Source organism: Lygodium microphyllum, chromosome 20 (assembly GCF_053477565.2).
Source record: "Lygodium microphyllum isolate KBCC chromosome 20, Lygodium_microphyllum_v1.1.10, whole genome shotgun sequence".
In the NCBI taxonomy this organism is placed as follows: domain Eukaryota; kingdom Viridiplantae; phylum Streptophyta; class Polypodiopsida; order Schizaeales; family Lygodiaceae; genus Lygodium; species Lygodium microphyllum.
The window spans coordinates 81,687,917-81,832,095 of NC_141154.1; the positions used below are offsets into that span (position 1 = coordinate 81,687,917).

Consider the following 144,179-nt stretch of genomic DNA (forward strand, 5'->3'; position numbering starts at 1 on the left):
TGCCTAAATACCCATACGAGAAGGCTTCAAAAGACATTGTATCTGGTGTGATAGTCTACAACATGATAAGAGGGAGTGTAGTGCATTCCGTGAATCTGAGGCGCAAAAATTAGTATTTTGAAAGGATGGAAAATTTCATGCGACCGAAACTGGGTTTCCTCTTGAGCCAAACTTTGGTAATGGTGGCATGAAGAAAAGACTGGAGGATTTGGCAACAAGAACAGCCTATGTAGCTGTTGATGCAGCTACCTATGGGCTGCAAATTGAGCCAACTAGTGAAATTGTTAAAGCATGTAAAGCTGATGTAAAATCTACAGTGTGGATACATGCCTTAGATCATATGGAGCAAGGCAAGGCATCCAAAGATGATTTAACTACTGCCAGTCAATGCATCCAAGGAAGAACCGGATGGACCGAGCCGGTTGATTCATTTTCAGCTTTCTCTCGGTTGGCTGAAATCAATAATTAAGAAGCTATGGTAGAAGAAAAGAGAAGAAGAGAAGAAGATGTTGCCGGTCCCCCCTCTTCAGGGCCAACCAAACGTGTAACAAGAAGTAAACTGGATCAGCAGAAGGCTGCTAAAAATCCACCACCACCACCAGAGCATGATATGGAAAATGCCCCACAAGCAAAGAAGACGAAAGGAAAGAGAAAAGGTAAACATCCCGGCTAGAAGCTACAGTCTAACATAGAGACTGTGACGGATCTCAAGCAGATCCTAGAAGAAAGGATTCTTGGAAGCAAAATTGAATTTACATTGGGTAAAATTCTCGGAATTGCAAAACGAGGATTTCATGATGTAATAATTGATGTAATTAAATGGAAAAGACAATATGTTGGTGAGGAAACTGAAGAATCTGTGCATGCTTTTTTACAAGCTCTTCATGTGTATTTGCAGGATGAAGAGAAGCTAAATACTCAAGGGATTCAATTGGAGGCAATCAAAGAATTGATTGCAGCTAGAGAAGCCAAAGATGAAGACATCTATGAAGCAAAAATTGAAGAAGCTATTGCAGAGAATGTTATGGTGGGGTCTTCTCAATCCAAGGAGCAGCCCATGCATAAGAAAGAAGCTTGTCTTCACAACATTCAATAAGAGATTGATGCTCATTTTATTCCTAGTAGTCACTACTCCCGTACCCATTGGGCAAGGGTGACCACTGAAATCGTTGTCAAGATTGGAGAAAGAGAGACTCCATGCATTGCCCTTATAGACCATGGCTCGGAGATCAACGTCATGTCAAGAAGTCTCTATGAGAATGGCAGATGGCCCATAGATGTGGACCCAGGATGGCACATGAAAGCAACCAATAATTCTTCTGGCGATCTCTATGCGGCATGTCCTTATATACGGGTTACTATTGGTAATGTAAAAGATGATTTTCATTTCTTTGTTCAAGATTCATGTAGGTATCCTATCATTCTTGGTCAACATTTTATTTCTGAGTCTCGTTTGGAGACAAAGGCCCTTGATGATGGTTCATCATATGCTCGAATAAGAAGTAAAGAGAATGACAAAGCTGTCCAATTTCTGATTGTATGTGTAAATCATCACCGGAATAGAGATCGATTGAGAGAGTATCCTGTGCCTCCTAATGCTTGAGAATTTAAGGGTTTTTGGGTTGCACTGCTGTAAGTGGAGGCTATGGCAGTGCTTCATGTCATTAAAATTTGCCTCCACATGTAAAGGGGGCTATGCCAAAAGCTGACTTGCAGGTATTTACGGCCAACAGTGTGGGCTGTTATAAATAGTTTTCAGCCATGAATAGGGCTGAAAGAAAGCATTTATGTCATGTGGAATGGGAGCTGAAGCAAGTTGATGTTTTGGCTGAAAATGAAGAAATTTTAGGATTATTTTATGGGTTGATTTATAATGATACATTGGCTGAAATACATGCAACTGTTCATGCAGAAAATCAGATTGGAAATCAATCCATATAGGTATGCATATTGGATATTTATGACATAATTCAAGAATTTGCTGATCATGAAGCTTTTGGACAGCCAAACAGGGTTGAGGCAAAAGTAGAGATGAAGTATAAGATAGTTGACAAGAAGGTCAAACCGGTGGCAACTCCACTACCTCCCGAAAGTGAAGGACTGGTAGAAAGGGCATCCAAACAGCCAAGCCTTCATGACCCCAAAGATATTGGTCACCAATTTACAGCTGAAAGCTTACAGGAGCTAAAAATTGGTGAAGACTCTTTTCTCTTGCTAGCTGAAAAGCAAGCCTTTATGCAGATATTAAAGAAACATGGAAAAGCTTTTTCATTTTAGCCTCATGAAATTGGCTGTGTCTATCCAACTATTGTGGTACCAATGGTGATCTTCACAGTCCCACACGTTCCTTGGAATCTTAAACCAATTCCGGTACCAAGGGCTCATTTGCCTAAGTTACTGAAGCTTTTAAATGAAAAGATAAAGATGCGAATATTGGAGCCATCTTCAGCTCCATATTCTAACCGATGGTTTACTGTGCCTAAGAAGAATGGATCTTTGCGATTCATTCAAGATTTACACCCTGTTAATAAAGTCACTATTAGAAATGTTAGTTCATGGCCAATTGTTGATGAATTCGCTAAGGCTTTTGCAGGAAGGGCAATTTATTCCATGGGTGATTTATATTCGGGCTATGACCAATTTCAGCTTGCTTTGGAGAGCTGAGACATTACCACAATGAAGACGCCTCTTGGTTTATAGTCCGCATGTGTACTCTACCTCAAGGAGCTACAAATTCAGTAGCTCACATGATAAATGCCATGCATAAAGTATTGAGAGATTATATTCTCCAACTAACTCTTCCTTTCCTTGATGATATACCGATCAAAGGATGTGAGATTCATGAGAATAATGAAGAGCTCAATGAGCTTGGATGCCGCAAGTTTGTTTCCAATCATATTACTGATTGTGCTCAAATCTTGTCTAAATTGGAAGAAGTTCATCTTACGCTTTCAGGTGCTAAATCTATTTTTGGAGTCGAAGAAGTTCTTGTGGTTGGGTGGGCATATGTGTGGTCCATATGGCCGAAAGCCTTCTCCAATCAAGATTGATGCTATCAGCAAAATGCGAGAAATATGCACAAATGTTTCGGAGGTGAGAAGATTTCTTGGAGCCTGTGTTTTCTATCTTATTTGGATCCCACACTTCGCTCATGTTGCTGAAAATCTTTATCAAGTGTTAAGAAAAGGCCAAAGGTTTATGTGGGAAAAAGAGCATACACAAGCTATTCGAAAATTGAAGAAATTGCTGATTTCAGCCCCCACATTGAAGAGGGCTAATTACTCTAATGGATAGCTTATCATACTCACGGTAGACGCAAGTGCTATTGGGATACGATGGGCAGTCGGTCAAGATGATCTTGAGGGCAACAGATATGCAATCCGCTTTGGAGCCAAGATTCTTAATGAACGTCAAAGAAGGTATGCTCAAATTAAAAGAGAACTTTGGGGAGTTGTAACTGCATTGAAGTGTGATTGGGAGTACTTCATGGGTGCACATGTAGTAGTTGAAACAGATTGTCTTCCACTCTTGGGCATGATTGCCAACTGCTCCACTCCCGACATAGCTATGCTAAGATGGATAGCCTATATTAAATCCTTAAATCTTGATTTAAAACATATTGCAGGAAGAACTGACATGCTTTCACGTCCCAGATATAAGGATGAAGAAGAGATGATTGATGAGGAAGAAACAGAGTCTATATTTGCTGAAAATTATGTTGTAATTGCAGGTTCAAATCTAAAAATAGCAAGTACATTTATTCTTAATGACGGTACAGTTGTCATAAATGCAGGTACATCATTAATTACGAAAAGTACAACAGGTTCAACTACTATAATAGAATTTACAACAGCAAAGATAGAAGAAACAACCGTGGAAGGATGGTGGGCAGCTGAAAGACAGCATGCTCAATGTTTTGTTTTGGTTTATTCTCATTTTAAAGAAGAGTATTATGCAGATGATTGGCTAAAAATTGGCCAATTCCTGAGCACTATGACAAAGAAGGAAGATTGGACTAATGAAGAGTTCAAGAGAATCAGGAGAAAGGTTTATGGCTTCTTTCTCAAAGATGGCTACCTTTGGAGGCATGCGAAGAAGAAAGGAAGAGCGCCTGTTCGTGTCCTGGGAGATAAGAAGACTCAAAGACAGGTCATGCAAGAATTTCATGAAAGCCTATTGGCTGGCCATAGAGGCATATGGGGCACTTTTGCCAAAATAAAAGAGAAATTTTGGTGGCAAAACATGTATAACGACATTAAGCATTTTGTTGAGACTTGTCATGTTGTCAAATGTACTCTATGGTTAAGCATAGAGATGGGCTTCAGCCTACCTTCCCTTTATCTATTCATTACAAATGGGTTGTTGATTTAGTAACCATGCCTACAGGAATTTGGAACATGAGATATCTAGTGCTTGCTAGAGAAGATCTCACAAATCAAGTGGAAGGAAAAGCCTTGACAACAAAGTTCACTCAAGCTGTTTATAGATTTTTACAATTTTATGAAATGGCACATGCCGGAGGATATGCAGGTTAGGGGGTGAATATCAAAGAGTTTTCTGTTCATGATGTAAATCATGGAGTTCTTATGTTTGCAGAAGAACTTCATTAGGATTCACATGAGAAATTTTAATACATAATTCAATCATTATTTCCCAACATTTGACTTAGATATCATTTAATCTCATAATTTCCTTTGTAACTTGACATGCAATGTTCAGTTGTACCATGTAAATTGACAAAAATTAAGTCTATGGAAACCCACAACTTGATCAACAGGAGGTAATTGACAGTCTGCAGGTTAAGTCACATTGGTTCAAGAGGAATATTTTCCTGGAAATCAAGAAAGGTGCAAAAAGTCAACTAGGTTTGTATGGGACCTAGAATAATGGACTTATGTGACTTGTAAGTGACCTAAATGGTCAAAATTTTGTGTGGGAGCTAAAGGAAGAGCAGCCTGCATTTTTTAGCATAATTTTTGGGCCTGTATACCTGTGGTAGATGGAGGGAGAGTTGAAGGCTATGGTGCATGCTCCATAGCATGCAAACTCAGAGCAAACTGAAGAAAGAGAGGAGATACGAACAAAGAAGGTGAGAGTCTTTCTGGCCCATCCATTTGGTATCACGAAAATGAATGGTATGACAGTCCATAAAAGGGGAAAACTGAGATAAAGTATTCAGCCTGCTCTTATGTACGTCTTCTTCCATTCTCTTACCATATCCATGGTCCAATGAAGCCCGTCTTGTGCCCAAGTACTTGAATGACTTTGGGGCAAGAAAAGGGGAGTTATTTGGAGGTGTATGGGCTATTTTGGAGTGCTAAAACTAGTCATAAATAGGGCAGCCCACTGTTCTTGTCCATTTGAAGGGAAATCAAGTGATCTATGAGGTTGTAAGTGAAGGAATTGACCTCTTAACATCAGGACTTCATTTGAGAATGATTAGAGAGGCTTATTCTTGAGATTATGTGCATTTTTGGAGCTTGTTTATGGACTGGAAATTATTGTTTTAAAACATGGCTGAAGTAAATTATATGCTTTGACAATGCATTTCATGAGGTTTTGATCTATGTCTTGGATGTAGTAGAGTCTACCGCCAAAATACTTGTATCTTGGAGTTGTTGTCCATTAGTATTCATGAAATAGAAACCGTTTAAGCTTGCATTTGAAGTATGCATTTGGATTAAATCTGAGATAAAATCTCTAAATGTATTGGTTTATTATCCGCATACGCATTTGATGTAATCAAGTCAAAGTCTTTAATTCCATTCATGTATGCTAAGTATAAGAAAAAGCTTGAGGTCTTCTTCTTCAACTGAATCATCTCTCAAACCCAAGACCTATCAAACTCCATTTCTTTCTCCCTCTCCTAACCTTGAATCCTTCACTCCTCTTTTGCTCTAAACCCCAGTGGTAGACCTTCGACCCCCCAACACGACGACAACGGCGGCATATTACAGTTATTGTCTTTGAAAAGGATGAATGGAAGCTCTATTCAAGCTAATTGAAGTGAATAAGTAGCTGATGAAGATTCATAGAAGGTTACAGAAGAACAATGACAGAAGCTAGATCTCACTGGACATGATGATGTCTATGGTGCCTCTTCGCATCTGACATGCCTTTTGGGAGGTGTATCCACGACCTAAGAAGGATTATTATGAGTGATTATTGAGTATTTTAGTGAGGTTTTGATGTACTATTGAGAGTGTACTATTGTAAGAGAGATCATATCTAAGAGATAGCTAATTCTATGAAAACAATGTATCTATCTATGAGAGACTGTGAGAGACAACTATGAAGACAATGAAGATGAATCATATGTGATATTTTTCCATGCAAAATGGTGTTTCCTTTGTGTTCTCTTGGTCTATCAATGAAAAATATGAAGAATATGAAGAGAATAATCAATTTTGTTGAAGATAAAGCCATGGGAAAATTGTTTCTATGATGCTACATGAAGATTTTTTGCTATGGTGTTGTTGTCTTTGTTGTGATTGTAATATTTCTACAACAAAATATCAAAGACCCTAGATACCGCACAAAAGCGATTCAAAGTAATCTCCCACAACAAAAAAAATTTGGGCTAAGTGCTCCATCCTCATGCATTATTGATACCAGCCCCCGCGTTGTGCATAGGAAACCGTGGCTCAAAACCGTAACCCACCGTGGGAACTCCCCCTTCAAGGAAAAAAGGATAATGAATTAATTTTTAAAAATTTATAAACTCCCTCCCCTTCACCCGTTGCATGGCGGGGAGAGGGAGTATGTGTAGGAGCTTGTGGAGGGGCATGGGGAGGAGGGCATGCAATCTGCCACCTATGTGGCCACCCCCCCACCTTCACCCTATCAAAACCCCCCTCCCAAGCTTGGAGGGGGACATCGTGAGGATCTGCCCGCCGTCAACATGCTGCCACCGCCATACTGTCTGCGTCGCCAGGCTGCTGCCACCACCAACTTCATCATCATCATCATCATCATCATCCTCCTCCTCATCGTCATCTTCACCATCGTCATCCTCACCGTCATCACTCCTTCACACGTCACCTCTGTCATCCAGAAGCTTCTATTAAAGCTTATCTAGACCAAGCTCACCCGCGGCTCCTGATTTTTTTAGGACGTGACTTGCAAGGCGCGTTTCCTGCGCATGGAAGGAGATCTCGGGCAGTAGTAGCTTCCAAACTCGTAAGAGAGCCAAGGGAAAGTTGGATGAGTCGAAATTTACTTCGTCAATGGCTCCTAAGCAAAAGTCGAGAGGAGCGCACGCGGGAGCTTCCACCCAAAGTACAAGAGTAGACAACACCCCAATATTGAATGCTGAGGTTTTGAAAAATAGTCCCTCATGGAAAGGATGCATAAAGTATATTTTAATTTACGTAGGGAAACTTAAAACGCATTGGAAAATTTATATACTTGTTTGATTTATAAAGTTCAGTTGCATGACGAGTACTTGCATTTGCTTGCACTTCCATGGTCAAGGGTAGATGCATTTTGAAATGTATGATACATAAGTTATAAGTTGAAATTGTGCGAAGGCGTCCTTGTTGCATCACGCAAAGGATAGGGCATATAACACATAATGCACTTATGTAATAATTTCCTGGTTGTAACTCGTGTATAAGATAATCGTAGACAGTTATTAAATGATGTCTAAATCATTGCAATGAAAGGAAAAGATTTATAAACTTTGACAAAACAAAACATATAGTATGCAATTCACATGCAATGATAGCTACATTTTAGGTTGAGAAAAGTGATAAAGGATGGATTAAATCTATTATGTATTCATTGGCATCTGGTCATGAAAGAATGTTGTGTCCATGCACAGAGTTCTATTATCAAAATTCGCAATTGGGAAAGGATGCATCTTCATTAAAACACTAAAGCTTTGAATTCGATGCATCAATGTAGGGTTAATAAGAATTAGCTCTGAATGTCAATCATTATAGTGTAGGGCAAGGAAAAGAAAGATCACTATAGATCCTATAGTTGCATAAAGGCAAAAAGGTCTATGGTCTTGAAATTGCATGGAATGATACATCTCACACATCTTGCAGTTACTCACATCTTTTAGGGAAAGTACTTGCAAGTTTAGACATCAATGTAGGGTTTATAAGAATTAGCTCTGAATGTCAATCATTATAGTATAGGGCAAGGAAAAGAAAGATCACTATAGATCCTATAGTTGCATAAAGGCAAAAAGGTCTATGGTCTTGAAATTACATGGAATGATACATCTCACACATCTTGCAGTTACTTACATCTTTTAGGGAAAGTACTTGCAAGTTTAGAAGAAAGTATTTGTATCTTTAAAGGGAAGATCATTTTTAATCGTGGGTTGGTTAGATCAACTAAGTAATTTGCATATAATTGAGTAACTTACATGAAATTCATAAAGATACGATTAGTTAGCATATGACGGTCACCTCAATGTGCTAGGTAGGGTTAAGCTATGATAAAATTCTGCTTAGTATCGCACGTGGGATGCCGATTTAATATTTTTTATCTTAAAAGTTCTACCCACATTCACGAAATGTTAGGGTTATTAAATCCCCTGTGTAAGAATGATCTAGGGTTCTCACCCTAAGGGTCAGATGACCAAATACTAGACTTCCGCAAGGAACTTAGGGACCCTAGGGCCAAAACGTTTATCAAGCCTAGTAGGGTTAGGGTTTTGGATTGGGTCAATAGGACTCCCAAACCCTATATCTTGATTAAAGTTATTCTTGATCAAGAAATACCGTACCATGAAAGATATAATCCCACAAGTCAGATACTGACACCTATCTCATGCTACAAGCTGCAATGTCATATGCTCTTGTGTCTAAATCACAAAATAGGACTGCTACACCTTAGACCAAGTTTGAAGAGTTCTAATTACAAGTCTAATTTTCTAGAAATTGAGTAGTCATCCTACTACAAGACTCTTCCTTGGGATTGATTTGTCAAGCTAGGATAGCTATGAATTGCCAAGAAAGCAATTGATCAACCAAGTTAGGCGACGGGGTTGTCCAGGATTTATTGACCATAATATAAGAAAACCTAAAATAGTGACAATTTCGGTCAACATGGTATAAACCCTAACCCAAGGAAAAAGGGTAAACAAGCAACTCAACTTACGAAACCCTTGGAATCTTGCTAAGTTGCGATTGATCCAGGATCTAATGTTGGAAGTATTCGAGGAGAAGGAATCACACCTTAGCAATTGGCCGTACGAACGACCACTGGAATGCTCGTGATTGTACACTTAGGTGCACTGTTTGTACTTCTTTGCTCAAGGAACTAATTCAGGAAAAAATAATTAATGCTTCAAGTTAAAAGCCTGGAGGGAGAGGCAGTATCAGTTACCTCCGACTGTCTACCTGACCCTATCCAAGGGGGTTGTTAGCCGCGCCGGGTACGTGGACCGAACCCGCCGCGAGAGGTCTCTCCGTGGGTACTACTTGGAGCAGAAGGACGCTTGGGTGCCAGGGGAGGCTCTGGCCATAAATTCCTTGCCTTTGGATCCTGCACAAGAGGCCAACGTGACTCGAGATGGGATCTCAAGGCCTGTATACTAGTCAACGGGCGGAACTTGAAATAGCAATCCCTGAGGATTGCTGGGATAGCCTACGAGCAGGTTATTTGATGTATTCCAAAGACTATGATAAATAAAGATTAAATGTTGAAAAAGGAACTTGCTTGACATTGTTTTTCTGTGTCAGTGCCTAAGTTAGGTGAAGGAACCAGTGATTAATTGGTTAATTAAGGAAGCTGTTTTTGCTTGTCAAACTAAATGTGGTAGGTAATTAGATAACTAAGCAACCCGAGGAAAGTGCGGTGGACGTAACTCTAGATCTGGCCTACGGAAGGGTGGTCCCGGTTGGCCAGGAACGTTTCTCAAAGGAATTGACTATGAGGTAACAATGACCTAGAATCAATAGAGCTAGTGACCGATTTATGCTGTTTTAGGGGAACGGAATGGGACTATGCCTTACGGGTAGAGAGGTCGAGCTTCGCATCCCTCTCATTTCCCATCCTCCTTGAACCAAGTGTAGTATAAATCCACTTCGACCCTGATGTTCTATGCAAAGTGGTTCATATGGGGCTCGATACTAGCTACCTCATAGGAACTTGACTATTAGGAAAACCTTGATTCAGGTCGGTCCTAAGTGGGAACGGCCAGATGCTTCCGCTTCGTGGCAGACTCGGGAAGACCTTGATTGCAAACCCCATGACATTCCTTGTGAGTGCCGGGCGGCGCTTTCTAGACTCTCTTCCCAATGGGCTACTAAGACGTGTCCTACAAGTGGACAGGGGGACACGTTACAGTTGGTATCAGAGCGAACCAAGGGGATCTAATATTTACAAGGAAACTTAATGAGGGAAAGTAGAGAAATGTTACCGATAAGAACATTTCCTTACTTACTTATGGATGCTGGGTTGCAGAGTCGCGAAGCAAGGAACAAATTCTTGGTGTTCCAAGTTAAGTTTATGACTGCAATGCGTGCTTCGGATTATCGACGGAGGCTAGGCATGATGAATATTCTAGACCGCATCTACAATCCTTCACCCCTCTACGTGGAATGAAGATACACGGGTGAATCAGGGATATATTACATAGCAGCCCACCGACTTACGTACCTTCAAACCAACTTGAAGAGAATCAAGTGGATGGAGGATTTAAAGATCGTGAAGCTGTTCATCTTTGTTGAGGCTCATGCAAATGCAAACTTACATGTCGGCGGTCGAAAAGTCAAGCAGAACAAGTATGTGTACAAGGAAGTGACTCGAATAATCCCTGCCGACACAATCAAGGTGCTAGGACGTTATGAGAAGAATGGGTATCAAAGGAAGGGATGCCCCAAGCTTCCTATGACCTATCGATTCCTGAAAATCTATGACCCCTCTTCATATTATTACTCAGTCCCCGTGGTTGAATGTAACACAATTCTATTTTCCCCAAATTGATATGCCAATCAGCTTGTTCTACCTTCCCAAAATAAATGTACTAAAAAGAGCTATGCCCACATGAATAAATAAGATTTTTTATCACTAATTGTCTTGGCTGTAGGTGTTGGTAAAGGAGTTAAGTGATTAGGTCACTTGGCAGCACTCAAGACAAATATGTATGTCGAATACAGAGTGTGCTCAATAACTGCAAAAAAGATTATAATTTGCCTAGCCAAGTGACTGCTATAAATAGCAAAAATCTTACAAAACTAGCTGACATGCTACCATAATGGCTAATTGATTCAGTAGTAATAAAATAATACAAAAATGTTGATGGAGCCACTCTCAAAAAAATCACAGCATCCTAGAGCAAAATTGTTGACTCGCAGAGTAGTGTTGACTAGTATCTAGCTACCAACAAACACAAGGAATGCAAATGAACTGTGCACAAGGGAAGGAAATGCACACAAAACTAGAAGAAAACATAGTCAGAGCTCCAATATCTCTGTTAGATTCTGATAGAGCTTACAATCAGGAGATGATAGACTGGCCTACATAAAATAGGCAAGATAACATGATATCTCAGATCTTGGGAGTGTTTGAAGATCCAACAATCTCATGTCATGAAGCATAGAAACCTTGGGCGAAGGCTTTGTGGATATATCTATTGCATTGTCTATCGTGGAATAGTAGGCCACTGCTAACTTAAAATTCATGATCTGCTCCCATACATAATGATATTGAACCTTGATGTGCTTTGTGTGAGCATGAAACACAAGGTTCTTTGCTAGAGCTACGACACTCTCATTATGTACACGTAGGTGAATGGGTCCTATCTGTGAATTGCCAATCTCCGCCAACATCTAATGGAGCCAAACTACCTCCATAGCTATAGAACAAAGGGCACAATACTTTGCCTTTGTAGAAGAAAGTGCCATAGTAGGCTACTTCCTACTGCTCCACAAGATAGTTCTCAATCCAAGGGAGAAAGCATAACCTATAGTGGACCGTCTCAAATCCAAATCACCTACCCAATCTAAGTCACTCCAACTAGTAAGAGTATCATCCTCTCTCCATACATGATCCCATAAGTTTGAGTCCCCTATAAATAGCATGGAATACGAAAAGTGACTCTCTAGTGAGCCCAAGTAGAAGTCTTTGTGAAAGAAGACATCGATGCCACCAAGGAATAGCTCTTGCAGAGAGGGATGGTGCAATACTCGGTCCCACCAAAGGAAATATCTGGTCATGTGTGGATAAGCCACATCAATGAACCAACAAGACACATGTAGTGGGTAGCATCTAGGTCCATGGGGCAAGAAATAGGCTAACACTCATCCATGCCAACTCAGAAAGTAACTTGAAAATGTACCTATGTTGGGATATGAACATGCCCCATGCCATCTAATAGATTCCAAGCCAAAGAAGTGTAGGATCCCAAGATCCATCATATTGACCTTCTATTGCAATATCTCCGGAGTCACTTCCTATGATAATAAGGTCATCAACGTACAAAATGACCAAGACACACCTATCACCCTCAACCTTGCAATAATGGTTGGAGTCATGTTCTAATTGATGGAAGCATTTGTAAGAAAAATCAATCAATCCTCAAGTACCAAGACCTAAGAGCTTTATGGCATAGAGGACCTTCCATAACCTGTAAGCATAGTCCTCCTTCCCCTACATGAGAAAACCAGGAGGCTAGGAGACATAAATCTCCTCCAAGACACCATCCAAAAAGGCAAAATTCATACCCATATTGAAAACTGGCCAATATTGATAAGTTGCAAGAGTCAAGATTGCTCAAATATGGACATCTGAGCTCTATAGGTGGTGTGAAAGTCTCTTAATAATCCAATCCTACCCTCTAACCAAATCCATTGGCAACAAGCCTAGCTTTATGCTTGTCCAAGGTACCATAAGCCAAATTGTTAACCCTCAAATGAACAAGGTGGAAAAGCTGAAAAATCTAAAGCAAAAGACAAGGCCAAGGCAAAAGTGAAACAAAAGACGAAGGCACACCAAGAAGAATTTGGAAACTTAAGAACTGCAAAAAATTCATAAATCAAGGAGAAATGCGCACGAGAAAAAGCGCAATTCAATGTTTTTGTGAAAAAGTGCAGGGTGCACCATGATTTATTTTAAGAGTGCCTCACCCGTGCAATTTGTAAAGGTAGATGGGCGGTAGGAAGGAAGCTAGGAAAATAGGAGGACAGTGGGAAAAAGGGCTTAGGCCACGGCCGGCCATGTAAGAAAGGGGATAAGGGGATGACCGCCCAAAAGGGATTTAGGGTTTTGTATATAAAGTTGAAAAGTGAATGAGAAACTCATTCTTGTGTGTGGCCAAAAGTGGCTCTCCTCTTCTTCTTCTTCTTGCTTGCTTGAGCTTGTACTTGAGAGAGTGAGTGTGAGAGTGTGAGGGAGTAAGTGTGTGAGGGTGAGGGACCGGGGAGGAGAAGCTCTCCATCTTCTCCTCTCTTCTTCTCTTCTCTTCTCTTGCTCACGGCAATGGAGCTTGGAGCGTGAAGCTTGAGGATGGAGCTCGTACGAAGCTTGCACTTGGATCATGGAGCTACCGGAGTGCTCAAGAGAGGAGGTAACTCGATCGGGCATGGAGGTAAGCTCACTATACCCATAGAGATGGATGGCGCGTCGGCTATATGAGAGGTAGCCATTAGTTCTCAGCTTGGAATGCTTGAAGCAATAAGCGGTCCACGGGTCTTGGCGGTTGAGCGAGAGCTCCCACATTTTGGTTCCGTTGTTACCGGGACCAATGAATTCAAGCCTTGAATGCTTGCACGCTTTGAATCGAGCATTGAAGTAGGGTTTTCCCCGAACCGGTGCTTGAGGTAGATAGGTAGGAAGCGAGGGAGTTTGAAGAGATATTCGATCTCGTTAGCAAGTGGGTTTTTTGTGTTTTGGATTTAGAAAAGCATGTTGGAGTAGTGTAGGTATTCACTTTGTGATTTGGATGCATTAGGGTAGGAAAAAACAAAGAAAAAGAAGAAAAACAAGCATTGGGGTTTCTGCTGTCATAATAGGGCAAGAGGGCTTGATTTGCTTGCCGATTTGCATTTTGGAGTTAATTTGCTATTCCAAGTATATATAACTCTTCATGTCCACCCATAACTTTGATCTGGAGGTGCGTATAATAGGCCGTGACCTAAATCGTGTGATTTGAGTGATTTATTATTACGCCGGCTAAAATCGTGCCGCATTTGGCCCGTCCAAGTAATGAAAATTCTGGACCAAGTCCCAAAATCGACCCTCGCCCTGTCTTGTATTCGGCCCTCGGCCTACTCGACTTGGACACCCACCGCTCAGCCCTCGACCACTCGGACGAACTTAATATTCGGCCCTTGGCCCACCTAACTAACTTCGCCCACCTAACTCAGCCCACCTGACTCGGCCAACTCACTCGACCCACCTGACTCGGATTCGGCCTGGCAGAATTCACCATTCGAACCAACTTTGCATTTGGCCCACTATCGTTTGGCCTCTCGGCCCTTGGGCAACCACATTTGGACTAGCCAAATTTGACATTCGGATTGGTTACATTCGGCCTTTTCCACTCAGCCCTTGGACTACTCAGCCCACTTGGCCCTTGACCCTCGGACAGGCCGAATCGGGCATTCGGCCCCTGCAATTCGGACATGCTGGGCCGAATTTGGATTTTTTCACATTTTAACCTGTAGACCTTGAAACTGACCGAGAGATTATATAGAGCCGAAACCACATCATAGGTCTATCACCGAGCTCAAATCTAGAGTAAGTAGTTCAAAACTTGGCTATAAATGGTCCTTCAAATTGCACATGGTATTTACCATAATGGCCCTACTGGCCGAGGGGGACCACCCCCCCCCCCCCTGGAACCCCCGCAAAGGAGGCTCTGCCTCCTCCACACCTCCCCCAAGTAGGTTGGAAAGAAAACATGAGCCGTGACATGTTTTTCAAATTAGATCCTAGTGTAGTAATGGCTCTATACAAGCATGGATTCTCACTTGTAAAGGAGCAACCAAAAGCCCATACCCGAACAAAGACAAACAAAGATCCTATAACCTCAATGGGTTGATCTATCCAATAAGGGCAAAAGGGCCACACCACAAAAACATGTATGTGTTGCATTTGGACTACATCTAGTCAAAGCAGAAAGCAACAACATCAAGCTACAACTACGAGAGTGACTAGATATGGCAGTCCTAACAATAGATGCACCTTGAATAGTACTGCACAGACGATCCAAGACATCAGCAGAGAATCCACATTTGGTCGTGCAGTTGGGGACTCAAGGGCATTTGTCAGAAGGCTTAAATTTATAAGCCAAGACCCGGAAGATGAAGACATAGTACCACCTACTTATCTTAGGGTCAAACTCACCACAAAAAGGGAGCACTGTGTCGACGCTCTCATCGATGAAGGAACTGATTTTAATATCTTGACCTATGAAGCATGGACCCTACTAGGCCAAGCAGAGCTCACACCAACTAACGCAATGCTTAGTCCTTACAGGGGACACTCCCAAGCACTTATGGAAAAGTGCAAAATCCTTGTAAACATTGAAACAGAAAGCTTTCCTATCATATTCCATGTTCCTCCAAATAGTGCTAATTGTGGAAAGGAAACCCTCCTAGGACGAGCCTTCAAAAGGGCCACGAAGTGTGAGGCCGACTATGTAACACAGAGGATACACTTGACACTACTGGGTGTGAGGATAATCACAACCTTTAGTAAGGGTGACCTCATCAAACCTCGAGGGAAAGATAAGGAGCATTCTGACATACCAGGCAAGCCTAGTAATGAGAGTAAGGACTTGTTGAAAGAGTTGATACAAGCGCATGTTGAACAGAGAGAAAAGGCCATGCTTGAAACAAGAAGGTCAGGAGACAATGCCAAGGATAGGCCTTGGACTTAAAAATATCGTAGAAGACCACAAAAGAAGCCCAAGCCTTATAGACGAAGGTATCGATGGAGAGATAGCACAATGCCACAATGGATATCCAAAGTGTTGCTATGTGCTCAAGGGTATTACATAGGTAACCAATGGAGTTGGGTGCCAAAACCCCCGGCTAAACCACCTTTGTCAGTTGAAGGCCAGATCATATCAAAAGCGAGGAAGTGCATGAGGAAATCTAGATGAAAATCCAAGTCTTCACTCAACAAGGTTGGAGTGACTAAGCCCCTCACGAAAATCAAAAAACCAAACGGGACTATTCGAAGGGTAGATCCTTAGCCTAACGTGCTTAACAAGCGGATATCAGATGTAACCTTTGAGAGTGCAAAAAAGCCACTAGTGCCCAAGGAGCCTTTGATTTCCCAAGATGATGACAAGCATCATGAGCGCAACATTGCTCATGGTAAGGTTGATTGCTCAACAAAGCTAATGGTAGGATCATCTAACAACCACGAGCAAATCTTCTAGTCAGTGCCAAGTCCACCCAGGAGTCCCAAATATCCTACACCCTCTTTCCCTAAAGAGACAAAGGAAGCACAATAGTAGTCTTCAAGTTTAGTTACTCAATCTCAATCTCTATCTCCATCTAAGACTCCAAATGTCTAAGAGGTGGGAAATGACACCACCCTTAGCTCTCTGCCTAAGGATAGGCCTATGCAATCCATCGTGACTAGCTCAACTAATGCTCTTGATCTGCACAAGTGAATGCACAAAGGTCAACAAAAGACACAGCCACTTCTGATCTACTTAAGGACTTGACACCGCAATCTACCAATAGTGGCCAGCCCACTGAACTAGTCGTTACTACTTCCAATCACGAATCATAGCAATCAGAGCCTTTGGCCTGTGACGATACCCCTTTCGGAACGTGTCCTTAGCAATTCACATGTGGAAGAGGTGTCGCAACCAACATCCTCAACACCTCAAGCACTATCAAAGCACCTAAAGCCTAGGCTTGAGGAGAAATCTCTCGAAGATTTGGCCAAGGAGATGGCGCATCTGACCAATGAATCAGATATGAAGTGCTTAATGAAGCTTGATCACAAGCTGACAGCCATTACATGTACATACGTCCATGTGGACATTGGAAGGCCAACATCAGAACACACAAAGCTCGTAGCCAAACCCCTGACTTGGGATGAGCAACAACATGTTTGCTCCCGCTATGTACCTGTTGTTGAAGAAGTCATAAAGGATATCCCAAAGACCACAGCTAGAGAAATGCGCTTGATACCCTCACTCTATACTACTCAATGTGAGACAAACAAGGAAAAGTTGGAAGCAATCAAACGAAAAGGGAACAGACAAGGCAACTTTGTGCAAAAATGGTACTCAAATCAGAGCCTGGCAGCCAAAATTGGCCACCGACTAATGACACTCGTTGAGCAAATGAAAGCCCTTTGGACATCAATACATGATCCCATGTACATTGCCCCAACCTCATTAAGAGTGTTGGCAATGGTCCAAGAGGTCCAGCTTTCTGCCTCTATCTAAAAACATCCCTTCTACGATAAACTGCTTCTAGAAGAAGATCTACACGTGGCTAGCAGGCTAGGAGTGGGAAGCATGGTTCTTGATGTTAGCGCATATATCTTTCACCTCACTCAATTCCTTGCAATCCTAGATCTCTATGCTTCCTATCAATACAACCCTAACTTTGTAAAAATTACACGGCGCAGCGAACAGAATCTGAGAAAGAGATAGAGAGTACACAACAGATAAGAGGAGAATCAATAAATTCTTTAGCTCCAAACAACTGATACAAAGATGGCTCTATCCACCCGTGCGCTTCCACTGTGTGAAGCTTAGATGGCGATCTAGAAAGAAGATAGGTGAAGAGCTTGAGGCTAGCTAGAACAACAACTCTGATTGGGTGAAAGATGAGTAATCGATGGCTGTGAAGGGGTTTAGCTTTTATAGCCTGCAAAGGCCATTAGGTTGGCCTGACTGACCTACCATATAAGCCTCCACTAGTCGGCCAGGGAATATTCCAAGGAAAATTCCCTTTATCGAACCCCAAAATAGGGGCCCCTTTTAACTCCCTTACCCCGCAACTCAATGCAATGCGCCTCAAGTTGCTACCAACTTAACCACTCCGTCTAACCCAAAGATTAGACCCACAACAGTCACCTTTTTGCCATCCGGTCACATAGACCTCATCTGATATACAAGTCAGGACTCAACCAATGTCCGGGCTCACATTTGGCTTCTCCTTATAATGGGGGCCTTACAACTTTGAGCACCATGGATCATTGATAGCACCTAATGAGGGTGGGGCATTGATCATATCTAACAAACTTCATATGAACCTAACTTCTTCATATTGTTCCGTCCAAGCTTACATGACAAGAACCCTAAACTGTCTCTTGGTTCTATACTGGAGTCACCCAAACCTCCTGAGCAAGAGAAAAACAGCTCTAAACACAACACCCGCTCTGATAAGAAGCAATGGAGGCATGTTCCAATGGGTAAGGACAAGAGTCTACAGCAAATGACTGACTAAAAGCAACTGCCAATGCAATCAGATAAGAAGCTAAACGAAGGGGAATTAGTTGAAGAGCTAGACTCTCCAAAAAGAGAGGCAGTTGTACCCTCACAACCTAGCGAGGCTATTCAGCAAGGCTGCAGCTATGTCCCATGAGGACACACTAGAAAAAGAGAATGTTGAGGTCCAACCATGCACAACAACGGTTGACCTAGTTCAGGGTCCTAAGTCTTTAAAGGATACACCTCAATTGCCTAGAAAAAGAAGAGAGAACAACGAAAACAACAACGACAATTGCAAGTGGTTGTAGACACTAAGAAGATTGAGACCAAGAGTGCTGGAGAGCTGAGGAATAAAGCATCGAACCCACCCACCAAGGAACCCATTGCCATCTCTCCTAACAGTGGTGAAACCTCAGACACACCCGTGTGTTATGAAAAATCAAAGCAACCATTACCATCAACGGTTGCTTACGACACTCAATCCACTGACAATAGAACTCACGTTGACCAATCAAGAGTGGATACAACACTATCACAACAGGGTGACAAGACTATACCGATCACATCCAAGGAGAACCATAACAAAATGGCCTCAGGGGAAACATGAAAACCGCAAGGACATATGCAATCCTAGCATTGACCAATCTTGCTCATCTACGTCTCAGCCCCCAGCTATGCTAAAGCCTAGGGAAACTCCTAGAACCTTGCATGAGATAGCAACCGAGAAAGCCCTCATTGAACATAGAAGTGTCATAGAACGCTTAACTGAGCTGGATGCTAAACCCAAAGTATTCGCACGTGTCTATGTCCTTGCAGACATGGGTGCATTCCCTAAGGAGCAGCTTGGGGAATACCTGCCATTTCCTCTATCATAGGAAGAGCAAGAATATCTTGATGAGCACTATGACAAGCTCCTACATAAATACATGCAACTCATCTCTAATGAGGAAGATGACGACTTACGCTTAACTATGACATTCAACATTGTGTTGTACCAACCAAATCTCTTAGAGATAGAGCAACTAAAGGAAAAATCAGAGGGTCAAAGTTAATTTGAAAAACATTGATTTGAAAACCATGTTACAATGGCCGAACTGGGAGCCCAGATTATGACGGTCTCACAGGAGCGATTGGCCAAATGGCGATCTCAAAGAGACCCAACCTATGTGGCACCAACGTCCTTTCAAGTACTGACTGCCATTTGGGGTATGGACTTAGCCAAAACTAGCCAAGAGAACTCTCATTCGAGGTATGGACTTAGCCGGAACTAGCCAAGAGAACTCTCTAGCTGATAAGGTCCTCACGAGAAGGAGCTACATCTTGCAAGTAGACTTGGACAAGGTACCATGCTACTCGATGTTGCAAAATATCTGTTGTTATTGAGTAGGCTGCGACGAATACTGGATGCATGTGCCACATTCTAGTACATTCCTGAGTTCTACAATTGGTTTTTATCCTCACGAAGTGACATGGGTTTATAAACGTGTATATAAATAAACGAGTTTTGTGACTGTGTATAGATAATACAAAAAAAAAACAAAGCCAGCACACACACAAGCAATGATAATCAAACACAGGTGATATGCATCGAAGTCAACACCATGGGATTCAGGTAAGTGACGTCTCTTTGAGCTGCACCTATTCATTATGGTTGAAGCATATGACTTGTATGTACTCTTGCGAGTTGCCAAGTGAATGCAAGACGACATAGGTCTCTCTATGGAAGCGTTTAATGTCCAAGTCACCACAAGACCACCAACCCCACAAGAGCCATTACAGAGAAAGCAACAAAAATACCAAGAACAAAGAGCAATGACGGAAGCCCCGCTTGCTGGAAGAGAAAATCACCCCTGTAAGCATGCATTGCATTTGAGCATGACCCAACGCATGGTCATTGGCTACTCTCTCTTTCTTGGCCAAACTCTACATCCGGCTCATTACAGGTGCTACCTCAATTGTACCGATGACTCACATGTTACAAAGAGGTTTGCAAAATCTCAAGTGTATCTCTCCATCTCAACAAATTTTTCTCTAGCATTGAGGCTAGTAACACAATCATCTTTGTAATATCTATTTTTCAGTCTTTGAATCTCCACGTTTCCCAATCCAAATGAATGGTTGATAGCCTCAACATACTGCAATGGTTGCATTCATTTGATCCACACAAAAAAACCCCCAAAAAAAGAAAAAAAAAGAGAAAACAAAAGAGAGAAAGAAAAAAGAAAAGAAGCACCCACGATCGCATCACATCACCTAGGGGCCCTCAAATTAGGTACATCCAGTGACCTTGGTCGGCTAGCTCCATCCCTAGTCCCTAGCCCTTTACACATCACCCACAATTGTTCAGGGCACATCAAAAGCAGGACATACCTAGGAAGCTCGTCTCGCCTATGGTTAGACCTACCACCCTGAATCATTTGCACAATTCTTTTTCATACTCCATCTCAGTGCCATTGCAATCAAAAGTGGTAAGCAAGATATGGAAGACCATGGAAAGTACACTGTACTCTTCAATCACTACACGTAGCCACCAGCTACAAAAAGCTAAGGCATCAATGAGCTCAATTATACTTCATCGTGTTGAAAAAATCACAAAAGCCTTCAAGTGTACTTCTCCTCAATATCGACAAATTTTCCCACCCCATCAAACCCTTACTTTATCCACCCATTGCTACGAGAAACCAGACCCACGGTCTTCTAACTACGTAATATCTAAGTATGCACAAGCACTCACATAATATCTGCACCGAAGTATATACACAATTTGGGTCCTCAAGTGTAGGACAATACTCTCAACTTGCTTAGAGTTCGACCTGTCTCCCAAAGTAATCAAACTACGTCTTGTGCACAATAAGAAGATTAGCACTACCCCCAAGGAGAGACTACATATGAGAGGTTTTTAATTGCAGGTATTGAAGAATCCAATGAAAGTGTTGTTCGCTCTTCATCAACACTCAACTCTAAATTCTTATCATTTATCATCATGCAAGCTCACCAAGAATCATCGGTCGTTCACAGAATCCCTAGAACATCAACACCTATGCCAACCCATGAGTGCAACTTCCAACAACTACCTACCCTATCACCAACTTCACCAACCCTACCACCAGCCAATCACCAACCACATGCCCCCAATGACCTTCATCCGTCCCACCACCAAAACTCCTCCACGGCAAACCACTGTTGTCTCTTCCACCCACATCTTTGGTGCATGCCAAAGCCTGCTACCTACAATGATGAGTGCCATGGGACTGGCATTTCTTTAGGAGAGGGTAATGTTAACCCTCAAACGAACAAGGTGGAAAAGCCGAAAAATCTAAAGCAAAAGACAAGGCCAAGGGAAAAGTGAAACAAAAGACGAAGGCGCACCAAGAAGAATTTGGAAACATAAGAAGTGCAGAAAAGTCCTAAATCAAGGAGAAATGCACACGAGAAAAAGCGCAAGTCAATACTTTTGTAAAAAAACGCAGGGCGCACCATGATTTATTTTAAGAGTGCCTGACTCTCACCCATGCAATTTGTAAAGGTAGATGGGCGATAGGAAGGAAGCTAGGAAGATAAGAGGACAATGGGAAAAAGGGCCTAGGCCATGGCCGGCCATGTAAAAAAAGGGATAAGGGGATGACTACTCAAAAGGGATTTAGGGTTTTGTGTATAAAGTTGAAAAGTGAATGAGAAGCTCATTCTTGTGTGTGGCCAAAAGTGGCTCTCTTTTTCTTCTTTTTCTTCTTCTTCTTTTTCTTCTTCTTCTTACTTGCTTAAGCTTGTGCTTGAGAGAGGGAGTGTGAGAGTGTGAGGGAGTGAGCGTGTGAGGCCGAGGGACCGGGGAGGAGAAGCACTCCATCTTCTCCTCCTCTCTTATCTTCTCTTGCTCACGGCAATGGAGCTTAGAGCGTGGAGCTTGAGGATTGAAGCTTGCACTTGGATCGTGGAGCTACCGGAGTGCTCGGGAGAGGAGGTAACTCGATCAAGCATGAGCTCACTACACCTATAGAGATAGATGGTGCATCGGCTATGTGAGAGGTATCCATGAGTGCCTGGCTTGGAACACTTGAAGCTATAAGCAGTCTGTGGGTCTTGGCGGTTGAGCGAGAGCTCCCACACAAATACTTGGTCTTAAAGACCCACTCCACACCTATTACCTTCCACTTCTGCAACCACGGAACCAACTCCCAAGTCTAGTTCGGCTCAATAGAATTGGGCTCAACCTACATAGGACTATGCCAAATGTCTTGTGCAAGAATTTGTGACATAAAAGAGCATAGTTCACACAAAGTAAACTATCCTGATGGGCCTATAGTATGGATGGTTTGCATAGGCCAATACATATCTCAAGAAAATGAGTAATCCCTAACTTTTCCATGAGCGATCGATACCACCTAGAAATGGTTATAGGCTCATCTTGCTACAAAGAAGACTGAGTAGCCTCTAGTACTTGTAATGCATTTGTTTATGGAAGGGACTTCCCCTCACTAAGGGAAGGTAAATCCCCTCATCCAAGGAAGAAGGCTCCCCCTCTCACGGCTGAATCCCCCCAAAAGAAACCTGAGGAGATGCAAAAGAAGTAGGAATACTCGATGATAAGGTAGGAGGAACTATCAAGGATCGAATGGGAGAAGGAGAGAAAGATGGGGCAGGAGAGGAAGGAGGGGGAGGAGTCACAAACGAAGAAGGGGTAACCTTGGAGGAAGGGGAGGGGTTGATGGTGTTGGGGCTTTTTTTGTTGTTGTTGTTGGGGGGGGGGGGGGGGGTCTGTTTGGTTGGGGGTCAACCTATAAAGAACCACCTGCAGCAAAAGAACCATGAATCAAATCTTCAAAGGCTGCAACCTCATTGAGGATCATATCCCTCCTCACCTCAATCTTTCTTTTTGTTGAGTCATAGCTCCAATCACCCTTTCAAGTCATGTTGTAGCCCATGAACATAAGCTTCTTTGACTTGGGATTAAGTTCTCTCCCTCTTTTCTTTTTGTCCACATGGACATGTGCATTGCACCAAAAATATGTAATAGTGGGATATATAAGACTTCTTCCCAAAGAAATCCTCATAAGGAGTCATATCCTACAATGCTAAAGTAGGGGACCTATTGTCCATGTGAACCGTTGTAGCCTGCCTCGCCCTAGAGAGAATGAGGTAAAGGGAATGAGATGAACGCCTATACTCCAACATCAATCGAGCCATCTCTAGCATGGTCCAATTGGTGCGATTCACCACACCTCTCTCAAATGGCGTGTTTAGATGGGAATACTCCATCCAAATGTCCTAATCCCTATAAAACTGAGAAAAAATATTAAAACAAAACTCCCTGTGGTGGTGTACTCATGCACTTCGAACCTTGAAAGGCATTTGCATTTTCACAAATACCTTCCACTTGCAGAAGTGGTACATCTCACTCTTGTACTCCAAGAAGGATGGCAACACATAATGGATAAAATCATCAATAAGCAACATGAAATCCTTGGCCTTCCCAAGGAAGGTCATACCCATAGGTCTAAAAAAGGTCACTGTGAACCATTGTGCAGTGTAGTAGCCCTCTGAAAAGCAACCTATGAATGGGGCTCTCTATGCTGCTTGCCCCTCAAGTAGCTGGGGCAAAGAGTGTGATTGGGAGGGAAATTTAAAAGTCCCTTCACCATCTTCTTCTGTGAAGCCTGACTAATAGCATTGAAGTTAAGATGCCCATATTGGGCATTACAAAGGAGTCCAAGCTCACAGGAAGTGTAGTGGCAATGTTTGTGATCTAATAAAGCCTATCCTCCTATGTACCTGTCCAAAGAACCACTCCTGTAGAAACATCCTCCACAGTCATTGCATATTGCATAAAGAGCACTCCAGTACCTAGATGCATAAGACTATGAACAAACAAAAGGTTAAATCCCAAATCTTGTACATAGAAAACTTTGGCTAACAAGTTTTTTCGATCGAGCAATGGGGAAATGGTTCCCACTCCATGAACGAGTACAAAAGAGTTGTCACCAATGGTGACAGATACCCCTCTAGGGCATATCTTGAAGCCAATTCTATTGTAAGTCATGTGGGAAGAAGCCCCATTGTCCACAAGCCAAGGCTTCTCCATAGAGAAAGAAGCAAGAGTAGCATCCTCCTCCTCAAACAAATGTGCAAAGATGAATGCAATGCTAGAGCTGGGGTGGCCTTCAAATCCTTAGACCCCTCCTTGGGCTTTAAATGTGGGTACCTCTCCCAACACCTCTAAATGTGTACCCTTCCCACAATGTGGGTACTTGGGCTTCTTTTTAATATCCTTCTTGTCCTCTTTCGTGTCATCATGTTTCTTTGCCTTGGGCTTTGCCTTCTACTTCCCTCCTTCCGATCTTACTATAAAAGACTTTGTGGAGCTAAATCCACTGGCTCCTACCTCTCTAAGCCCCTCATCATACTCCAAGACTAGCCAGCAACCTCCTCCTAAAGAAGAGTGTCTTAGGTCCTCGATCTAATAAAGCTAGTATAGAACACATCGAAGTTTGGAGACATTGACTGAGTCAAGAGAATCATTGTTGTATCCTCTAAAGTTATAGTCCTCCTAAGGGATGCATGCTCATTCCTTATGTCCTGTTTGTTGGTGTGATCATTCATGGAAGGTGAGTCATCAACACTAAGAATCTAAAGTTTCTTTTGAAGAGAAATCTTGTGGGAAAACCTCTTTTGATTATACAAAGATGCAAGCTTCTTCCTTTGCCGCTGTCTTCAACTTGCAAACATGCACTAGGATAGAATCCTATAAGCTCATGAAAAAAAAGGATAGAGCTCAAGAGTTGAGCCAATCCCATAGGGTTGCACATTGCACGATCCCATAGGGTTGCACAATCCATTGTTCCCTTATAGGGATCCTCCACAAGACAAGTTATAGGTAGGGTAATAAGCTCTCAAATATTGAAGGTGACAAGTATGCATTCCACCTTATAAGACCAAAGTAAATAGTTGAAACCATCTAGCCAATCCTCTTTGGGTAAAGAAGGGAGAAGATGCACTTGGACAGGTGGTGCCATGTTAGGCAATTGAAAGCCAATAGAATGGGCTCTATGGGAAACATGGAGAGGGGGAAGAGGAGGAGAGGCTATCCTAAACAATGAGACCGAACAAGGGGGCTCGAAGACCTCCATTCTTCACGATAATCACACTTCTTTTCAAAGTGATGAGAAATCTCCTCGTTAGAGTCATTAAAGCCATTAAACTGGTTGTAAGACATCTTCAACACCTGCAAACACCCACAAAAATCTATGTTTTGTTATAGATAGCCCCAAACAATGAAAATCAGCTACACTTGTGTGAAGGAAGGAATGTAGATGTCTAGCTATGTCATATGGACCTATTGCCTGCAAGAAATTTGCATTTGCAGCAAGGAGCAAAGCGCTAAAAATCTATGTTTTTCAGCTTGGGGGATCTCCCCTTAATGGGGTAACTCGTGTCCTCACTTAGACGATGATACCACGTGAGTGCGCAATGGAAAATGAACAAGAACGTGAAGAGAGGAAAAGAGAGAGAGAGAGCAAAAGAGGAGGGAGTGAAGTGATAATCTGCATTGAATCTGAAATGAATGTTGAATACAAGAGGAGAGAGAATGGACTAATCATTCCCTGTACACATTCCACAACATTAGTAAGGGCACCGGATCAACCTGAAGAAGATGGCAACATTGAAGACAAATAAGTGTGAGAAGAAGCATATAATTTTCCAAGCCAAATGATTGCTACAAATAGCAAAAAGCTTGCCAAACTAACTGACCTACTTCCATAATGGCTAACCTAATCTCACCAACTAATATAGTAGCAATAAAATAATGTGAAATTGCTAACATGGCCCCTTTGGGAAAATTTACATTATCCTCTTGCAAAATCAGTGTGACTGGTAGAGCAACAAACTGGCTAACACAAGAAATGCACACTTAGTATGCAAAGGAGAATAAAATGCACACAAAGTTGGAAGAAAACGTAGTTAGAGCTCCAATGTCTCTATCAAAATCTAACACAGCTCACAACCAAGAGATGACAAACTCACATACATAAAACAGGCAAGCTAACAAGATCTCCATCTGATAATCTCAATCCAAGATCAATGAAGAGGAGATGGTTGATGCGTTGGAGAGCTACATCCAAGGCAAGGGAACTCTATCTAAGGTTTGTGGTGATCTCCACATATCTCTCATTTGTTGACATCAAGGTCTTGTCTTGTGCTTGCTATGTGTGTGTATCAAGGGTTAAGAGAAAAGGGGGGGGGGGGGGGGGAGGGGTTGGAGGGCAAAGGAGGTTGGGGTTGGGTTTGGATCTATATAGTTTTTGAGGGATGGGGTGAAATTAGAGGGCAATAGTATGAAATATCCTCATAAATGGGGGGAGCGGGGTATTGTCATTGTTGAGAATGTAAGCTTGGTGTTGTGGGTGTGTGTGTATATGTGTGAAAGCACTCTATGTGCTAGATATTGTAAGGTGTGAGGACATAAATATAAGGTTTGGAGAGAAGCGTACCACATAGGTGCACACATGCAAAGTGTGAGTACTAGTATGTCACATGGGGACACACATGGAAAGTGTGAGGGATCATTGATGGAGCATCTCCTCCCTTATATATGTAAGGTGCAATGAAAGATAAGAAGAGAGCATTTGAGTGTGCCTTCTCTTTGTAGCCACGGAGTTCCTTGTCTATTATAATCCACCATAATTATTTGTCATGCTGATGGCGGGTTAGATGCCTGTCGTCACCCAACCCATATTGTCACACACAGTAAGCAATGATGGTAGATGGTGTCCTCCTACAACTTCCAACTAAGGCAACAACCAAGGCATAGACATTGGCATACTTGGTAACAAGGCTAGGAAGGCTTCATTGGTGCCATTGGCTATGTACAAGGTGAAACCATTTGCTTGAATGAAAAACTTCCTAAGAGATCACCAATCCCGTTACTATCACCACCCAAGCATGCTTAACTGCAAAGTAATTAACCATCAAGTTAAGCCTTCTTGTTATTCTATACCACAAAGAAACTTTCAAAGGCTTGTTTTGGCGCGCACACAGTTTTTTCACACAGCTCCCACCTTCAAATTGACATACAACACCTCATTAATAGTGACATTTATCCTCATTATTATGGTCAATGTACTACTATTTTACTATTATGATAAGGCATTATTGCCAATCATTACTTCTAACCTTTGACCTCATCAGTGAGTGTAATCATCTTCAATGTACCTTGGGTTATGATATTTATTAACAGTCACTAACATTGCAACAAATATTAACCCACTGTATTGGCCAATGCCTTCTCAAAATGAGATACAATCAGAGGCGAAGGACAGGAATCACGTTACTGTATTGCAAGAATTTTGGGTATGTTAACAAAAAGAGACTCACAGATGGATACACATCCACCCACTCTATGATGGAATTAACAAAGTTATCAAGAAAACATGAATAGAGAGAAACCATAGGCTACACCCCTTGCATCACTAAAATTAGCAGAGCATTCACAAAGCTGGTAATGTTGCGACAGCAGCAGTCAATTTTGTGGGAGATAAAACAGTATTGGACATGTTCTGTGTAAACAAATGCATAAAAGCAATGTACAGGGGCTTTAGGCTCCTCTTCATATAGTTGCAAACAACAAAGATCAATATGCAACAACTTACAAGCTTTCAATGTAATATATACAGAGTAGCAATGCTTGTGAGTATCTTAGAAGACCGATCTGACTATTTTTGCATCGTTTCTACCTTCAGATGGCTCTGGGACAAAGCTGCAGAAGTAAAATGTCTGGAGTGCAAGCTGCAAATCACCTCTCCATAAGCCCATCATCATTCGCTCCATGTTCCATCGTATTCGACTCCCTGCATATTCCTTCTGATTGCTGATCTCCATCTTTGTCTGCATTAAGTTTGGCAGACTGTTCAAAATGGCATTGTTGTTCACCTTGTGCTCCACCTGCATTCCAATGGATACAATGAGAATGTGTCAATTTGTTAATGTGTTAATTGACCTTTCATCATTGCACCTTTTCTGTTCGTTTTACAACTTGACGTTTCGATGTCTTCAGTAGTTAATCTTTGAGGCTTACCATCAACAGCCCACTCTGTTGCCTGCTGTTGTGATGCGGCAGATGCAGGTTTATCCTCGTATGGTTCATACACAATTATAACATGCACATGTGCCCTTGGTCTTCTAGTTGTGATCGGTAAATTTGGATTTTCCACCACATCCAGCCATAAATCTTTTGGCTCATGAGGTTTGAACTAGGTTTAGAAAAAAAGAACATTGTTAAGTTAACAAGTAACAGTGAAGTTTCTTCAGGCTTGTACTAAGAGCTTTGCAAGCCTGCCACAGTAAAACTAATGATATCAACTGATGTTAAATAACAATTTGTTTCACATGCAATGCAGGTTAGGGTAAGAGCATACATACATCCTTCAAAGGAACAACAGCCCGTCCAATGTACTCAGCTTGAGCCATGGACTCTTCATCCATCATCTGTATAGTTAAACTTTGGTACTGAGGATCATCAACCTACAGAAAAGGCACTGTCAGAAGCAATCGCTGTAGGTGGTTACTGTTTTTTTTCAGGTACAAGACATTTATTATGCCCTGTGCTGTGCAGGTCTCCACTCTCCAGGCTACCTGATGCTTGACCCAAGCCTCTGACTCTTCTGACTTCCAGGTCCTGGTGGCTTGGTCGAGGATCAGGCTAGCAGATCAAATTAGAGATTTTCTCAATGCAGAAGGTTGTGATAACTTTTCTAAAAACTGAAGTAAACTTGGAACAACTTTCCCACTCACTTCAATCCTGAATCCTTCGTTCCACACTGGATGCAATGTGTTTTTCTTTGTAGAACTTCGCTTGATACGGTCAGCCCTCTTCCTCACATAAAGTAAAATAAAGCAATCTGATTTGCCTAGGATATCAGTATTCATCACATCAGTCGCTTCCAGTAATGCAACATCCAGTATTCCAACAGGACTTAGCTCCAAATAACTGCACAAACCACATGTTAATTTCAGTCATATCATTAATGCAGTTTATAATAAAAAATCATTTTTAAAAAACCAAATGAAGCATGAGAGTCAAAGATAGGCTGGGCAATATCTTATGTAGTACTTGCAGTCAAACTTGATTAGTGAAAGATGGTCAAAACATGATTAGTGAAATATAAACAAATAATTTTTAAGAGTTTTAGTCACTATACCATGGTCTACTGATGCTCTAAGGAAATGCTAGCTGAAATTCAACAAGAGCCAAGCATATGCTTTCTGCAGCAAAAATTTTAAAATGTCGGATCACCATGGCCTTGTGCCATGACAAAACATGTTATTGTTGAATATGTGAGTTTTCCGGATGGGATTCTGGCACCACATCCTTCAATCATTGCTAAAAGAATCTTGGAACCTAGGTTGAGGGTCTGCCTGTTCATGCAAAGACTTGGTTTCAAACTGGTTTTCAAGAAATTAAAAACCTGGGGAAGGAAACATGGCTGGTTTTCACAAAACCATCCCAGAACTGGTTGCACATGTGCTAGCAAGGGGAAGGGACACCTGGAAGCGCAACCAAGATCATGGCCCACTAAAAGTGAAGTGGTCCACTCCATTTCGGATTTCTCAATTTAGCCACACTACCCACGATCACAAATAAAAAAGGAACATTTTATTCTAAGAAACCTTTAAGATATTAGTTTCTCCATATACAAATCAAAATTGTGTAAGCTACCATCATCCTTACAAGAGAATGCCAAATCAAAATCAGTCCTTACATTGGCAATTTGAACATGTCATCATATGTTCTATCTTTCACCTGCAATCCCTTCTTGTCTGACACATACTTAAGCAGCTCAATATATAATTATATCCTCAGCTACAGCCTACAAGTCCCCCCAATGCTGCTCCAGTACATGTGTACAACAACAACATCATCTTTGCATTTTGTTTAAGTGTTTGAATTGGGCTAATTCCAACCTGATGGCTGCAGTAGTCCTATGTTAAACCAGAATGATAGCTCCCTGCCTGATGGGCATTGATTATTTATATGAATGCAAGTTTGTGATGTCTTCCTGAGGACTAAGGGCATTCAATGTATGGACTAGCTTTCTGATAGACTTACAATGAAAGGCTTGTCTTGAGGGGGGTGTGCATGCGTACATATCTTGATCCACTCCATTCACTTTGGTATGTGTTCTCTTCAAGAGATTATCCTGTCAACAATTTGGCCTCAGTAGCATATTTTCCATTGACCTATGTGCTAGAAACTTTCAACTAGCTGTACTGGGTGACATGAGCTTGAAATTTGAACGAGCACTATACTATTTCAGTTGCCTCACTTTGTCTGATTGTAACGTATCCAGTCCTTGACACGTTTTAGCAATCCATCAAAAGTCTGATCTAAAAGATGATGACTGGCACTCCCACGGAATGTTACAGGGTTTATCGGATAGTGAATCCCGAGTCTACTTCGGAACGAAGCGTCTCAGCCAACCCTGTTAGGATCAACCTGAATCTTTCTAGGTTTCTATCGGTCAAGTCATACTACAGCCTTCTAGCGTCGCGATCTACTTTGCGCAGAGGATCTAAACCGAAGCGGACTCATATTGCACTTAGTTCAAAGAGAATGGGAAACGAGAGGGATACATCACTTGACCTCTCTACCTGTAGGGTAAAGTCCCATTCCGGTCCCCTAAAACAATATGAGCCAGTGTTCTAACCTACATTAACTAGGGTCAATACGTCATCGTGGATTGAATGTTGAGAAACCTCCCAGTACTCTAGGACCACCCTGTCGTAGGATGAGCCCGTCGGGGTTCTGTCCACCCGCTTCCCTTGATAGCTTTAGTTTTCTACTTACCTAAGGGCACATTAGTGGCAATATATTCAAGCAGCTTCCTTAATTAACCTGTTAGTCACATGTTCCTTTACATAATCTATGCACTGACATAAAGACAATTCAGACAAATTTCTTGAAAAGCAACCTCTATATTAAAACTTTAACTGAGATACAAATTCCGTCCATAGGATGATTCCCGCAATCCGTAAGGATGCGTCTTATTATCCTCTAAGTTTCCGCCCTTGCACTAGTAACTGGGCCTCAAGAATCCATCTCAAGTCACGTAAACCGTTTGAGTAGGATCCCGAGGCAAAGGATTTACAGCCAGAGCCCTCCCTGGTATCCAAGCGTCCTCCTACGTTCAAACTAATCCACAGAGAGACCTCTCGTGGCGGGTTCAGTCCATATTCCTATCACGGTTATTTAGAACCCCCTTGGATAGGGTTGGCGGCTAGCTAGGGGTGGTTTAACGCGCCCCACCAGGAATTTAACCTAATTCAATATACTAGTTTCTTGTGAGAGCTTGGGTCAAACAATCCTTTCACAAACTGATCCTAAAATTACAAGCACAAACAATAATGGGGGCCAGTGCTCAAAATATCTGCTAAGGTGGAGTTCCTTGTTGAACGCTTAGCATTCAAGCTTCGGATTTTTCTTGCCTTGGTATTAATTGCAATGGTCCTCTATGGGGATAGGAAATACCCTTGTTCCGTTTCCCATTCCTATGCGATAAGAACGAGAATTTAGACAATTAGTCTTACATCCAATCAGCAACACCCATTAGTTTCCGGTTGGTAAATTTTTCCTAGGCTCTCTAGCTCATGGGTTGGGTTTTCGGAAAGATCTTAGATAATCCAATCTAAGATCCTCAAGGACCGTTTGAGGGTGGCTCCATCCTCTTGAGATTCTATTACGGATTTTTCAATCTCACTCCAACTTCCGTTAAGAGTTTCTTTCCTCTAGGATTCCATAATGAAAATCTTTCGTTCAATCCTCTTGCGAAGGTAAGGGTAACCTAGTTCATTTTAGTTAGCTCTTGTCCAATTGCAAGCTTTAGGTACGATATTTGACTAGTGAAGAGGGTCCCTCCCTTGATGTTTGATGCGTCAATTTAAATGGTATCATGCCCAGAAAGTTGGTCTAGAGGGAATCTTGAATCTAGTAATGGCTGATGACAAGGTTTGATCTTCTCGCTAATATTGGTTCGACTAAAACTAACCTGGCTTTGTAACGTTTTCCGATCTACCTTGTGGTTGAATTCTTGGTTTACTATGGTCGAAAGAATGTCCTGGTGAAATACATTTCTACAAGCCAGCTTTAGTACAATTTACGATGAAGACCATGTCCTATGCGCAGTACAATCAAAACTATATCTACAATATCAGAAAAATCAGGATACGAGTTTTAATACCTTTGAGAGCAAATGCTTTACATGTAATGCACATTCCTTCATGCTTATTGTGGAGACGCAAGCTATTTATTCTAAGCACGCCTTGAGATTCCATCCCTTACAATAATTCAATTTTAGAATTCTAAAGATGAATCTTACAACCAAAAAGGTATTGGCACGTACACCTAGGAGTACAACTTTATGAGTCAAAGACGAAGATTTTTAACTCTTTCTATGAGTTACTTAACACATATATCTACTCCTCGTGGGCGGGTTTATGCAAGCGTTGTTGCTAGTTATGTGATTTATGGGTAAGAATGACCCATGAATTACAAGTAGCTCTTTTGCCGAAATAACTCTAATTCCAAGCACCAAATAATTCAATTTTATGTAATAAGACATGATCACTTCAATAGACCATTTCAATGTAAGGAAGTATGATCTTTCATAAGTCAAATCTATTTCCTTTAACTACTATTTGCTACATAGGAAAAATTATTGATAGCACCTAATTATTTAAGGATGTATTATCTACACCCGAACCCGAGTTGTTGTTTGTCGTACAGCCTTGACCGGTAATTCCATTGACGTTCGTGGGTTTTCCATCGGCGCGAGGCAATTTTCACTTGGGGGCCATCCGAAGACTCGAACACCCTCCGACCAAGGTAACTTAAATTCGCTCCTTGCGCGTGCGTCCTTGGTAGATGGCTTGCTCCTTGCAAAGGTTAGTACGTGGGAACTCCTCTCAAAGAGGGGTTTGGAGTTGGAAACTTCTAGAAGTTTCCTCTCTCTCTCTCTCTCTCTCTCTCTCTCTCTGCGTGGCTTGATAGAGAGGGGGAGGGCGGGTTTATTCCTTCCAGGGGGATTTTTATAGGGAGGAGGATAGGTGGTGTGGGGGCATGATGGAGCCCCTCTCCTTACCCTCCACCAAGGCGGCCAGATTGGCCCGTCGCCATGCAGCCTACCGTTTCGTTCTTTGGGGGGGAGGGAAGTGGCACACGTGTGCCCCTCCTCCCCATCGTCATCATTGTTGTCTTCGTCTTCTTCCCCTCCCTTCTACCAACTAGCGGGAGGGGGATCCTATGGGACACGAAAAAGAAGGGGCAGAGCAGCGGGGCGCGGGGGGGGTCATTACATCCTTCCCTCCTCAAGGGATCGAGATGTCCTCATCTCGAAAGAAATTGGAGGTATTGTTGGTTGAGAGTACTCTCATCAATCCATATGGCATCTTCTTCTGGATAGTCCTTCCACTGGATGAGATACTCTCTGAGAGTTCTAATCCTCAATTGCTTCTCCCGAATGTCCAGGCTTCTATCAAGCCAGATCTCAAGGACTCCTTGGCTTGGCATTACAACTTGTTGATCATGGAGTACATGACTAGGATTAGATACATGTATCTTTAGTAGGCTAACATGAAATACATTGAGAACCTTTACATTCTTGGGGAGTTGGAGTTTGAAGGCATTAGACCCTAGGTACTTGAGGATCCTGTAGGGCCCACAATACCTTGGACTTAGATTTTTAAACTGTCCCAATGATAAGGAACTCTTCTTGGGTCGTACACAAATAAAAATCATATCTCCTTCTTGTTACAAATCAGAGTTGGAAGCATGAGAGATTGTGCACAAGAGGGAGAGAGAGAGATCAAGTATAAGAACAAGATCTTGCTTAGTCAGTTGTTCAAGGTACAACTAGTACACTCTCCTCAACTGTGAGTGTGTACTTTGGGCTGTTTATATAGCCTCTGGAGAAGTTAGGGTTAGGGTTTCCCCTTGCTCCCCTGTCCTCTAGTCCATTTACACCTAGCTACCCTTATCCTCTCCAATGTAAGGAGAGTTCCCATGCTTACTTCTCAACACCCCCCCTCAATGCCAGGTGGCATTGGATAAAGCATGATAGGATACCCCCTCTTAATCCACAATGAGATGCCTTTATAAATCAGGCTACAAAAGAAGGTTATAGGTAGAGAGTGTTACAAGACTCAAAAGAGTCAATCATCTGTGGATTGGGAGACAAAGTTGACCTCCAATTCCTTAGGTAATACTAGAACACTTGGACACTTATTGGTGATATGCCCGGTCTTTTTGCATTTATTGCACTTCATTTTGTGAGGATATTTCTTCCAGCAATTGCTTACAATATGCCCTTTTTTGTAATAGAAGGAGCACTTAGTAGAAGCTGTATAGACTAACACTTACTCATGGGAAGTAAATGCTGAAGTCCCTTCAATATGGTTTCTCTTTTCTTCATCCAGGCAAGACTGGATGGTACTTGCCAAAGTTGGGTTCGGGATCTAGTTAGGGTCACCAAGAGTCAGAAAGACATTCTTCATGGACTTCAAAAGGATGGCAATGGCATCTTCATCATGAATTGGTGCTTGAACGGAGGCCAGCTGTGCCATGAGCCCCTTCATATGTGAAATAAACTTGCTTAAATCTTCTTCCTATTTGTACTCCAAGCTAAAAAACTCAATCTTTAGAAAGATCTTAAGAGTTCTTCCCTATAGCCCCATAGAGCCTTTCAAGCTCATTCCACTTCTCCTTGGCAATGGAGAGTTGGTCAATATAATGAATTAAATATTCATTCAAATGAAACGTGATAATGGCCTGAGCCCTTTTATCATCTTCTACATCAAGAGAACTAGATGGATCAATAACTTTGATCCCTTTTATGAAGGGCCAGTAGCCTTGTTCCATCATTTTATATTTTACTAGGACTTGCCAAGGATGAAAATCTTTTCCATTGAGCCTGCGAATTTGAGGCCTTACATCTGCGTAGATCATGGCCATTATAGGAAGGTCTTACCTATTGCCTCGAGCAATGGCAGTATCTAGTCCTTTACAGGTGGCCAAGTACAAACCAAATAGTAAAACTGATAGCCCTACAAATGATAACCAACTTTAAAGATGTAGAGATGAAAAAGATTGGAAATCATATATATGTAATATCTCAAGATATGATTTTGGAGGTCCTGTTCTTTGAACAATCCTTGATTTAAGCTTTACTGTTTTCTAGGTTTCAATGAGGTGAGCTTTGACTGGACTTCAAGCTCCTCTTGATAATGTGGCCTATTAGAGGAGTTCTTGGTGGAGCACGGCTTATAAATCAACTCTATGCTGTGGGATGAATCAAAGGAGAGCACAATAACACTCATTTCTCTAATTTACCAACAGCAACCAGTAAGGAGCATCAATTGAATGCATTAGTAGTGCTAAGAAACACTTTTACCAATATCCATTCTAGTACTCATAATGTAGGTTGATCTTTACATGCTTAATATTGTCCATGGAATGAGAAGTACTCTGTATTTCAGCTCCACAAGGTAGGAACAAATCTTGACAAGTGTTTTTCAATGATTAAAATCACTATTGATAATGCCCAAGTTGAGAAAAAATGAAAATGAGTGAGCTTGAAGCTCCCTAGCTATGGCTGCCAGAAACCCACAGTTAGAGTTTGACTGATTGCAACCACCACAAGAGGAATTTCTCCAAACCCTCTTAAAGGGAGATAGCATACTGGGGGGGCTTTGAAAGCCCTATGGTGGCCCCCATGATTGCGCCTTCTACAGGAGGAGATTCGGCTCGTGGTAGGTCACTGTCAGAAACTGCGCCAAATCTGCTTTTGCTGCAATGTCCTCCTTCTGCATGGCCAATGTGGGGGTTTGTGGTGTTGGGCTGCTGCGCTGGGAAAGAGTTCCTTAGAAGAGCCCTTGAGCTGAAACCTGTTAGCCAGTGTCATTTCCTGGACAGTTGGCCAGCGTATGGCAGCAAGCAGGATGCCACGTCAGCAGCGTACGGCAGCAGGCAGGATGCCACATCAGCAGGGCTGTGCAGACGGCCAGTTTTCCTGCAGTTGGCTGCAGCCGACCTGGTGCTCGGAATTCCTATTTTTTCAGCTATTTATAGTCGGCTTTGTGGACACTCCAGCATTCATCATTTCAGATTCTGATCTTGAGATCTGTTGGCTGAGACAAACTGTGCTCCGGCTGACAGAGATCGAGGTCATCAAGTCGGAGACATACGCAGATATTTCCTCTGCCCCCTTGTGTATTTCTGCACTCTTATACAACATACTACACCGCACATTTTCTGCGTTTACACTGTCTCTTTTTCTCTCTCTCTCTTCTCTCTGTGTTCACTCTCTCTCTCAGTCTTTGTCCTACGCTTCCGCATCATTGCACTCTGACAAAACCTCCTCCTTTGTTCTCCCCAAGTCCTCCATCAGAGGCGGGTCTAGCTGTGAATATGGTGGTCAAGAGCTAAGAGCTAGAAAATGAAGGCTCATGTGCACTTAATGATGTAGGGAAGCTGAAGGATCAAAGATGGCTCTGATACCATGTTGCAAATCAAAGTTGGAAGCATGAGAGATTGTGCACAAGAGGAAGAGAGAGAGCTCAAGTACAAGAACAAAATCTTGCTTAGTCAGTTGTTCAAGGTACAACTAGTACACTCTCCTCAACTGAGTGTGTACTTTGGGCCGTGTATATAGCCTCTGGAGAAGTTAAGAGTTAGGGTTTTTCCTTGCTCCCCTCTCCTCCAATCCATTTACACCTAGCTACCCTTATCCTCTCTAGTGTAAGGAGAGTTCGCATGCTTCTCAACACTTCTTTGAAGAGTCACTCTTGTCTAGTCAGATCTGCATAGGCTTTCTACCTATCCTTGGCGGCTCTAATGTCTTGTCTGATGGCCTTGACATCCTCTAGCATTTCCTTGGAAGCTTCTACCCTTAAGGTAGAATCTGAGAAATTCCATGGAGTACAACAATCGTACCCATACAAGGTAGAATCTGAAAAATTCCATGGAGTACGGCAGTCGTGCCCATACAATACTTGAAAAGGTGTCATTTGAATGCTTTATTGGTAAGAAGCATTATAGGTGAACTCTACCAATGGCAGATATTGGATCCATTTCTTGGGTTCGCGGCAACAATATGCTCTAAGAATATCTTCAATGACTTGGTTGACTCTCTCCATTTGGCCATCAGTTTGAGGATGATAGGCTGTACTAAAGCAGAGTTGAGTCCCAATGGCCTCGAATATCCCTTTCCAAAAGTGAGATATGAAGAGGGAGTTGCGGTCACTAACGATCCTTTTGGGAAACCCATGGAGTCTGAATATCTCCTTGATGAATAACCTGGCAATATTTGAAGCTTTATAGTTTGTCTTGACTGGAATGAGATGTGCAACCTTGGTGAGAATATCTACTATAATCATAATTGAATTGTATCCTCCTTGAACTAAAGGTAACCCAACAACAAAGTCCATGCTGATAAATTCCCACCTCATTTGAGGAATGTCAAGTGGTTGCAACTTCACAGACATCTTGACATGCTCTGCCTTAATGCGCTGGCAAGACAAACATTCCGTGGCATATTTGAGTACATCTCCCTTAAGTCTTTCCCAATTATAGCTCTTTGTGACTGTGTTGAGGGTCTTAACATATCCGAGATGACCTGAAAAGGGGATCATGTGCCTCCCAGAGTATTCTCTATTTAAGTTTCTTGCTTGAGGGAATCCATAATCTTGTCCTGAAATAGACAAGTCCCCCATTGACAGAGAATTCTTGATACTTGATCTTAAGTCTGGGGTTGGTCCTTTTCTAAAATCTCCTTTATCATCTTCAGGTATTCTGGGTCGTGGCTAGCTTCCTCCTTAGCTAAATCAAGGATAGGGTTACTAGGCATTGACACCATAGTTGCTAACGATTCCGCCATTGAAGGTTTCTCCATAATAAGAGAGTTGAGGAACGCCTTGCAACTTAAGGCATCAGCGACCACATTCTCTTTACCAGGCCTATACCTCATCTCAAAGTCATATTCTTGTAGAACCTCAATCCAACGACGTTCTCTCATATTGAGGCCATCCTGGGTGAGGATCCATTTGAGGCTCTTGTGGTCCATGACCAAAGAGAATTTGTTGCCAAGCAAATAGTGTCTCCAAAGTTTGAGAGCATGAATAGCTGCTAGCAGCTCTAGGTCATGAGTAGCATAATTCTTTTCATGAGTTTTTAGCTTCCTCGAAGAATATGCTATAGGATGACCTTCTTACATTAGTACACAGCCTAGTGCAAGTAAGCTAGCATCCGTGACAATTTCAAATTCCTTGCTCAAGTCAGGGAGTTTCAGAATTGTTGCTATCACTAAGCTATGTTTGAGTTTATCAAAACTTGATTGTTCGGTGGGCGTCCACACTATGAAAACCTGCTTTTTTAATAGATTTGTGAGGGGTACTACAATTAAGGCATAGTCCTTAATGAAGATCCTGTACCCTCCTATTAGTCCAAGAAAACTACGCACTTCTTTGACAGTGATTGGAGGCCATTCTTGGACATCCTTAACCTTTGTAGGGTCTACAGAAATTCCTTCTTCTAACACAATAAATCCGAGATATTCGATTTGTCTCTTGAGGAGGAAGGCACACTTTTTCTTCGTAGCATAGAGCTTGTGTGTCCTCATGGTCTCAAGGACAATGCGAACTTGGGGTTCATGATCCTCGTCTTCCTTGGAATAAACCAAGGTGTCATCAAAGAAGACAAGTACAAAATCATCGAGATATGGTCTAAAAATGTCCTGCATTAGCCTATTAAATGTGGCAGGGGCATCAGTTAATCCAAAGGACATTACTGTGAATTCAAAATGACCATATCTAGTATTGAATGCCGTCTTAGGAATGTCCTCATCCTTGACGCGGATCTAGTAGTATCCTGACCACAAGTTAATTTTGGAGAAGATTTTTGCTTCCTGCAATCGATCAAGTAACTCCTCTATCATTGGGATAGGATACTTATTTTTTATGGTTACTTGGTTCAGGCCTCTATAATTGATGCAAAGACAAAGTGTACCATCCTTCTTCTTCTGGAACAAGACTAGAGCCCCCCAAGGGGAACTGCTAGAGCGTATGTACCCTTGGTCCAATAGTTGTTTGAGTTGTTCTTTTAACTCAATAGCTTTAGGAATGGACATCTTGCAGGACCTATTTGCAACTGGTGCAGCACCTGGCATCAACTTAATCTCGTGGCCAACTTCCCTGGGCGGTAGTAGTTCTGTCAAATCTTTTGGAAATACATCCACGTACTCTTTTAACCATGACGGTTCTTCATTGGAATCCTCTACCTATTCCGGCTTGTTTAGCTTGATCAGTACCTATTCCGGCTTGTTTAGCTCGATCAGATAGACGGGTAATCCTTTTCTTATCCCTTGTGCTATTCGCATTGTCTTGACTAGCTGGATCTTTGGTTTACCACCTTTTCCTTGAGTTGTAACTAACTCACCTTTAGGATTCCGAAAGGGAACTTGGCCCTTCCCACCATGGATGTGAGCATCATTGGGAACTAGCCAATCCATCCCGAGTAGGCACTCATGGACTCCTAGATTCATTACCCTGAACTTAATAGATGTGGGCTCTTTTCCGAGTAGAAATTCAACCTTAGCAGTTTGGCTAGTACAAGTAATTTCTCGCCCATTTACTAGTTTGATAAGCAAAGTTGGTGTAGCTACAGTGGCTATCCCTAACCTTCTTGCACAAGCTGGTGAGATGAAAGAATGAGTACTGCCACAGTCAATCAGGGTTTTGAATTTCTTACCTTGGTAATCCGATGGAGTTTGGATCACCGAAAATTGGCGATTCGGCCCCTTTTTATGGAGAGCAGCATGAACTGATGCCCTCTCAATCTCAGCTTCCATGGACGGGTCTTCTTCTTCATTGATTTCCTTAATGGTGATATTGGAATTTTTCGCCCTTCCTATTGCTACACGACCCCAGCCACAAATAGCCTTGGTTTGCCCACTGAATTTTCTTTGATTACCATCTTCGCCAAGTTTTGGACATTCTCTTTTGAAGTGCCCAGATTACTTGCAGTAAAAACATCACCGGCTTTGGTCGTTTCTTTGAGTGGGGACAAAGTCACTAATTGCATTTGCCCTCGGCTTCTTCCGTTGGCCTTGACTCTATCCCTGCGCCCTTTCAAATTAAGCCTTTAACATCCCTAAATTCAGGTTTTTGTGAGACCAGGGTCTATTATTCTTGGACTTTGACTGGATTTCTTGGGCAATGGGTCGCACTCTTATCAATGCATCTTGTAAATCCAAAGGTCGCATTGATTCCAATGGAATATTCATTGGTGGACTCAATCCATCACAGAACTTAGAGACTTCTTGGGAAATACTCGTTGTCAAGGCGTATTTTAACAAGGAGACAAATTTTGAGTAGTACGCCTCCAGAGTCAGGCCCAATTGTTTCAACTTAAAGAACTCATTCATCTTGTGAGTTCTGTATGCAAGGGGCATGTACCTTCCTTGCACTGCTTCTTTTAGCTTATCCCAAGTTACCGTGCTTTCTGTGACTGCTTGATCTTTATACCACTGCTTCCACTAGAGCCTAGCTTCGCCAGTGAGTTTGAGCTTGGTAATCATAGCCTGGTTTGCAGGTGCTATTCCTGCTACACTAAAGTAATCCTCCATGGATTCAATCCATACGTCAACATCGGCTTCAATAGTCTTCCCTTTCCCATCAAATTCCGATGGTTTGATTTGTTTGAGAAGAAATTTCTTCTCTTGTGCCTCTGCCAGACTTAGCGCAGGAATAAGATTCTGATTCTGTGTTTGGGATTGTATCTGGTTCAATTTAAACTTTCACATTAAGATTGCATTTACACATCTCTTCACAGCTTATCTCTACGCACATATTTTTCATCAATACTGTGCAATAAGTCACATAATCATAAAATTCTTATTTATCCATAAAGAGGCATAAGCCTTAAGTACAATTGTTTGGGGATAGATAGAGATAGGATGGGATGATTTTTCTTTCAAGAGATACATCAGCACCAGGTTAATAATTCCTTATTGGATTCAGCTACAGAAACAGAATAGTAATATGGGTTTGGGAAATGGATTCTCAGGAAGCAGTAAGTCATAGGACGTTCAAGAAATCCCCATTTTTCATAGCCATGACATTCGTTTCGCCCCATTACTTTAATTCTATCTGCCGGCAAGAGGGTCAAACCACCTCCTCATAGATGTAGTGAGTCTGTTCTACCTGTTGGCATCAGATATGTAGAATCGAGTTCACACGTGCCTCATGGAAGACGATTAACTTGATAATCTTCAAGTCCTCCAACCATTTTAGCCTCTTTAGATTGTTTTGAAGATAGGCAAGCCGGTTGGCATCTATGTAGCACAATCATGCACTTCAAGTCCAATGCCTTTCTCCATACAACGGTGAAGGGTTGTAGAGGTGATCCACAATCCCCATCATGTTGGTTCTTCTACGATAACTTGAAGAATTCATAGCCATCCTGAACATGATACGAAATATAGGGAACCTACTCCATGCCTCGTAGGTCTGGAAGCAACAATAATCCAAAAGTGAGTAAAAGAAAAATGTTTTCTGGTGAAAACATCACTTCACCCTTCTTGATTTATTCTTATCATAATTGTGTTATTTATTGGTTTACTCTGATACCAACTATAACGTGTCCAAGCCTTGACACGTTTTGGCAGTCCATCGGAAGTCTGATCTAAAAGATGCTGCCTGGCACTCGCATGGAATGTTACAGGGTTTTTTGGATAGTAAATCCCGAGTCTACTTTGGAACGAGGCGTATTGGTCAACCCTATTAGAATCGACCTGAATCTTTCTAGGTTTCTATCAGTCAAGTCATACTACAGCCTTCTAGAATCGCTCTTCAGAGGATCTACTTTGCACAAAGCATTTGAACCAAAGAGAACTCATATTGCACTTGGTTCAAAGAGAATGGAAAACGAGAGGGATGTATCGCTCGATCTCTCTACCCGTAAGGTAAAGTCCCGCCAGTGTTCTAACCTACATTAACTAGGGTCAATAAGTCATCGTGGTTTGAATATTGAGAAGTCTCCCAGTACTCTGGGACCACCCTGCCGTAGGACGAGCCCATCAGGGTTCCGTTCACCTGCTTCCCTTGATGGCTTTAGTTTTCTACTTACCTAAGGACACATTAGTGGCAACACATTCAAGCAGCTTTCTTAATTAACCCATTAGTCACATGTTTCTTTACGTAATTTATGCACTGACACGAAGGCAGTTCATGCAAATTTCTTGAAAAGTAAACTCTATATTAAAACTTCAACTGAGATACAAATTCAGTCCATAGGACAGTTCCCACAATCCATAAGGATGCGTCTTATTATCCTCCAAGTTTTTGCCCTTGCACTAGTAGCAGGGCCTCAAGAATCCATCTCAAGTCACGTAGACCGTTTGAGTAGGACCCGAAGACAGAGGATTTACAGCCAGAGCCCCCCGTAGCATCCAAGCATCCTCCTACGTTCAAACTAATCCACGGAGAGACCTCTTGTGGCGGGTTCGGTCTATATTCCCGTCATGGTTATTTAGAATCCCCTTGGATAGGGTTGGTGGACAGGTGGGGGTGGTTTGATGCACCCCCTCTAGGAATTTAACCTGATTCATTATACCAGTTTCTTGTGAGAGCTTGGATCAAAAAATCCTTTCACAGACAGTGCTCCTAAAATTACAAGCACAAACAATAATGGGGACCAATGCTCATAACATCTGCTAAGGTGGAGTTCCTTGTTGAATGCTTAGCATTCAACCTTCAGATTTTTCTTGCCTCGGTATCAAGTGCAATGGCCCTCTATAGGGGTAGAGAATACACTTATTTCATTTCTCATTCTTATGCGATAAGAACGAGAATTTATGCGATTGGTCTTACATCCAATTAGCAACACCCATTAGTTTCCGGTTGGTAAATGTTTCCTAGGTTCTATAGCTCATGGATTGGGTTTTCGGCAAGATCTTAGATAATCCAATCTAAGATCCTCAAGCACTCTTTGAGAGTGGCTCCATCCTCTTGAGATTCTATTATGAATTTTTCAATCTCGCTCCAACTTCCGTTAAGAGTTTCTTTCCTCTAGGGTTTCATGATGGAAATCTTTCATTCAATCCTCTTGCGAAGGTAAGGGTAACCTAGTTCATTTTAGTTAGCTTTTGTCCAATTGCAAGCTTTAGGTACGATATTTGACTAGTGAAGAGGGTCCCTCCCTTGACGTTTGATACGTCAATTTAAATGATATAATGCACAAAAAGTTTGTCTAGAGGGAAACTTGAATCTAGTAATGGCTGATGACAAGGTTTGATCTTCTCGCTAATATTGGTTCGACTAAAACTAACTTGGCTTTGTAATGTTTTCCAATCTACCTTGTGGTTGACTTCTTGGTTTACTTTAGTTGAAAGAATGTCCTAGCGAATGTCCTTTCTACAAGCCAGCTTTAGTACAATTTATAATGAAGACCACGTCCTATGCACAGTACAATCAAAACTATATCTACGATATCGGGAAAATCAGGATACGAGTTTTAACACCTTTGAGAGCAAATGCTTTACATGTAATGCACATTCCTTCATGCTTATTGTGGAGACACAAGCTATTTATTCTAAGCACGCCTTGAGATTCCATCCCTTACAATAATTCAATTTTAGAATTCTAAACATGCATCCTACAACCAAAAAGGTATTGGCACATACACCTAGGAGTACAATTGTCAAAGACAAAGATTTTTAACTCTTTCTATGAGTTACTTAACACATACATCTACTCCTCATGGGCGGCTTTATGCAAGCGTTGCTAGTTATGTGATTTTATTTTTTTTGCAAGTAAAATGTGGCTGATTATATTACTCAAAAAAACTGATTACAATGGAGTGCTCATGCTCAACAAACTAGCTGGAGCTGATGAAAGTCACAAGTACATCATGTATACAAGCCTCTCAAGGGGGTCTAGGGGGGATGGGGGCAAGAAACCATGGAGGGGGGGGTGTATCGCCATCTGGGGCTGCCTGCCTACATCACGAAAAACAGGTCCTGTCCGCCCCAAGTGCACATGAAATGACATCAGAGCTCTTGAGGAGCCCTAGACTCGCCCTGCACCTGATCCCATTGGCCGCGGAGGGAGTGGATGATGGAGGTCCAAAGCTTTGCTAAGGTCCCTTGTACTGAAAGTCTCTCTCTGTCGAAGCCTCCTGACACCGCGCCTCCTAGATATGCCAACCAAGAAGACTTCCTATAATCTCCCATACCTCAAAGTGGTCTACTGTGGGCTCCATTACCTAGCGGATGGGTAGAGGCTCTGTGATGCTGTGCTCCGCCTAGTGCCTGCTACATGATGGCACTCAATCCATATCCTCTTGCATCAGTACGTGTCTACCAATCTTGGCAGTGTACTCCAGGAACCTTGGTGGCTTCTTGGCGACCGCAATGGTCGGCCATAGCCACTCTCCTGGATCCAAATGCCAAAAGACAAAGGGTCCAACCGCCATGTCTTCCCTTAAAGGCCAATCACCCGGATCCTCTTCCATGAAAGGACAACTATCCCCTCCTCCTGCTGCCCTTTGTCAAGAGCGAGACACCCCCCCTCCTGTACGATGAAGAAAGTCCCAGGTGGAGCGCCACCCACTCTACCTGCCACCTCTAGGGGAATGGCTGCTGGTGAGAACCTAGCGGCCCATACCTCCCCAGGCTCTATCGGCTCTCATATCGGGGGAGCAAGCCACTCCTAAGGTATTGCTGCGTCTATCTCCCTTCTCCTCAACTCCACTCCTCTCTAGCAGCCTGATACTTGCTGCAACACCTCCTCGTCCACCATCCTGTAAACCTCCTGCCATGTCTGGATGGTACAAGCAGGGCCAGCCTCCCAACCAGCCCATTGGATATGGGGGCACTCACCAATTTGCACCCCTTCCCGATCCCTGACCTAGAGGTTCCAGATCACCGGCTAACAATCTATCACCTCCTGGCAGCCTGGGGGGCTTTGGATTAGGGCCTTACGGAGGCCCTGCCACACGCGGAGCAAGCTACGTAGGAAAGGTGATTTGGGGGGGGTGATCTGAACTAATGTGAAGATCCATCTCAGGGACGGCCTCCACTCACCGCTAAGGCTCAGTTTACAATCCTGGAGAGCCTCTTGCAATAGGACCTTCCAGGTTTGCCCTCCTAGTGTGAGGCCGCGGACAACTAGCTTGCCCAAAAGGGCCATACTCTAATACTCTGAGTCAATGATCCCAAGCCCTCCCTCTAACCAATGCCGTATGATGGTCGCCCACGCCATCTTGGCCCTAGAATCCCTAGAGCTGTAAGCCGCACCAAAGGAAGTTCCGCATTAGGCGGCGAAGCTATACTACGCGGTTGAGGAGAAGCACCAACACGAGGCGATGTACCAGGCCGTCGCTAGGAGGACCTAGTTAACCACCAGGGCTCGGTCGGCTAGTCAAAGGTGAGCCGTGCTCCAGTAGGTCAGCTTCGTCCGAATAGAATCGAGGACTAGAAGAAACTGCTGGGTGGGAGTGATGTCAAGTCCCACCTGGAACCCTAGGTACCGGACGGTCTGCCCTCTGCTCACCCACCTAAATCCCAGGTGGACGCCCCACTCCGTGCTAGAGTCCGAGTCTGTGAGGAAACCAACCGACTTTCGCCAATTGATTTTCGCTCCCGCTGCAAAACAGAACATCTCAAGAGTCAGTCTCACTCTCTCCAGCATCAACTCATCGTCCTCTATGTGGAGTGTTGTATCATTTGCATACTCTGAGTCAAAAACTCAGTCTCCTCTCTCACTGGAAGTCCGAGGCCACGTAATCCGCTCGCTCGTGACCTGAGGAAGTGAGACATCGCCTCTGCAAAGAGTAGAAACAGGTATAGGGCCAGGGGGCAGCCCTACCAGACCGATCTCTCCAACCGAAACTCCTCCCCTCGCCTACCACCTATGAGGACCCTACTGGCGGCCGATCTGTGAAGTGCAGAGACCCCGCAAATCCAAGCCTGGGGAAAACCCAACCTCACCATGGTGCCCTCTAGGAAATCCCAGTCCACCCTGTCATAAGCTTTCTCGAAATCCAAGAGTAGTACGGCCAGTCTCTGCCCACAATGCTGAGCCCACTCTATCGCCTTTCCGCGTCCAGAAAGCTACTGAGGTGCAGAAAGAGAACTCTAAGTACCTGTCCTCTAGGCAAGCAATGGCTGCTCGTACGCGCACCACTTGTGTGTGGAGGGTGGGATCCCCTAGTGCCTCCTGTAATAATCTCTACGTGGCTACAAGGTCCCACCACAGTGATCTCTCCTCCTCCTAGCTCTACTCCCTGGCCTATATAGCTGCCTCTTGGCAGATTCTACTCGACTCGACTAGGACCTTTGCAACCTCCTCTGTGATTTGGTCCCTCCTGCCCCACTCCCTGGTCCAAATCTACTCTATCTGTCTCGTCACCTCCTCCCTCCTATAGATCGACTCAGGGATCTGACAGGATCGTGAATCTAGGGCAGATGCTAGAGGATCTAGTGTCACGAGAACTGGGTAATGATCGGACAACGTGGTGCCTGCCAACTGCCTGTCAACTGCCCAATCTGGCCTCCCCGAGAGCCTCCCCACTCTCCCATAAAACCTGTCTAACCGCTCCAACAGGACTCCACCTAGCTGCCTGTATCCCCAAGAGAAGTCCAACGACCTCTCCCTCCTGTGGAAGGCAAGGTCTCTCCAGGCATCGCGTGCTTCTACTGCCAATAGAAAGACCTCCCATGCCTCCTGCTCCTCCCCAGCCATGCCCTGGTAGTTTCTGCCTCTGCCTTGCTGGTCCTCCAAAGCCTCTAGGTTGTTGAAGTCTCCTCCAACGATCCAGGATTCCACCTCTGGAAGTCCCTCCGCGATCTCCACCCAGAACTTGCTGCGAGCCCTAACCTTCGTGGGGGCATAGACATTGAGGACTCCAAGGCACGAGTCCCCAATATCCAATCAGATCCATAGAACCCTCCTTGCCACTATCGTCCCCTGGTCTCATACAGAGGTAGTGAGACTTGGGCCAATAGAGGTGCATACGCCTCCACTCGTACCGTGGGCACCTATGGCGTGCTCCCAGTAAGTGTGTGAGCTGCCCGGGAGTACCCTCCCTACCCGCTGGGCCTGGGTGGGAGTGAGCGTGTGCTCTTGTAGAAGTAAGATGTCGATCTGTCCGGCAAGGGCAGGCTGCAGCTCTTGCCAAACAATCAACTTCCTAGAACCACGTGTCCCACTGTAGTGGAGACTATTCACATTCCGGGATGCAAGGTGTAAGCTCATGGGAAACCTGCGACTAACAAAACAGGCATCTGTTTGGTGTGGAGGCTGCTGATGAAGAGGAAAAACTATAGGGCATGCAAGTACGCTTTGCCCCAAGTCTAGACGGTGAACTCTAGTCCCCCATGGTCGGACCATAGGGGTGATAGATGCTCCAGGTGATACTATCAATACATCTATTAGCCATACTGAGTCGTGACTTTGTACATTGGTAGAAACGGGCCACTTGTGCTAGGGGCCACTCAATCACATCCTTCGGAGCTCTCCACTGTGAAGGGGCTCGAAAAATAATGCTCAAGTGTAGGACCTCGGCACCAGCCCACCAATTAATGTCCATCAGGCAACCAGGCCACTACTGTGTAAACAATGCTAGTCCTTCTTCTCCCATCCATTGGGAGATGTGGTCCGCCACCTAACTCTTCAAATCCTCTATCTGTGTCGTCGTCCAATCCCCTGAGTAAGAGGGCTGAAGAAAAAAGGCGTAGTTTAGTCCATCCAGTGGTGCTAGTAGATGGACCTTGCCTCTCCTTGACTTGTGAACCACGAAGATCCCCGCCTCTAGAGGTAGTGGGAACTCTCCGCGCTCCGCAACTCTCAGGTAGGACCATGGGCCACTGCGGAAAACTGTGGCAACAACTGTGCCTGTCTCAGGAAAGTGTGACGGGCGACGGGGGCAGATGAGCCGATGGGGGCTGTGTGGAAGGGGAAAAACTACCAGTGCGAGAAGCATGTAGGTATGTGTGGATCATCACCTCCTGTGGGAGGAGGGGGGTTGGGTCTAGGGGGGATCACCTGAACCACGTGCAGATTGGGGGGGGGGGGGGGGGGGGTGCTCGACAGGGGAGGTGGTGCGGGGAGGAGGATCAAGGAATGGTGGGATGGTCGGAAGTACATGGCGGGTGGGGGGGGGGGGGGGGGGGGCTGGTGGCCTTGGAAAGGGGGAGCTGTGAGCCAAGCTTAGTGGGGGGAGACTGGGAGGTGGGGGGGTGGGTGTGGGGGCTATGGAATCCCAGGTAAGGTAGTCTGTGGTGCAGGTGGTGGCTATGGAGGACTGCGGTCTTGTTGGGTGGGGGGGGGGCAAGGGGGGGGGCAAGGGGGGGACTGCGGAGTGCTCTGTCGAGGGGGCGTCACTCGCCCTCCTGCACCCTGCTGTCGAGGCTGCATCTGAGGAGTTGGCTACAGCCCCCCTGCCATCTCCCTCTCTGTCGTCTCTAGACCTGTGTGAAGCCGTCAGCGTCCACCTGCGGGCCTGTGGACGGAGCCGCCTTTGCTCCGAAACGCATACAATCTGTTGCTTGATGCCCAAAGTCGTGGCAGCACAAGCACTGCCCTAGTTGCCCAATCACAATTGACCTATTGCCTAAAGGAGTGGCCTCCTACCTCAATTTCTAGGAACTTTGGTATACTCTTTGTGTCTTTCACGGCCACTCGTATCTTTGGGACTCCTGCAGCTATCACTGCATCTACAAAGGAGGCAAGAAGAACTATGTCAAAGAGCCGTCCAAAGTCCTCCACTAACTGGCGGTACTCTATCGCCAGTCCGGGGAATAGTAAGGAGACTAGGTGTCTGAGAAATCTAAAGTGGAGCGCAAATGTCTCCACTTTGCATTATACCAGGGAACCATGTAGATGACCCCCTTCGTGGAGGCATAGGGTGAGCTCTCCACTAACTCACGAGCTACATCCGCAGAGGTGAGTTGAACCATGAAGATCCCTCGGCCCATGAGAACTGCCTCCACAATCTGCGTTGTGCCAATGCGCAGTGTGGGGTGGAGCCAATCCCGCAGCTGGGCCCTCGATAGGGAGTGTCTTACGACCTAACCAAAGATCATTGTTTCTTTCAACTTCAGCTTTGTGCGGCTAAGAGCTGTTCCTCAGAGAAGATGATGCGCAAGGTGTTTGACTGGGGGGCACTCGCAGAATGCCGACATCTAACCAGAGGTTTCCATTGCACGTCCCTGCTGAGAACCTACCTATCACGCTACAGTGCTACCAGAGGGGGGGAGTTGCTGCAGGGGGAGGAAGCAATTGGAAGGAGGGAGGGAAGGGGGAAGGGGGAAATGGCAAGGAGGGGGGGAGCGTGGGTGGTGGATGGTGGGTCTATCAGACAGGGCCGGGAGCTACACGACAACAACAGGCGACGGGCGGCGCGGCCAAGAGTAGGTGGAGCGGAGGTCGAGGGCTACAAGGCAAGAGAATGCAACGAGTGGGCTGGTAGCGGCCAGAAACAAGTGGGGGCACCCTGCAGTAGGCGATAGGTGAATTGGCGGCGGCTAGGAGCAGATGGGGCGGGCGCTGCAAGGCAAGAGCAGGTGATAGGCGGGCTGGCGACTTCTAGGCGTAGGTAGGCGGGCGAGGGGGAGCATGCGATGGTGACAGGCAGGAACAGGCGAGCGGGTAGGATCAGGTGGGGTGGACGGGAGGGGACAAGCGGCGGGCTGGCAGACAGGAGGGAGCAGGCAATGGCTGGCTGACGGGAGGGGACGGGCAGGCTGGCGCAAGGGATTAGGCCGGGGGGGGGGAGGGGAACGCAGTGCGACAAGCAAAGTTGTGTGATTTTATGGGTGAGAATGACCCATGAATTACAAGTAGCTCTTCTGCCAAAATAACTCTAATTTCATGCACCAATTTATTCAATTTAATGCAATAAGACATGATCACTTCAATAGACCATTTCAATGCAAGTATAATCTTTCGTAAGTCGAATCTATTTCCTTTAACTACTATTTTCTACATAGGAAAATTATCGATAGCACCTAATTATTCAAGGATGTATTATCTACACCCGAACTGGAGTTGTTGTTTGTCGTACCACCTTGACCGGTAATTCCATTGAGGTTCGTGGGTTTTTCATTGATGCAAGGCAATTTTCGCTTGGGGGCCATCCAAAGACTCGAACACTCTCCGACCAAGGTAACTTGAATTCGCTCCTTGCGTGTGTGTCCTTGGTAGATGGCTTGCTCCTTGCGAAGGTTAGTGTGTGGGAACTCCTCTCAAGGGGAGGGGGTTGGAGTTGGAAACTTCTAGAAGTTTCCCTAGAAGTTTCCTCTCTCTCTCTCTCTCTCTTTGTGTGGCTTGATAGAAGGGGGGTGGTGGAGATAGTGGGAGGGGGAGGGAGGTGGCACACGTATGCCTCTCCTCCCCATCGTCTTCATCTTCATTATCGTCTTTGTCTACTTCCCCTCCCTTCCGCCAGCTAGCGGCGTCAACAAGGGGGGAGGAAAAAAAATTTTCAAATGATTTTAAATTTTTTTAAGGAAAAGGGGGGGGGGGATATACATTGATCATTGTCCGGTTCTCCTCCTAAGACTTGATTCCCCAGCCTCTGCCCTAGACACACAATCCTATTGGATCCTTGACTCAATCTACAAGAGGAAGGAGGTGAAGAGACAGATTGAGTAGATTTGGACAAGAGAGTGGGACAGGAGAAACCGGATCGCAAAGGAGGTTGCAGAGGCCCTATCCGAGTCAAGCAATATCTTCCAGGAGGCAGCCCTACAGGCTAGGCAGCAGAGCTGGAAGGAGAAGAGAAAACTCCAGTAGGACCTAGCAAGCACATAGAGACTCCTACACAAGGCACCAGGGGATCCCATCCTCCACGCACAGGAGGCACGCACAGGAGCGGCCCTAGCTGGCCTAAAGGACAGGCGCTCGAAGTTTTTTTTCCACACCTCAGCAGCCTTTTGGGTGCGGAAGGGGGACACGATGTGCAGGGAGTTCTTCTAGAAGCATCAACCCTGCATCTCTGGAAAGCAGATCCGCAGCCTCCGGGATGAGTATGGGAAGATTCGCTCTAGCCCAGATGAGGTGATGGAGATTGCCACTGAATACTACAGACGCCTTTTCCAGCAAGAGACAACCTCAGTCAGAGGACAGCGATGCAGACAACAGGTCTGGGATAACATCCCGTCCCTCGTCACAGAGGAGATGGGGCGCTCCCTTCTATACCCCTTCACAGAGAAGGAACTAGGGGAGGCTTTCCACACACAAGACAGGCAGAAATGCCCAAGAGAGGATGGCCTTTCCAAGGCCTTTTTCACTACCTATTGGGAGGTGAAGGACCCCCTACTGCTAGCCTTCCAGGAGATTTTCAGCTCAGGCCAGATGTCAAGGAGTCTATCAACAGGTCTTATCAGTCTCCTCTCCAAAGGGAGAGACCGGTTGAAACTATCCCAGTAGAGACCAATCACCCTGTTGTCAGTGGCCTATAAGGCACTGGCCAAGATGATTGGTAGGCGACTCTGCCCTATGCTTCCAAACATCATTCATGACACACAAACAGGCTTTGTCCAGGATAGGAGCATCCTAGACAATGTCTTCACCTTCTTTGAGGTGACAGAGTGGGCCCAACACAGTGGTCAAGGATTGGCGGTACTACTCTTGGATTTCGAGAAAGTCTATGACAGGGTTGACTAGGACTTCTTAGAGAGCACCATGGTGAGGCTAGGCTTTCCCCAAGCATGGATCCGGGGGGTCAGACCTTTACAGATTGGCTACCAACAGGGTTCTCATAGGTGGCAAGCGAGGGGAGGAGTTTCGGCTAGAGAGATCAGTCCGGCAGACTGCCCTCTGGCCCTATATTTGTTTCCTACTCTTTGCAGAGGCAATGTATTTCCTCACGTCATGTGTGAGCGGGTTACATGGCCTCCGACTTCCGGTGAGAGAGGAGATGGAGCTACTAGATTCAAAGTATGCAAATGATACAGCACTATACATAGAGGACGATGAGTTAATGCTGGAGAGAGTAAGACTAGCTCTCAAGGTGTTTTGCACTGCAGCGGGAGCCAAAATCAACTAGCGAAAGTCAGTTGGTTTCCTTACGGACCCAGACTCTAGCACGGAGTGGGGCGTCCACTTGGAATTCAAGTGGGTGTGTAGAGGGCAGACCATCCGTTACTAAGGGTTCCGGGTGGGACTCGATGCCACTCCTGCCGAGCAGTTTCTTCTAGTCCTCGACTCTATTCGGCAGAAGCTAACTTACTAGAGTACTGCTCGCCTTTCCCTAGCGGGCCGATCCCTGCTAGTGGTTAACCAAGTCCTCCTAGCGACAGCTTGGTACATTGCCTCGTGTTGGTGCTTTTCCTCGTCTTGTGTAGTTCAGCTTCGCGGCCTAGTGCGGAATTTTCTCTGGGCCGAGTCCGACGGTTCCAGGTGTCAAAGAATGACATACCAGCGAGACAGTAGGGTTTGCAGGGAGGAACACAGAGTGAACTCGGAAAACATGGAGAAGAGAAGAGAAGAGAGAAGAAACTCTGATGAATGGAATAATGAAGTTCTGAATCATGGAGTAAATGTGATACAAGGGAACAAGCGTGCCATAGCACAAGAAAGATGATGAAGACAACCACGAACCACGGACCACAATGTCCTCTTGAATGGGGTGTGAGGGTAGTGGAGAGGCTGGAGAGAAGAGGTGACCGACTGAATGAATCAGCCGCCCTAAAGAATAAATGAGAAAGTGGCCTATAAATAAGCATAGTCAGCACTCTAGGATGGCGCCCCTTTTTGGGGCTGCAAACCCTAAACGCAAACCCTAAATGCAAAACGCAAAAATGCAAACTGCCGGTGAAGGGTGAAGGGTTTCTCAACACCCCCTCTTAGGCCCAAAAAGGGGAACAAGAGAAGAGTGAGGTGGAGATGCAATGCTACATGCTGAAGAATGCTCATGCAATAGGCGCCACTTGGACAGTATCCCTCGTGGGGAAATTGTAAACCGGCCCAAGCGCCCTAGTACAAAGATGATGAAATCATGCAATGCATAGGAGATAGAGGATCCCTAACATCCAAGATTTCCACCTGAAAGGGAACCGGCAGTAAAGAACAATAGACAGAGTGAACTGGGAAAACCCAAAACTCAACCTCCAGAGAGAAGCCACTAGCTCCGTGCATTCATGCTGGAAGGAATACAAAGGCCTCGTCACCAAGTCGCAGCTGAACCTCCGAGGTCCCAATCTAGGTGGTACCTGAAGATCCTAGGTATCAGTAGAAGAGATGACTAATCCAAGACAGCCACCCCAAGAAAATAGAGGATGGGTGAAGAGCTTCATGTGGTGTAGGTTCCTTCTCTGAGGTGGGAGGTGGAGGGGCCCCCAATGAAGTCGAAGAAGAAGTAGATGCCCCCTCTGAGGGCAAAGAAATAACATCCCCCTCTAAATCCCCCTCTAAAGTAGATAGGGAATCCCAAAACTCATGGATCACGGACTCCCAAATGTCTGATGACGAAGGAAGTACCGCCGGTCGTGCCGAAGAAGGTATCTGGGGTGCCGAAGAGCTCCCAGGAGTAGCCTCTCAAACCGAAGTAGTCGAGGGTGGGAAAGGGTGGGGCTCAGAATGAGCAAGAGGTGGGCAACAATCGTTGTCTCTCAATGGAGCGGATTGGGTAGCCGAAGAAGAGGAAGGAGTTGAGCAACCACTATCTCTCAAAGAAGTAGATTGACGAGGAGATGGTATCAAACAATCACTGTCTCTCGATGAAGCGGACTGTAGATCCGTAGGTTGTGGAAGCCACTGTACCTGAAAATAAATGGGAGAAGACTACTGCCAGCATTCCGACGATCTCCAGGAGATCATAGCGCCAATCGATCCTCCATGTGCTCGAAAGGACTTAGTGCGCATCGGATGCATCTTATTGCCTTGAGCATAGTACTCTAATAGCCGATGCAAAACAATCTCTGTGGCCCAGAAAGGAGAGGTGGCACAAGGAGTGCCTGGTGAAAGACGCATATACTCCGGGGGAGGTGGGGAGCAAAGGCCGAAGTCGGCAAGCATCGGTGGTGTGTCCGGTGATGCCACAGTACGAGCACCCAGTAGTCTGCACATCTGTTAGTAAAGAAGCCATGGATACCAGTGTGCCTTGCTGAAGAATGAAGAGGTCAGCCACCATGAACCACGAACCGCAATGTCCGCCTCAAGGGGTGTGAGGGTAGTGTGAAGCAGGAACCGCAATGTCCGCCTCAGGGGGTGGGAGGGTAGTGGAAGGGCTGGAAGTGAGCTACCAGTGGGAGGAGGATGTGACCAGCAGTAAGAGGTTGCAAGTAGTAGAAAAACGCAGCTGAGGAGAGAAAAATACTAAAAACGCAAGCAGGACAGCCTGCAGGAGAGAGACTAAAAACGTAGGCAGCAAGTAAGAGAAAGACTAAAAACGCAGACAGCAGGAGAGAGAGACTAAAAATGTAGGTAGGACAGCCTACAAGAGAGAGAAAGACTAAAAACGCAGGCAAAAGGACTATGATGACGTGGCAGGCTATACGGCAACAGGTTTGCACAGGAACAGTATTTGCCTTGCTGAAATCAGCTCCAAACTGCCTGAAGAGGATTGGAAATCAGGCGGCAATTGATGGAGACAACAATGGACAGCTTTGGTTGAGATGTCCTCCGTGAATGGGGTGTGGGCAGCAAGTTGAAACACCTGAAATCTCCAAAAACGAGATTGTGATGCAACAGAAGAAGAAGAGAAGTGGATACCGAACCTGCCACCGGTCTTTGCCTTCACTGGAGTGGAGGATCTTTGTTGTTGTTTGAGCAAATCCACCTCTGATACCATGTCAAAAGATGACGTACCAGCGAGACAGTAGGACAAGGAAGATGATGAAGACGGCCACGAACCACGAAACGCAATGTCCTCTTGAAGGGGTGTGAGGGTAGTGGAGAGGCTGGAGAAAAGAGGTGACGGACTAAATGAATCAGTCGTAAAGAATGAATGAAAGAGTGGCCTATAAATAGGCATAGTTCGGTCTAGAATGGTGCTCCTTTTTGGGGCTGCAAACCCTAAACGCAAAATGCAGAAACGTGAAAACGCAAACTGCGGGTGAAGAGTGAAGAGTTTCTCAAGCGGAGCACAGCATCACGGATGCTTTCCGGTGGACTTTCTAGCGCCGCCTATGAGACAGCTAGAGGTCGAGGAGGGTTTCATATTTCTTGTGGCTGTTGGCACATGGAGGTCTGGCGGTGGGGAGTTGTTTAGCCCAGATGCAGAAGGATGGAGGTTGTAAACGTTGTACACAGCAGATTCTGGAAACTCCAAAGCACTACCTTTGGTCGTGTGAGGCAACGCAGCTCGTGTGGAGAGGAGCATGCCGCATTCTTTGCCGTATAGCACCTAGCCTAGGATGTATCTCATGGGGAGCTTTCTGCTAGCAAGCAATCAGCCAAGGCCATTACCTTTTGTATGAGGCCAGGATGCATGACATGACCTTCATCATTGAGGATGGGTCTTGCGCAGTGGTCAGTTTGGAGGCTCTACTCATCTGCCAGGTAGTGGAGCCCACAACAAACCATTCTGAGGAATGGAAGATCATAGAGAGTCTTACTAGATGGCACATCTGGAAGGTGTGGTGTCAGAAGGTTTTTGGTAGGGAGAGACTTTCAATACAGGCAACTTTGGCAAAGCTCTGGACCTCCATCATCCACTCCCTTTGCAACCGATGGGACCAGGTGTAGGGTGAGTCTTGAGCTCATCAAGAGCTCCATTTTCATTTCACGCGCACTTGGGGTGGTCAAGATTTGTTTTTCACGATGCAACCAGGCAGCCCCAGTTGGCGATACACCCCCCCTCCATGGCTATATTCACTCATTCATACTCAGGATTCATTCATTCACCAGATTCTACTCTCCTCCCATTTTCGCATTTTTTGTGTTTTGTAGGAATTTTTGTGCTTTATTCGTATTTGTACATTCTCTGTTTCCTTAGTGCCAATGCTCGCATATCTTCACAAGGAGACAGCATCGAAATCCAGTAAATAGAAATTAAGGGCTCCTTAAAATTGCTTACTTTCAATAGTAAGGTTGTACTAAGCCATCAAGCCTAAGACACGCTCTCAAAAACATAAGTTTCTGGACATTATTTTGCTTGTGGAAGTAAAAGGCATGGAAAAGTTGTGATCAATAATTTGAATGCCATTCCCCCAAATATAACTCCCAAGAGAGTGGAACTGCTCTCTTGGCTGTCAACCACACAACTTTCTGCCCAAATAGTTAACATTATGTTCAGCTAGACTTGAAAAAGAAGTCACTTTAATCTCCTTGTGCACTGCTGATCTTGCCAACAGTAGGTCTGCCCTTTGGCACTCAACAGGCATACAATATTAATAGGTGACTTAAATGAGGTAGAAGACATTTAAGATAGACACTAAAGAATGGACCGGTAATTGCTGGAAGAGAAAAACAAGAATGGGAAAGATGGTTAAATTGTGTGATGGATGTTGGCAAAGAGTGAAACAGATGTAAAGACTTTAATTGTCTTCTGGATGTCATAAGGATACGGGCTTTAATTCACGCTCTCAGTCAAATACAGATTTCTTAACCTGCATGCTATGTCTGATCATATACCTGTGTTCATTCAGCTCCCTAATAATGAGGGCATTATTACAGATATTTGGTCTCATGCTGAACCCAGCTTTCTCAAGCTGCATCATGTTAGGAACTCCATAGAGAAAAGTAGGAACAACTGCATTTCTTTTGCTAAGAAACGTGTTAAAACTTGGACTGAGGCTATAAAAAGCAGAGTTTCTCAAGTTCACTTAAAACAGGGCCTCTAGTCTGAGAAGAGAAAGAAGAGCCCAACATACCTCACTCTCAATTGTCTAGAAAAGGGATTGGAAGACCCTGTGCCTGGCTGAATCAGTATTATATCATTGAACAAGGCATGATATTTAGATCATTAGGGATTCCTGTGGGGTTTTGCGTGACCATTAGCAAAGGTAGGATTGGGTCATCACCAAAATAGGACTTAAATGGACAGGCTCCTGCAAAGAATGAATGTTGAATATAGAAGGCAATATGTACAACAGGCTGTGGAAGTATAAATACAACCAAAGATTTCTCTCACCCTGCACAAGCAGAAAGTGAAAATGACTGGGGAGCTGGCTGCTATAAATAGCAGATAAAAATCAATGAAATAGTGCAGATCAGCCAGTCAAAAAATAGCAAATTGTAGCAAATCATGGTCCGACTGCTGCAATAAATGTGCTTCCTGCTTCTGACTGCCACATGGCACTATCCCCTACCTGCCCAACCTGCCCGGACTGCCACAATTGCTGCCCAGCTGCTGATCTGCCCAACCTGCTCCTGTACATAAACTGCCCAAAAATGTCCTGACCAAGCATCCTGGATTAAAGGCAAACATACTGCGTCAGGCCAATGGCTAACAACTATGATGCCTGAGGGATATGAATAGACTGCCCAAAAATGTCCTGACCAAGCATCCTGGATTAAGGGCAAACATACTGCGTCAGGCTAACAACTACGGTGCCTGAGGGATATGAATAGACTGGGTTAGGGATTAGGCATACACCTATGGGCAGCCAAAGTTTTGGCCCGCAGAGGTACACAAGCTACTGAAAGGCACTGGCTTAGTATTGAGTCCTTGGGTTTCAAATGCATTGGGGTGGGTTTTTTGCTTCTTGATAGTCAAGAGACCTACAGCCTCACCCACCTCTTGCATGAAAGAATCAAGACACAGTGAGTTATGAATTCTCTCAATCTGAGTAAGCATTTTTCTTTCAGGTTTGTCTAGGTTTCTTGCACATGATTGTTGGGAGGGAGGGTAATGAGCATTTTCATTGCTGCCTCAACAGCCAGCACCACTAGCAAATGGAAATAAACTTTCAATCACATCATCCAGCAAAAAGGATTGTCTTAACCATTTGGCATTAATGATGAAAAGGTTGTACTTGTTACTAACCTGTAATCACCTGGAGCTACAGGGCAGACTATACGATTGGGCCACACCAAAGTATCCTCTATCGCATTGCGAATTGAATTCTGTATAGGAAAACGAACATCGATTGTAGACTCTATTTAGAAGCATATAACTACATGCAAGAACTCATCACTGCACCACCTCAAAAAAAAGTCCTTAATCTTGCTTGAAGTTTAACTGCGCTACTAGGAATTTCTTGGGATGAAAAACAATTTAACCATTTAGACTCATCTGAAAGTCTCACCTACATCTATCATCTTCTCAATTCCAGGTAAAGCATTGATATCACCATCAGTGATCTTCAAATCAAAGTCTATAACTGGCTGATCATCAAACAAATAGCTGAAGCATAAGTGAAGAACCAAGTAAATCATGAAGTTGACAGAGTCAAGCAGTGGTTCAGAAAAATATTTTCACTTTAGTTGATCTTTATATTGGTTAAATCTAGGTGAAAACTTACAATATCAGACAGAGCAACCAAAACTGCTCCAAAACAAGGCATTTCTTCCTTCAAAGGCTTGAAAACAAGCTTTGCAGTCCCAGAAATATGGGCATTTTGAACCTGGAAAAAACAGCACATCTCATTACCAAAAGAACAAAAGAGGGAATAGCTACAAAGGCATCACCTTGTAAAGTCCCTTAAACCGTGAGATACCTTAACTTTAAAATCTGGACCTATGGTCTTGACTTTCACCAGAATTCTCTCTCTCTCAGCTTTCCAATCTAAATCTAGCTCAATAGAAGCTTCATCATCACCCATTTCCTCTGTTTTTACTCCTGTTCCAATGGAGAACAAAGTTCCAGATACATCACTTCAAGGTGAAAAAATATTTACCTGGTAAAATAAGCATACCTTTGAATGAGCTAATCTACTTGCCCTGAAAATGGGGACTGGAAACTCCAAATGACAATGATGGCAGTCTAATTTCTTCAAGTAATGGCATTTTGTATTGATCCAATATTGGTTGTAGCTTTTCTTTTGCAACATCAGCCAGTGCCTAGACATCAGTTGAAGTACTCATATTATTTCTGAAAAATAACACAAAACAAAAGTTTATAGAGCACATGCACTGGCACATACATGGAGTGTTTCATACCTGATCCAAGTAAGGCCATGCCTTTGCCAATTCCACATTTAGCCAATGGAGCTGGTAAGGTTGGAAACAATAACGTTGTACATTAGTAGTGAGCTCAAGTACTTATTCACCAGTCAAGAATTGAGCATTCCTAACTTGCTGCATCTATTGAAGTAACACTACAGTAGTAAGAAAAACCTTGGTATGATGAGGCATGAATCTGGCCAACCCACCTTCACACCAAAAGAAGAATGTGTCCATGTAGTGTGATCTTGTGAGAGAGTGCAGCAGAAAGGGCAATGAACACAGAGTTGTATAGAAGAGAAGGAGAGAAGAGGAAGGCAGTGAAATGAAGGAACAAAACTGACAAAGATCTCAAAGATACAAGGCTAGTGTCAGTCCACCCCTACATGCAGCATGAAGCGTTAATGAGGCAGCCAGATGGATGCAGGAGATGAGGAGGAGGAGGAGGACGGCTGGTACAAGAACAGAGTGACTAATTGTTAATTGAGGAGGGACAGCTATGCATAGGACAAAATTCTGAAAGTGACTGACTGGCATTTAAAGCAGGTTGAAACAGCATAAAATGTCTAAAATGTTTGATGAAATGCACAATAATGTCTACCCTGCCCAAGGCAAGAAATGCCTGCTCAGAAATGAGGAGAACAGGCATCAAATGCAGGGAAGGATCTCCACCTAAAATGTATGGGACAAATGAACTAACAGACGACTACACTGTCAGAGCTCCCAATGTCCCTGTCTGACTCAGACTGAGGTTCACAGGTAGGAGACGACCATACAAGGTTACAGCTAACATATCTATTCAAGGAAAATTACACTGTCAGAGCTCCTAATGTCCCTGTCTGACTCAGACTGAGGTTCACAGGTAGGAGATGACCATGCAAGGTTACAACTACTAACATATCTATTTCATGAAAATTCATTATCCAGTGTCCATGTTCTCCATGCAAATGGTCACCATGCCCAAAGCTACGGGTGCCAAAAAAAATTTAAAAAAATATTAAAAATCTCGTGTGGATTTTAATAAAAATTGTATGGGTTTATTCACATTTCACATTCTCATGACGAGTGACAAGTCTAAAATGCTAGTTTATGGTGTGGACTACCAAGGCCAATTTCTAAGGTTTCATATGTTCTAGATTGTGGTTTTAATCTCCTTTCTATCTATACTATAGCATAAATTCACGGCAAGAGACAACAAAGGTTCTACGGACAAATCTACAAGAGGGTAGGATGTATAAGTCCATTGTCTAAAATGAGGACATTCTCAAGGAAGAGCCATCTTCAACTCAAATTCCATACACATCTCACATTGAAATCCCACCCTCTCATTCCACTACACGCATCCACCTATAGCACAATTCACCACATGAGAGGGAACACAATCCTCAGACATCCTTTAGGACCCTATGCTTATGTGCAACCAAGTGGTGGAGCTGCACTGATGGTGGCAGTCTATCCCCTAAACCAAGCACCTTCGGGAATCTACTCACACAGGTTACGTACCCACGTGTACCGACCCCTACTATTGTCTAGATGGTTCCATAGTTTGCTCAAATGTCATTATCTACTGGACCATTAATTTACTATCAAGTACTTCAACCTATAATTGGGTAAGGGCAATGGGTTACACTACCTCCTATGGCACCACATGTAGTATAGGGCTCTATTCATATCTTCCCAACTTACCCCTCCTAGGTGACATCTCAAAATTCACGCCACACTACTTTCTCTACCAAAAATGCCTTTACTTGATAAGACTCATTTTAATGGGTCCAACATAATCTCCTGAAGAGTCCAATGGATTCTAGGCTATCATGGGCCTCCATGTGTGGATATAATGGCTTGAAGCCTCCGTGTATCAGAATCTTCCTCCAAGGCTCCTCACCTAGGAGGCCCGTGACAATGAGCTTGGCCAATTAGGCTTTACTTTGGCAATCAGGATCTATGTTCCCCAAGCCTCCTCAAGACCTAGGCTGTATGATAACATCCTAAGCCACATTGACTCTAGCCAAGGTCCCATCTCTTGGACAAATATAATTCCTTATAAGGCACTTCACTTGTCCAATACATGGCCAATAGGAAGTGATGTATGACATGGTCACAAGAAGAACCTGGATGGTGATCACTACTCTCCCTACTCATGAGAGTCTTGCAAAGCTCCAATACATGAGCTTCCACCTAATGCTTAAAAGAAGAGGTGCCAACCAATCTCTAAGGTACTGTCAAGCTCCACATTGGATCCAAGATATCTTGCTGCAATTCCAAAAGGAATCCATATGAAATCCTTGTGTGGTCACCGTTTTGGTTGTAGTATTACATACCCAAAAACCATAGGGCTTGCGCCAATTAATTAGGCACTTGGTGCTCTACAAAAAATTTCCATGGCCATTGCAAAGGCCCTAAAGTTACTCTCATCCCCATCAAAGTAAGCTGTCGTGTGTTACAAGAAAATTCCACATCAAGAAGCTTCTTAAACTCAAGGCTGAGTAGCTTGAGAACTCTAATACTCATGGATTTATCTCTCAAGGAGCACATGGCCTCTGCTCCAAAGTGAAACAAAAGGGGGGATACTATGCAATCCTATCTCATTGATCTTTGGAAGTTCTCCTCTAGCTGCCAAGATATATCAAGGCTATGTGTTGATGAATAGAGAACTGCTACTCCCCTAACCCACTACTTTGGGAAACCCCTCCTTAGCATTGTGCCCTCCAAGTGCCCCCAAACACAATCATATGTCTCCTTCAAGTCAAGAAGGAGCACAATAATATCTTGATTCTTGGATTGAGAAAGAGCGGTAGACTCCCAAAATGTGAAGATGTTGTCTAACATGCTACACTCCCAACCAAACTAGTCTGAGTGGGGTGGATAATGTCTGGCATCAACGGGGCTAGTCTAAGAGACCAATTGCCTTCACAAGGATCTTATAGGTAGTTTCAAGCAAGGTGATTAGTCTCCATTGTATGATCTCCAATCTATCTCCGCTTCCCTTGGGAATGAGGTGGATCAATGCCTCAGAAAGTCTCTTTGGCATTAACACTTGATGCCATAATCTCCTGAAAAGCTAAGATAAGACCCGTATTGAAGAAATCCTACTTGTCATAACTTTTTCCTTTGACACCCACTATGCCATAATCTCCTGAAAAGCTAAGATGAGACCCATATTGAAGAGATTCTACTTGTCATAACTTTTGCCTTTGACACCCACTACCTCCTTGGGGTCCTTGGCCTGTTACCATGAAATAACTGCCATGTGCATGTGCCTTGCGACATTGCACATTTGATTAATAAATAATTAAATGTTACTAGCAAGAGCAAAGCATCTCAAAAATTTCACATCCTAGTGAAACCTACTATCCAATGATCAACCTGTGGTAAGGACTGGCTCAGGGTAGTACAAAACTATCTCCTACCTTACTGGCCATTCAGAGCATAAATAACCAATAGACCAGTCAACACTTACTCTCACAAAGACCCACATGGCTCTCCCTAGAGCCACAATGCCCCAACCGTGTACCAACTAGGTCCACTATTCATCAATATATATGCAAATGCAAGCATGTATATCTATGGCTCCCATAGCTCTGCTAACTAGTAGATGTGGCTCTGCCTTGGCTATAACTTTCCACAGCATTAGGATATCCTCTCTGTAGAGAGGTGGTGCTCTTGCAGCATGAGAAAACCCACCAATCATCCAATGATGCTCTATGTAGATCTTGTCTCATGAGGCTTTGACCATGCTTGAAGTGTCAGCCTCTGAAACCTCGTACATTCTATGAGAGGATCCTCATGGGTGTGTCTAAGTCTCTCACACCCATGTGGCCCTATAGTCCAACGTGTCTTTGTTGCCTCCTAGCATACACACTATCGTGTCCTCTCTACTAGCTCTACTATAGCATTAAAAAAAGGGTGGTGGTAGTGGTGTTTTTTTTTTTTTGGGGCGGGGGGGGGGGGGGGGGGAGGGTATATGCTCCAAGAATGCATTTGAGTCCTCTCCTGCTCCTCACTCTTCCACCTCAACTTTCCCAACCAATGTATCGAGAACCTATGATGGGATCAACTCAAGTGACTCTACCTAGTGGGCAAAGAATTCTGAAGATAGTGGTATGTCCACGGCATGCAATGCCTCCTAGGAGGCTATCAATGTCATTGTCTCTATGTTGGGTTGTCCCTCTACCATTTAAGGTGTTAGCATGTTTGATGCAAACTGGGTCTAAGAGAATGGATAGTTATGTGGATGGATAAGGATGAATGAGTTGGCACCCAAAAGAGGCTACGTCCAATGTATGAAATGTATCCCATAGGCAAAGAGAAGGGAAAGTGTGCAAGTTGAAAACCTATAAATTCATTTACTTGCTCAACTATAATTCAATCATCTTGCTAACTAACTTTGCCTATCTTGCTAACTAAGTCTCTGCTTTGGAGGAGCTGAACTCGATGTCTTCCACCTCATCTTGCACCCTACTAGACATATATTGTGCTTCAAACATCAATATGAGCCTTTGCTTTAGGATTTCATACTCATCCTCTGAGTCACTTGACTCTTCAGATTCATCTTCAAGTTGGCGCCTTTCCTTGGGATGTATCCATCGAACTATAACTGTGAAAAGTTACTATCCTTACTATAACAGCAATGCAAGCTAATATTCATAATGCCACTTTGCTGATGTTGATGTGCAGACACAAAGTAGACTTATTAATGCAGCCAAAACCTCCAACAGCAGTAATATCCTAATGAGAATGCATGGCCCAAGAAAGCAAATAAAGACAATTAGTTCAGTAACAAATGGAGCATGATAGCACTGATGAGTAAGACAAGCACAAATTAGCGAGCAGTGCCTAGTTGAAATGAAGGGCATTTAAACCTGATCTACATAAAAGAAGATACAGCATGATAGCACTATAATGTCATTGATGAACTCATCGTTGTAATAACACGTGTAATCAATCCCACACAACTGTTCACAGATACAAAGCAGTGGACAAGCAGCAACCTATGACATGTGGCTGTACAAGACAGCCAACCTGTTCATGTGATAAAGATCATTTGCACCATCAACATAGGGTGATTAGAAATCACGACAGAACATTAGTCAAAATTTGGACACAAAAATGGACCATTTACGGAGCTTGACTCCCTCTCTCTTATGAAAAATGGGGCCATAGTGAAATGTTTGCAAATTCACTCAAAATTTCTGGACCTTGGACACGTAAAAAGAGTGTACTCGTCAAGCTCTTTCTACCGATACGTAGCATGCCATGAGATTCCTCATATTTTAGAAGACTCCAAAATGATGTGGCATCTATGTCACTAATATATCTTCTAGTGGAGCTGAGGGTGTCCACTAAAGTAAAGTAATGCATCAATTTAAAGTGGAGAAATGCATCAAATGGCAAAAACTTAGTAATTATGGCACAACTCATTGAGAGGCTGTTGGAGTGACCAATGTCATCTCATTATTCTGGTGCAAAGACCGCATCGCAGTTCTAGAATCAAGCAAACCAGAACAGACCATCGAACGCAGCATTAACATTTTGTGTCATATGCAGAATGAACATTTCAATGCAGGGACTCTTATTTTATGGCAAGCAAAGAATTCATCAACAAAATGGACATAGCTTCCTGCTGGAGCTCTCTATCATTACTTCATCAGGCCTCCTAGAGGCAGCAGACTCCGCAATGTCTTTGGGAAGAAGCTTAAAGAGGTCCTCTCGTCTCAATTCTACCATCTGGCGAGCATATGCTTCCTGAGAAGACACAAAGAAACGCCTGAACCAACAGGCCAGTAACAAATAAGAGATCACCAAAATTGTCTCAGAAGAATTACTTACTCTCTCTTTGTGGATCCTTTCCCTGCGCCAGTAGGAAAGATGGCACAAGAACACAAGCAAAATGCCTGAGGATATTCCTAAAACGAAGCGAAGGAGGGGATGCAGGAATCTGGTCCATTGGTGGATGTGGTAGCAGAGCAGGAAGACATTGAAGAGCCAGAGGAGAAGAAGCTGCGCGCTATGGACCCCAAGAATAGGAGGAAGGTCCATAGCTCAAGGGATGTGTGTGAGAGAGAGCGCGAGTGTGTATGTGTCTGTGTCTGTGTCTGTGTCTGTGTGACAGAGAGGGAGAGCGAGAGCGAGCTATTGCCACCCAGGCCCTCTTTCCACTTTGCTTGGCCTTTGAACTGCTTGACACTTGGCTTGCCATTTCCTCTTCTTCTCCCCCTCTTTGTACGAGACTCGACTAAGAGTGTGTTCCCACAATGTTGTTTGTTTTTCGCGGGATCCGGGATGCACCTGCCCTCTATGCACTCGCTCAAACTCGCTTACCCACTCACCATAGCACAAAGACAACACGAAATGTGAGATCAAGGTATGCTCTTATATTACTCAAAAGAAATGAAAGTGTAATATAGACATGCCTTAGGATTACACTCGTGATACCACACATGAGAAGTTTCACAGTGGTGAGTCTAAGGAATCACGCATATAGTGTATCGCAAGCTACACTTGAGTCACCACTAATACTTACATAGGTGTATTTGGCTCCAACACAAAGAAAATAGCATACAACAAAGATACACCTTACGTCCACACCCTCATGATTCCGCACATAAGAAGGCTCACCGCCATTGAGTCTAGGAAATCACACATAGAGTGTACCACAAGTTTTGCTTGAGTCACTTCTAGTTTGTATGGCCCCCATTTCAGGTGGTGGCCCCATAGGGACTAGTCCATCGCAGGGGTTAGGCCTGCTACTCCTCTTGGCATGATCCATGGGGGCTTGGAGTCACATAGCAAAATCGCCTTGGAGGGGTCTTGACATAGGGCGTGTCACAAAATACCCTGCAAAGAAGACACACATAAGCGTAACATGACATAGAAGCAAGTATGTAGGCAAAAGAGAGCAATAGTAAGCAAAGAGAGGTTAGGCATGCTACTCCTCTTGGCATGATCCATGGGGGCTTGGAGTCACATAACAAAATCGCCTTGGAGGGGTCTTGACATAGGGCGTGTCACAAAATACCCTGCATAGAAGACACACAGAAGCGTAACACGACATAGAAGCAAGTATGTAGGCAAAAGAGAGCAATAGTGAGCAAAGAGAGTAGGCATCATATCATCACACATGCATTTGTGAGGACAGTCTCCCTTGTGGTGAGAACCATTGGGCCTCTATCACCCAAATTTCCACTTGAGATGCACAAGAAGATGAGGTAACCATTAGAATCATCTATCCATACTATGCCTGCTTGTATAATGGGGCCCTTGTTGGCCACGAAAAATTTGAGATAGCAAAGAGGAGTTAGACTCATTTGACTTTTTGCATCGAACTATCGAGCTTACTTTGGAAGGTCGTCTCTCTCGTTGTTAGAACTTTGACATAGCCCACAATGGCCTCATTAAACAAGTAGGAATAGTAGTCATAGAGTGGGTCAACAATATCCATTTGAACAGTCCCAGTTATCACACCTTGTTAAGACCTTTCTTGCTCTAGGTCAAACACATCGGCATATGTAAGAACAAAGTTATCACACTATGCTCTTTTCTCACCAGCTTGCTCCATCACTAGCTCAATCCACTAGGAGTACTCTAGAGGATCAAGCCTCCTTGCAATCAACCTTGCATCATCACACTGTCATATGATCACAATGATTTCGCCAAGTAGGTTGCATCCCTTTGGGCCAGAAGCTGAAATGGGTTTCACCACATATGTGGTCTTGACTTTAGGTTTTTGAATCTCTTTGAATAAGACCTTCATTTTGAGAAGGGGACCTATGCCATCCCACAACTCAGTCCTTTGGGTTCCATTCACAAAGATTTAATCTCCTTGGTCAAACCATACTTGGAGCATCCCAACACACTCCTTCATCTCAACACATGAGAGACTATTTGGTCTCATATTAGCCATTTGAGCATACGTAGTTAACACCTCATTAGGTTCATAGAAGTGGGTTACAACCTCCTCACAAAGAGTCACCCATTTTCTTCCATTCACCAACTTGGTTTCAACATCACAGGTTGAGTTCTCAAGTTCAACTTACTTTCCCTTGGCACAGGCTCGTTTCATTCTTCTTTTCTTGGAGCTTTCCTTTTCTCTTGTCTTCTCTTCATCACATGAGTCAAAGCACACCTTGGCTCTATCCAAGGTCACTGTCATCTCATCACAAGGGGAGGGGCTCTTCTTAGCACCCTCAGTATTCTCATTCTTCAAATAACTTGAGGTCACTTTCCACCTCCAAAACATCAAATTTTCCACATTTTATGGCTTTATCTAGCCAATTGACCATTTGCTCATTCACAACACAAAGCTACTCCTTGGCACGGTCTTAATGTAGTTTCACATTATCAATCCTCCTTTCTAACTCTTGTAGAGCTTTTTGCATGTGGGAGACTCATCACCTTTTAGCCATTCAATTTTCTTGGCCCAGAGGGACTAGCGATCATATGCCAACACAAAGAAATTTTCCAACACATGCCTCTTCTCAGCATAGATCTCCTCAATCTTAGCTTTCAAGTTCACTTTGGGACATCACAAAACAAGTCTCATCTCCTTGGGTCTAGGCATTCCACCGCGAGAGGTTGCACACTTCCTATCACGTTTGCTCTGATACCAAGTGTGATGTTTTGGGGTGGCCCCATGGGGACTAGTCCATTGCTCGCTACTCCTCTTAGCACAATCCATAGGGGTCTTGGAGTCACATAACAAAATCCCATTGGAGGGGTCTTGACACATGGCACACCATGAAATACATTGCATAGAAGGCACGGAAGTGTAACATGACATGAAAGCAAGTATGTAGGCACAAGAGAGCAATAGTAGGCAAAGAGAATAGAATGGCCCTTCTTGGGTGCTATCACATTATAAAAGAGAGGTAATGTTGAGAAATATGCATTCATACCCATATGTGCCTCTTTGTATGGAACAGCTAGGCAAGGAACATGCAGCACAATCTAGGAAGAGTTGCCTTTATCCCATATGCATAGTGAGAAAAAGTGGTACCAACCTGCAACTATAAAAGAATGCACTTGACAATCATTTTAATAATGAATGCTATTGTACTTTGTACTTTCATTCTTGTCCATGTCTACCAAATATTGTGTTTATGAGTCCAAGCAATCTATCTTGGAACCTAGTTCACTTGAGTAATACTCAGTGTGTCTAGTCCATATCAACATGCTTCTTTTCTTTAACTTCCAACCTCCATAGCTAACCTTACTCAAGTTCCATGTTTCTCAACATTGTATCAGAGCCATGGTGAGCATGGTTCAACTCAACTACACAAGATGACTTCATCTCTCACTCCATCTTTACTCTACCTCTCTTGACTACAATAGCCAACCAACACCCTACTCTGTTGGAGCTCCTGAATCTCTCCATACAAGCAAGATTTTAACTAGGTTTCTTCTGGGAAGTTGTTCCTTGACTCAATAACTTTCTGTTACATCACTTCATGACATTAACCACTTAATATCGTGGCATTGCAAATTTATCATCTCATTGTCAAAAATAGCACCATTCCTGGTCATATACTCATCTCCATCTACACGCAACACAATTATCTTGTGAACATATGTTAATTAAAGGCTACTACCCTACCAATCATCAAGCTTGAGCTTGATGATAGTAAAATCCAACATGTAGACACATGTGATACATCGCATGCCACTTGGGAACAATTGGACACACTATTTGATGCCCAATCTAAATCCTCAAAATATGGATTATTGATTGACTTTTTCAAGTTGGATATGAAGGCTAATACATTCCTTGCAACTCACCTTAATTATATGGAAAGTCTACTAACTCGCAGGGATTAACTTAAAAATGGAAGAAGACATATGCATTGGAGTCTTGCTTAAGAGTCTTCCTCTAGAATTTGGTAATGTCTCCACCATACTAATTAATATGCCAAATCCAAAGCTGGTAGACATGAAGGCATCACTCCTTAAAGAAGAGAAAAAGCTCAAAGGTAAAGAAGAAGTAGGTACTTCAAAAGAAGAATAGGTTCTCTATGTTAATAACAAGTTCAAAGGGAAGAAAGACATTGTTTGTGACTTTTGCAAAAGAATTGGGCACATTTAAAATTTTTATCATGCCAAGAAAAGATCACAAAAGGCCTACCTTGCAACTGTCAAAGAAGAAGAAGAAGAAGAAGAGACTCAAGAGTAAAAGGACAAGCCTCATCAATCCTTCTATTCCCACTCTTGAGAAAAACTTTTTTAAAGCATTGTATATACTTGCCTTAATGTTATTATCATAAGCCTTGTACTCCTCATGTAACCTATGCACCACAACCTCTACACACTTAGTGAAGCCTTGTAACATCCCTTGGATGTTTTGCCATGTTTGTGGTATGCCTTCACTTGGCAAGGTTCTAATCATAACAACCTCTATATACTCAATGTTTTTCACGGTTGTGAGTGAGGAGGGTTGTTGAGAAATATGCAATCACATCCATATGTTCCTCTTTGTCTGGAACATTTAGGCAATGAATGTGCATCTCAATCTAGGAAGATGTTCCTTTATCCCATAGGCACAATGAGGAAAAGTGGTACCATCATATAAATGTAAAAGAATATACTTGACAATCATTTAAATGATGAATTATATTATACTTGGTACTTTTCATCTTGTCCATGTCTACTCAAGTGATGGACCTAAAAACGGGCCGGCACTGGCTCATGCACTAGCCGGGCCTCATCACTACGCACAAGACAACCCCTCGGCCTCGCGGCCAGGAGCGTCTATCAAAATCTCTGCCTTCCTAAACATTGCGTTTGTAATACGTTGTAGTCCAACTGATCCTAACCCAATATTACTCCTCAGAGGGAGTCCATTTCACATAGCCAAAAGGCTCGAATCACATGCACATGGGGTTCCTCCTACGGCTGAATGCCGTCAACCCTCTGCGACTCTCCTACACCTTGGGGATTGGCCCCTCAGTGCATCGCTCAACAAATAAACACATCGCACAAAAGTCGCTCAAGGTACCAAATAAGCGTGTCCAGGAGTGTACCATTTCTTCCTCACTTGCTTTCCCCTTTGGGACCCACGTCTACCTACAGCATGGGTACCTCACTGCCTCTCATCGTAGGTCATGTTCTAATAAACCAATTGCAATGCATGTCCAGGGCCTGGTCACTGATACTTTTTAAATTCTTTTCATGCTCTATGCATTTGGTGGATGCCTAGTGCTCAAACATTTAGCAAAACAGTATTGTACACAAGTGCAAAACAATTCTTTTAATGATTTCCAACTACCGTTCGTGCTTCGTTGTCTGGGCCTAGCACCGAGGTGATCCTCGTGCTACTAAGCTCTTAATTTTAATCATCGTCTGTCCTAAATGCTATGCATGGAAATAAGCAACTTTTCCATCATCTCACACGGCATTTAGACATATTGCAACTTCTCTACCCTTCCCCGTTTAAATATTGCATCGTTGCATAGATTTATGAGGCATTTTACCATCATTTTATGTGAAAAAACCGGAAAAAGACGCACTAGAACAAGAAGGTGGGGTTGAACTGAGGCAAATCCCCATGCTTCAGTCCCCACAAACATTCACAAACATTGTTCTTAATTTTCATTAATTTTCCGCACCCAAAATGCATTTTCCCCCTATTTTTAGTGATTTTCTTCTATTTTCCTTGTATTTTTCTTTATTTTCTGCATTATTTAATTATTGAAAATTCAAAACAGGTTATGGGCTGTGGCCCTTAGTTCCTTCTTGCAGAAAAATTGAAAATTTAGTTGGTGTTCCTATTCATTTTCCCATTTTTATGCCCAAAAACATCATTTTTCCTTGATTTTTCATATTTTACGTGTTTTAGTGTCTCCCTCTACAGGCTGCCATTCCTCGCGTGAATTGGAGCGATGCGGAGCGAAGAGTGAATCCTGTTGCCTGCTATGATGGAATCCATGGCTTACTTGACAGCTTGAATCTCGATTTTGGGGGGGGGGGGGAGGGGGCGCCGTTTTTTCTGCGCGGGTCTGTGCACGGCACTACCTTGGGCACGATGAAAAAATTAGGGGGGGGTGAGGAGCCAAAGGGCACCCCCCACTAACCACACCCTTTGAAATTTCCACTTTAGCCCCTTTTTGGGCACCCCGGCCGGTTTTGGACCAACTTCCTCATACGAGCTCCGATTGACGTGCTGTAAATTTCTGGGAGTCCGTCTCGGCATCCCGGGCAGGGCTGCAGCTCCCGTATCCCGTCCCAACTGACAGAAAAATTACTAAAAATCCAGACGTGTCATTTGGGCGCCCGTCGACTGCTTGTCGCTTAAAATCGTCCTAGATCGAGCCGCCGCCTTTGACATTGAATATTTTTCCCTTGATATTCATAATTTTTAGCTATTTTTAAGCACTTCCCGTCACCTAAATTCGGCTCTCATTGGCGACCACGGGATAGGGCGACTCAGCCCGTCGAATCCACGAACATATCTGCACATAAATAACCAAAGAAGCATCAAACTGATACAAAACAAATATATAATAAAACTCAGCACAATGCTTCCCCTACCCCTGGACAGAGCCAAGGCATGACATCCACAAGGAGTAGGCCTAGCATCATCTAATAAAAGATCCGAAGTGAGTCACTAACCAGCTGCTCCAACACAGCCAAACAAAAAAAACCTATCAAAGAGGTTGCCCTAAGTGGTAGTCTGAACTACTTACCAACTAAAGACAACACAACTAGGAGCTCCTACAAGGCGAGAACTCCTATAGCCAAATCAAGGAGTATTTTCTTTCAGTATATTTCTTCTTTTAGGGTGTTTATTTTAGTAACATACTTGGGCATGTAAAAAGGAGGGAGCTGAGTGTAGTGACCCAAGGAGAACAGGGCATCGGCCTCAGGACCTGTCTCGGCACCCAAGAACCTACCAAGCCCTCGCAAGGCGACACTTAATCCTTTTCTAACGCTCACTTTTATTTTCGCTCCAACCTTCCTTGTTTTGGTATTATATTTGGCAAGAAGCCACCCCTAGGAAGACAAGGTATCGGCCCTGGGTCTGATTCGTCCCCAAGAACCTACCAAGCCCTCGCAAGGCAATGATCAACTGCTTACACATTTTCATCCCTTTTCTTTTCTTGGGATAGGGTTAGAACCCCTTTTTACACACCTTCGTATTTATATTCATCTTTTAGGATGTACAGAGTTTCTTGGCATCACTATTATTATCTTCTGGCAGGCTTCTCTAACTGCCTCACTACTAACAAGAACTCCTAGAACGGCTACCTAGCAGGCTAGCAGAACAGGGCCACTAGGACTTCCTTCTAAAACAAGTCTTTCGATGCCTGACAATGTCTTTACAGGAGGCAATGACTACTCCGACCTCCCTCAAACATACATAGCCTAAACCTGGGACTTCATGCCTTGGTTGCCGGTCCCCAGCAAAATGTATCCCCTTGACAAGTACAAAGACACATATAACAGGAAAGAAAAGTACTCGTAAAGGAGAAATATCACCTGGATTGGCCACAAGAAGCTTCCATCGCAGCAAAGGCTCCTCCAGGCTCCACCAAATTCCACTAACCACGAAACCTGTCCAGCACAACACTTAAAACAAAAACCCAATTAAACGCACCCGCACTAGACAGGGAAATGGCCCTCTTGGCCTAATGAAATGAAACTTGACTTTGCTATAAAACTAAATCGGCCCTCTTGGCCTAATGAAGTCAAACAATACTACGCATAACATCCTCCTGGAAACAACTATGATAGACATCAAAGCATACCATTCCCAAGGGACCAGAGGCTCGTAGCCCTAAACTAGAAGCATTAGATTATGACCCATCCCTCCTGCGTATATCGCAAGAGGTGTTCGCATCACATGTCGTCGAATCAGTCTATGGGTCCAAGATAATAAAGGCAGATGAGTCTCGCTTACCCTTTGCATCACCCAGATCAACCATCGTCTGCCAAAGAGGGCATGTTCAGAAAGCATACCCCACAAACGACAGGTCCTGTCTCACCATCAATAGATATATCGGGACAAGGGCCACAATTAAAGAAGAGGTCTTCTTCATACGCAAAATTAGCCAATGAATCGGCAAACTGATTCCAATTCCGTGGAATCAGCTGAAAAGACACTCTATCGAATTCGTCTAGCAGGGCTATGGCAGTATGATGGTACATGCAAAGGATGGGGTTTCATACCATGTACGTCCCATTGAGTTGATTTAAAACCAACTGAGAGTCCCCTTTCACCAATAACAGGCGGATACCACCCTTCTTTGCAATATTCAAACCCATAATCAAGGCTTTGTATTCTGCCATATTATTGGTAAAATCCGCCCCGAGATAAGCAGCTAACTTCATGACAATGCGTCGTCGGGGGTCTCGGATGACAACTCCTACACTTCCTTTTTTGCATGCACCCCTGGACGCCCCATCAAAGTACAAGGTGTACGTCCATAAAGGGTTTACATATCCCGCCATCCTGAACTCTACTCGTAATTATGGTAATCGAAATTCAACATATTCAACGGGTGGACTGTAGGCTCCATCCCTCCATCATCATTGAATTCAACAGGGATGCTCGTCAAAATTTGTAGGCAGTGATGGCAGAAGACCTTGATCTCCCAAATAAATGTCCCGCCTTCTTGCTCAACCACCTTGTATCCTTTGCTCCACCAAATGAGCTTTCCCTGATGATACCTCTATTCCAAATATGGGTGTTCTAAATAAGGGATCAGACGACCCATCAACCTCTATCACGATTTCCTTGCAGATGTTTGATCGATCTCGCCTAGACCTGCAAGGCAGTCATAGCATTAGTGCAATCAGAAATAATAAGGTTTAATCTTATTAAGATTAACCTTATTTTTAAATTCTATCCCCTCAAGGTCAGCTAACAAGACTGTGGATTTATTCTTTCCTATTCTAACGATCCTATAGGGCCCGTCCCATTTGGGCTCTAGCTTGCCTGGAAATAATTCACGTCGTGCATCATAATACAGAACAAGATGTCCTTTCTTGAAGGTGTATTTCTTGGCTTTGAGGTCGTGTAGCTGCTTCATTCGGCGCTTCGCCACTTCTTGGTGCAATAAGCTCTGCAGCTTAAGCTCATCTAAATGTGCCAGTGTCGTCAAGCGCTCAAAAAGTGCGTCTTCATCGCTCAAAGAATGATTGAGAGCAAACCGAATAGTCGGCAGCTCAATTTCTAAAGGCAAGACACACTCCTCCCCAAATACTAACTTGAACGGGGTATGGCCAGTGGCTCGTTTGAAAGTCGTATTATAGGCCCACACTGCCACGTATAACTTTTTATCCCAATCCCGTTTCTTTTCCGATACAATTTTGGACAGGATGCCCACAAGCTGCTTGTTGGTGCTCTCAACTTGCCCATTGGCTTGCAGATTATATGGGGTTGTCTTGTTATGCTTGATTTGCCACATCTTTGTCAAACCTTTGATCACCTTATTCAGGAAATGGGTTCCGTGGTCCGACACTAATTCTTTCAATGGACCAAAAGGCATATTATCTGCTCTAAAAGAAAACTAGCAGTTTCTTTAGCATCATCTTTCCTTGTTGCACGTGCTTCTGACCACTTTGTGAAGTAGTCAGTTGATACAATGATATACCTCTTTTGCGCAGTCGACGATGGAGTAATAGGACCCACAAAGTCTATTCCCCACTTCTCAAATGGAAGTATCACCATAATAGGGTTGAGTGGTCGTTTCCTATTCTCTCGACTATCATGTCGTTGACAAATATCGCATCTCTTAACATACGCAAACACATCCTGGAAGATGGCAGGCCACCAATAACCTGCTCTTAAAGCCTTTTGTGCTGTAAGCCGTCCAGCAAAATGGCCACCGCAAGCAGAATGATGGCACTCTTCCAAAATGAATGGCACCTCGTCAGGCATCACACACCGGCGATAGATACCATCAACCCCTTGCCGATATAATGTACCTGCGATCAAAGCAAACTTTAACGCTTGCTGCTTAATTTTCCTTCTCTCAGCTTTAGATAATTCGGATCCCGCCTCTCCCGTTGATAAATAATGCGTTATTGCAGCGTACCAGGAGGGAATAGATGCTGTATCTATTTTAAATAACAACTCCATGTCACTACCTTCAGCCATAGATTCTTTCGGCTCCCCAAAGTCTACTAGACATTCCACGATGCCTTGCAACCTTGGTGGCTTACCCCTGATTTCATAATCAAAATCCTGCAAAGTGATTAACCACTTCGCTAGACGATCAGGCGGTTGTAGCTTATTCATCAATAATCGAAGCCCCTTCGCCTTCGTATAAAGCATGACTTTCTCATAGAGAATATAATGCCTGAATTTCTTGGTCCCAAAGACCATCGCTAGACACAACTTCTCCATGTAGGTATAATTGATTTCGGATACCCCCAGCTTTCGACTAGCAAAAGCAATCGGGTGGTACCACTTCTCTTCCCAAATTTGGGCTAAACAGGCTGATACTATATATAGTGGCTGCTGAAAATATATAGAACACCTCACCTCTTTTAGGTGCTTTTAAAACGGGCGCTCTTGCTAGCTCTTGTTTCACATCCTCGAATGCTACCTTACAAGGGTCACCCCATACAAACGAACAGCTAAAGGACAATAAATTTGTAAGCAGCAACGTTCTTTCTGCTAAGGCGTTGATGAATCTACGGTAGTAACCAACCGAAGACAGAAAGCTATGAACTTCTTTTGGAGTGCGTGGTGGACCCATGGCAACTATAACTTTAACCTTCTCGGGGTCTGTTGCAATTCCTACCGAACTGACCACATGACCCAGCAATAGCCCATAAGGTAATCCAAAAACACACTTCCGTGTGTTTAGGGCGATGCAAAATTGTCTACAGCGCTCGAAGCATTTTCTTAAAATGATCAACTGCCTTCCTCTCACGGTGGCGGCCCCTAAGTCATCAATAAACACCTTCAACTCTTCAGGGGATATGTCACCGAATGTCTTATCTACTATTCGTTGCCACGAACCAAGCGCATTGCATAAACCAAAGGCCATCACATGGTACGCAAAAGTACCAAATATAGTGATAAAAGTTGTTTTCAACTTGTCCTCTTCTGCAATTGCCATTTGGTTGTATCCTGCAAAGCAATCCATAAACGAATATATCTCTCTACCCGCTAATTGATCCAAAATCTGGTCAATAAATGGCAACGGGTAGTAGTCCTTAACTGTCTGCTTATTCAGCTCCCTAAAGTCTACACATAATCGGATTTGATTATTCTTCTTCTTTCTTATCACAACCGGCGAACACCATTCCGTGTGTTGCATAGGAAAAATCAAACCCACTTTTCGAAGCTTCTGTAACTCTTCAAACAGCCCGTCCCTCAGTTCGAAAGGCATACGCCTTACTTTCTGCCGTGCAGGACGACTGCCCTCTTTCAACGGAATTGTATGAACAGCAAGACTAGGAGGAATGCCTCTCAACTCATCATAACTCCAGGCAAAGATATCACGGAATTCCTGGATCAAGGCCACATAGTCCTCCCTTTCTGCTGTGCTAAGCATAGAACCTAATTTGATTGGCCGTGAATCGTCAGGCGTACCAAGGTCTAGCTCGATAACATCTGCATCTCTTATACGATCTTGGCCCTCTATCGGCTCATTCAAAGTGATTTGATAGATGTCTTCCGTGGTGGATCCCTCTTTGGACTCATCACTCGATAATGTCTCACTGGCAGATAAATCTTCTAATGTCTCCAATTCTGTAGAAGATAGAGGAGCTCTCTCACTCTGCGGGGACTCAGGATAAGCATCAACCACTACACGCTGGGTACCTCTACCGAATATCAGTCGACCGGCGGGTATATCTACTTGGCAGCCTGCTTGCAAGATCCAAGGTCGTCCGAGTAATACTTGGTAACTTGGCCGGCCAGCAAAACGAATCACCCTAAAGTCCAACAGGCATTCTACATTTGCAACAGTGATATGGACCTTAGTAATGCAGCCTTCCGGCTATCTCAAACTATCATCTGCCATTCTGAGAATTGTGGAGGTATCTTTCTGGATCGCAAGACCCAACCTTTCCATCAGTTCAGAACTCATAATGTTAACAGATGATCCCGTGTCGACAATGGCATAATCTACTAATATCCCATCGACATAGGCTGCAACCCTTGGGCAATGCTTCTCAGCATGCTCGAACCAGTCATCACCAACTCGCACAATACCCAAAGGTTCTACGATATACCCGGTACGTAGGATCTTTCTAAATTCCTTGCGTACTCCTGGGGAAAGCTTAATAAGCTGTAAAAGATTCACATTCGGCTTGACTTCGCAAAGAGAGCTCGCCAAATCGAATTCATGATAGTTTGATAGAGCTCGCTTTTCACGCCAAACCATCCGCTCTTTAGGTCGCTGAACCGGCTTTATTGCCTCTTTTTTAACTTTCACCTTCTTCTTTGGTGGTTCCTTATCGGCTTTACTTTCTACGGGCTTCAAAGGTCCCCCTTCCATGGCAGGATCCAAAACTTGCGTTCCTTTGTCGCCTTGTTTAGGATCTCCGTCGACATGCTTATCCTTGTCGGCTTCTCTACCCTTTTGACCTCTTGTAAGAACAGCTCGCAGATTAGAGGTTTCAGCATCATTAACGCGTACAGCCTCAATCAAATTGACCCCACTACCACTTGATAGTTCTTCCAATGTAGTCTTTGGTCGTTGAAGTATTTGTTTAGGCCCATCTTCTCGCTGGGAATCATTTCCTTGGGCACGATGATTAATAGGCCCTGGTTGCCGACTACCTCGTTGGAGGGAACTGATCTTACTCCAGCAAGTAGCTGCTAAATGGCCGGATTTTCCACAAATGTCGCACTTAACATTTGGGCAATTTCTTGGATAGTGTTGCCCACCACACCATTTGCAACTAAACCTCGAAGGTGTACCCTCCTCTGGGTATCTACTTCCTATCAAATTTTGTTGTTTTTTAAGGAAGTTGACATCAACAGCTATTTGTCGATACTGCTCCGTAATCATGTCGGTATAATGCTTCATCATAACCTTAACCTCGCCAAGAACATTGGAAGCACTCGACTCATAGCCTTGGTCATTACCATGTCGTTCCATCGGCCTAACAATTCGATTAGACACAGGTTGTTGAGCCACAGGCATAGCATTAGAATTGACCGCCTGGCCTCCACCACTTGGAGCCATTTGACTGCCCGTAGGCATAGACATGGGGGGAGCTGGTAATAAAGGGACATTCTGCATCATGTTCCCTCTCCCATTAGGGTTAGCCATTGCTATCCCTTGGCCACTACTACCATTGGCCATTGCCATATTGTTTCCCAATACTAAACCCATATTCGAATTTCCTCGAGAAGCATAGGCTGCTTGTAGTCGGGATTCCACCTCTTGTGCTCGTGTAATGGCAGTATCTATATCCCCCAAGGGGACACTACTCAACTGCAATTGGATATTAAAGTCCAAACCATGTAGGAAATATTGCAATTGGGCAGCTGCGGGGATAGGAATAGAGGTGTCCAACTTACGGAAAACCTCTTTTATTTTCTTCGCATAAGCACGAATATCCTCGTGTGGTTCTTGGCGGGTCACGTTGAGTACACGCAACCAATATTGCCCACCCCTTTCAAGGGCAAACTCCCTTCGAAAAGCTCCATAAAATGCATCAATATTCAATATGGTTCCGGCTTCTAAACCATGATACCATATAGCGGCTCTTCCTTTGAGAGTCATATTGAAGAACATCATTAAATGTCCTTCTTCTTGAATGCGACAGTTAAACATCAGCTTTTGAAACTCCCTAATGTGGAGTTCCGCATCTTCCTCAACTAGCCCATTAAAAATGGGTAGCGGGTAGCCTAGAGCCGGCAAATCCGTCGTTCCTGCTGGAATTGCAATAGGCTGCGCCATGACGAGGATTGGATTTGCACTAGGAATAGGGGACGGGGGGGTTACACCTCCCGCACTTGATATAGACTGGCTTATGGAAGAAAGGGGAGCAGTAGAGCTTCCACCTTCTCTTAACTTACTGTGTGTGGCACCAAGACCACTAGATCCACTCCCTCGTAAGGGTTCAGCACCGCTACGCTTAGGGGAATATCTCCTAAAAATTTCAGCACATCGCCTAGCTCTTTCGTCTCTTTCTTGCTTTTGGATTTCTGCTAGACGATGCTTATCAATAAATAAATGATCAATCTCAGTATCCTTTGGCATAAACTGCTAGTTGGTCCCTAGACAACCAGGATTCGAGGACCGCCACTTTTAAGCGGCTCCCGGCAGACGCACCACTGATGGACCTAAAAACGGGCCGGCACTAGCTCATGCACTAGCCGGGCCTCATCACTACGCACAAGATAACCCCTCGGCCTCGCGGCCAGGAGCGTCTATCAAAATCTCTGCCTTCCTAAACATTGCGTTTGTAATATGTTGTAGTCCAACTGATCCTAACCCAATATTACTCCTCAGAGGGAGTCCCTTTCATATAGCCAAAAGGCTCGAATCACACACACATGGGGTTCCTCCTACGGCTGAATGCCGTCAACCCTCTGTGACTCTCCTACACCTTGGGGATTGGCCCCTCAGTGCGTCGCTCAACAAATAAACACATCGCACAAAAGTCGCTCAAGGTACCAAATAAGCGTGTCTAGGAGTGTACCATTTCTTCCTCACTTGCTTTCCCCTTTGGGACCCGCGTCTACCTACAGCATGGGTACCTCACTGCCTCTCATCGTAGGTCATGTTCTAATAAACCAATTGCAATGCATGTCCAGGGCCTGGTCAACTTCTCTACCCTTCCCCGTTTAAATATTGCATCGTTGCATAGATTTATGAGGCATTTTACCATCATTTTATGTGAAAAAACCGAAAAAAGACGCACTAGAACAAGAAGGTGGGGTTGAACTGAGGCAAATCCCCATGCTTCAGTCCCCACAAACATTCACAAACATTGTTCTTAATTTTCATTAATTTCCCGCACCCAAAATGCATTTTCCCCCTATTTTTAGTGATTTTCCTCTATTTTCCTTGTATTTTCCTTTATTTTCTGCATTATTTAATTATTAAAAATTCAAAACAGGTTATGGGCTGTGGCCCTTAGTTCCTTCTTGCAGAAAAATTGAAAATTTAGTTGGTGTTCCTATTCATTTTTCCATTTTTATGCCCAAAAACATCATTTTTCCTGATTTTCCATATTTTACGTGTTTTAGTGTATTATTTTGAGTCACAAGATGCATATTTTTCTGATTTTCTGATTATGATCAACAAGTACTCATGGAAAACAGCAACATAAACAATTTTTAGCCCACATGAATAACATTTTATCAATCAAAAGCCATAAAATCTCAAATTTCCTTTGAAAAAAATTGAATTACTACTTATTTGCGTGTTTCGGGTTTCATGTCCATGGCTGCAAATCTGAAAATCAGCAGCACTTCATGCTCATGACGATCACAAGTCACCATTTCCAGCCCGTGGAGCAATCCGATCCATGCCGGACAAGCCTCCATCACTCTTTCTTCTTCCTTCTTCTTCCCACATGAATTCCCCCTTAGAGGAGAGAGAGGGAGGAGAGAGAAAGACTGATTTTCTCTCTCCCTCTACAGGCTGCCATTCCTCGCGTGAATTGGAGCGATGCGGAGCGAAGAGTGAATCCTGTTGCCTACTATGATGGAATCCATGGCTTACTTGACAGCTTGAATCTCGATTTGAGGGGGGGGGGGGGGGGGAGGAGGCGCCATTTTTTCCGCGCGGGTTTGTGCATGGCACTACCTTGGGCACGATGAAAAAATTAGGGGGGGTGAGGAGCCAAAGGGCACCCCCCCCACTAACCACACCCTTTGAAATTTCCACTTTGGCCCCTTTTTAGGCACCCCGGTCGGTTTTGGGCCAACTTCCTCATACGAGCTCCAATTGATGTGCTGTAAATTTTCGGGCGTCCGTCTCGGCATCCCGGGCAGGCCTGCAGATCCCATATCCCGTCCCAACTGACAGAAAAATTACTAAAAATCCTGACGTGTCATTTGGGCGCCCGTCGACTGCTTGTCGCTTAAAATCGTCCTAGATCGAGCCGCCGCCTTTGACATTGAATATTTTTCCCTTGATATTCATGATTTTTAGCTATTTTTAAGCACTTCCCGTCACCTAAATTCCGCTCTCATCAAGATTGTGTTTATGAGTCCAAGCTAATCTATCTTGGAACCTAATTCACTTGAGTAATAGTTAGTGTGTCTAGTCCATATCAACATGCTTATTGTCTTTGACTTCCAACCTCCATAGCTAACCTTGCTCAAGATCCGTTTTTCTCAATAGGTATATGCCAAAGGAACTCTATAGAGGGGCGACTAAGAAATCGAGGCTCGCATGTGAGGGAAGAGCTATCAACATGTATCCATCCATGACTCAACATCATGGGTGAGGGACTAGTTTAAGAGAGATCATTGTATTCCTCATAGGTGCATTTGGCTCCAATGCCAAGGAATAGCCACAAAGCCCCAAAGTGGGGAAGGGGGAGATAGGATCTCAGGATGGGGGTGTTTGAGTGAGCGTATATGTACATGTGTGCATACACATGCAAGTGTGCTTCCCCTACACTAGGATGTAAGCGACAAAGAACATACAATTGTCTATGTTTACAGCCACATTTGCATGCTTATGAATACATTTTCTTATCATTAACTCAAGTGAATCCATGTGTAATATATCTGCAAGTGTGCTTCACCTGCATCGGGATGTAAGAGACAAAGCACACACAACTATCCATGCTTACAACCACATACACTACTTATGAACATATTTTGTTATCATTAACTCAAGTGAGTGTATGTGTGCATGCATGAATACACATGAAAGTATGCTTCACCTATACTTGGATGTAAGAGACAAAGCACATGTAAATGTCCATGTTTACAATCACATACACATGCTTATGAGCACATTTTGTTATCATTAACTCAAATTGACTAGCCCAAGTATTATAACTACTTTTCCTTAGACTAAGCGAGTAATTCTAACATCATATGTTATTTGATCATTGGAACCTCCAATCTTATAGAATTAGCATCATTGTTGCCCCCCATTGTCCCTTGGGCTCCAACTATAACGTCTATCACCATACATGTGGCATGCTATCAATTGGCCATCAGTTACTAATTATGGTGATTAGAATTTTATAGCTTCCCACCAAAGGATTTGTGTCCCTCTGTTTGGGAATCCTAAACAATTGCATACAGTTAATGGGTTAGTAGTTCATTTCTAAAGAAATATGACTAGGACCTCATTGTAGAGGAAATGTGGACTCAAAAAGGGCCTCATAATTAGTTAAAGGATTAGCACTTATCAAAAAAGTAAACCAATATAAATAAGGTTGGTGCACATTGGTGGGTACCACCCCTTCACTACTATTCTGATAGTGCTTTTTGCATGCAACCATGCACAAGCATACCACCCTTTCAGTACTACTTTTCTAATAGTGCTCTTTACATGCAACTATGCACAAGCATGCCTAGGTCATTACATAGCAACATCATGCAATACCTCATTTTGCCCACTCACAATCATCCCCTGTCTAGGGTTGGTTGAGTCATTGAGAAATTAGGTAACTCATATAGTAGCTTAAAGCAACAAAGATTTGATACTTCACTAATTTTAGTATCCCATCAATCAAGTAGGGGAAGAAATTTTACATCTTTCAATAGACTAGTGCTAAACCACATACATGAAGAAGCTTCCTTACTCTCATGTTGCCAGGAATGTGTTGTAATACAAATTATCCTTGCGTTGCTATTTTGGCTTTAACAAATACTAATTCATACACAGAAGCATAATAATGCAAAATTATATGTTGTCAATTTAATACTAGAACAATGTTACAAATCAATTTTAGCTTCACATAAAGCTATGAAAATTGCTTGTGTTAATGAGTTGGTTTTCCTTGTAATAGTATGGAACCAACCTTCCAAGTCATGATATTGTGCTTTGTAGGACAATAATGTCCAACAACATGGAACATGCATGTAGCCACTCATTAAGCATGCTTAGTCATTACCTTAGCTGGTACACCTTAAAAAATGTAAGTTTTCCATGTGTTATCAAAGGAAGGGTTATATTTAAAATAAAAGTATAAGATCCAATTTACAAAAAGGGCTTCTTTATTGCAAATTGAGAAAACCCTACAAGTTTCTAATGAAAAAGGGATCATAACATATAAGTAAAGAGCATTTTTTAATAGCCTCTGAAGGTAGATAAGCCCCCTATCGATGTCACCACATGAATAGTGCTTGTGGCCTACTATCCACAAATGTCAAAATGTCGAGCCATGATTTTCACATTTCTAGCTACAATAATGTTGTCAATCATACCTAAGGCATACCTATAACCTCCCTAGCCCATCCAATTAGAAGATACAAGCCTCATTATAGAAGAAATATGGACTCCAAGAAGCGACTCATAATTGGTTGAAGGAATCACAACTAATTAAAAAAAGGAAATGATTTTATGGGTACTACCCTTTCACCACTACATTTTATTATTTATTAATTTTTTGCCTTTGCATCATGTGGACCACCTTTTGGAGAGGGTTGGTCTAAGTTCAAAAAGGGTATCTTGCTTTTTAATAGAGACCATATCATTTTTTGATGTTTTCTCCCAAATGTAGCATGTAATTATTCAAACCTTTCCACAGAATATTCATATGGCTGAAGATTTGTTCTTGTTATGCAATAGAGCCTCCATTGATTGCCTATTATAAACTATTGTGCTTACCAACCTCCATAATTTTGTTGAAAGTCACTCAAACATCCACCTCTCACTTACCAGCCTATCTTCCAAGTGCTAAATGTTGTAAGGTCTTCAAATGAGAAGAACCCAATGTGGGCTTGATCAATGGAATCCATGGGGTTTGATGTTGGCCTAGCTAGCTAGGGGTCTTGCCGCCTAGCACAATGGTATTTGGGGATATTCCCTAGACTATCATATGTCATATAAGTGGGAAATGGCTGGTGGGTCAATCAAATTGCATGGGTGGTGAGTCAAGGTGAATGAACCATGTGCACCTATGATCAGTCAACCTCTAGCACTATGCATATATTTGCAATGCTATCCTCTTGGATATAGCTATCGAGCACTCATACCTTCTATGCTCATTATTCTCCATTCAACATCTCTCTAGATCACTGTCAACACTTATATGAGTGCATGGGTGGTTGGAGCCTTGAGCCAACAATTGTACCAATTTGGTAAATTAGAAAATTTTAATTCTCCCTCCATTATCTCACTTGTCCTTTTGTTCATTGCTATCTTCCATTGTGTTTTGTTTCCTTTCAAAATTTCCTACTATTAATGGCTTCATCCTCAATGAGATCTTGCCTAAAGGGATGAAATTATATCCAAGAGATGATAATGAAGAACGAAAATGAGTTCAAGGTTGAATAATTGATTTAATGTTACCCTTTGTCTTTGAACCACACAAGGTTTGTGATAGAGAGTGACTTGAAGAAGCATTGGAAGGTAAGGATACTTAGTTTCAATTCAAGATACGATGATCTCTACCCAAAATGTCTACACAATGGAAATTGATTAGAAAGAGGATTGAGAAGTTTGCTCAAACTTGTAAATATAAGTTTTTTGTGTAATTTACGTATTTGTTTGCATTTTTATTACACGTTATAAATAAGTTTTCTTTTCTTTGCCTTGTAACTTATTTAGAGATTTGTTTCTTGAAAAGCAGTGGTAAATGAGTCTTTGCCATACTTGAGGGGTACTTGACTAGAGCATTTCTTGGCATAGATGTAAGGTTTGGGAGCTTTCATTATTCAAACAAGTCTACAAAAGTACTCTTGGAAATGGGAATTTATCCTAATCCTTCAAGCATAGGTGCCATCTATTGAACATATCCGTTAAAAAGTCACACAATTTCAACACCATCTTTTGAAATAATTTTGAATAACCTTTACTAGATTATGGAATGAAAATGCCCTTGCAAATGAAGATACTACTAACATTCATGTGACTAGAGCAACTTGTCCCCCAACATATGAGAGAGAGAGAGAGAGAGAGAGAGAGAGAGAGAGAGAGAGAGAGAGAGAGAGAGAGAGAGAGAGAGAGAGAGAGAGAGAGAGAGAGAGAGAGAGAGAGAGAGAGAGAGAGAGAGAGAGAGAGAGAGAGAGAGAGAGAGGAGAGAGAGAGAGAGAGAGAGAGAGAGAGAGAGGTTTGATTTCCATCTCATTCTTCAAGCCAACAATTGCTTCATTGATATCCTTAGGTCTTGCAACATTTTCATGTTGCCTAGCCTATTGAAACCTTATCATAATCTATGTAAGCTTATAGCTTTTAAGATATATAAGTCCACTTAAATGTTATAATCCCCCCTTCACCCTTGTATACTTCTAGTTGATTCCGGGAAGCTTTTATGGCAAGAATTGACTCTGGCTTCATAACCATAAGTGCCAACAAAATTCCCTAGCGTATTCCAATCTTTCATGCAAGGAGGTATCATTTTAAAATAAAAACCATTTAAATACATAGACATATTTTTTTATGCATTGGGTTGTAATCAAAGGCCATGATTGCTGCCATCACCTGAAGAGAAGAAAATATATTGGCAAGGAGCACATTGCCAATGAGGAGATACTCTTGAGATTCCAAACAATCAGCAAATGGTATCAACTTCATTGGAATTATTGCTTACTTGATATTAAATAAATAAGGAAGTATTAGTGATTCAAAGTTAGTCAAAACTCATCAAACTTCATCAAATTTAGAAGAAAATTTGAATAAAATTTGAGCTAAGAGTATGTTTGTATTACCATATGGATAATTTAGAGAAAAGCTCCTGTTGAAAGGTTGTGAAGTGTCATTTTATGCTGTGGCTATAAATTGGTTGTGATGTGATTGATTATGGTTGTGGGTGAGAAATGTAGTGGATTAACACTCAAGCCCATGCATGTAAAAGCTAGAAGAGGAGAATGTAACAAGGGAACTCAGCATTGGGCAACCCAAATTAGTGAGTCTAAATCACCCCGAGGGGTGTGAGAATAAGAGTTATCTTGTAGGATTAGTCATGTTTCCTTTCAATGTGAAGGAATATGAGTTTTGTTGGGGATCCTTAAACAAGGGCCAAGTTGGTGGATGCCCCCATGATGTAGGATAGCTCTTTAGGTAGAGGGAGCTTAGAGAGGCTATGAGTCAATAAATACCCTATAATCAAGGATAATACTGCAACAATGCATGGCCTAACACTATGGAGTCAAAAGGTACCATTCTAGCTAGGGACACTTTTGTACACTCTTGTAGAAGTGAAATATTGTAAATGATTATAAATAACTAGTTTTCATAGTCTCATTGGTACAATCATTATGCTAAGGGAATGTAAATGGATTCATAAAATGAAGCTTATTTTATGTTACTCGTAATGTGGTAGTATAAACTAGTTGGGAAAACAAATTTGGTTGAATGAGTGTGTGGAAATTGGGAGATTCGAAGTTGGTAGTTGCATTTAAGGATGGGTGGACTTTATTACACTACAAGATATAGGCCTTATACCAACGTTAAAAGCAATGAAAATGTTCATAAAGAAATTTTTCCCCATTGTCGCAAAAAATGTCATTATTGGCGACGCCATAGAACAGTCGGTATTAGCATTGCTATTTGTATCGGTATCAGTGTCGCAAATAATGACGCTTTGTGACACATTTTGCAACGCTAATAGCGATACGTGCAGTAAATTTGTGACACTAATAGTGACCGTAACAGAGGAAAATTTTTTTTTATGGCAGGGCAGCTATAGCACTATGAGCTTTATTTGGGCCATACAAAATAGTTTCAGTAATGTGTACAATGCTCGTGTAAATAAATGCAAAGTGTACTTAAATCATAACATTGATACATGAAATACATACATGATCGCATAATGAAAGTGACCGGTACAATCATGGCAAGATACTACTACTACATAGAAAATGTCTACATAGATCACGTGACCAAAAAATAAGGGTATGTGAGCTCCAGGGATCCAAGGGTGAGCTATAGATCCTTGCCATCCAAAACCTCGTCCTGCCGCAAAGGAGCATCGAACGGACTTTGCAAAAAAAAGAAACAACTACACATCAGTCTATCATACAATAATGCATTCTAATCAAACATAGTAACTATGGACAAGAAAGATGAGTGACTTACAAGGCCTCCGCATCCATACAATTGATCGATCAATGCAGTGAAACTGTGCCTCTCTGTATATCGAGTCTCAAGGCCAGTGGGATCGTGATTTGTAATGGAATGTTGCAAAGAAAACAAAATACAATTGTTAGAAACACGATTATCAGTACAAAGGATATTACAAAAAAATAAGCAAGCAAAACAAAAGAAAAACTTACAAAGACCTCTAGATATGTCCTGTGGCCGTCACTCCCAAGATGATGGACCACTCGGGCCTCTAGTCATGCCCTCGCTGCCTCGCAATGCTATCTCTAACGTCCTGGAGAATTTGTAGCCTCCTCCTTGAGTCGATGCTAGTCGTCTGCGTCTAGCCACTCGGGCTTTGAAGCCCCACTCTTGAGTGCCTTGCATGCGTCTGATCGTTTGTGTGACATGTATGTACACATGCACTCCATCATCCAGCCCGTAGAAAACCTATCTGCTACATCTAGTATTGGAAACTCCTCATGTAAGGATGCTATATGTAGTCCTTGCTCCCCTTCAGTATGTTCTTCCAATGATCAAAGACGTTGTGCTGAAAAACTTGTTGGCACAACTCTCTCATGCAAGTCATCACCCTCCTCCCCTCATCATTCATGATGATGGCTCTTGACCTATCATCTACAAGGTAGGCATACCCCTCTGGGGTATGCCTAAGATGGGTCATCTCCCACTTGCGACCACGCTCTTGGGCATATCCAGGAGACCCCTGTATATCTGGTGTACCTACCGGGGTAGTATCTCTCGGAGTAGAACCCATAGGGGTGCCACCTGTGGACGGCTGAGCAAAAGCTGGAGTGATTGGAGTAGACACCCCCACAGGTGTGACAAATCCCGGAGGTGATGCAACTCCAGCAGAACGACGAGATGGAGACACTGCGTTAGTAGCTCCACAGCAACCACCTGAGCCACACTCTCTTGAACCGCCACGAGAGCGAGGAGTAGCACCTGTATCCCGAGCCAACCGCGGGCTCACTGCATCCAGATCTCCGTAGCATCCCTCTAAACCACTCCCTCCGTTTGGCCCAAGTCTGGAGCATTGACCTCATCTGCTAGAAGCCGAAGCATCAGAGTGTGCCGAAATAGATCTAATAGAGCGGTCTGATGGTGTCCGAGACAGCTCCTGGTTCACCATATCTTTGAATCTTGCCATATGATTTGGAGACATATGCGTGAAGATCTTCTATAGCTCCTTGTCTCTCATCCCTCGACTCATCGTGATGATCTAAATATCCACAAAGGTCACCTACACAGACAAAAATTGATGTTAGTATAATCAATATAAATCATACAAAGCATGGTAATATAAATCTTTAAAAAATGATCTTACTTAAAATACATATATTATGTATCCTTATAAGCGATTTGCCAACGAATTGAGTAGGTGGATGCTTCAAGTATGAAGTACCCTATTGTCCCATGTCAATCTCTTGACACAACTCCGCATACACTGGAAGGTCGATAGACATATCACCACAAAGGATGAGTCCACCTCCTTCTCAAAGAAATCTTGGACTCCTGTATTTCCATCATTGTTACCCGATGTTGGCTTCTCTACATGCTCCAAGCTTTCGGTGGCCTCCACCCCTTGCAATATCGACCCCTCTATTTGCATATTGTCCTCATTTATGCTCAAAACATTTCTTTGATCATATACTCTCGCACTTCAAGGAGCTGAAGGTATAACGTACCACCATTGAGGTTGTTAGAGATTTGGATAGAAAATTACCTGTTCACAATCACGTACAAGAGAGATTTAACTATTGTGACATGCACCATGTCGTAATACAATTAAAAAATACATGAGTTCATGCACCTATTCACAATGGGCTGGCAACACAACGCAAATCTGTCCATTTTTTTTCGGAATCTATTTCAAGAAATCCAAATGGACCTTGTCGAACTGTTGCTCTAGCTCCTTCAAGTACCACTTTGAACCACTGCATATCGAATAGGATCATGGAGAAGCTATGGTAATCCACCATGACAATACTTTGCAAGTTACCAAAATACTCCATCTCATCTATAACCGTGTTTGGATTCATTTCTCATCGTCAGATCTCTTGCTCGAACCTTGCCATGATACCACAATCTGTTATGGATCGCATTTTGTCAATCTATTGGGATTTTAGCCCTGATAATTGGTTGTCTTTAGAAAACACGGACCTAAGAAAATGCATCATACCCATTGGAGTGCGGATAGACTTGACTATTTGCTTCATGATACGCTCTTCTTTAGTGGACAAAACCTAAGGAGCGTGAGGTAGCTACAAGTGACCATCAGCACTCAACTGCGGCCAAAGCGCCTCCATCTTGCCTACCTCCTTCAAATCCATTCGTGCCCCTATAGTGTCTCTCTTTCCTGTGATGTGGTCCCATAGCAAGCTGCCCACGCTCTTGAAAATATGCATGGGATCCAAACAAGTGGTTGATCTATAAGTGGGTCCAATATGGCAACTCGTAGAAAACTGAGAACCGTTGCATTCCATTTGGATGTGACTCTGTGTGGACCATTTTCAGCTCGTAGAGCAGCTTTGGGCATTCACATGTGCTGGAGGTCATCCAACAAAACCTTCCTTGAGTTCATGATCCTCTGGCAAGAAAGCGGCGTGTCCATGATATACCATCTCCTTCATGATTCGTGACCTTCGAGAGTCTAACTGTGGCCCACACAATGGACATGTATGATAATCTGAGGTAACCAGACCTGTCTTAACACCTCTATCTAGTGAATACAAACTTGAATGAGCTATGATAGATATTACCAATGAGAATGGAAGCCTACTTACCTGAGCACTCTCTAAATCTTAGAAAGTCATGCATGGTCCACATGAGAATGGCTCGAATATTGGCGGATCGTTGACCATCGCGCTTGCTCATATCTTGCATAGTGATTCTCTTAGTGCTAAAGTATTAACTAAACGACAGAGAAGATATCCACAGGTTAAAATAAAATTATGGGGAATTGTGACAACTCTTAAATGTGATAAGGAGTATTTTATGGGTGCTCATGTAGTCATTGAGACCGATTGTTTGCCAGTATTGGGTATGATTACTAGTTGTGCTACTTCAGACATTGCTGCATACATCAAATCTTTGAACCCTGAATTTCAGCATATTGCAAGAAGAGATAACCCAGTGGCAAACATGTTATCTCAAGCATGTTATGAGAATGAAGATGTGATGATGGATGAGGAGGAAGAAGATGATTTTCTTATGGCTAAAAATGATGTTGCAAGAGTGAATTTAGCAATGCAAGGTGTTGCTACAACATTGAAGCTTGGAAAACAAAGAGAAGACACTTTAGATGTTTTGTATCTTGTGTAGAAGTGTTTCTGGAAGACAAATATGTAGGAGAGTGGCTGAGAATTGGTCAATACCTTAGTACATTAACAAAGAGAGATGAATGGTCAGATGAGGAGTTTAAGAAAATCAAGAGGAAAGTGTATGGGTTTTTTTAAAAAGATGGATACTTATGGAAACATGCTAAAAAGAAACAGGGTATGCCATTGCGAGTTTTGGGTGACAGAGCTTCAAAAGTAAAAGTAATGCAAGAATTTCATGAAAGCTTGTGGGCTGGTCATAGAGGTGTTTGGGGTACTTTTACAAAGATCAAAGAAAGATATTTGTGGCAGGGTATGTATAAGGATGTTGCTCAGTTTGTGGAAACATGTACGACATGTCAAATGTATTCATGTGTGAGACATCGGGATGGATTGTAACCCACATATCCATTGTCTCTTCATTTCAAGTGGGTGGTGGATTTGGTCACAATGCCTACAGGTCTTTGGAAAATGAGGTATCTTGTGCTTGCTCGTGAAGAATTGACTAATCAAGTGGAAGGGAAAGCTTTATGTACTAAGACAACAAATGATGTGTGTACTTTTCTCTTAGAAGAGATCTTTTATCGGTATGGCTGTGTGGGAAAAATTACAGCAGATAGGAGTGAGTTGGATGCAGATGAAGCTCATGATTTCTTTGCATGGTTGGGGATAAAAATTGCTTTAACTTCAGCCTATAACCCTGAAGGAAATGGAAAAACTAAAAGAGGCCATCCACCTATTGTGAAGGCATTGGCAAAAGCATGTGGAGAGAAGATAAAAGAGTGGCCACGTGAGAGCAGAGTTTTGAGCCCGGGATGTGCCTAAAATTTGCCAAAAAATTCGAAATTTAGGGGAAAAATATTTAACATCGAAGGCAGCGACTGCAGCTAGGACGATTTTAAGCACCAAGTGAAAGACGGCTTTTAAAAGGCGCCCAAGAAATACTTGTGCATTTTGATAATTTTTTCGACTACAGTGCGGGATGCTAGGAGCTGCCAGTCAGTGCAGGATGTCAAGATGAATGTGCAGGATTTTTCAGAGCTCGAAATGGAGTCCGGACGAGGAAGGGGCCACAATTTGGCCAAGATACGAAAGGGTGGACACAACTTGGACCAAAGGGGGGGTGCCCTTTGGAGAATTTTACCCCCCCTAAAATTTTTGATGAAGAATCATGAGAAAAACGTGGAAGCATGGCGACAGCACGCAGGGGCATTTTTCGCCATCATCATTCCCCCAATCGATTTCTGGGCTGAAAGCAACCCATGGAACAGACAATGGGCAGCAACTTCTCCCTCTTGGCTTATGATATCGCCGGTCTTCGCGCGAGGAATGGCTGTGTGGATGAAGAGAACAGATTCTAGTCTTTCTCTCTCCTCCCTCTCTCTCTTCTCTATGGGCTGTTCATATGTACCATCTCGAAGGAGGAATCGGGGAGGGAGAATGAAGAAAAGGGTGATGGAGATGGATGGAGATGCTGAAGATTGAAGTACAACATTGGATTGAGAGCAATGGAGGCTCCATTTTCTGGTTATGCATTCATTCAAGGCGTCTTGGGTTACGTAAAAACATGGTATGACCATTTTTATGAAGAAAATGAAGCATTTTTTATAGTTTATGATGATAATTATGTTCTTATTAGATGAAAATTTGTTTGTGGGCTGGTTGCATCATGAGTAATTGCTCTTTATCGGAAAATATTGGTTTTGCAATGATTTACATGCTTTATTTAATTCCCAAAAACCCGAAATGCGATCTTTAAGTGGTAAAATTGTAGTTTTTCCATTTTGGGTGGGTAAAAGGTGTTCCCATGGGGGGAATATGGAAGATAAATTGAATGTTAGTATGCTGAAGTGATTGGAACAAGAAAAACCAAAAAATAGCATATTTTATTACCAAATAAATCAAGAAAATAGAGGAAATAAATGAAAAAATAGAAATACGTCTTGGAAAAATAAGAAAAAATGTAATGATTGTTTTTGGATGTGTGGTAGTGGCAAAGCATGAGGTTTAGCCTGAATTTGCCCTATCTCTTTGTCAAAGTTTGTGATTTATTGCTTTTTATACATCAAACCATGACAAAATGAACCTCTACACCTATGCAACGAAAGCAATATCTAACGTAGGGGGTTGGGAGGTTTGAATGGTGTGATTTGCATGCTGATTGTTGCTGATTTTTTGATGCATACCATGACATAGAGTCCGTGTTATTTTAATTAAGAGGATAGTAGCACGAGTGTTGTTTCGGTGCTATCCTTACATCGTCGCAATGGATTAGGGAATAAGCATTTGAAAAGCCTGGTTATGCACAAGCACGTTTGTGATTTGAAAATGATGTTTGAGCACTTTAGAATCATTCACTTTGCATGTGCATGTAAACCATGGTATTGGAATTAAAAAAAACCTGGATGCATAGCACTTGTTTTCAATGACAATGACCCACGCTGAATGTGAAAAGGCATCCTAAGCTGTAGGATAGACGTTCGTTTCTTGGGGGATTATTTAGTGAGGACACATGGTATCTCCTGGAGCTCTTTCGAAAATGAAGAGTGGAGTTTGTTTGTTTTTTTTATATGTTGAGCAGCGCATCAAGGGGCCAATCCCTACGATGTAGGAGAGCTGTATGGGGCCGCGGTGTTTCTACCGAGAGGTTGCCTCCCATGTATATGATTATCGTGGTATTTATTGCCAATGTGTATGGGTTCTCCCTCTGTGGAGTTTATAGAAAGGGAAATGTTGGGCTACAAAACTACAAAACTATAAACGCATAGATTAGGCTTTAGGGCAGTTTGTCCTTTAGCAATAGATAGACGCTCTTGGCCTGCGAGGCCGTGAGGGTGTGTTTGTCTGTTATGAGCATGAGGTCCGGCTAGTGCCATAGCCAGTGCCGGCCCATTTCATGTCCCATCAATGGTGCGTTTGCCCGAAGCTGCCAATAAGTGGTGGTTCTTGAATCTAGGGTTGTTAGGGACCAAAAAGTTGGTTTATATCCTCTGACAAGGACTGTCAAGCCGAAATACAAAAAGTAGAACATGCTGAGAGGGCTAGACGGCGGTTGGAGATTGTAAGTCGCTATTCTCCTCAAAGGATTAGCCCGATACGCATAAGAGGCAATGGTCTTAGTAACCCAACTGCTGCACATAGTCCTTTAGGTGCAGGAGGAAGCACAAGTTCTTCCTCTCTTCCACCAAGTCAACCCACTTCAAGTGGGGGTGTGATCCCGTCAGTTCAAACTCCCATTGTCAATCCGATTGTCGTCATGGTACAACCCATTGCAATTCCTGTAGGAACGCCGGATTTGCCAGCTTTAGGAGTTCCTTTGCCCATTTTTAATGGGTTAGCCGAAGAAGATACGGAGTTTCACATTTGTGAATTTCAAAGATTAATGTTTAATTACTGCATCCAAGATGAGGGACATCTTATGATGTTCTTTAACATGACATTAAAAGGTAGGGCTGCAGTATGGTATCATAGCATAGAGATTGGAACCACAACCACAATCAACCAATTTTATGCAGCTTTCCGGGGAGAATATGCCCCTGAAAGAGGTGGCCAATATTGGTTGCATGTTTTGAATGTAACACGCCAAGAACCCCATGAGAATGTGAAAGCATATGCTAAGAAGCTTAAGGAAGTGTTTCGTAAGTTACAAACTTACATTCCTATTTTGCCGACTGCTCAATTGCAATACTTCTTGCATGGATTGGATTTCAATATTCAGGTACAATTGAGTAGTGTGGCTTTGGCTGATATAGACACTGCCATCGCGCGGGCAGAAGGAGTAGAGTCACGATTACAAACAGCCTACTCCTCTTGAATAAATCTTAATGCGGGTCTAGTACCTGGAGGAAATTTACCATTGATAAATGGAAGTCAAGGGATGCCTATGAATAACCCTAATGGGAGAGGAAGCATGGTTCAAAATGTACCTTTGCTGCCAGCTCCTCTCAGTGTGACTATGCCTATGGCTAGTCAGTTGGCTCCACCAAATGTTGGAGGCCAAGTTTCGAACCCTAATGTTGTTCCTATGAGTCAACAACCAATGCCCAATCAAATTGTTAGGCCAATGGAATGACGGATAGGCGATCAAGGCTATGAGTCGAGTGCCTCAAATGTCCTTGGCGAAGTTAAGGATATGATGCAGCATTACAGTAACATGATTTCTAAACAATATCGGCAAATAGCTATTGACGTCAATTTCCTGAAGAAGCAGCAGCATCTGATAGGGAGTCAACACCCTGAAGAGGTTGGTCCCTCAAGATTCAATTGTAAGTGGTGTGGCAGACAACATTTCCCTAGAAACTGTCCAAATGTTAAATGTGATATTTGTGGGAAGTCGGGCCACTTAGCCGCTACCTGTTGGAGTAAGATTAGTTCCCTCCAACAAGGAACTAAACAGCCAGGTCCAGTTAATCATAGAGCGCAAGGTAATAACCTGCAGCAAAATGATGGACCAAGACAAATATTGCAAAGGGGAAAGACCACTATAGAGGAGTCGTTACAAGGCAATGGAGTCATCCTTATTGAGGCTATACGCGTCAATGGCGTTGAAACCTCTAACCTACGAGCCGTGACAAAAGGCCAAAAGGCTAAAGAGGGTGATAGAGATAATGCAAAACCGGTCGAGGAAAATCCTAAGCAATGGGATAAGTGGACGCAAGTCCTGAATCTTGGCGTGGAAGGGGGACCTCTAAGGCATGTTGACAAAAAAGTTGATCCTAAGAAGGATGAGGAAGTGCCAAGAAAGAAGGCAAGAGCTAAAAAAGAAGCACCAAAGCTGGTCCCGAGACCAAAAGAGAGAATGGTTTGGTGAGAAAAGAGAGCTTTGGCTACCTATCATGATTTTGATTTAGCAAGTTCTCTTTGCGAAGTCAAACCTGATGTAAACCTCTTACAGTTGATTAAATTATCTCCAAGAGTATGCAAGGAATTCAAGAAGATTCTACATATTGGGTATATTGTAGAACCTTTGGGCATAACACGAGTAGGGGAAGATTGGTTTGATCATGCTGAAAAGAATTGCCCTAGGGTTCCAGCATACGTGGATGGAATACTAGTGGAACATGCTATCGTAGACACTGGGTCCTCCATCAATATCATGAGTTCAGAGTTGATGGAGAGGTTGGGTCTAGGCATTCAAAAAGATAGCTCCACCCTTTTTAGAATGGCTGATGATAGTCTAAGGCAACCAAAAGGTTGTGTTACTAAAGTCTATGTTACAGTTGCAAGTGTAGAATGCTTCTTGGACTTTAGGGTGATAAGATTTGCAGGATGTCCGAGCTATCGAGTCTTGCTAGGTAGGCCTTGGATCTTACAAACAAACTGTCAAGTCGATATACTCGCTGGTTGAGTGGTTCTAGGTAGAGGTACTAATCGAGTAATAGTCGATGCTTACCCTGAGTCTCCTTAGAGTGAGAGAGCTCCTTTATCCTCTACTGAATTAGAAACAACAGATGATCCATCTGGTAGTGAGACATCATCTAGCGACGAATCTAAAGAGGAGTCCACTACAGAGGATATTTATCAGATAACTTTAAATGAGCAGCCGCAAGATAGGATAAGAGACGCGGATGTGATTGAGTTGGACCTTGGCACGCCGAATGATTCGCGGCCAATTAAATTAGGTTTCATGCTCAGTTCAACAGAAAGGGAGGACTATGTGTCCTTGATTCAGGAATTCTGCGATATCTTTGCTTGGGAGCTGAGAGGCATTCCTCCCAGCCTAGCTGTTTATACTATTCATGTAAAAGAAGGCAGTCCTCCTGTGCATTAGAAAGTAAGGCGTATGCCTGTTGAATTGAGGGACGGGCTGTTTGAGGAGTTACAGAAGTTACGAAAAGCTGGTTTAATCTTCCCTGTGCAACACACAGAATGGTGTTCACCCGTTGTTATTAGGAAGAAGAAAAACAACCAAATCTGACTATGTGTAGATTTTAGAGAGCTGAATAAGCAGATAGTTAAGGATTACTACCCATTGCCATTTATTGACCAGATTTTGGATCAATTAGCAGGTAGGGAAATATATTCGTTTATGGATTGCTTTGCAGGATACAACCAGATGGCAATTGTAGAAAAGGACAAGTTGAAAACAACTTTCATTACTGTCTTTGGTACTTTTGCATACCATGTGATGGCCTTTGGTTTGTGCAATGCGCCTGGATCATGGCAACGAACAGCCGACAAGACCTTTGGTGACATCTCCCTAGAAGAGTTGAAAGTATTTATCGATGACCTAGGGGCAAACACTATAAGGGAAAGGATGTTGATTATCTTAAGAAAGTGCTTTGAGCGCTGCAGACAATTTTGTATCGCTCTTAACCCATGGAAGCGTGTCTTTGGAGTGCCTTATTGGCTATTGCTAGGCCATGTGGTTAGTTCAGTAGGGATCACAATTGACCCTGAAAAGATCAAGGTTATAGTTGCTATGAGTCCGCCATGCACTCTGAAAGAGGTACATAGCTTTCTGTCATCGATAGGGTACTATCGGAGGTTTATAAATGCCTTGGCAGAAAGGACGTTGCCATTAACAAACTTATTATCCTTTAGCTGTCTATTTGAATGGAGCGACCCTTGTAAGGTAGCTTTCGAGGATGTGAAATAGGAGCTAGTAAAAGCACTAGTTTTAAAAGCACCTAAAAGAGGCGTGGTATTTTATATATTTTCAGCAGCTACCATGCATAGTATCAGCTGTTGTTTAGCTAAATTTGGGAGGAAAAGTGGTATCATATTCGATAGCTTTTGCTAGTTGGAAATTGGGCATATTAGAAATTAACTATACCTACATGGAGAAGTTGTGCCTTGCGATGGTCTTTGCAACTAAAAAATTCAGGCACTTCATCCTCTATGAGAAGGTAGTGTTCTATACGAAGGCAAAAGGACTTAGATTGCTTATGAACAAGCTGCAACCGCCTGATCATTTGCCAAAGTGGTTAATCACTTTGTAGGAGTTCGATTATGAGATTAAGAGTAAGCCACCGAGGTTGTAGGGTATTGTGGAATGCCTTGTGGATTTCGGGGAGCCGAAAGAGACTTTGACTGAAGGACGTGATATTGAAGAAATGTTTAAAATTGATATAGCTTCTATCCCATCTTGCTATGCTGCTATCACGCATTATCTATCAATGGGAGAGACTGGAGCTGGTTTATCAAAATCAAAAAATAGGAAAATCAGACAACAGGCTTTGAAGTTTTCTTTGATCGCAGGAACACTATATCGACAGGGTGTTGATGATATCTATCGCCGATGTGTGATGCCTGACGAAGTTCCTTTCATCTTGGAAAAGTGCCATGACTCTGCGTGTGGAGGGCACTTCGCTGGACGGTTGACATCACATAAAGCTTTAAGAGTTGGATATTGGTGGCCATCCATCTTCCAAGATTCCTTTGAGTACATTAAGAGATGTGATACCTGTCAAAGACATGACAGCAGAGAGAATAGGAAACGCCCACTTACGCCTATCATGGCTATCCGTCCATTTGAGAAGTGGGGCATTGACTTTGTGGGTCCTATCACCCCATCGTCTACTACCTAGAAGAGGTACATTATAGTAGCAAACTGATTATTTTATAAAATGGTCAGAAGCGCGGGTGACGAGGCAGGACAATGCAAAAGAGATTGCAAGTTTTCTTTTAGAGCATATTATCTGCCGTTTCGATCCACTGAAGGAACTAGTGTCGAACCGTGGAACCCATTTTTTGAATAAAGTGATCAAAAGCTTGATTGAAGCTTGGCAAATCAAGCACAATAAAACGACCCCCTATAATCCGTAAGCAAACAGGCAAGTTGAAAGTACTAATAAGCAGCTTGTGGGTATCTTATCTAAAATAGTCTCTGAGAAGAAATGAGACTGGGACAGGAAGTTGTATGTGGCAGTATGGGCGTACAATACAACATTCAAGCGAGCTACCGACCATACTCCATTTAAATTAGTTTATGGGGAAGAGTGTGTGTTACCCCTCAAAATCGAGTTGCCAACCATATGGTTATCAAGATTGTGGGAGAGAAGGAAGGAGTCTCACTTGTAGCTTTCTTGCTTACACAATGGGGGAATATACACATAGGTGGAGGCTGAAAATAGTTTTCCTCTTCTTAGTTGTGTAAGCCAAAAAGAACTCTAGTACAAAGAAATAGAAGAACCCTATATATGGGTCTCAAACCAAACTCAACTAACTAAGGTGGCATGCTAACTGAGCCACGAACTAGAGTAGATAAGGATAGCTGTCATCTAGCTATTATTCATGGGCGGTGTACCAACCGCATCTGCAGCTAACACGTCGGTGACATAAATGCACAACGGTCACCGTGGCATATCACGAGTGGAGCTCGATATCTCAACAACAGTTTGCAATTAACCACTCTTTGGGAAATGAGGATGCATTCTTTGAACGTTTCATGACCATAACCCACCTGGATGAACTGAAATTGCAGAGCTTGTTACATCAGGAGGTAGCTAAACGTCGGATGAAGCAGTTGCATGACCTTAAAGCAAAGAAGTATACCTTTAAAAAAGGGCAATTAGTTCTGTACTATGATGCACGTAGGGAGCTGTTTCCAGGGAAGGTGGAACCTAGATGGGATGGCCCCTACAAGATTGTTAGGATAGGGAAAAATAGGTCTACGGCTCTACTAGCTGATCTGCAGGGAGTAGAGTTTAAAAATAAAGTTAATCTTAATAATATTAAACCTTATTATTTCTAAGTATACTAACATGGAGAAATGCATTACAGGTCCATGCTGGGGCTGATTTTAGACCTGCAAAAGAGCTTAAAGCTGGTTGATGGGGCGGTTAATTCCTTATTTGGAGCACCCATATCTGGAGTAGAGATACCATCAGGGGAAACTCATTTGATGGAGCAAAGGATACAAAGTGATTGAGCAAGAAGACGGAACCTTTGAGTGGGAGATTAAAGTCTTTTGCCATCACTGCTTACGAGTGTTGACAAGTATCCCTGTTGAGTTCAATGAAGAAGGTGGGATGGAGCCGTCAGTTCATCCTCTAAGCATGTTAAATTTTGACTATCATAATTACGAATAGAGGAGTTCGTGATGGCAGGCTATGTAAACCCATTGTGGACGTACACATTATATTTTGACGGAGCGTCCAGGGGCTCTAATAAAAAAGGGAGTATTGGAGTAGTAATCTGAGATCCCCAACGTAGAGTTATGATGAAGTTCGTTGCTTATCTCGGGGTAGGATTCACTAACAATATGGCAAAGTATAAAGCCTTGATTATGGGATTGCATATTGCCAAACAAGGTGGTATTCGGCGATTGTTAGTAAAAGGGGATTCCCAGTTGATTCTGAATCAGCTAGATGGGACATACACTGTGTGGAATCCCATCCTTTGTATGTATCATCGAACTACCATGACCCTACTTGAGGAGTTTGAGAGAGTGTCTTTTCAGCTGATTCCATGTTACTGGAATCAGTTTGCGGATTCACTGGCAAATCTTGGTTATGAAGAAGACCTTTTCTTTAACTATGGTCCTAGTTTGGATATTGCTATCAACAATGAGACAGGACCCAGTCTCTTGTGGGGAATGTTATCGGAGCATGTAATATATGGCAGGCAATGGTTAATATGGGTGATGCAAAGAGTAGCCAAGACCAATCTACCGTTGTTATCCTGGACCCATAGGTTGATTAGACAACATGTTATGCATACACCTCTGTATATGCAGGAGGGATGGGTCATAATCTTATGCATTTAGCTTAGGGCTGTGAGCCCTATTTTTCCTCCTTGGAAAGGAGTGTATTATTGTATATCTGTACTATTTTGGGGAAGGATGTGTAGGTGCTATTTTGTTTTATTTCGTTAGGCCAAGAGGGCCAATCTGTTTTTGTAGTGAAATGGTTTATTTTGTTAGGCCAAGAGGGCCAGTTGTCTGTTTAGTACAGGTGCAGTTAATAGTTTCTTGTTTTAGTCTTGTGCTAGACAGGTTTAAAGAAGAGATTTAAAGGAGCCTATGTCGCATGGGAGCTTCTCTTGGCCTTATCCAGGTGATATCTCTCCTTTGCGAGTACCGTGTTTTTATGCTATATGTGGCTGTGTACTTGTAGGGGATTTTCTTTTCTTGTTGGGGACTGGCATGCAAGGCATGAAGTCCCAGGTTTAGGTTAGGTATGTCTGAGGGAGGTCTGAGTAGTTGTTGCCTCCTGTGAAGACATTGCCAGGCATCAAAAGACCTGTTTTAGAAGGTAGTTCTAGTGACCCTGTTCTGCTAGCCTGCTAGGCACCGTTCTAGGAGTTCTTGTTAGTTGTGAGGCAGTTAGAGAAGCTTGCCGAAGAAAAATGATTATGATAGAGAGAAAAAAAACCATGAATATCTTAAAGACAATAAATATATACAAAGTGTGTAAAAAGGGGTTCTAACCCCTATAAAAATAGAAAAGAAAAGAAAGGAAAATTTATAAGCAGTTGACCATCGCCTTACGAAGGCCTGGTAGGTTGCTGGGGACGAGTCAGACCCGGGGCCCCCGATGCCTTGTCTTCCTAGGGGTGGCATCTCGCTGGAAAAGAAGAAAGTAAGGAAGGTTGGAGCGAAAATAAAAGTGAGCATCAGAAAAGGATTAAGTGTCACCTTGCAAGGGATTGGTAGGTTCTTGGGTACCGAGATAGGACCTCAGGCCGATGCCCTGTTCTCCTTGGGTCACTACGCTCAGCTCCCTCCTTTTTACATGCCCAAGTATGGAAAAATAAAACCTAAAAGAAGAAATGTGCTAAAAGAAAATACTTCTTGATCAGGCTATAGGAGTCCCCGCCTAGTAGGAGCTCCTAGTTGTGTTGTCCTTAGTTAGGTAGGTAGTTCAGACCACCACTTAGGGCGACCTCTTTGATAGTTCATTTTAGTTCGGCCGTGTTGGAGCAGTTGGTTAGTGACTAGCTTCGGACCTTCTATCAGATTATGCTAGGCCTACTACTTGTGGATTTCATGCCTTGGTTTTGTCAAGGGGTAGGGTGAGCATCGTGTTGTGTTTTAATATGTACCTATTTTGTATCAGCTTGATGGTTCCTTTGGTTGTTTGTGCAGATCTATTGTGGGATTCGACGAGCTGAGTCGCCCTATCCCGTGGTTGCTAATGAGAGCAGAGTTTTGAGCCTGGGATGTGCCTAAAATTTACCAAAAAATTTGGAATTTAGGGGAAAAATATTTAACATCGAAGGTGGCGGCTGCAGCTAGGACGATTTTAAGCACCAAGTGAAAGATGGCTTTTAAAAGGCACCCGAGCGACACTTGTGGATTTTTGATAATTTTTCTGATTGTAGTGCGGGATGCTAGGAGCTGCCAGTCAGTGCGGGATGTCAAGACGAACGCTCAGGATTTTTTAGAGCTCGAAATGGAGTCCGGACGAGGAAGGGGCCACAATTTGGCCAAGATACGAAAGGGTGGACACAACTTGGACCAAAGGGGGGGTGCCCCTTGGGGAATTTTAACCCCCCCTAAAATTTTTGATGAAGAATCGTGAGAAAAACGTGGAAGCATGGCAACATCACATAGGCGCATTTTCGCCATCATCATTCCCCCAATCGATTTCTGGGCTAAAAGCAACCCATGGAATAGACAATGGGCAGCAACTTCTCCCTCTTGGCTTATGATATCGCCAGTCTTCACGCGAGGAATGGCTGTGTGGATGAAGAGAACAGATTCTAGTCTTTCTCTCTCCTTCCTCTCTCTCTTCTCTATGGGATGTTCATGTGTACCATCTTGAAGGAGGAATCGAGAAGGGAGAACGAAGAAAATGGTGATGGAGATGGATGGAGATGTTGAAGATTGAAGTACAACATTGGATTGAGAGAAATGGAGGCTCCGTGTGCTGGTTATGCATTCATTCAAGGCATCTCGGGTTACGTAAAAACACGGTATGACCATTTTTATGAAGAAAATGAAGGATTTTTGATAGTTTATGATGATAATTATGTTCTTGTTGGATGAAAATTTGTTTGTGGGATGGTTGCAACATGAGTAATTGCTGTTTATCAGAAAATCTTGGTTTTGCAATGATTTACATGCTTTATTTAATTCCCAAAAACCCAAAATGTGGTCTTTTAAGTGGTAAAACGGTAGTTTTTTCGTTTCGGGTGGGTAAAAGGTATTCTCATGGGAAAAATATGGAAGATAAATTGAATGTTAGTATGCTGAAGTGTTTGGAACAAGAAAAACCAAAAAATAGCATATTTTATTGTCAAATAAATCAAGAAAATGGAAAAAATAAAGGAAAAAATAGAAATACGTCTTGGAAAAATAAGAAAAAATATAATAATTGTTTTTGGATGTGTGTTAGTGGCAAAGCATGAGGTTTAGCCTCAGTTTGCCCTATCTCTTTGTCAAAGTTTGTGATTTATTGCTTTTTATACATCAAACCATGACAAAATGAACCTCTACACCTATGCAATGAAAGCAATACCTAAACGTAGGGGGTTGGGAGGTTTGAATGGTGTGATTTACGTGCTGATTGTTGCTGATTTTTTGATGCATACCATGACATAGAGTTCGTGTTATTTTAATTAAGAGGATAGTAGCACGAGTGTTGTCTCGGTGCTATCCTTACATCACCGCAACAGGTTAGGGAATAAGCATTTGAAAAGCCTGGTTATGCACAAGCACGTTTCTGATTTGAAAATGATGTTTGAGCACTTTAGAATCATTCACTTTGCATGTGCATGTAAACCATGGTATTGGAATTAAAAAAAACCTGGATGCATAGCACTTGTTTTCAATGACAATGACCCACACTGAGTGTGAAAAGGCATCCTAAGCTGTAGGATAGACGTTCGTTTCTTGGGGGATTATTTAGTGAGGACACATGGTATCTCCTGGAGTTCTTTCGAAAATGAAGAGTGGAGTTTATTCGTTTGTTTTATATGTTGAGCAGCGCATCAAGGGGCCAATCCCTGTGATGTAGGAGAGCTGTAGTGGGGCCGGGTGTTTCTATTGAGAGGTTGCCTCCCATGTATGTGATTATCGTGGTATTTATTGCCAATGTGTATGGGTTCTCCCTCTGTGGAGTTTATGGAAAGGGAAACATTGGGCTACAAAACTACAAAACTATAAACGCATAGATTAGGCTTTAGGGCAGTTTTTCCTTTAGCAGTAGATAGATGCTCCTGGCCCGCGAGGCCGTGAGGGTGTGTTTGTCTATTATGAGCATGAGGTCCGGCTAGTGCCATAGCCAGTGCTGGCCCATTTCAGGTCCCATCACCACGATTGCTCCCTTATGCTTTGTGGGCTGACAGAACAACTCATAGTGTCGTTACAGAATATATGCCTACAAAATTGATGTATGGTCAGAAACCTATCATGCCGATAAAAGAGGTGACAGTCACATGGAGTGTGCTACCTTGGGAGGAGGAGTTGAATCGAGAGGAGTTATTGGCCTTACACATTAGATAGTTGGAAAGAAAGTCATAAGACATAGAGACAACAATTGCAAAGTTAAGGGCAGCAAGGATACAAAACAAGAAACAGTTTGACAAAAGACATAGACTGAGACCAAGAACCATACAAGATGGGGATTGGGTATTGGTTTATGATAGCAGTTTAGACAACCAGCATAGTGCCATGCGTAAAGTTTCCAAATGATGGTTTGGACCTTATATGGTAAGATAGATATTTGATCATGCTACTTATGCATTAAATGAGATGGATGGGACAACCATCAAACTTTTGATATCAAGGAAAATAATACAATTATTCAAAAGGAGGGAATCTACTGCCTATGAGTTGCCAGAATTGGAAGAAAATAGTGGTCATGATACAGGGGCTAGCCAGGAAGATATGGAAGATGAAGAAGCAAAGGATAAGGTTGCAGAGGATGAGGAGGACTCATAATCCGGTAACAACTAGGATTTTGGCACATATCGGAGGATGTGCATGTTTAGAGGGGGTGGATGTCATGATGTTATGAGGATACAGTGTAAAAAAGCATGGAATGCATCATCATCCGACTTCATTATTGATATAGAGAGTCAATGTGATCTGAGCCATTAGTACTAGTGTGAGTTGCATGGATTATCCAAAAGTACTAGATTTTTGGATAATTTTAGCCTATTTTTCATATTATTTACTGTAAAAATCTGAAAAACTTAGAAAAAGCTTCTAGATTAGGATGGCATGCAAAAAGATAGTTGCTTTTTCAGCCAATTATGAGATTTTCACAAGAGGGATAGATTGACAAAATCGCATGCGTCGCGATCACTGTAAACAAGCTGAAAACTTTAGATTGAATTGAAAGAAGAAGGACTGATTTGGGAGATCCGTGAATAGGTGTCCTGGTGTCCTAGCTTTTTACCCCCCTTTCGTAGTCTACGGAGCCATCAAATTTGGGTTTCGAGTAGCAGAGAAGGAGCTATAATTTTGATGCACGTTTTGTTCTATGAAGAAGCTCCAGGAGGTCTAATGCCTAGAGATTTCTTCTGAGTAGTGCAAAGATTCCAAGTTCTTTCAATACATATCTTAACCCCAAGTCGAGATGGCGGAGAAATAAAGGAAAAATAAAAAAAATATAGAAAAAGAGCAAAGACATGCAGGCGGCCTCTAAAGCTAAGCTGGAGCAAAAAGCACAATTTTAAATGAAAGGCATCTCAAAAAGCTCTAAAAACTCTTGTAAAAGAGCACCAGGCTCCCTCCTGTGCCATTTGTAAAAGAATAGATGGGTATAGGTTGAGGCCATAAAGCAAGAAGAGGGAATTAGAAAAAGGGACCTTGCCACAATGGCCAGTCATGTAAAAAGGGATGGGCGCCCATGGGAATTTAGGGTTTTATATATAAAGTTCAAAAAGTGAATGAGAGCTCATTCTTTTGGTGTGTGGCTAACAAAAGTTCTCTTCTTCTTCTCTTTTTCTCTTCTCCTTTCTTGTGCGTGCTCTTGAGAGAGGGAGTGTGAGAGTGTGAGGGAGTGAGTGTGTGGGAGTGAGGGATCAAGAGGGTGAAGCTCTTCACCATCTCCTCTTCTCTTCTTCTCTTCTCTTCTCTTCTCTTTTCTCGCGCATGCAGCTATGGTGGATGGAGCTTGGAGATGGAGGAGGCTTGAGGATGCTTGAGCTAGCATCTAGGATCGTGGAGCTACCGGCGTGTGCGAAAGAGGAGGCAATTCATTTCGGAATCAAGGTAGCTCACTACACTCGTAGGATCGACGGTGTGTCGGCTAGGTGAGAGATAGCCATTAGAGCTCGCTTGAAACACTTGAAACAATAAGCGGTCAGTGGGTCTTGGCAGTTGAGCGTGAGCTTCCTCTACATTTTGGTTTCGTTGCCAGCACCAACGGATTCAAGCTTGAGCACTTGCGTGCCTCATATCGAGCATCGAAGTAAGGGATTTATCCCCGAACCGGAGCTTGAGATAGATAGGATGTTGGGTTTTTTGATCTTCAAGAAGCAAGTAAGTATTTTGGGTTATTTTGTTTGTTTGATGATTGGAAAACATGGAGAAATCATTTCAATTTTTTTCTTTCGATTCTTGTTGCATTTAGCATAGGTTAGGATTAGGAAATCAAATCGAAAAAGGGTAGGGTTTACTGTTGCAAAACAGCACACAAATCATGCAAAAAATGGCAAAAAGATTTCTTGGGATGCTTAATGTCGACAAGTGAGTGATTGGGAGCATCCAAACCTTACCCAGGAAGGGGTTTAAGAGCCAAGAGGGCAAGAGAGAGCTCATTTGCAACCCTTGCAATGAGAGAGAGAGAGAGAGAGAGAGAACCTGCAGAGAATCGATTCGATCTTGTCGTCGGAGAGCCTACCGATCACTTCAAGTATATCAATCACTTCCCTTGCACCCTAGTTGTGATATGGAAGGTTTTGTGTGAAATGATTAGCTAAATCGTTAGTTTCGATCAAAATCGCCTCGGCGCTACCTCGTCGTGCGCAACTCGCCCGGTCCGAGCAGCCAATTTCTGGGCTGAGTCCCAGAATCAACCTTGGGCCCTTTGTCTTTTGGCTGACTCGGCCCAAAACCGTGCTCGGCCCATCTGAGTGACATCACTTGGCCCCACTTAGAGACTCGGCCCTTAGCCAACCATCCCACTTGGCCCACGGCCCATCCGAGCGACCCAATTTGACCCTCGATCCACGCAAAACTTGGCCCTCGAACAAACCTGATTCGGCCCTCAGCCCCTGTGCCTTAGCCCATCCGAGTAGACTCCCTCGGCCCGTTAGAGTGGACCTTTTCGGCCCATCCGAGTCCAGCCTGTCTGAGTCAGTACCTCGGCCCATGAGAGTCCACCTTGTTTGAGTCGTCCATTCAGCCCTTGGCCTGTGCACCTTGGCCCATCCGAGTCACCCACTCAGCCCCTACAATTTGGACAAGTTGGGCCGAGTGTGGGCTTTTCCAAATTTTCTAGAAATTTAACCAGACCCAGCTAGATCTCAGCCACACAACCTATTGTGAGTTCTCCCGACGCTTAGAACTCGATTCTGGCGCAAGGAATAGGCAAAATCATAAGGTGCAGCGCTTAGCAGCTTATGTAGGCTGTCGCGAGACCTAGAGTCCTAGAGACAACCCGCTGAGCCATAAACCCTGACCGGACCAAGAACGAGTAAGGAAACGTTGGAGAAAAACCCAAAACCTTGTCAAGATGGCCAAAGAATTTATCGACAAGCTTATCAGGCCCAAAACGAAGCAAGAGTGCGTAAGACGCTTAGATATTGTTTGCGGCACTTACCTTGAATTTCCGCACTTGAAGTACACTTAAGGAAAATTTAAAGCCTGATTGAGCACAAGTGCACGCGAAGGAACACACACACTAAGAGGAGATAAATTGAGGATTGTATTTAATAAGTCAAGGAACTCACTCAGATAAACAACTCAAGGAACCCACCAATAGGAGAAGACCCAAAGACATAGACAGACTATCAACACACGGATTAGGACCAAGCAAGCGGCGCCAAAGAGGTGGATTTGACAAACTTACTCAACTTGATCGATAGCTTGGTGGAGCACGAGAACACGACAATGGCAAAAGAAAACCTAGACTGCAGGCCGAACAAGGAACTCAACTTAGGAGTCTTCCCAGAGGCAATTCAGCACAGCTGGTTAGTAGCTACAATGCGCACGCCCAGTATGAGCACCATAGCAGGATAGCAGATGCCATCATCGCAGACTTAGAAGAGGAGAGGAAGCTAGTCCACAAGGCATTGCAAAGCATAGTAGAGTACAATAGAGACTAGTAGGCTAGGAGCCAAAGGCAAAGCACAGAATTGTGCAAGGTATAACGAGTGCTGAACCTAGCCGGTAGAAATCAAACTAATCATGAGAGAGCCATGGAAGGAGACTTAATGCTGAGGGAGCTTCTCATGAAGTGACTGTTAGACATCACTGCTAGCAGGATTAGGAGCAAACCAAGGCTCTAAGAGCCAGTCCAAAATCCCAATCGTTGCAAAGCAGCTTGACAAGTCCCAGCCCCACGACGATCCATACTGTTTCGTAGAGCAATTCGAGCAAGTTTGTGAAGCCAACGGCCTCATCAACCTGACTCAGTGCTCTTAAGCATTCGGGCTCTGCTTAGGTGACAAGGGTAGGACTTGGTATACGATTTTAGATGCCACAGAGTGAACAACTTCAACGGCCTCAAGAATCTCTTCATCAAGAGATTTGCCGAGCCTGGATACTCCGACAATCTGCTAGTGCAACTGATGAATGTCAAGCAGAAGGAGAAGGAGGACATTCGCGATTACGTGACCCATGTGAGGAGTCTCTTCAAGAGAATCCCTACAGACAAACGACCAACTGAAAGAGCAATGTCAGCTATATTCATCAGCGGAATTCGAAATGAGGAACTGTATAAGGCTTTGGCAGGTAGCTCAAGCTTGCAGCGAGACGCGCTAGCTAGGGTTTTTGAGGAAGCCATCATAGTTGACGACTAGCTGAAAGAGAGAAGCTCTAGGAGCTTAAACTCAGGAGAAACCAACTTGCGGAGCTCAGAGAGCTTCAACATCTAGCGAATGATCAAGCCTAACCACCCAAGATAAGGGGAAAGCCACCGAGACAAATCAGGACTTGGCTAATGTAAAGATGGAGATAGCCAAGCTGCAAGACATGTTGAGACGACCAATAGGCCCATACGTCCAATGCACGTACTGTGGCAAAAACTACTTGCCAGCCGAGTGTCAAGACCCTAGGTCAAGATCTTATACTAACTGTGGTAGGTTCGGCCACGACGTCGCGCATTGTAGATTACCAAGAAGACTTCTGTAATGGCAACCATACGGCCAGTCCTACCTAGCAAACAGGCCGCAACCATTCTTTGGAAGGGAAACCCCATTGGCCCTTAAGTCGGATGTTTCTAGGATGGACATAAACCCTATAGGCATACCTAGACCGCTTGGTCCCTACGTGACCCATCCACTGAGTGACGCTCCAGTCCACTATGTGGAAGAGCCGAATGAGGAAGAGACTTATGTATACCCTTACATCTCGCATGATGAGGAGGGCAACACAGTCCTTATGGACTATCAACCAGTACTGGTGATGGCATTAGAAAGAGGATAAGGTAGAGGCCTAGGAGGGCAGACACAGGATCCAATCATCTGTTGGACTTGTGGTCACTTAGGGCATGTCTCATCACATTGCCCTGAGAGGGAGCGGTAGAACAGAGACAAAGCTAGCCTAAGGTGCATTGAGTGAGGGATCACTCATCTCTTCGTCGACCGCACAAAGCGAAAACCATCTTCGAGTTTAGCCAACGTGCCATCTGTGCCATTGGGGCTATTTGGTATCAAGAACCTCGATGGGGAGGCCACACCTATCCCATTGCGGGTCATGACTCGTGCCCAGATGAAGCAGGCCGACATATCACTGCCAGGGCCTAGCAACCTCAATACAACATCGATAGGGAAGAAGAGCCGTAGGCGAAGAAAGAAGAGGCCTGAAGCTAAGGTTGCACTGAAAACTGAGAGTGCTACTACTCTGCCTGCTGGAAAGAAGGTCATTGATGTAGAGGCAAAAACTTCAGCCCCTAAGACGGTCGAAAAGGGAAGTGCTAAGGTAGGGGAATACCTGCAGCCAAAGCGCCAACTAGAGGCCATAAAGAAAGTGAAGGAATGGGTGAAAGAGGCCTAAGAGCACCTAAAGGATGCTGAGCCCATCCTAGAGGACAAGATCAATTATCTCTCCAGCATAAGCACGCCAGTCTCACCCCCTTGACCAAAATCGGGGGATGCGACCACACCACAAGCAGTACCGCTTAGGCCAAGTCTTGATGCTGCATGCCTGCAAATCAGTCATGGCCATTGGCTAGGACAATCTGGATTAGAAGAGAGACGAGCAGCCAATGACCTCCTTACCACGCTGGTGACCACCCTTGTGACGCTAAGTCTGGGAGACTTGCTTAAGCAGCATCCCACCCTATGGCAAGACCTAAAATAGTGGGTTGAAGGATCACAAGAGCAAGATGCTGATCTGCATGACCATGATGCAGAGACACAAATATCGACTTTGATGCTGCACTCTGTGCCAAAGTCCTTACACGTTAATGCCTTTTGGGAGGGCACCAAGATGCATGCAGTCTTACCAGTCCTAGCCCTAGGCGACACAATGAGAAAGGGGATCGTAGATACGGGAGCTAGGGTTAGTGTGCTTAGCCACGCAGTGCTTCAGACTTGGGAAAACCCACCTGTTGAGACTGATAAGTTCAATGCCACACTAGCAAATGGTATGAGAGTGAAACCATTTGGGGTGCTAAAAAATTGGCCAGTGAAAATCGTATGTGTCCAGTTCTCGGTTGACTTTATAGTCATGAAGGGTGTGGACTACAATATCCTATTAGGCCGATCCTGGATGCGCAGTGTTAGAGTCATCGAAGATTGGGGTAACGGCTTACTCCTTCTTGACAATAGAACGGATGCCGTGAGGGTAAAGATGGACACTTGGAAGACCTCACCAGTCGACTTGGATGCCATCTCCGCGATGCTTAAAGGAAACGCTCAAGTCAAGAAGTCCTATGGACCCTTGACCAAGTATATTCTATGCCCAGAGGACGAGTGAGATTGGATGCATGTCCTTGCTACAATCGACCTGCCATTCTCAGATCATGAGGCATACGAGCAAGCCATCAAGACAATCGGTAAGTCTAAAGATACACCCTCCATACAAGTTTGCATGATGGTAGAAACCCTTCAGGGGAGACCTAAACCTGTCACCTTCCAAGTGCCAAATAACAAGAGGAAACCCCAGGAGATTCTGGAATATTTAACGGGCAAGCTAGTTGGCAATCCAACAGCAAACTTCAAACCACTCCAGGATCTCTTAGATGAATCCAAGTGGCAATGGACCAGGGTGCATGAATTGAACCTCATGTACAACTAGGCCCTAATCCCCGATCAAAGACAAGAGATATACTAAGACCTAGGAGACGATGAGTAGTCTAACGAAGAGGACTCCAATGATGAATACAAAGACTGTTGATCTTTCAGTGATGAAAGCGATAGTGAGATGGATACCGTAGAATACGACATTGAGGGAAGGAAAATAGAACAAATACGAGCAGACTCCAAGCCACAGAAAAAGAGTGTCTTCAAGATAGAGCGAGGGGTCATGCGCATTGATTGTGATCGCACCTGGTTGGAACATGTAGGAGCCATAGATTTCGATCAAGCAGGCCTAGCCCAATCTAGTACGACACCAGTGCTTAGGACAGAGTCACCATCTGAAACCGCAGGACCTCCCTAAAAGATTTACAAAATTCAAGAAAGGGGATAGGGTAGTGATCCTGTTGGGTGCCAGACAGCAAGGGCAAACGAGTGAACCGATTGAGGGATAGCCAAGGTCAAGGAGGTGAACCTAGTCCAGGAAGGGGAGACACCCCGATCAATCTTCATTGCCGATGACTTGATTGAGGAAGAGGAAATGAGTCTTGTCGCTCTCTTGCGAGAGTACATAGACGTGTTCACTTGGTCCTTAGAAGAGCTTAATGGGGTAGATCCGAGTGTAGTGACTCATAACATACCCATGACGCCATATGCTAAGCCGGTCAAGCAGCGACTATACCCTATGAATCCAAAACATGCTCACGCGATTAAGGAAGAGATTGACAAGCTGATGAGAGCAGGATTCATTTACAAAATTGAGCACACGGACTGGGTATCGCCACCATAGTCATTGTCATGAAGAAGAATGGAAAAATCAGAGTGTGCGTCAATTACAAGAAGGTGAATGCTGCTACTAGGAGGGACAACTATCCATTGCCGTACACGGAGCGCTTGAAAGAGTGGCTGGCAAGGAAGCCTACATTTTTTTGGACGGCTTCTCAGGATACAATCAGGGGCAAGTGCATCCTGTCGACATGCATAAGATTGCCTTCGCCATTGAGTGGGGCATCTTTACTTAGATAGTCATGCCCTTCAGGTTGACTAATTCCCCCGCCACCTTCCAACGCCTCATGTGCACTATATTTAAAGACATGCTTCACAAAAAGTTAGAAGTCTTCGTAGATGACTTCTGTGTTCACTCGACCTGGAGAGAATACTTAGACAAACTCCAAGCAGTCTTTGAGCAATGTTTCATATATTGTCTCTCCCTGAACCCCTTAGAGTGCCAGTTTTGGGTGAAGCATGGATGCATCCTAGGGCACGTGGTGTCAAGGAACGGCATTGCCACGGACTTCTCAAAAGTCAGGGTTATTGTTGATCTTCTGCCCCCAATCAACTATAAGGGAGTTCAATGCTTCTTAGGCCATACGGGATACTAGCAGCAGTTTGTGTTGAATTACGCATTGATTGCCAGACCTTTATACAAGCTGTTGATTGTCTTTGAATGGACTGAAGCATGCCAACGAGCATATGAAGAGTTGAAAAAGGCTCTCACCACAGCACCGATTCTACGAGCCCCAGATTGGACCATTATCTTCCACGTGCATATTGATGCCTCGAAATTTGCTATGGGGGCTGTGTTGAGCCAACCTGGCGAACACGACCTGGACTACCCAGTGAGCTTTGCTAGTAGACAACTCACTGAGACGGAAATGAATTACTCGACGACTGAGAGAGAGGACTTGGACATGGTGTTTGCTGTGAAGAAATTTCGGCATTATCTATTGGCTACACTCTTTACCTTCTTTGTGGACCATCAAGCCTTGCTATATCTAGTGAATAAACCTTGTGCTCAGGACGCATAGCTCGGTGGCTCCTTCTGCTTCTGGAGTCCGACTTCTTCGTGGTTGTACGGAAAGAAAAACAACACTACATGACTGACCATATGTCACGCATCCCCACAGGAGAGGCAGCTGGAGAAGGCATTGCCGATGAATTGCCAAATGCCCATCTCTTTAACCTTTCTAGTGAGAGAGATTTATTTAAGGCTAATCTAATGCCATATTGGGCAAATGACATAGTCCAAGTGCTTGAGCACGGACTGCCTGAGCGATCGATAGAAAAGGCAAGACTTAGGTGACTCATCCTCAAGATCCAACCCTACCAATTGATAGCAAGCTAGCTATATCAACTAGGGCAAGATGGATTGCTGCGTAAATGCATGTGCGAGCATGAGATGCATGATTTGCTCTCGGAGAGGCACACAGTGGAATCGATGGTGGGCACTTTAGCGGGCACGATAGCCTGCAAGGTGTTGTAGTCTCAACTATGGTGGCCAACGTTGTTTCGTGATGTAGCACGATTCGTTAAGCATTGTGACAAGTGTCAGCAAACAAAGGTCCCGATTCGCAAGGATCAAATGGAGTTGACCCCAATCATTGCATGACAACCCTTCGAAAAATGGAGAATTGACTTCGTAGGACCCATCAGCCCAGTTGCACAGTATTCACAGGCCAAATACATCATTGTGGCCACAGATCACCTAACGAAATGGGCACAAGCGAGAGCGACACGAAAGAACGATGCTAGAACGGCTACCAAGTTCTTGTGGGAGTAGGTGATTTTACGATTCGGTTGCCCCATCGAACTAGTTAGTGACCAGGGCACACACTTCATCAATGAAGTGATAACACATCTTCTATCCACCTTTCTAATTATCCATTGTAAATCCTCTCCATACTACCCTCAAGCAAATGGCTAGGTGGAATCCAGGAATAAGATTCTTGTAAACGTCCTGACCAAAGTAGTCTCTACTTCACACAGCGACTGGGATAACAAGTTGATGGCAGCCTTGTGGGCTTACCCTATAGCTTATAAAATGACTGTTGGGCCAGACTCCCTTTAGGTTGACCTACAAAACTGAAGCAATTCTCCTTGTAGAGTTCTTCGTTCCTAGCCTAAGAATAGCACTTCAAGAACGATGGGAAGGAAAGGAGGCATGGACGCAATGCCTGGTTGAGCTCGAACGCCTCTCGGAAACTCGTCTTCTAGCCACTCACGCACTCATATGTGAGAAGGCACGACGCAAGAGCTGGTTTGACAAGCACGTCAAGCAGCATGATTTTGAACAGGGAGACTTAGTACTCCTGTACTTAGTTAAGGGGCATAAGCAGAAAATGAAGTTTAGAGGTCTTGGACCTTTCAAAGTTCGTGCAATCAGTCGAACTAGCAACGTTGAGCTCAAGACTCTAGACGACAAGGGCATAGGCTTCTTCAATGGCAGTTGTGTCAAGAAGTACTACCCTCCCACGCATCCTCTGCATGAGCCACCAATGTTAGAACCCCCTGTCAAAGTACGAGTAGCCAGGATCACTGAAATGGATGATTAGCATGAGGAAGCTGTAGAACCTGCATACCTACACATCATGGTCACTGCCAAGCGAACATGCGCTTTCAATGCCTTGATCGACGAGGGAGCAGACTTCAATGTCTTAACTCGCGATCATTGGACCCAACTGGGCAAACCACCACTTCAGCCCACCAATGCCAAATTAAGCCCATATGGGGGCTGCTCATACGCACTTCTCGGCAAGTGCAGGGCCACCATTTCTATCGATTCTGAGACTGTACCAATGATCTTCTACATGTTGCCAAACACTAAAGACACAGACACAGAATCGCTGCTAGGGCAAACCTTCAAGAAGCAAACTCACTGCAATGTTGATTATGAATCGCAATGTATCCACCTCGCCACAGGCAATGTTTGCATTGTTACAGCCTTCAGCAAGGGCTGCGCGACCTTGTCAAAGTCCGCAAGACCACCGGTAGAAATGTTAGCAGCCAAGTCTAAGGAGGGGGTAGTGCTCGGCCACCACCCACCGAATCTCTAGAATTGCCACTCACAGCAGCAAAGGCTAAGGTCCAATTGCCTAGGCTTCAATGGAGGTCCAAGCAACTGCAATCACTGCCTAGGAGTCGATGCTCAGATCCTCATAACACTAGAAACTCTAAACCTAGGAGGCCCAGGTGTAGTTATAGAAATCGATGCATGATCAAGCCAAGATGGGTCCATAAATCCCTCTTGCATGTGCAAGGCTACTATGAGGGAAATGCCTAGATATGGATCCCTAAGGCCCACACGGCCAAAGGTGCTACTCGCACGCCACCCTCAAGTTTGATCACACCAAGCCCCATAAAACCTCAAATCTAGAAGCCATAGTGCTTTCAAGACCCATATCCATCAAGCTCATTCGCACATATGCCCAAGAAAGTCGAACAAGCCTATCGGCCCAAATGACAAACACTATCAGATGAATCAACACCCAATAAAGCTGCTCAGACTTCCTTGATCCATACCGAAGGCAATAGTCCGTCAGACGTCACTACTACTACCCCAACCCTAATTCAAGAGGTCCAACCGCAATCTCAAGAACACCCGCAATCGCAACTATTTGTTGTCAAAGGCTCTAGTTCTATCAAACCCCAATTGCCAATACGCCTTCGACCCCCTTATGAGCGGAATTCATTCTTAACACTGGCCGTCAATCTGGCTGAGGACACAGAGGATGTGGTTGATTGCATTAGATGACTCGATGCCACTTTCATGTCGTTAGCTCTGAGCTATGATCACTTGGATTTAGGCCTACTGCAAGAACCCTTTGCAAATGAAGTTCGAATGATGCCTTGTTCTTGGGAGACGTTTGAATTTGCATTTGCAAAAGCCTCTAACTCCGGCTGCTGAATTTCTCACCAGTGAGATATCTAAAGAGCAGGCCTTCAAACAATGCCTCATCACGTCCTATGATAAACGAACCACTTCTACCATTACCTACTAAGAAATCAAAGAATTATCAAAACTTACTGATACTGAATTCCCGTTCTTAAGGCACTAGTACACTCTTCGATTGCAATGGGAAGTTGAAGGATGCCAAATAATGACCAACATGAGTAGTGCCGTGCAATCAAAATAGTGGAGTACGACCCCACTTACATCGCGCCAACCTCATATAGAGTGTTAACCACTCTTTGTGGCCAACCCATGGAAGAGCACCTCAAAGGACACCCCTATCTCAATCGCCTACTCACTGAGGAAGAGTTACATATTGCTAGCTGTGTCGATTCCGATGACTTCCTAACAGATGTTCTCACATACATCACACACGTAGACATTCGATTCTTTGATCTAGACTGCGAAGCTCAATTAGAGTAGAATCTTAATTTCTATACTTGGCTCCTACGCAGTTAAATCCTAGACCACATTGCAGAATGCCCTTGACCTCCTAACTTTCAATCCTAGGAAGGATTCTTCTCAAGCTAGAAGGGGAGGTGAATCAAACCAAAACTAAGGAAAATCAAGCAAACACATAAACATGTAAAAAATGAGTGAGGTAGGAAAAATGGCACGAGTACTTTGAAATAAAGGGGAAAAAAATCAGATCTAAAGGGAAGAATCTACATTGGATTTTAATGCTTTCATTCAATTAACACATAGAGTTTTTCTTTTCTAGCAAATTATTATTTTGAAAGCACTAGTGAAAACTTGGGTTCATGACAGGAATGAAAGATGTCGCAGTAAGACCGTGCCTACCGACTCCCATTCACGGAGGAGGAAAGGATGCAATATCGCATCACCCTAGAAAACCGTGCCTATAACCAACTCAAATTTTGAACCATCCATAACATAGAGGGTGTGGTGGCCAAGGAGGAAACAACCAAGAGAGTTGTCGAGTAGTGCAACCTCACAAAGTACCTTGAGAAGTTTGCACAAGAGCCTGACCACACGAAGTGTGTGGAGTTCGTCAGGACGTACAACCCAGACCAGGAGTGTGGCACCATGACGATGGAAAGGGGAGAAAAGGCCAAGTAGGTGCAGGTACACTTAAACCCAGCCTTGGTGGAGAAGGCATTGGGGTTGGAGCCGAAGGTAGAGAAAAAGCATTAGAGAGATGTTTATGCCATGCTTAAGATGAAGAGGAAAGAAGTGTTGACCAATGACGACATCAACATCTAGGACATTCTTGATGTGGAAGCTCGTCTACAAGCAAAGCTAGTGCATGCGCTCTTCTCCAGCCAGCACTACAACTCCTTGACGCATCGAACTAGTGTGCCTATGCTGGAGAATGTGGCAGCTCGCACCTTGGACGAAGTTGACTGGAATAGCTATGTACGTAAGACCATTGACTAGGCGGCAAAAGCACTAGCTTTGGGCAGTAAACCAGCAGGTGGGGATTCCCCAATGTCCAAGACCATGGAAAGAAAAAAAGCCTCATCCAAAGCTTCAATCATTGGCTATGAAAGCATTTTGACTGCCCTCATTCAGGAGGTAGTAAAACAGGCTCATGATGCAAAAGAAGGAGAAGGAGAAACACTCGAGAGATCGCCCCCTCACCAGGACAAAGAGGTATCCAGTGACAAAACTAAGAGTGAATAAGAAGGGGAAGAACTGAAGGAACAGATGAGCAAGAAGACATCAAAGAAACTTGTTAAAAAGATGACACAAAAGAAGAAGCAGGAGGAAGGCAAAAAAAAAGAGAAATAGGATTTAGAGAGGGCAAAGAGAGAATCCCTTAAGGAGGATGATGAGAGGGAGAAGAAGAAAAAACGGGAAGCAGATAGATTGGAAGAAGAGTCTAGGAAAACAGAGAAAGAGAGGGAGAGAAGAGCTATTGAAGAAGAGGAGGAGCTAAGAAGGAAGGAGGAGGAAGACTTGGCCAAAGCTACTTGCCGGTCAATCGAACAACAAAGCAAGGCAGATGACCTAGGGGCTATAAGCTAGCCCAGAGAGAAGGGGCCTGATTCCATCACATAGGTGCCAAAAAATCGTACTGCTGACCGTCACTGAGGGCAAAGGCAAGGCTCCCATCCACCCTATTCTGACCCTCTTGGTGCCTCCCACCGAAGCAACAACCCTTAACCCGAGCATCCCCACCAGCGCAAATGTCTCAAACTTCGTGGCATGGATTCAGTACTTTATTAACAAAGAATTGGCCCAAGCGAAGAGCATCGAGACCACAGCCATAGGGTAGAAAAGGTCGTCCATGGACGCCGAGTCAAGGCAAGATCCGAAGCGCCAAAAAGTGGAGGCCTCGACCACTCCCATCCACACAACAATGACGCCACTATCTAATTGCGACGAGTATGTTGCCGAGCTACTCTCTCAATTGGAGAAGGCTAAGGAGGAAATGAAGATAGTTATGGCTGAGTTGGAAGCATAAAAAGAGTGGTGACTACATTTCAGCTCGAAAAGACCCGAGTCATAGCCATGCAGCAAAGGGAGATCTTTGATCTCAAACAGGAGCTGAAGGCTAAGGATGACAGGGAAGAGGGCTAGAGGCAGCAGCAGCTAGAGGATGAAACACATGAACTCATGAAGATGCAAAGAGAATACAAGCTCCTGATCGTACAACATGAAGAGTTGACTGCAAAAACTGATCATATCAAAAAGCTTATGGTTGAGTTTACTGCCAGGGACGAGGAAAGAAAGCAGGAGTTAGAGCAGCAACAGAAAGAGATGGAAACCATGACCGACAAGCTAGACCAAGGAAAGAAAGAACAGGAAACCATGAGCAAAGAGCTAAAGGACCAAGAGCAGAAACTTGTGTCCCTGGTCCAAAGGCAGGGTGAGAGCATGGAAGAGATGAAGAAGAGAGCCAAGGAATGGGCAGGGAAAAATGAAAGAAGAGTGAAGACACTAGCGCGGCGCCTGGCTCTGGTAGAGAAAGAGAAGATCCTTGCAAAGAGCAAAGTAGAAGCCACCTAGGTAGCCTTTAATACTCAGCAAAAGACCTTCCTAGATACACTGATGGACACCACCCGCCTAGAAGAAGGAGAGTCATTGGAGGTGGTTAAGAAGAAACTCAGTATCGCACACAGAGCTCCGCATGCAGAGCTGCAAATGCCACCCCAACCTACGGAGGTTAAGTTGAGCCTGGATGATCAACAAAAGTACCTGTTATTGGCTGGCCTAACCCCCCTAGGAAATTGATGCGATAGGGTTTGAAGAGGGAACACAACAAGGAGACCAGCAGGGGGATGAAGCTGAACTTCAATTTGATATGGGAAGGTTTAGAGAAGAGGTGATCTCACAGTCCCCCTCGCCGAATTCCCAAGAGCAACAACCGGTCGATACATCTGTGGAAAGACAAGCCCCGCTCAAGGAAAGAAGGAAAAAATTAGTAGAAGAAACCAGAAAGTAGCTAAGGGCCAAGCCCGTCGTGCAGACGCCCGTGTCCCTCCCACCGTGCCCTGATGACATTCCCGCAGGATTCCACATAGAACTGGTAGTTTGGGAGCGACAGGAAAGAGAAAAAGAGCCATTCACTTTCAGCTTTCTCATGGCCAACAGCCTATGGAGGGTCTTACCACTCAAGATGATGGAGGAGGTGATTGGGATTGGTAGCCAACTAGGATAGAAGTGGCTGGAAGAAAGAGAGAAGAACCCCACTATTTGGGGAACTAATGAAGCCAAATTCTGGCAAAATAAAATGTTTGAAGTGCCACATTCTGTGCAAGGTTATAATTGCCAGCCCCTATGGAGGAGGCGGGTGTGTGATATCAACATGCTCTCCTGGATGGCTTTTTACAACACCCTGCCCTACGAGAGGAACAACCCCACGTTTATGGCGTACCCTCATAGGGTAGGAGCGGATTTTGATGCTACCCTCCATGGGTGATATGATTTTCCCATTATCTGCAACTCTAATGTTGTCTCTTTTGAACACGCCCTCATCTTCAAATCGGAAAGCTTGGATGACTCCATGACTCACTTCCTTGCCGACTTCTCCTCTTGCCCTAATCCAACTTTCATAACTACATGTAATTATCTTAGGCTTCTTAAATTATTACTTAAGTAAGACCTGACTCTGCAAGAATGTGGCCTAGGTCCCCTCTTCTTTGATCCTAATGCCATCGACTAGCTGTACCATGGCGCGCCTGATGATGAGGGCTAGCCTCCTCCCTTCTTTTTGCCTAGCTCTCTTGGAAGACATGAATGACAGCCAGTTCACTAGATGTAATCATCCCTTCCTCTCCACCACTTCGCTCCACGTTTGCATGAATCTTAAAGGATACATGTAGAGCTAGCAATTTTTGAGCAAATCCATCCGACCCCCTTCTCCACCTAATTTAGACGATAAGAATTAGGCACTGGCTGTCATTCTACTAGTGTAATACTTATTTTTATAAAAAAAGAAAAAAAGAAGAAGCAAAAGAATAAAAATAAAAGCATGAAAGAAAAAGCAAGAAGAACATCACACAAGGACGTGGAAAAAACAACTCACTTGAAGAATCACTTAGCACCATATAAAACACGATCACTGCACCTAGGGGTCCTCAAGTTAGGCGTGCCCCCGGTGGCTTCGGTCGAGCAGCTCCACTCCTAACTCCTAGCCCTTTTGACCCCCCACTTCACGCTTAGGGCCCATCAAGGGAAGGACATACCTAGGGAGGTAACACTCACCTATGGTTAGACCTCTCACCCTAAGCTACTTGCACCGCATCTCCCTTTGCACGAATGGGGTCCTCAAGTGTGAGATGTCACCCAGGATTGCATGTGGTTAGATCCACCTCCCCATTCCACTAGCATGAGTACGATGCACCACACAATAAGGTAGACACTCCCCTTAGGTAGCGCACCGCACCTTCTTCTTCAGGCATTACAAAAGGCGACAAACCACCAACTTCGGAGGCCCCCATCATCCACTTGCCATCCAATTGGCTTCTCTGACAAACTTCATTACCAAGCTTCCACAAGCACCCGAGTCTACATGTGGTCCTACCCTCACCCGAACAATTTGCCAACTGCCTATCATTTCCCAATAGCAGCCAGAAGTGCCATGGGACTGGCACTCGTCTCGGAGGGGGTAATGTTAACCCCAAGTCGAGATGGCAGAGAAAGATGGTGGAGAAATGAAGGAAAAAGCGAAAAAAAGATGGAAAAAGAGCAAACACATGCAAGCGGTTTCTAAAGCTAAGCTGGGGCAAAAAGCACAATTTTAAATGAAAGGCACCTCAAAAAGCTTTAAAAACTCTTGTAAAAGAGCACAAGGCTCCCTCTTGTGCCATTTGTAAAAGAATAGACGGGTATAGGTTGAGGTCATGAAGCAAGAAGAGGGAATTAGAAAAAGGGACCTTGCCACAATGGCCAGTCATGTAAAAAGGGATGGGCGCCCATGGGAATTTAGGGTTTTGTATATAAAGTTCAAAAAGTGAACGAGAGCTTATTCTTTTGGTGTGTGGTTGACAAGAGTTCTCTTCTTCTTCTCTTCTTCTCTTCTCCTTGCTTGTGTGTGCTCTTGAGAGAGGGAGTGTGAGAGTGTGAGGGAGTGAGTGTGTGAAAATGAGGGATCAAGAGGGTGAAGCTCTTCACCATCTCCTCTTCTCTTCTCTTCTCTTTTCTCACACGCATGGCTATGGTGGATGGAGCTTGGAGATGGAGGAGGCTTGAGGATGCTTGAGCTAATATCTAGGATCATGGAGCTACCGGCATGTGTGGTGAGAGAGGAGGCAACTCATTTCGGTATCAAGGTAAGCTCACTACACTCATAGGATCGACGATGTGTCGGCCAGGTAAGAGATAGCCATTAGAGCTTTCTTGAAACACTTGAAACAATAAGTGGTCAGTGGGTCTTGGCGGTTGAGCGTGAGCTCCCTCTACAATATATTGATTCAATTCATTGTGCTTTGTCTTTGTAGTGTTTACCACTTGGATATTCTCTATCTTCTCTTCCATCTCCTATCTCTACTTCCTTCTACTTCTGATCCCCGATAGATTCGACCTTTCGACAAAACCCCTCCAACAGCGTTGTAGGTGTTTTATAGACAATCGACGTTTTCGTCTGATTGCCAGCTTACATTGAGAGCAAGGACATGGGATACATTGATTAAGATACACCTCGCGGTCTTGAACATCATGACCTTTATCGTTTTCCATTTGGTCTATGTTACGACAAACAATTTGTTTTTGTTATCATTCATTTTTTCTTTCTTAAATTGTTTAAGAAGGGATTTCTTCTCTTGTAACTCAACAAAATTAACGTATGTAAATTCTCCACCCACCCACAAATTAATGTATGTAGAAGTGTTTCCCATCTTGTGGTATTGCATCGAACCTCACTGGACCTCGCCACCATTCTCTCTTTGTTTTTTATCCATTTATTCTCTTCTTTCCTTTCATCTCTCTCTCTCTTTCTCTTTCTTTATTATATTGTATGTTTATTTCCTCTCTCTTGTTCCTTCTTCATTTTTCTCTTCCTCTCCCTCTCTCATTTCCTTTAACAAAACATCTCTGATCTCTCTCTACTACTACCACTACCACTACAATAAACAAGAAATAATAATAAGAAGAAGAAGAAGAAGAAGAAGAAAAAAAAACAACAACAACTACTACTACTACTACAAGAAACAAGAAAAGAAGAAAAAACTACTATCACTAACACTACTACAACAACAACAATAACAAACAAGAAAAGAAGAAAAAACTACTATCACTAACACTACTACAACAACAACAATAACAAACAAGAAAAGAAGAAAAAACAACAAGAACAACAACAACTACTACTACTATAATAACAACAAACAAGAAAACTAAACAACGATAAACAAGAAAAGAAAAAAAAACTACTATAACAACAACAATAATAAAAACAAACAAGAAAACTACTATTACTAGTTCTAGTACTACTACTACAATCATGACTATGACGACTACGACTACCACAACAACAACAAACAAGAAAAGAAGAAATTAAACAACAACAACTACTACTATCACTACCACTACCACTACCACTACTACTATGACTACCACAACAACAACAAACAAGAAAATAAGAAATTAAACAACAACTACCGCTACCGCTACCGCTACAAAAACAACAAACAAGAAAAAAAGAAAAGAAGAAATAAAACAATAACAATAATAACAACAACCTCTCCCTCCCTTCCTCCCAAGAAAAAAAGAAAAGAAGAAATAAAACAACAACAATAATAACAACAACCTCTCCCTCCCTTCCTCCCTCTTTCTCTCTTTCCCTATTATGTTTAATATTTTGTCACTCTCTCTCTTGTTCCTTCTTTCCTTTTCTCTCTTCCTCTTCCTCTCTCATTTCCTCTCCCTCTCTCAACACATATGATTTTTAACAAAAACAAGTAAAAGAAAAGGAGAAAAAACAAAAACAAAGTAAGAAGGAACAATGCACTCACCACAAAGGCCCGAGGATGGATTCGGCGGCTCCTCTTCGCGACGGTGGCTTCCCTTCGCCCTCCGTACACTTTCTCCTCTTCTTCGCAAATGGCGGCGGCGGCGAGAAGCTTTCCTTCTCCCTCTTTTTATATTTCTCTCCCTCTTCCTCTCAAAGGCAAGATGGAGTTCACTCTCCCTTTTGCTCTCTCTTTCGTTCGTTCACACAAAATAATACGCTCGGGTTTTGGCCCGCGTCTTTTCGTCTGAGCAGCACCGTCGCTATTTGCCTCGAAAAGTGCCATCGCTATGCCTCCGTATCCTTGTAGTGTTAGTTAGGTAGCTTTCCAAAGTAGCTAGAAGTCCATGACTAAATAGTAAGACTCCCTATTTCACATTCTACTTGAGCAACTTGTGTTGTTGATTTTTCTCATTCCTAGAAAGGCTACCAAATGGCTTTCTAAGATGGGCACTAGGTGATTGCTTTAGGGTGGCTAGATCAATGTTCTCCCTTTGTGTAGTAGAGCCAAAATTCCTGTGATTAAGTGGGCTTGATGTCCCTCAAAGAGTCTAGATAGAATTTTATTGAGATGGCAAGCTCAACACGTGCGGACATTGATGATGTACCACCTAGTTAGATGGTTCCGCATGTCTACACTTAGCACTTTGATAGTCATCATGATCCTCACATGGCCATTGACTTATCACTTATTATATTTAGTTTGTCGCACCTACCTACAACTGGCATAATTAAAGTGCCAATTGATTAGTATAGTTAGTTATGTAGTGTTTGACTTAGCGGGCCACTTTCCTTTATGTTGTATCTTATCTATACTTTGTGTACATTGTATTGTGTGTGAAAGAAGAAGAAAAAATCGGAAAAAAAAATGTTTTGGCCTCTATCTCTCTTGTTGTGTTCTTGAGTGAGCTTCCTCATGTTTATGGTGTGTGTTTGGCATATCAACTCAAGCAAGTTCCCCCACCACACAATTCTTGACATGTTATCAGAGTGGCACCACTAAGAGAGGTTGGTTTTGAAGGCTGAAGTGAAGGAAGAGAAGCAAGGATTTGAGCAAGCAAGCAATAGGTAAGAAGCTCCCCCATTCTTCCACTCTCTCTCTTGCATAGTGCTTGTGGAGGCATTAAAAGCAGGGTAGAGCAAAAATCACATATTGTTGTGAGATTTAGTGTGCGAGCAAAGCATTGTATATTCTGGAAATTAGTCATTTAGGGATTTTCCACTAGTATTTTTGGGCATGTGAGGCCATTTCGGGCCCTGTTTTAGAGGCACAAGGTTGCAAACATTAGTTTCAAGGTATTCTACGATTTCAGTCGTGTCAATCAAAAGTGGATGTATAGGTTGCAGTTTTAAATCTATAATTTTTGAGGTATTTGCCAAAAATTAAACATAATTTTTATCTACAAATAGGTTGCAGATTACATGTATGTTGCGAGTGGAAAAAGACTAAAATTTTGACTGATTTTTGTTGATTTTGAGGTCTAAATGATTGATTTTTGATGGATTTAGAGTGATGTATGGTTGCTAATGGAAGTATTTGAGAGTGTTTTGGATGATATTGATTATGTTTTGGAAGTTCATGATGATTCTCAGTAGAGATATGAAGCTCTATGAGGTTCTATTGAGGTTCTGATTTGATTATGTATACCTTCTGTATAGCTTTTATTTTGTTCTGATTTTCTTCTATATGAAGCATGGATTGATGATTGATGAAGATTGAGATCTTTTGAAAGCTTATTGAATAGTTTTTGATAGTATGGAATGATTTGAGTATGAGTTATGAGGTTCTGATGACCTTCTGTAACCCTCTGTAGAGCCTTTGTCTTTGTTTTGTCTCTGTACTGTAACTGTACTGCAGCTGCTCTGGTACTGTACTGTAATTGTTCTGTAGACCTTCTGTAAGTGTTCTGTAGAATGTATATGTGACTTTGGGAAAGTTTTCTAACTTTTGGAAAGGATGAATCTAAGTTCAAAAGAGCTAAAACAAGTGGAAGAAGCAGCTGCTGGCTGAAGAGACTGAAGAGAAGACTAAGTGACAGTGACAGTAGTGAGCTGTGAAAAGACATTGTAGTGGCTCTGGTGACTCTTCATATCAGACATACCTCTTGGGAGGTGCATCCACGACCTAAGAAGTATTATTGAGAGTTATTATGAGAGCATTGTAGTGAGGAGATGATGTACTATTGAGAGAGAGAGAGAGAGAGAGAGAGAGAGAGAGAGAGAGAGAGAGAGAGAGAGAGAGAGAGAGAGAGAGAGAGAGAGAGAGAGATAACCAATTCTATCAAAACAGTGTAACTGTATATGAGAGATTGAGAGAGAAAACTATGAAGACATTGAAGATGAATAATATGTGATTGATTTACATTCAAAGATGGTGTATTCCTTTGTATTCTTTGTTATATTGATGGATTTTATGAAGATGTTGAAGATTATGGTTGATTCTATTAAATCCGTGGGAGATATCTACTATGATGCTGCGTGAAGAATTGCTGTTTTCTTTATTTTGATGATCAAAAGAATGAAATAAAATCTTGTTGATGTTACAAGATAGATTTTCTTGCAAGAGAATTCCCTTTTCCTTGGTGTTCCTCTTGGGGTTCCATGTTTTTGGTGCGCAACTGGGGAAACTTGCCATCAACAAGCATCAGAAGAGGCTGAAAATGAAGGAAATGGCATTGCCAAGAAGACGAGAATTCAATGGATGTTTGCAAAGTTCCTTCTTCCACTGAAGAGTTGGAGATTCTCATTATCAAAGACACTTTCCACAAGAAGTTCATCCCACAATGGCAGAAACATATCACCATCATGATGCATGCTCTATGTGGTGGACCGTTTTCTCTTCTTGTTGAAGCAGCAGAAACTTACATCTTGGTGAAAAATTGTTTGGGAATAAACTAAAGAGCAGAAACAGAGAGAATGACTACCCATGGAAGATTTGGCATTCATTGAGAAGTTTCCAGACATCATCAAGTGGGAGATTGTGAAGAAGCTTCAAGAGTCATGGTCTGTGGAGGTTTACGTGTGGAGGTTTACGAAAATAAGAAGGAAAAGAGTTGGAATTTGTTCATGGATGCTCAACAGCAAGATACATGGGATGCTTGATGCACTGACAATCTTCTGTTTGTCCAATTAGCAACCCACTGGAAGTTGGTAGATAGAGTGTTTTTCATAACATACACTATTGAAACCCTCAAAAGCTGGCATTATTATAATGATGCAACAACAATCCTAAGAAGAACGAGTTTTGATACTTTCAGAACAGAATATCTTTCCCTTTGTAGTAGTTTGAAAGCCGAATTCAGAGATGTTGAAAAGAAGGAAGTAGAGGAGATGTTGGCCAGAGAATCCTTCAGAGAACTGAAGCCCTCTTTGATACTATCCTGTTGAGTACAGACCAACTGGTTGAAGCCAACCCCCTGATGAATGACGCAATAAAGAGGCAAGCGTTAGAATGAGTCTAGAGGTACGTGAGAAGAGAGAAGGCAAAAATCAAAGCTGAGAACGACTTTGCAGCAGAAGCCGCCTTTGACGCCCTAAAAGCACTCTTTACAGAAGTCCCCATGGCGACTCAAGGTCTCCTTCCTAGTCAGATTCATCCTGGAAATATTGATGATAGGCCAGCAAATGTAGTCCCATTGCTAGTTTTAAGGGAGAGTACAATGAAGACCCTGATCTTCATGTAGCAGAATTTATGGTAGCATGTGTGGCTAACAATGCCAGAATCCCTGAGCATTGGTTAGCAATCCTCCCCGCCACTTTCAAGGGGATTGCAAAACATCACTAGAGATTGTATTCAAAGATTCTCCCATCTTGTCTTTGCTTCTTCTAATGACCTTTCACATCGGGTTCACCAATGTCAGAGGGGTTTTTATCGAAAGGTAAAATCCACAGGGGATCAAAAGTAGAAGGAAGTAGAGATAGGAGATGGAAGAGCAGATAGAGAATACCCAAGTGGTAAACACTACAAAGACAAAGCAGAATGAGTTGAATCAATATGTTTTAAAAGAAGCTGGAATCTTCACACTTCTCAGAAGCAATCTCCAGGCATTAGAACTCCTGGAGCTTCTTCGTAGAACAAAATGTGCATAAAAATTATAGCTCCTTCTCTACTGCTCGAAACCCAAATCTGATGGCTCCGTTGGCTCCGAAAGGGGGGTAAAACCCCAGGACACCTCATCACGGATCTCCCATATCACTCCTTCTTCTTCTTTTAGTTCAATCTGCAGTTCTCAGCCTGTTTACAGCGATCATGACGTGCGCGATTTTGTCAATCTGTCCCTCTTGTGAAAATCCCATAATTGGTTGAAAAAGCAACTAGCTTTTTGCATGCCATCCTAATCTAGAAGCTTTTTTTAACTTTTTCAGATTTTTATAATAAATAATATAAAAAATAGGCTAAAATGATCCAAAAATCTAGTATTTTTGGATAATCCATGCAACTCACACTAGTACTAATGGCTCAAATCACATTGACTCTCTAGATCAGTAAAGAAGTCAGATGATGATGCATTCCATGCTTTTTCACACTATGTCCTCATAACATCACGACAACGCTTCGACAAGTTTCAATCTGAGATCATTGATCAGGCGATCTCAAATTTTGAGCAAATGGTAAGAAAAGTATATATCAATCATCATTATATTCGCAAGCTAATTGAATACCATATACAAAAAAATTGTGTATGGCTGGAAAATTTTCTATCCAGGGAGGTGACGTCTCATCCCAAGGAGGAGTGCACCCTTTGTGGCCAGTTAGAAGAGTTCGTGGGTGTGCGATGGATGGAGTGCCTGAGCCAATCCACCACTTGGAAGGTACTACCCAATCTATACCATCAATACCAGAGGAGACAGGCAGCCTCCCAGTTCCTCCAATGGCAACTCAACAACAGTGGAATCCTACCAACTGGAACCAACAACCCCAAGTCTCAACAGGAGCTTTGAATCAGAGCTAGAATAGAGGACCTTCTGGATCGACCCAACCAGTTTATGCAGTAATTACCGAAGCTTCCCAAAACCCTACTACAAGTACTTCAAGAGGTGAAAATCTGAAGGACTACTTATCTAACTCAGTTGCAAGTATCAAGAAAGAGCTTCTGGATGTGATTACAAAGCAGCTACAGACGCTAAAGGTGAATACTGCCAATATATCCACTCCTGTGAAAGCTGGAAGAGATGTGATGCGCTCTAATACATGGTGCAAAAAATGTCATCAAGCAGGACATTTAGCCACTGAATGTTCCCGAAAACCAACCATTCCTAGAGCCTTCTGTTCTTCCTACTGTTTGCGGAAGAACAGAGGATATTTTCTCTCTGAAAGAGATGCATGAACGAAGACAGAAGGATGAAAATGCAAGATTCAACTTGCTAGAATCCAAAATGACAACACAGGATATTGGACCAAAGCCTAGGGAATTTGGTCCTAATTTTGGTCCAAGGAGGTTTCCCTCTCAAAGTTACAGAGGATGAGAGTTTGGCGGTGGTCAGAGATCAGAGGTGGAATATTATAGGTGTGGAGAAAAGAGACATATCTCCTCGAATTATCCAAACCCTAGACGATCTGTGGATTACAAGCCCTTATGCAGCCGATGCAAAGGTGAAGGCCACACTGCAAAGGACTGTCCCAGTCTAGCCCCTGTAAAGGCCAATGCCATTGATAACCAACAGAAGGTACAATAACCTGCTTTCAATTTGGTCGAGTTGGAAGTTGCCGCTTTTACGCGCACCAAGAAGAAAGAACCAGTGGTTCAGAATAAAAATAATTCTCCTGCCAAGACTGTGAAGTTCAACCTACCTACAGAGGGACAGAGCAGTATTGAACAGAACAGTATAGTACAGAACACTGTAGCGCCACAGAGAGCTACAGAGACACTCCCAGAGACAGGACCAAAGGACCAGGAGATAGAAGATACAAAAGCACTTCCAGAAACAGAAGAAGTGCCGATGTAGCAATTGTTAGCAGAAAAAGGAAAAATGAAAATGGATATAGCCCCATTTCCTAACTGGCTGGAAAAGCCTGTGGATCTCAGGCTAGGAACAAAGAACTCTACATGTAGAATTGCTTCAGTCCCATAGCCATTTTATAGGTTGTGTGGTAGGCCCACAAAGTTTCCATCAATTTGTTATCCTAGTCATTGCGCAAAGTAGGGACTACTTTGGTCAGGACGTTCACTAAGATTTTTTTAGTAGACTCAGCCTGGCAAGGTGAAGACTTTCAATGGATTATTAGAAATGTAGACAAGAGGTGAGTGATCACTTCATTAATGAAGTGTGTGCCTTGGTCACTAACCAGTTCGATGGGGCAACCGAATCATGAGAACACCTGCTCCTCCCATAAGAACTTGGCAATGGTCCTAATGTCATTCTTCCAAGTTTCTCATGCTTCAGCCCACTTTTTGAGATAATCCATGGAAATGATAATGTATTTGGCTTGTGAATACTGTGCCACAAGACTAATCGGCCCAATGAAGTCAATTCTCCATTTCTCAAAAGGTTGTCATGCAATGATAGGGGTTAGCTCCATTCAATCCTTGCAAATTGGAACCTTGGTTCGTTAGCACTTGTCACAATGTTTTATGAATCGTTTTGCATTATGGAAGAGAGTAGGCCACCAAAATTGAGACTGCAGCACCTTGTGAGTTATCGTATCTCTGCTGAAGTGTCCTCCTGTAATCTCATTGTGTGCCTCTGCCAGTATGTCATGCATCTCATGCTCGCACACACATCTACATAGCAACCCGTCCTACCATAGTCTATAAAGTTGGCCTGTTATCAACTGATAGGGTTGGATTTTAAGGATGAGTCACCTAAGTTGGGCCTTCTCAATAGGTTGATCAAGGAGTCCGTGCTCAAGCACTTAGACTATGTTGTCTGCCCAATATGGTGTCAAATCAGTCCTAAAAAAATCTCTCGTACTAGATAGGTGTGAAACAAATGTGCATCTAGCAATTTGTCTGGGATGACCTATCCAATGGCTTCTCCTGTGGGTATGCGAGACATATGATTATCCATGTAATGTTGCTTCCCCTTGCGTACCACCATGGAGAAGTCAGATTCTAAAAGTAGAAGTAACCATCGAGCAATGTGTCTCATAGCGCAAGGTTTATTAACAAGATAAAGCAATGCTTGATGGTCAACAAATAAGGCGTGGCCAAAAGGCAATGCCAAATTTTCTTTACAGCAAATACCATGGCTAAGCCTTCTCTTTCCATTATTGAGCAATTCATTTGTGTATCTGTGATTTTTCTACTAGAAAAGCTCACTGGATAGTCTAGGTTGTGTTCACCAAGTTAGCACAACACAGCTCCCACAATGAATTTCGAAGTGTCAATGTGAACATTGAAGGTGATTGCCCAGTCTGGGGCTCGTAGAATTGGTTTAGTGGTTAGAGTCTTTTTCAAATCCCCATATGTGCATTGACATTTCTCGATCCATTCAAATATAATCAACAACGTGTATAGAGGTCTAGCAATCAATGCATAGTTCAACACAAAGTGCCGATAGTATCATGTGTGGCCTAGGAAGCATTAAACTCCCTTGTAATTGGATGGTGGTGGAAGATCGATAATAGCCCTAACTTTGGAGAAGTCTGTGGCAATGCCATTCCTCAATACCACATGCCCTAGGATACATCTATGTTGTACCCTGAACAAGCACTTCAAGGGATTCAACGAGAGGTGATATAACCAACATTGTTCTAAGACCACTCAGAGCTTATCTAAGTGTTCCTTCCATGTAGAGTGAACACACAACTCATCTACAAAAACCTCTAACTCCTTCATAATAAGCATGTCTTTAAAGATGGCATACATGAGCCTCTGGAAGGTAGCTGGTGCATTAGTCAACCCAAAGGGCATGACTATGTAGGCAGAGACATCCCACTCAATGGCGAATGCAGTCTTATGCCTATCGTCAGGATGCACTTGCACGTGATTGTATCCCAGGAAGTCATCCAAGAAACTATAGGCTTCTTTACTAGCCACTCTTTCAAGCATATGCTCATTGTATGACAATGGAAGTTACCCCAAGCATGGAGTACTGTGTGGCTAAGCACACTAACTCTATGCCTTCCCAGAAAGCATTAACATGCAAGGATTTCGGCATTGAGTGCAGCGTCAAACTTGGTATTTATGTCTCTACATCATGTTCGTGCAAGTTAGTGGCAGCATGCTCCATTAAACCTTCAATCCATTGTTTCAACTCTTGCCACATCGTCGGATGTTACTAAGAAGATCTCCTAGCCTTAGCATCATAGGGGTGGTCAGTAGTGTGGTGAGGAAGTTGCTAGCTACTTGCTTTTATCCAAATCTTGCATTTATAGGCCAATGGCCTTGACTGATTTGCTGACTTGTAGCATTCAAGCTCTGTCTAAGCGGCACTACTTGTGGTGCAGTTGCATCTCTTAATTTTGATCGTGGTAGTGAGACTGGCGTACTTATGCTTGAGAGATCATCGATCTCATCTTCCAATATGGGCTCAGTATATTTTAGGTATTCTTAAGCCTCTTTTACCCACTCCTTCACTTTCTCGATGGCTTTGAGTTGGCACTTTGGGCTGGGGTATTCCCCTACCTTCACACTTCTCTTCTCATTCGTCTTAGGAGCCAACGTTTCTATCTCTACATCTGATGCCTTTTTTCCAGCAGGTAGCATTGTGGCACTCTCCATTTTTAGCATGACCTTTGCATCGGGTTTCTTTTTCCTTTTCCTATGACTCTTTCTTCCAATTGAGGCTATGTCTAAGTTATTAGGCCCTGGCAATGATATGCCAACCTGCTTTGTGTGTGCATGGGTCATGACATGCAACAGGATGGGCGTGGCCTCCCCATCAAGTGTCTCGACACCAAACAACCCCAATGGGATTGTAGGCACAATTTCCAAACTAGAGGATGGTTTCCGTTGAGGGCAATTGGCAAAGAGATTAGTGATTCCACACTCGGTGCATCTAAGATTTGCCCTGTTGAGGTTGGCCTGCTCACTCTCAGGGCAGTATAACAAGATATGTCTTGGGTGACCACAAGTCCAACATGAGGCTCTTGGGTCTGCCCTCCTATGCCTCTATCTCTATCTCTACCTCTACCTAACTCCATCACCAGTGTTGGTCTGTAATCCATAAGGATTGGTAGGTAAGGTTGATTGTAAGGTTGTGAATACAGAAGTCTCCTTGGCAGTCTACAATGCATGGTATCGCGGCCGAATCCACCACAATTTGCACAAGGTCGAGACCTAGGGTCTTGGCACTCAGCTGGCAAGTGGTTTCTGCCACAATACACACATTGGATGTGAGGGCGTGTTGGTCGTCTCATCATCTCTTCTAGTTTGGCCAGCTCCATCTTCATCTTTGCTAGCTCCTGGACTGGGACTTGGGTCGGCTCTCTTTCCTTTTTCCTGTGAGTAGTTGGGCCTTATCTTTTGCTTGACGTTGAAGTTCTCTCAAAGTTTCTAGGGTTAGTCTCCTCTCGACCTGAGCTCCTAGAGCTTGTCTCCTTGAGCTGGTCATCCACTCTAATGGCGTCTTCAAAGACCCTAGTTAGCGTGTCTATTGCCAGCTTGAGTTGCCTACCAAGGCCTTGTAGAGTTCTTCACCCCATATCCCATTGATGAATATTGTAGACACCACTCTCTCCGTGTGTCATTTGTTTATCATGATTCTCTTAAAGAGACTCCTCACATGGGTCACATAATCCCCTATGTCTTCCTTATCTCTCTGTTTCATGTTCATGAGTCATGCGATCAGGTTGTTTGAGTACCCACAACCTCCAAGAATCTCTTAATGAAGAGATTCTTGAGGTTATTGAAGTCATTGTGCTCTACGGCACCTAGGTTGGTGTACCAATTCCTTCCCTTATTGCCTAAGCATAGGCCAAAATCTTGTGATTGAGCAAGATCGGTGAGGCCATTGCCTTCACAAACCCGCTCAAACTACTCTACAAAGTTGTAGGGATCATTGTTTGGTTGATATTTGTCTAGTTGCTTCATGACTACAGGGATTTTAGATTGGCTCTTGATCCCTGATAACTCCTAATCTTGCAAGCAACGAGGTTTCCATTGTAGTGGCGCTTTGCTTGGTGGAAGTGTTGCCTAGCAATCGCTTCATGAGAAACTCACTCAGCATAAGATCTCCTTCCAACGCTTTTCCCCTCTCAGCATTAGGGCCTATCCTATTCATGTTTGCTAGTGCTAGCACTCACTGAATCTTGTGCACTTCCATGCTCTGCAGCAAGATCCTAGCTTGTTGTTCTTGATTGTAGGTCACTAGGCCATGCAAAGCTTCCCACGCTAGTCTCCTCTCCTCTTCTAGGTCTGCTATGATATTCTCGGATGTCCTATCCTGGTGGTCTGTCCGGGTTTGTAGATTGTAATTGGCGACTAGCCGCTCGATCTCTATTGGGAGACCACCTAGGTTGAGCTCTTCATCCCATCTGTGGTTAGTGCTTATCGCTGCCATGTTAGCGGTCTCTTTCTCCACCAGGTTGTTAATGAGATTGATTAGATCGGGTAGATCCACTTCTTCAATGGTGTCTATCCCTGTTGTGTCTAGCTTCTCTATTTGCATCTTCTGTTTGGTCCTACACTTGGGGTTTCAATCACCCAATTATGTCTCAGGGTCCTCTCCTACTTGTGGCTTCATTCCCTGGTTACATCTGAGTGTGTTCCTTGTTAATTACAAACAATCCTCAATTTACACTCACTCAATGTGTGTATGTGTGTACTCCCTTCCATGCACTGTGCGCAATCACGCTTTTGACTTTTCTTAAGTGTACTTCAAGTGCTGGAAAATTATATGGGTGTGAAGGTAAAGTGACTAAGCAGCTCTTGCACTCTTATTTACTGATTTGGCTTGATAGGCTGTAAGCCTAGTTTCTGGCCATTCTCACTGGTCCTAGGGTCTATGTTGCATCATTCAGCTTGATAGAGATCTATTTGGGAATCTATGACTTAGTCTGATGCTACTGGTGGCTTGGACTGCTCATTGGCTGGCGAGGGTCAGAGTTGCTTCTAAGTTTGTGTTTTGCTAATTTTCCTATTTCTTGCACCAGAAAGGTGTTTCAAGTGTCTATATGGCCTTTGAGGATTTGCACAGTAGTGGCCTGGGTCAATCAGGGTCTATAGGTCAAAATTTTGAAAAAATCCAAATTTGTCCCAGTAGGTTTGAATGGTAAGGGTTGAATGTCAGATTTAGGTCATCTGAAATGGACGAGGATCAAATGAGGAAGGGACGAATGCAACTGGTCCAAATGTCAATTTCGGACCGTCTGAATGTAGTTGTCTAAGGGCCGAATGGTCAAATGACCAAGGGCCGAGTTAGGTAGGTCGAATGCCAAGTTGGTCTGAATGGTTGATTTGGATGGAGGCAGCTTATCCAAGTGGGGATGGGCCGAATGGTAATGGGCTGAATGGCAAAACACATAAGGGATGAGGGCCAATTCTGGGGTTTGACCCAGAATAGCTATCAGTCGGACAAGCCGAACATGGCATGATTTTGACAGGTACGATGACGAATCGATCAAATCGCAGGATCTAGGTAATGCCACATAGCACGCACCTCCAGATCAAGGCTATAGATAGAGGAGACGAGTTGTGTAATGCGCAAAAAACACCTGGGTGAAGTGATTGATCCAATGTGGGCAATGGCTCTCTCTCTCTCTCTCTCTCTCTCTCTCTCTCTCTCTCAATGCAAGAGTTGCACATGAGCTCTTCCTTGGCCTCTTGGGTTATAAACCCTTCCCCTGACCTCTCTAATCACTCTCTTAGCTCCATAAATCAATTCACGCACTCTTTTTTCCCTTTTTTTCTTGATTTTTGCATTGTTTGTGCCTATTTTATAGCAACAACCCTAAATCTTTCTGCTTTGATTTCTCGATCCTACCTACTCTAAATGCAACAAAAATCAAAAGTAAAGTACTAAAATGACTTCTCCTACTTGCCTAATCATCAAAAACACAAAATACCTACTTGCTTTGAAGATTAAACTCCCAAATCTCCTACCCACAAAAAGCACAGATTCAAGGATGAACCCTACTTCGATGCTGCATTTGAATCGTGCAAGTGCTCAAGCTCGAATCCGTTGGTCCCGGCAACAAAACCAAAATGTAGTGGGAGCTCACGCTCAACTACCAAGACCCATGGATCACTTATTGTTTAATTATTTCAAGTGAGCACCTATGGCTATCTCTCACCTAGCTGACGCACCATCAATCCTACCAGGGTGTAGCGAGCTTACCTCGATGCCAAAATGAGTTGTCTCCTCCCTCAAACACATCGGTAGCCCCACAATTTGTGATGCAAGCTCAAGGATCCTCAAGCCTCCACCTCCAAGCTCCATCCTCCATAGTCGCGCACAAGACAAGAGAAGAGAAGAAGAAGAAGAAGAAGAAGAAGAAGAAGAAGAAGAAGAAGAAGAAGAAGAAGAGAGGAGAAGATGGAGAGCTTCACCTCCAAGACCCCTCACCCTCACACACTCACTCCCTCACACTCCCTCTCTCAAGCACACACAAGCAAGCAAAGAGAAGAGAGGAAGAGAAGAAGATGAGTCCACTTTTTCCACACACCAAAGAATGAGCTTCTCCTTCACTTTTTGGGTTTATATACAAGCCCTAAAACTTTTGGGCACCCATCCCCTTTCTACATGACCTGGCATCTTGCCAAGGTCTTTTCCTATTCCCTTTTATTCCACCCTATCCCTTCACCTACACCCGTCTAGATCTTACCATTTGCATAGGAGGAAATCTAGAGCTCTTTTACAAAATTTTAGGGGTGCCTTGCATTTAAACATGCGCCTTCCACCTTTTGCAATTGCCTTGGATTTCCGGGGGCTATCCTTACATTTCTTCACCATTTCTTCCATTGTGTCCGCTTTTTTAGATTGTTCTTGTATTTTATCATGCCTTCTTTTTCTTTGCCTTGACTTGGGGTTAACAATTGGCTAGAAAGATACTAATGAAAGATGCACTTTGCCAAATTTGGAAAGTTTCAATACTATGCCTAGTTTGTTTTAGGGAGACATAAAACTATCCTAGACTTGTTTTTGCAATGCCCGATGGCAAAGACATTATAGACTAAACCAAAAAATCGTGTCTCCCAAGCGGGTGTTAATGCTTCTACTAGCATCTGTCTATCACTTTTTCAAGGACAAAGGTTCCTTGGATGCCGAAACCCTCAAGCTTTGGAACATTGTAAGAGCTGTGATTTTGAAGCACACATGGTTTCGTAGAAACATGATTCCTATATAGAAAGTTAGAGCCCCATAGGTGCAACGTTTGTTTAGATCATGTGTATTTCAAAACCTTAGCCTTATTGAAAACCTTAGGTAGTGCACCACACCCCCCCCCCCCCCCCCCCAACTTCCTGATCTTTTTAAATATTTCTCTTGCTAAGCTACATGTGTGTATGTTGAGGGGGATATGAGTGTGATCAGCCTCTGGTAATACTACCTTTTTAAAAAAATCCACAAGGTTAACTCACATTCCTTTATTGATTGATCAATTCATATACTTCTCTTGTCATTGAGGTCCATCTCAAGATGTATCCTCTATTGCTTTTCTGATATAAACTTGGTCATTGCAAATGGACCTTACAATTTTGCATCATAGGGATATCAAATGCTTGTCACATCTATTTGCACATTTGGATTCCCTTAAGATGATGGATTTTGATCTCTGATTTGATTTCTATTAGGAAATATTTTTGTTTTGTAGAATAAGCTTTTGAAACAAGCTTTTTTGTTGATGTCATTGTGTGGAAGTTTAAAGAATTCAATTTGAGCATGTTAATTGAATTTTTAATCTAAGCAAGTCACTTTATGTTGGAAGTGTGCACTTTGGGTTTGAACATAATGAAAATTAAACAGGTTTTCTAAATCTAATTGATGGATACCTTCAACATGTGGTGCCCCTACAAGTATACATGTGCATACAAGTGGTGCTGTCTTTTTGTTAAACTTGTAATATATAGTGGATTTTTAGACTCCAAAAAGTGCTCAAGTACAAAGGTGCAGTAATTTGATGTTGCTTGTTTAGTAAGCTCTTTGTCTAGATTTACACATATGATAATTTATTAATTTTCTCTTATTGAGATAGTTGCAAATTTTCCTTGATGCACAGGGCTACATACTGGAACATCGCCATGGGCAAAGGTCAGGTTGGAGTAGCATCATACTCAACAAAAAAAAAAAGAGGCGAGAATGTGTACTCACTCAAGAATGGGTGCTCTCTATCCAGCATGCTATCTGAAATTACGAATGTATATACTGCTTATGATCATTGCTAATGAGTTTGAGCGTACTACTTAGAATTGCTAATGTCACCTCTCTAGGATGGAATTTTTTAATGCCCATGCCATGGCTATGTTTTCTTGCCGAGTTGGTGAGGGAACCCTTTCCCTATGGGCGGAGATTGCTAACCACCATGTGTTGCATCACCTTAGGATTCCAAATGTGTCTATATTGGCATTTCTTCTTATTTCCAAGTCTGTGCGCATTTGTCTCACTATGTAGTAGGTATGTCTCTCCATCTCCACTTTGTATCAGTCGTGAATTGCATTGTAGCTCCACATATGTCAAACTTGGTGTAGGTTCTGAAATCTTCTCTTCCACCCCTTTACAGAGTTGCATCTAGAAATGGCATTGGTCTCTACATGAATATGAAAACTAAATTGGTGTTTTCTTCCCTTTACAAGTTCGATTCCTTGTCTTTTCAAATTGAGCTTGCATTATGGAAACTTATTCCACAATTCTTGGCTTGACTTGATTGTCAGTCATCATGGCCACAAATTGGGGGAAATTGTAGAATTTATTGCACATTGAGACATGCATCGTCACATTGATTTAGCGTTAGGAATTGTTTTTGCTTCCGTTATTGCATATCATTGCTTGTAATTTGGTTTGTCTTCATTAGTATGCACTCACACTAACACTTGATGCCCAAATTGAATGCTCACATATTTGTGCCATCTAGTTTTATGTGTGATCACTTCTTTCCAAATTTTCAATGGTTTAATTTAAATTGAAAGTGGTTTTCATATGTTCATACCAGATTAACCTTTGTGCTGGGGGATTTGCATGTGCCCCATCCACCTCAAGCATGCAATTTCATCCCATCAACATGATAAAATTTGTAAAAATCACACATAATAAATCAAGTTTATTTGCTTGTATTGTCTTGGTCCTGCACAGACACACACAACCTTGGCAACACACTCATGTGTTGATTTTTGGAATGTGTTATCCTCTGCTTGCACCATATTGGATATTGCAAACAAAGGACTAAGGTACTTCACAATCTGATCATGTTTGGAATCTACATTTTGTAATAGGGAAATTCATGATCACAATCATCATGTTTGGAATCTACATTCTGTAATTATATAAATTCATTATCACAATCAGACCAGGACCAAAAATGTCTTCCTGCAATAAGTTTAGGGATATGACCGGCCGATTCTGCATTTGGCTCTGATGATAGGATAGCCTACATGTAGTATGGAAACAATTGGAATATTTTGTGTTGTCTAACATAATTGTTGTAAATCTTGTTGCTCCCCTGTGTAATTATGTCATTGCTCTTGCTAACACTCAACCTTTGTCATTGTGATGCACATATTTCAACCCACATGGCAAAGCTCACACCTTTTCCCGCTATAGTTCCTTCATTCAAAAAGCACACAAGTTTGACATGTTCATAGCATAAAGTTGGCTTTTTGATTTTAAAATGTGACCAGTAGTTTACTTCTATGTTTCTTCCATATGATGCAACCATAGCAATGTTCAAACATGATAGTGTTGCAAAGTGTTTCTATCATTGAATGCGTTGCCATATGGATTCTAAACATCAAGGATGCAATAAATGATTTCTGTCGATATTGAAGTAAATGATTTTTGTCAGGTCTCAAATTTCTTTGTGTTTTGCACTGTTTACAGAACAACAATTATTTCAAATATGTATAAGTGGTGTCTTGTACTTTTGTGATTACATAAGTTGTGGTTAACATTTGGTTATTAAGTCACTTATATAGCTATGTGGCAGAGATGCCATGAAGTGAGTTCCATATGGTTTTAGTAGTCTCAATATTTTGATTGAGCATACTATGAAAACATTTAGCATTGGTTGAATAAACTGCTCCATGAGGTCATCGTCCTCCTTTGTGTAATGGTGGAGCAATGGTTGCAATGATGACCCTTACAATGTTTTCGATGAACTGACCATTCGTATAATAGTGGATTTGATTATTGGTAGGAGATGTTTAAGGAAGGACTTGTTGTGCTCTCTTCAATGTACCTCTATTGTAATTTGTGGACGAAGAGGCCAATGTAGGAAATGATGGTCCATTCTCTACAAGGACCAGCAAAAATTAGTTTTTCTATGTGGAGATGCCACAATACAACTCGATGGAGCACAAAATTCTTGAGAAAGAGGAAGGACTTCATGTGAGTTTCTAGTTAATTAATGTGTCTTTTGGTTGTTTGTTGAACTCATTAGCTAAAATTGACATGGAAAATAGTGATTTAAACGATTAATCATTACACATGAGGTGCAGGGATATCACAGTCCTACTATATATGTGGTTTGTTACCAGCAAGAATTTTCAATGTTGTTAACCCAAGTCGAGATGGCGGAGAAAGATGGTGGAAAAAGGAAGGAAAAAGTGGATAAAAGATGGAAAAAGAGCAAAGATATGCAAGCGGCCTCTAAAGCTAAGCTGGGGCAAAAATCGTAATTTTAAATGAAAGGCACCTCAGAAAGCTCTAAAAACTCTTGTAAAAGAGCACCAGGTTCCCTCCTGTGCCAATTATAAAATATTAGATGGGTGTAAGCTAGATGCATGAGGCTAGAAGAGGGAAATAGAGAAAGGACCTTGCCACAACGGCCGGTCATGTAAAAAAAAGGGATGAGTGTCCATGGGAATTTAGAGGCATGAGGCTAGAAGAGGGAAATAGAGAAAGGACCTTGCCACAACGGTCGGTCATGTAAAAAAAAGGGATGGGTGCCCATGGGAATTTAGCGTGTTGTATATAAAATCCAAAAAGTGAATGAGAGATCACTCTTTGGTATGTGGCTAACAAGAGTTCTCTTCTTCTTCTCTTCTTCTCTCCTCCTTGCTTGTGTGTGCTCTTGAGAGAGGGAGTGTGGAGTGTGAGGAAGTGAGTGTGTGGGAGTGAGGGATCAAGAGGGTGAAGCTCTTCACCATCTCCTCTTCTCTTCTCTTCTCTTTTCTTGTGCGCACGGCTATGGTGGATGGAGCTTGGAGATGGAGAAGGCTTGAGGATGCTTAAGCTAGCATCTAGGATTGTGGGGCTACCGGCGTGTGCGAGAGAGGAGGCAACTCATTTCGGCATCAAGGTAAGCTCACTACACTCGTAGGATCGACGGCGCATCGGCTAGGTGAGAGATAGCCATTAGAGCTCACTTGGAATGCTTGAAACAATAAGCGGTCCGTGGGTCTTGGCAGTTGAGCATGAGCTCCCACATTTTGGTTCCATTGCCGGGACCAACGGATTCAAGCTTGAGCACTTGCGCGCCTCATATAGAGCATCAAAGTAAGGGATTCATCCCCAAACCAGAGCTTGAGATAGGTAGGAAGTTGGGTTTTTTTTATCTTCAAAACAAGTAAGTAATTTGGGTTATTTTATTTGTTTGATGATTGGAAAACATGGAGAAATCATTTCAGTTTTTTGCTTTTGATTCTTGTTGCATTTAGAGTAGGTTAGGACTAGAAAATCAAATCGGAAAAGGGTAGGGTTTACCATTGCAAAACAGGGCACAAATCATGCAAAAAATGGCAAAAAGATTGCTTGGGATGCTTAATGTCAGCAAGTGAGTGATTGGGAGCATCCAAACCTTACCCACGAAGGGGTTTAAGAGCCAAGAGGCCAAGGGAGAGCTCATTTGCAACCCTTACAGTGAGTGAGTGAGAGAGAGAGAGAGAGAGAGCCCGCAGAGAATCGATTCGATCTTGTCGCCGGAGAGCCTACCAATCACTTCAGGTATATCAATCACTTCCCCTTGCACCCTAGTTGTGATCTGGAAGGTTGTGCATGAAATGATTAGTTAAATTGTCAGTGTTAATTAAAATCACCACGGCACTACCGCGTTGCATGCAACTCTGCTCATTCGAGCGGCCAGCTTCTGGGCCGAGTCCGAGAATCGGCCCTCAGCCCTTTGTCGTTTGGTCGACCCAGCCCCAAAACCCTACTCGGCCCACTTGAATCGGCCCTTGGCCCACTCAACTCGGACATCTACCGCTCGGCCCATCCGAATTAACCATTCGGACCAACTTTGAAATTCGGCCCTTGGTCTTGCCGACTCAGCCCGACGGACAGGTTGACATTCGGCTCGGCGGCCAAACTCAACCACTCAGCTCTCAGCCCACCTGACTCGGCCCTCGGTCCACCTAACTCGACCCTCGGCCCACTCAGCCACTCGGCCCTCGGATAGCCACACTTAAAATGGCCGAATTAGACATTTGGACTAATTACATTCGGCCCTTTCTCATTCGTTCTTTGGCTCTCGAATGGGCCGAAATTCAGACAAGTTGGACCTTTCCAAATTTTCCAAAATTTTGACCAGACCTAGCTAGAGCTCATCCGCACCACCTGTCACGAGTCCTCCTGATGCTCAGAACTCGATTCTGGCGCAAGGAGTAGGCAAAATCATAAGGCGCATCCGCTTAGCAGCTTGCATAGGCTGTCGCAAGACCTAAAGTCCTAGAGACAACCTGCTGAGCCATAAAACCTGATCGGACCAAGAACGAGCAAGGCAACGTGGCAGGAAAACCCGAAACCCTATCAAGACGTTGATCGATGAGCCAATCGGGCCCAAAAACAAAGCGAGAGTGCGTGAGACACTTAGATACTGTTTGTCGCACTCACCTTGAATTTCCACACTTGAAGTACACTTAAGGAAAACTGAAAGCCTGATTGAGCACAAGTGCACAGGAAGGAACACACACACTGAGAGGAGATAAATTGAGGATTGTATTTAATAAGTCAAGGAACTCACTCAGATAAACAACTCAAGGAACCCACCAATAGGAGAAGGCCCCAAGGACATAGACAAACTATCAACACACGGAGTAGGACCAAGCAAGCGGTACCAAGGAGGTGGATTTGACAAACTTACTCAACCTGATCGATAGCTTGGTGGAGCATGAGAATACGACGATGGCAGAAGAAAACCTAGACCGTAGGCTGAATGAGGAACTCGACTTAGGAGTCTTTCCAAAGGCAATTCAACAGGCAGCTGGTGAGTAGCTACAATGCAAACGCCCGGTATGAGCACCACAGCAGGATAGCAGATGCCATCATCGCAAACTTAGAAGAGGAGAGGAAGCTAGCCCACAAGGCACTGCAAAGCATAGTAGAGTACAACAGAGACCAGCATGCTAGGAGCCAAGGCAAAGCACAGAATTGCACAAGGTACAGTGGGTGCTGAACCTAGCCGGTAGAAACCGAACTGATCACGAGAGAGCCCTGGAAGGAGACTTAACGCTGAGCGAGCTTCTCATGAAGCGACTGCTAGACAACACAATAGTAGAGCAAGATGCCGTAGCACTAGCGATATCACTACTAGTAGGATTAGGAGCAAACTAAGGCTCCAAAAGCTAGTCCAAAATCCCAATCTTTGCTAAGCAACTCGACAAGTACTAGCCCCATGACGATCCATACAGTTTCATGGAGCAATTCGAAAAAGTCTGCAAAGCCAACGGCCTCACCGACCTGACTCGGCGCTCCCAAGCGTTTAGGCTCTGCTTAGGTGACAAGGGTAGGACTTGGTATACGAGTTTAGATGCCGCAGAGCGAGCCAACTTCAATGGCCTCAAGAATCTCTTCATCAAGATATTTTTCAAGCCTAGATACTCCAACAATCTGGTAGTGCGACTAATGAATGTCAAGCAGAAGGAGAAGGAGGACATTCGCGATTACATGACCCACATGAGGAGTCTCTTCAAGAGAATCCCTACGACAACCAACCGAAAGAGCAATGTCAACTGTGTTCATCAGTGGAATTTGAAATGAGGAACTATATAAGGCTTTGGCAACTCAAGCTTGCAACGAGATGCACTAGCTAGGGTTTTTGAGGAAGCCATCAGAGTTGACGACCAGCTGAAAGAGAGAAGCTCCAGGAGCTTAAACTCCAAGGAAACCAACTCCCAGAGCTTAGAGAGAGCTTCAACCTCTAGTGAACGATCAGGCCCAACCAGCCAAGATAAGGGGAAAGCCACCGAGACAAACCAGGACTTGGATGATGTAAAGATGGAGATAGCCAAACTACAAGACATGTTGAGACGACCAATGTGCCCGCACGTCCAATGCGTGTACTGTGGTGGAAACCACTTGCCAGCCGAGTGTCAAGACCCTAGGTCAAGACCTTGTGCTAATTGTGGTAGGTTTGGTCATGATGTTGCGCATTGTAGATTACCAAGAAGACTTTCGTACTCACAACCATACGGCCAATCCTACCTAGTGAATAGGCCATAGCCATTCTTCAGAAGGGGAGCCCGTTGGCCCTTCTTGCGCCTAACAACATTAAGCCGGTTGTTCCTAGGGTGGACATAAACCCTACATGTATACCTAGACTGTCTGGCTCCTACGTAACCCATCCACCGAGTGATGCTCCAATCCACTACGTAGAAGAGCCGACTGAGGAAGAGACTTATGTATACCCTTACGTCTCGCACGACGACGAAGGAAACGCAGTCCTTATGGACTATCGACCATTACCAGTGATGGCATTAGGAAGAGGAGGAGGTAGAGGCCTAGGGGGGCAGACGCAGGATCCAATCACCTATTGGACGTGTGGTCACCCAAGGCATGTCTCATCACGCTGCCTGGA

The 144,179-nt window shown here is 43.4% G+C and overlaps 1 protein-coding gene across 1 annotated transcript; it reads right to left on the reverse strand.

Moving 5' to 3' along the window:
- Positions 1-27,688: 27,688 nt before the first annotated feature.
- Positions 27,689-65,645, reverse strand: LOC148019079 (synaptotagmin-4-like). The gene is made up of 12 exons (XM_087660687.1): positions 65,285-65,645; positions 65,099-65,200; positions 59,453-59,503; positions 59,233-59,353; positions 59,011-59,132; positions 58,816-58,917; positions 58,604-58,678; positions 58,338-58,417; positions 29,150-29,345; positions 28,778-28,879; positions 28,434-28,608; positions 27,689-28,300 (listed from the first exon to the last, which is right to left on the reverse strand). The coding sequence occupies exons 1-12, from the start codon at positions 65,492-65,494 to the stop codon at positions 28,152-28,154; spliced, it is 1,485 nt and encodes a 494-aa protein (XP_087516813.1). The 5' UTR covers positions 65,495-65,645; the 3' UTR covers positions 27,689-28,151.
- Positions 65,646-144,179: the final 78,534 nt, after the last annotated feature.

Coding starts and splice junctions, on each gene's coding strand:
- LOC148019079 (XM_087660687.1), bottom strand. CDS start 65,494: ATGGACCTTCCTCCTATTCTTGGGGTCCATAGCGCGCAGCTTCTTCTC. Junction 59,354..59,452: donor CATGGCCTTACTTGGATCAG/GTATGAAACACT, acceptor ACTGATGTCTAG/GCACTGGCTGATGTTGCAAA. Junction 28,609..28,777: donor CTGTTGTTCCTTTGAAGGAT/GTATGTATGCTC, acceptor TTCTAAACCTAG/TTCAAACCTCATGAGCCAAA.